Here is a 144,179-nt window from a genome sequence, read left to right as displayed (position 1 = left end):
GCAGGTCGCACGTTGTGTGAATCCAGCCTCCCGTGAGACTACAGTGGTATGACTCCCCTACCTATGGCTCTGTGGGTATTCCTTTTTGTCCTAGCCACATCCTGCATTCTTATGTGGGGAGCGGGAGCTGAGACCCCACAGGCTACCCTGCATGACGAATGGTGCAGCGAGCAGGGTATGGGGTCGGCCAAAACTCTCCTGAATGTTCTGGAGCAGTTTATACGTATAAAAGCTCAGTTTCATAAGCAGGGTATGGTGTCGGCCAAAACCTACCAAAGCATGGTGGAGCGGTTTGTGCATGTGAGAGCTCAGCCTTGGGAGTCCCATGAGGAGCGACACTGGGAATGGGAGGCGCTGTCTGCCTGGGAGACTCAAACCTCCATCTGGCACACCACCCTCTTGACCATGGAAGGCGTTGTCTTCATTTTGGTAATCTGCTGCAGCCTTAGGCTCCGAGGGTTGCGGACATCTTACACGGAGGCCTCCACCCACTCAGACACCTGGCACAGCGAGCAAGATTCCGACCGGGTAGGAATGGAGTCTGACTCTGGGCAGGAGGATGTGTGGCCCCCACACAGTGTGTGGTGTCCAGTGGCCACTGTTCTCAGGAGTTGGACCCCCAAGGAGGGGTGGGAGGACATGGATGGCTCTCCGGCCAGTATAGAGAGGGCCCTGCAGGCTCTGGCTGAGTGGTTGCCAGAGGAGGTGAAAGCTACAGCCAGCCATGTGTGCTGGATGTTCCTCACGGCCTTTAGTCTCAACACAGAAAATGCGCTTAATGAAATGGCCCAGATGCTGGACCAGGTGTCCCAGTTGGAAGCGCTGGAAGCTCGGGTCTGCCTGTTAGAAGAGGGGCCCCACAGTGGAGACTCTGAGGCAGAGGAGGAAGGAAGCAAGTGGAGACAATGTAGCTCCCAACCCCCAAGCCCGGCCAATCTTGAAGCAAAGGGAAAAACGTGAGCAACCTTTGGGCCCATTGCTGCAGGCAACCCAGCTGTGACTGAGTTCACAACCTACACCACTTACACTCCCACTGAGTTGCAGGAGCTGGGGAGGTGGTACCAACAGCACCCTGGAGAGCCAGTCTCGGCTTGGCTATTATGTTTATGGGATGAGGGAGCAGACAACATTCTCTGCTCCCCAGGTGAGATGGAAAAGCTAGCCTTTGTGACAGTGCATCTGTCCCTGAGACAAAGGTTACAGAACTGCCATAGGCTGGCCCAAAACCAGGGCAACCATTTTCTAATGGAGTGGCTCACTGCTGCGGTACGCACAGTTTGGGGACAGGCTGGCGAGCCGCCAGACACTAAGAGTCAATGGCAGTCATATACGGAACTTACTCAAATCATCCATGAAATGAGTATGAGACATGCTATTTTCAACCCTAATATGCAGGGGCCGGATGATGAGCTTTTTACAGCCAGCATGAGAGATCTGGTTTTGGATATTGCACCTGCGAGTGCTTTTGGATCCTTGGTTGCCATTCTTATACTCTATATGGGGTGATGGGTCCATGAAGTTACAACTGCCATGGCCACCCTAGGGAATGTTGAAAGCCGGAGGCAAAGGAAGTTAAGACAGGAGGTCCGCTCAGTTGAGACCTGGAAGCCCAAATCAAAAGTAAAGGGGTGAGGTCGCGGGCCTCAGCGAGTAACACGCGCACAGATGTGGCGTGATCTCCTGGCAGCAGGGGTGGATCGGGAGAAGATAGACTGACAACCCAATGCACTCTTGTTGGAACTTTGGAACAGCGAGAAGCCTGAAGGAGAAGTCTGGGAAAGCGCGACCCGTGTCCATCCAGGACTTCATGCTGCCACTTGAGGCCGACTCCTTTCAGCTTGATTAGGGGTGGGGCCAAGGTACCAGGTCAGAAGGGACAAGCAGGGACTGGAGGCCCCACGTGGAACTGTCCATCACTTGGTCCCCTTCTAATGTGCAGAGGGTTTTGGCTCTAGTTCACACTGGCACAGACCGCAGTCTTGTTTATGGGAACCCAGAACTATTCCCCGGAGCAGCAATCTACATTGATGGCTATGGGGGAAAGACTGTGACTGTAAAAGCTGTTTCCTTACCACTGGGTATAGGAAGGCTTCCCCCTCGTACCTAAAGGTGTATGTCTCCCCCGTTCCGGAGTATATTCTAGGGGTGGACGTGCTACATGGCCTCAGCTTACAGATGTGGGTAGGAGAGTTCCGTCTCTGGATCCGGGTGGTGAAAGCGGTGACACGCGGGCATGCTCACCACCCTCCTCAAGTGTTGCCACAGTCCTGGCGCATGGTTACAGTGCGACAGTACTGCCTGCCAGGAGGACAGGAGGAGATTGCTCATATAATATTGGAATTGGAGAAGGCACATATTGTGAGGCCAACGCACAGTCCCTTTAACTCCCCAGTATGGCCTGTCAAGAAGCCAGATGGGACCTGGCGAATGACTGTGGACTATAGGGAATTAAATAAGGTGATGCCACCTTTGCACGCTGCAGTGCCTTCCATCCCTAATTTAATGGATCGTCTGACTGTTTGCTTGGGAACATGCCACCGTGTAGTGGAACCGGCGGATGTTTGCTTTTGTGTCTTAACCAGCCGCCATCGAGTATATATAAGCACCTTGACTGTGAGTCACTGTTGTTACAGCACGGTACCCTGAGAGGCCCAGAGAGAGTGCCAGTGCCCTGAGAAGCCCTGGCTGTGTCCAGGATATTGCATTTATCTCCAGGCTCCTCGCACAGGGCCCCTTGCAGAAGACGCTTGTCATGTAGATTATGAGGCGAGACCCTGTGGGGTGGAGTGTGGGTACCGAGCCCCAGAGAGCAGTTTCCAGGATCTCGGCCTCACGTTGGGGGGGTGCTGGCTCGGGTAGTAGATGGCCGTCAACTGTGACCAGTTAGCCAATTGGCCACTGATATAACTGCTGTGGCTGCATTGGTTGGTGAGTCGAGTCAAGGGGAGTTGGTCGGTTGGCAGAAAAGCAGACAGCAGGTCACACGTTGTGTGAACCCAGCCTCCAGTGAGACCATAGTGGTATGACTCCCCTACCTATGGCTCCGTGAGTGTTCCTTTTTGGCCTAGCCACATCCTGCGTTCTTATGTGGGGAGCGGGAACTGAGACCCTGCAGGCTGCCCCGCACGACAGTTGGTGGTGTAAAATTGAATTTTTTATATTTAAAAATTCTTCTGTGGGCTTTGAAATTTGGTGCTGGGAAGGGCCTCTAGGATATTCCCCAGGACAGCAGAAGGTGTAGAACAAGTCTTTAAAAACGAGTCCAGAAAATGTTCTATATCTCAATCTGTCGGGGCACATCTGAGTGGTTACATACAGAAAGCCTACAATATAGTGCACGCCACTGTTGGTAAGTTATACCTCTTTAGCAGAGTGAGCTAGCGAGCCAGCTAGTGAGCAGGGTAGACAACTTCTCTCCACATTTCCCATTGGTCTCAGCTGTGCCCAGCCCTTCTTACTGGCTATGAGCCAGCCAAGTACTCAGCTCAACCAGTTACTCACCTTTGACAAGTTGCCTGGAGAGGACTGGCAAGTGGTCTGGCGGCCCCTCACTTCCATTTTTGTTGTTGAAGGCAGAATGCTTATTACCCACTCCTGATGCCACTTCCACGTGGAGGAACATCTATTAGTGTAATGCTCTTGGTTGCTTTCTATCCAGTTGATTCCTCCTCCTCACCTGACCGAGTTTGGAAAGAGAAACTGATGATATGCAGCTGTGCCTCTTCTGCCTCCTTCCTCAGAACAAGATGGTCACGGGAAGCCCACATTCCTTACTGCTGTTGCATGTTGAAAATCTTGCAAAGACAGACCACCCATGAGGGGAGACCTCTAAGATTCCCATGACTGGGTGGGAAAGCCTATACTTGCCTGCAAATATAAGCTATTACTTTATTAATATTAACCAATTCAACTATCTTCTTTCTTAATTGGTTTAAGCCTCAGGTGGGAATGAAAGGCACCAATAATTAGACTCCCACAAAGACCCCAATACTTGCCTTCCAGAAAAGAATAAGTAAAAGCTCCTTGCTTCTCTGAAGCTAAACCTGGTGTGCCCTGATTTAAGCCTCACTAAAGCCTTAAAGAATCATTATGCAAAAGTATTGGCTGAATTTGAGTTAACTTTTAAATATCTTTCATTTTTGAGGAAAATCAAATCCATTATTATTTTTGTAGTTTGAGAATGCTTCTTTGTTACACCCTTGTGGGAACAGAGCCAGGAGTGCAGTTTCCAGGTTCTCGGCCTCACATGGAAAGGTGCTGGCTCAGGTAGTAAATGGCCATCATCTGTGATTGGATGGCCATCAGCTGTGGCCAGTTGGCCGTTATGTAACCAGTGAGCCATTGGCCACTAATATAACTGTCGTGGCTACGTTAGCAGAAAATGGGGGCTAGCAAGAAGATGGTCACTGGCAAGCGCGGATTGCAGTTAGGATGGCAGGTTGTGGACAGTGTGGCTCCTGCTTCCTGTGTCTCCAACCCAGCTGCCAGCAAGAGTATAGTGGTATGACTCCCCTACCTGTGGCTCTGTGGGTGTTCCTTTTTGGCCTCACCATGTCCTGCATTCTTACATGGGGAGCGGGACAGGAGACTCCGCATGACACCCCACATGACACATGGTGCAGCGAGCAGGGTATGGTGCCGGTCAAACCTCTATGAAGGGCGGTGGAGTAATTTGTGCGTATGAACTCAGTCTCAGAAAGACCAGGAGGAGCAGCTGCCAGAGAGCTGGACCCCCGTGTAGGGGTGGGAAGACGTGGATGGTTCTCCAACCAGCATATAAGCCAGAGAAAGCAAAGGTCATTGTCGTGCAGGGTGTCATGCGGGGTCTCTACTCCCGTTCCCCACATAAGAATGCAGGACATGGCTAGGTCCAAAAGGAACACCCACGGAGCCATAGGTAGGGAAGTCATTCCACTGTGGTCTCACTGGAGGCTGGGTTCACATGACGTGCGACCTGCTGTCCGCTTTTCTGCCAACCGACCAATGACTCCTCTCAACTCTGCTCCTCTTCGCTCTGTAGCCACAGCAGTTATATTAGTGGCCAATGGCTCAATGGTTACAGCTGATGGCCAACTAGCCACAGCTGACGGCCATCTACCACGGGAGCCAGCACCCCTCCATATGAGGCCGAGAGCCTGGAAACTGCTCTCTGGGGCTCTGTCCCCACAGTCATTGTGGCCCTGTGGGCTGGGAAGTGCTTGCTGAGGCCCTCACCCTCAGGTTGGGGAGGACTTGGAGCCCTTGCCCTGAGGAGAGGGCACACATCGTGAGGCTAACACACAACCCTGGCAAATGACTGTGGACTATGGGGAATTGCCTCCATCCCTAATTTAATGGACCGCTTGACTGTTTGCTTGGGAACATACCACCATGTAGTGGAACTGGCAGATGTTTGCTTTTGTGTCTCGAGTGGCTGCCAGGGAGAATACGTGAAAAACCCTGGCTGTGCCCAGGAAGTCTGGCTGTGCCCAGAGAGAGTGGCAGTGCCCCGAGAACGCTGGCTGAGCCCAGGAAGTCTCGTTGTGCCCAGAGAGAGTGGCAGTACCCTGAGAGCCCTCGCTGAGTCCAGGAAGTCTGGCTGTGCCCAGAAAGAGTGTCAATGCCCTGAGAGACCCTGGCTGTGCCCAGAGAGCCTGGTTGTTACCAGGATATTGCATTCACCTCTAGGCTCCTCTCACAGGGCCCCTTGCACAGGGACACTTGTCATGTAGATTGTGAGGTGAGACCATGTAGGGGTGGAGTGTGGGGACAGAGCCAGGAGTGCAGTTTCCAGGCTCTCGGCCTCACATGGAAAGGTGCTGGCTCAGGTGGCAAATGGCCATCAACTGTGATTGCATGGCCATCAGCTGTGGCTAGTTGGCCGTCAGCTGTAATCAGTGAGCCATTGGCCAATAATATAACTGCTGTGGCTACACTAGCAGCAAAAATGGGGGCTAGCAAGAAGATGGTGGCTGGTGAGCGCGGATTGCAGTTAGGACGGCAGGTTGCGGACAGTGTGACTCCTGCTTCCTGTGTCTCCAACCCAGCCGCCAGCAAGAATATAGTGGTATGACTCCCCTACCTATGGCTCCGTGAGTGTTCCTTTTTTGCCTCACCATATCCTGCATTCTTATGTGGGGATCAGGACAGGAGACCTCGCATGACACCCTGCATGACACCTCTCTCCTGGTATGGCTTTGTGAATTAGTTGACAAACAGACACAGAAGCCAGATATGAGATCAATATATTGGCTTTATTACTGGTAAGGTTAGATTTAAAATCTTGGCTTAGACCTAAGTTCCAAATGGTCTTCAACTTAACTTACTTCCCACTCACAGGCAGGGCAGCTGTAGCCTCCCCCATGCCTCCCTCACCCCACAAGGGCAGCACCTGGTTCCTTGGGCTTACCCCACAAGGGGAGGGGGACAGGTGCATCCTGTGGCCAGCCTGCTTTAAAAAAATGATGAGGGAGGGAGAGAAACACCAAGGAAAGAAGGGGGAGAGGGAGCAGTGATCTGACTGGTAATGTGTAGTACAAGTACTCATCCTTGCTGGGGAGGTTAAAGGAGGAATAAAGAAGAGAGAGGGAAAAAGTTATTTCTAATACTTCTGAAAAGTAAGAAGTTCTCTTTCCCTGGACTGAGGCAGGAGCAGGTGGGGACTGTGAGATGTCTCCCTTTAATTGATCATTCCAGTAGGTCACTGAAAATATTATTGTGGGCTAAAATTGAAACTAGGCTTTGCTTAATGGGTTTCTGCCCATAAGTCTCCAAAGTTTGAGAGACCAGCATGTTTTAAATAATAATTTGAAAAAAACTGTGAACGCATTTGAATTCCTCCTCCTTAACAAATGTTGTGCTGCCAGCACTACGGCCAAAAGAGGCCATGGGCCCAGTTCCAGCCTCAGGCCAGCCTGAGTACCAGCAAAGATAATAGGGCTGGAGACCCAGTGTCCCTCTTTGGGTATGTGGAGTGTCACTGTCTTCCTCCCCCCTTCCCTTTTTCTTTGCCACATACCCTGGGGCCTCTTTTGGTTTGAGGATTTTTCAAGTTGCACCAAAATTGGTAGTTAAGAAGCCGGAAGCAGAAAAGTTTCATTAAATGCGAGGTCTGACAATTAAGTTCACGAACTCATCCTAGAAAAAGTGCTACGTACCTCTTTGCTGAATATCACTACGGTCACCTTTGAAGTACGCCCCTTGGGAAGCTATGCACTGAGGCCAGCGCCTGGTCCACCCTTCATAGCAATTTTGGAACTCTTTTTCTGGAATGGCCATCAGAGCTGTCATCGTATTACACTTGATGTCCTGAATGTCGTAAAAATGTCTTCCTTTCAATATTTCCTTTATCTTCAGGTAAAGAAAAAAGTTATTGGGGGCCATACCAGGTGAGTAGGGAGGGTGTTCCAATAACTATTATAATTCCAATAACTATTTGTTTACCGGCTAAAAAACGCCCTCACAGACAGTGCCGTGTGAGTTGGTGCATTGTCGTGATGCAAGATGGATGAATTGCTGGTGAAAAGTTCAGGTCCTTTCCGTCTAGATTTTCTCGCAGCTTTTTCAGCACTTCCAAATAGTAAACTTGGTTAACTGTTTGAATTTGGTACAAATCATAACGAATAATCCCTCTGATATCAAAAAGGTTAATAACATGATTGCAACAAGTTCGTGAACTTAATTGTCAGAACATGAATGTTAGAATTCTTTCAACAGTAATTTATTGAGTACTTACTATATGCTATTCTAGGTGCTAAGCATGCTGTACTGAACAAAACAGTTTAAAATCTAGTGGAAGGCCACTGTGAACAAGTAATAAGTGTTTGAAGATAATTTTGCTTATGTATATTTGCCTTTTGCATGCTTTCACATAAACCAGTACCTAAGTAAGGCATGTTGTGGCTACTTTGAGGGTACAGTGAAACAATTCTTTAAGGGGTGATTATTGCAAGAAGGCATGAGTGACAAATCATAGATACACACAATTGATTTACTGACCATTCAGGATGTGCAAGGAACACTTTCATTTTAAAGCTTCTATCTTACAGAAAATATATCTTAACCACAAGCTGATTCCTTTTTAATGGTGAACAATAAAACCTTGAAGTTACATCTCTGCTTTGTTTTAATCAGGTAGCCAAAAAGTGATAATGATAGTTTGGGACCTTTTTTAAAAAACGAAGAAAAGTTTGAGCAGGAATGTTTCTACTTATTCATTATTCAAGTCACTTTACTGGTCTGTGTCCAATGACAACAGCTTCTTGGAGTCCACATTCTCTGGCTGCCTAGGGGACCCTTTTGCCTTTACTGGCTCTTCATAAACAGCCACTTATTCATTTTGTAATCCCCAGAACAGACTTTTGTCAGATTGCAGCCAGTTGTATTTGTGCAGACTTACAGCCTCAGCAGAAGAGGAGCCAGCAACACCATCACATCCAGTTTTGCCTGCCACACAGCTGAGAGATGCCCACGGACATGCGGCTGCAGACCCCCAGTGAGCACGTGCACAGCAGTCTGAGAAGGAGTAATCTTCCATTGTCATCCAGAAGTTGTCAGAAAGTTCCTCCCTGTACTGTTATGAGACTTGGATCTCCATGTAGCTTTAACCCCTGGATTCACCCAGAACCTGTCTATGTTCTTTTGAGCACATGGGCACTCCAGATATTTAAGCATAGCTGAGATTACAAATTGACCCATTGTTGGGGATTTCATTTCTTCTTCACAAGGTTTTAAATTTTAGTATAGTTGCCATCATGTGAAAGTTGGAAGATTTCATATAATCCAGATTTCTAGCTACTCTTTATAAATTGGGATGTGGTAACCCTGGGACTTCATTTTTTTCTGCTTCACTTTGGCCTGCTTCATGAACAGTACCTACACCTACACTGTCTCTCTTACATCGGTTTTTTCAACTGCCCTCAGACATTTCCCAAGTGTCATGGCTTCCAGGCCCCTCATGAGTACAGGTGCCCTCCTGTGGACATTTGTTAGTCATGTCAAGAACTAAACATAGGCCTTCCGAAGTGGTCAGGGTACAATGGGCTATATGGCATTACTCCTTTTCATGTGTATATTACTCTTCTATTAGTTCAACTTCAGGTCATGTCACTTTTTTGTTGTTTGCAAAATTGATTTGCTGAGAGCTTGGGTCAATTAAAATCCTCCAGTTCTTATCTATATCAGTACTGTTACTTGAGTTCTCCATTATCCATATCTGTTTCTTCATTTAAATGCAGAATTTTTTATACTTTTTTTTCATTTTGTTGGTTTAAGGCTCTAATTGCAAACTATCAGAAAACATTTATAATTCCTCAATCTGTCAGCTAATGTATTCTGATTCTGTCTTCTACAAATTTAATACAACACATGATCACTGTGTGCCAGTTATCAGTTAAATGCTGCTTGAGACCATTCTCCTGGTTTTCAACAATTCATTAATCAAGACTCCTTTGGAAATGGATGTTTAACTAATATTTTGGGGTGTGTTTTCCTTGTATATAGTGTGTGAGTGTGAGAAAGAGAGAGAGACTGCAAACTTTTAATTAGTCTGGTCTGGTGAGAGGGCCCATGTAAAACAGTGCATTGTAATTGGATAAGAAGTAATTAAACTGTGGGTTTAAATTACACCATTGAATTCTTGTATTAAAGATCCAACAAATGAAAAATGAAGAATTAAATGTTATTGGGGAGTCCCCAAGACCACCCTCAGGTTCAATTAGAAGGAATCACACAATTTATACTTGGCAAACCTATTATGATTATAATTTATTACATCAAAAGAATACATAATAAAATCAGCAACAGAAAAAAGCATGTAGGGTAGAATGGAGGACACCAGGCACAAGCTTCCAGATGTCCCTTCTCCGGGGAGTCTTACTGATAGCTTTTTCTTATCAAAAAGGCCTTCATTTTAGTAATTTTATTTAATTTTTAATTATTTTTATTTTTAATTACAGTTGACAATCAATATTGTATTAGTTTCAGCAATACAGCATACTGGTTAGATATTTATATAACTTCAAAAGTGATCCCCTGATAAGTCTACTATCCAAATGACACCATAAATATTTATTGCAATATTGACTACATTCCCTGTGCTGTACGTTACATTCCCATGACTATTTTGTAACTGCCAATTTGTACTTAATCCTTTCACCTTTTCACCCAGCCCCCTAAGCCCCCTCTCATCTTTCACTTAGCATAATAACCTCTAGGTACATCCATGAATGAAATAATAAGATTTTATTCTTTTTTATGGCAGAGTATAATATTCCATTGTATACAGAGGCATGTACAAAAAAATGTATACACATTTTAAGAAAGGAAAAAACTATTAAAATTGTAATACTCAATATATAACCATGACAAAAGATGAATACAAGTCACGTTTGACTTCTGCAGTTACAAGAGGTGCTCAAAGTGGTTGCCATCAGCGTCCAGACACTTCTGATTAGGGTGAACTACTGCTTGAGCAACGTTGACCAAAGCGTCCACGTGTATACATTTTTTTTGGCACCCCCAGTATATGTACCACTTCTTCTTTATCTAATTGTCTATTGATGGGCACTTAGATTGCTTCCATATCTTGGCTATTGTAAGTAGCACTGCAATAAACATAGGGGTGCGTATATCTTTTCAAATTAGTGTTTTGGATTTCTTGAGATAAATACCCAGAAGTGGAATTGCTGTGTCATAACGTAGTTCTATTTTTAAATAATTTTTATTCTTTTATATTGAAAGCACATATAACTTTTTATTGTTGATGTAATTAATATGGATCCTGTCTTGTTCCAAAAGAGATTTTTTAAATTACGTTTTTCAATTACAGTTTTCATTGAATATTATTTTATATTAGTTTCAGGTGTATGGTGTAGCGGTTAGATATTTATATAATATATGAAGTGATCCCCTTGATAAGTCTGACACAATACATATTTATTGCAATATTATTGACTATATTCCCTATACTTTATATTACATTCCTATGACTATCTTGTAACGACCAATTTGTACTTTAATTCCTTCACCTTTTTCGCCTAACCGTAACCCCCCTTACCATGTGGTAACCATCAGTTTGTTCTCTGTATCTATGAGTGCATTTCTGGTTTTTGTTGTTGTTGCTGCTGCTGTTGTTTATTTTGTTCTTTAGATTCCACATACTCGTATGTCTTCTTTGGAGAAATGTCTATTCAAGTCCTCTGTCCATTTTTTAATCAGATTGTTTGTTGTTTTGGTGTTGAGCTGTATGTTGAGTTCTTTATATATTTTGGATATTAACCCCTTATCAGGTGTATCATTGGCAAATACCTTCTCCCATTTAGTAGGTTGCCTTTCCATTTTGTTGATGCTTTCCTTTACTGTGCAAAAACTTTTTAGTTTGCTGTAGTCCCATTTGTTTATTTTTTCTTTTTTTCAAAAAAAACTTACAAACAGCAATGTCAAGGAGTTTACTGCCTATGTTTTCTTCTAAGATTTTATGGTTTCAGGTCTTACATTCAAGTCTTTAATCTATTTTCAGTTTACTCTTGTACATGGTGTAAAAAAATGGATTAGTTTCCGTTTTTTTAATGTAACTGTCCAGTTTTCCCACCACCATTTATTGAAGAGACTGTCTTTAACCCATTGTACATTTTTACCTTTTAGTCATAGATTAATTTGCCATATAAGTGTGGGCTCTCTTTTCTGTTCCATTGATCTATGTGTCTGTTTTATGCCATTACCATGATTTTTTATTGCTATAGCCTTGTAGTATAGTTTGATATCAGGTAGTGTGATACCTCCAGCTTTGTTCTTCTATCTGAAGATTACTTTTGTTGTTTGGAGTCTTTTGTGGTTCCGCATAAATTTCAGTATTATTTCTTTTAGTTATGTAAAAAATGTCATTGGTATATTGATAGGGATTACATTGAATCTATAGAGGGCTTTGGGTAGTATGGACTTTTTTTTTTAAATTAAAGTTTATTGGGGTGACAATTATTAGTAAAGTTACATAGATTTCAGGTGTAGAATTCTGTATTACATCATCTATAAATCACATTGTGTGTTCACCACCCAGTCAGTTCTCCTTCCATCACCATATATTTGATCCCCCTTTAACCTCATCTACCACCCCACCCCTAACCCTCTGGTAACCACTAAACTATTGTCTGTGTCTATGAGTTTTTGTTTCTCATTTGTTTGTCTTGTTGTTTTGGTTTATATACCATATATCAGTGAAATCATATGGTTCTTTGCTTTTTCTGTCTGACTTATTTCACTTAGCATTATAATCTCAAGATCCATCCATGTTGTCACAAATGGTCCTATTTCGTCTTTTCTTACCGGCGAATAGTATTTCATTGTGTATATATACCACAACTTCTTTATACATTCATCTATTGAAGGACATTTTAACGATGTTAATTTTTCCTATTCAAGAGCAAGAAATATGCTTCCATTTATTTGCAACCTCTTCAACTACTTGCTTCAATGTCTTATAGTGCTTATGCAGTTGTAATTGGGGTTGTTTTCTTAATTTCTCTTTCTAATAGTTCTTTATTGGTATATAAATATGAAACTGATTTTTTAATATTAATTTTGTATCATACTACTTTACTGACTTCATTTATCAGTTCTAATAGTTTTTTGATGGAATCTGAAGGTTTCCCTCTATATAGGATCATGTTGTCTGCAAATAATGACAGTATTACTTCTTCCTTTCCAATTTGGATGCCTTTTATTTCTTTTTCTTTTCTGATTGCTGTGGCTAAGACTTCCAATATTATATTGAATAAAAATATGACAGTGGAATACTTTTTTCTTTTACCTGATTTTAAGGAATACGTTTTTAGCTTTTCACCACTAAGTATAATGTCACCTATGGGTTTGTCATATATGGCCTTTATTATATTATATTGAGGTATGATCCCTCTATTCCCACTTTGCTGTGAATTTTTATCACAAATGGGTGTTGAATTTTCTCAAATGCTTTTTTTTCATCTATTAATATGATCACATGATTTCTAACTTTTGTTTTGTTTATATAGTGTATCATCTTAATTGATTTGCAGATATGGAAACTTGTATCCCAAGAATAAATCCCATTTGGTCATAGCATGCAGTTTTTAAAAATGTATTTCTGAATTTGGTTTGTTAATATTTTGTTAAGGATTTTTGCATCTACATTCATCAGGGATATTAGCCTAAAGTTTTATTCATTATTTATTTATTTATTTATTTATTTATTTATTTATGTAATGTTTTTGTCTGGTTTTGAACTCAGGGTAATGTTGGCTTAATAAAAGAGAGCCTTCCTTCCTCTTCAGTGTTTTTTTTGTTTTGTTTTGTTTTTTTTGGTTTTTTTTTTTGAATAGTTTGAGAAAAATAGGTGTTACTTCTTTGAATGTTTGGTAAAATTCACCTGTGAAGCCACCTGGTCAAGGACTTTTGCATGTTTGGAATTTTTTTCGATTACTGATTTTATTTTGTTAGTAATTATTAATCTGTTCACATTTTCTTTTTCTTCTTGATTCAGTATTGGAAAGTTGCATGTTTCTAGGAATTTATTCATCTCTTTCAGGTTGTCCAACTTGTAGGCACATAATTGTTAGTAGTATTTTCTCATAATCCCATGCATTTCTTTGGTGTCTCCTCTTTTATTTCTGACTTTATTTATTTGGGTCTCCACACATTTTATTATTATTATTATTGGGGAACAGTGTGTTTCCCCAGGGCCCATCAGCTCCAAGTCGTTGTCCTTCAATCTAGGTGTGGAGGGTGCAGCTCAGCTCCAAGTCCAGTTGCCGTTTTCAATCTTCAGTTGCAGGGGGCGCAGCCCACCATCCCATGTGGGATTTGAACTGGCAATCTTGTTGTTGAGAGTCCACGCTCTAACCAACTGAGCCATTCAGCCGCCCCTCTGGAAGCTCAGTGGCAGCTCATTGTCTTCAATCCAGTTGAGGAGGGTGCAGCTCACTGGCCCATGTGAGAATCGAACCAGCAACCCTGTTGTTCAGAGCTCACGCTCTAACCAACTGAGCCATCCGGCCGCCCCTTCACACATTTTTCTTGATGAGTCTAGTTGAAGGTTTATCAATTTTTAAAAATGTTTTCAAAGAACAAGTTCTTGGTTTTGTTCATATTTTCATTTATTTTAGACTCTATTTCATTGATTTCCTCTCTAATTTTTATTATTTCCTTGCTTCTACTCACTTTGTGCTTTGCTTGTTCTTCTTTTTCTATTATAGTTCCTTTAGGTGTAAGGTTAGATTGTTTACTTGAGATTTTTCTTGTATTTTAAGGTAGACCTGTATTGCTATAAATTTCCCTCTTAGAACTGCGTTGAATGTCCCATGGATTTTGGGTTGTTGTGTTTTCATGTTTACTTGTCTGAAAGTATCTTTTGATTTCTTTATTGATCTCATCTTTAACCTGTGTATTGTTTAGTAGCATGTTATTTAGCCTCCTTGTGTTTGTGTGTTTTTCTTTCTTTTCTTTTTCTTTTTTTGTAATTTATTTCTAGTTATACCACTGTGATTAGAGAAGATGCTTGCTATGATTTAAATCTTCTTAAATTTATTGAGACTTATTTTGTGGCATAACATGTAGTTTATCTTGGAAAATTTTCCATGTGTGCTTGAAAATAATTTATATTATGCTGGTTTCAGGTGCAATGTTCTAAACATATCAATTAAATTCATCTGGTGTAATGTGTTATTTAAGGTCAAAGTCCGCTACGATTAGTGTCTATCTCTCCCTTCATGTCCATTAATATTTGCTTTATATATTTAGGTGCTCCTACATTGGGTGCATAAATGTTTACAAGAATTATATCCTTTTGTTGGATTGATCATTCTTATCATTATGGAATGTCATTCTTTATCTCTTGTTATAGCATTTGTTTCATAGTCTATTTTGTTTGACATAAATATTGCTGCCCCAGCTTTTTTTCATTTCTATTTGCGTAAAACATATTTTTCCAACCCTTTTCTTTCAGTCTGTGTGTGTCTTTCAATCGGAAGTGGGTCTATTGTAAATAGCATATGAGGACTGACAATTAATGTCACGAACTTGGTGCAATGATGTTGCTAACCTTTTTTTTTTTTTTTAATTAGTTTCAGGTGCACAAGACAAAGCAAAACTTAGACGTTTATCATTTATATCCCTCACACTGTGTGAACCCCCCTCCCCCCATCCACTATCCCTCTGTACGTTCCCAAAACCTCTCACCTTCCCCTTATCCCCACCCCCCCGCCCCTCTAGCAAGCTAACCTTTTTTTTATATATATCAGAGGGATTATTCATTACAAATTTGTACCAAATGGACAAATAGTCAACCAAGTTTACTATTTGCTGAAAAGGCTGCAGGAAAGAGTTAGACAACCTGAACTTTTCACCAACAATTCATGGCTCTTGCATCATGACGATGCACCAGGTCACATGGCTGTGAGGGAGTTTTTAGCCAGTAAACAAATAACTGTATTGGAACACCCTCCCTACTCACCTGGTCTCATCCCCAATGACTTTTTTCTTTACGCAAACATAAAGGAAATATTGAAAGGAAGACATTTTGATGACATTCAGGACATCAAAGGTAATACGACGACAGCTCTGATGGCCATTCCAGAAAAAGAGTTCCAAAATTGCTTTGAAGAGTGGACTAGGTGTTGGCGTTGGTGCATAGCTTCCCAAGGGTAGTACTTTGAAGGTGACCATAGTGATATTCAGCAATGAGGTGTGTAGCACTTTTTCTAGGATGAGTTCGCGAACTTAGTTGTCTGACCACATGTGTATGGATCTTGTTTTTTTATCCATTCAGCCATCCTATGTCTTTTGATTGGAGTATTTAATCCATTTACATTTAAAGTAATTATGGATAGGTATGTAGTTACTGCCATTTTACTATTCATATTTTTCCTCCTCCTCCTCCTCCTCCTCCTCCTCCTCCTCCTCCTCCTCCTCTTCCTCCTCCTCTTCCTCCTCCTCCTTCTCCTCCTTCTTCTTCTAGAAGTCCCTTTAACATTTCTTGTAATATCTGTTTGGTGGTGATAAACTTTTTTAGTGTTTCTTGTCTGGAAAGCTCTTTATCGTTCCTTCAATTCCAAATGATAGCCTTGCTGGGTGGAGTAGTCTTAGCTGTAGGCCCCTGCTTCTCATTACTTTATTTCATGGCAATCTTTCCTAGCCTGCAAAGTTTCTTTGAAAAAAATCTGCTGACAGTCTTATTTGAGCTCCCTTGTACATAACTAACTTCTTTTCTCTTGCTGCTTTTAAGATTCTCTTTATCTTTAATCTTTGGCATTTTAATTATTATGTGTCTTGTGTGCCTCTTGGGGTTTATCTGGTTTGGTACTCTCTGTGCTCCCTGGATTTGTATGTTTATTTCCTTTGTGTAGTTATGGAAATTTTCTATCATTATTTCTTCAAATAGGTATTCCATCCCTTGCTCTCTGTCTTCTTCTGGTACCCAATGATACAAATGTTGTTACACTTGATGTTGTCCCCAAAGGCCCCTTAAACTATCCTCAACATTTTTTATTCTTTTTTGTTGTTGTTTTTGCTGTTCTTTTATAAAAAAAAATTTTATTGGGGAACAGTATGCTTTTCCATGACTCATCAGCTCCATGTCAAGTCGTTTTCAATCTAGTTGTGGAGGGCACAGCCTACTGACCCATGTGGGATTTGAACCGGCAACCTTGGTGTTGTGAGCACTGTACTCCAACTACTGAGCCAACTGGCCACCCATCTTTTTGCTGTTCTGACAGGGCATTTTCAGCTATCTTGTCTTCCAAGTCAGTGATTCAGTCCTATGTTTCATCTAATCTGCTGCTGATTCCTTCTAGTATTCTTCATTTCAGTTATTGTATTCTTCATTTCTATATGGTTCTTTTTTATGGTTTCTATTTCTTTGTGTAAGTTCGCACTGAGATCATCTATTCTTCCCTTAAATTCATTGAACATCCTTTTAACCAGTGTTTTCTTGTTTGTTTTTTAACTCTATCTGGTAGATTGCTTGCCTCCATTTCATTTAGTTCTTTTATCTGGAGTTTTGTCCTATTCTTTCATTTGGGCCATGTTTTTTTGTCTCCTCATTTTGGCTGTCTCTCTATTTGTTTCTATGTATTAGGTAAATCTGCTACATTTCCCTGTCTTGGCAGGGTGGCCTTATGTAATAGATACCCTGTGGGTTCCAGTGTCTCAGTCTCCCTTGTCACCTGAGCTGGGTGTGCCAGGGGTATCTCTTGTGTGGGTTGTGTGTGCCCTCTTGTTGTTTTTGAGCCTTGATTGCTGTTGGCACATCATTGGATAGGATTTACCCTCAAGTCAACTGACTGTGAGGACTGGCTTTGACTACAGTAGATGTTTGTTGTGCAGGGGATGACCCCATGGAGCAGAATTTGCTTTGTGGGGTTCTGGTGCCTGCCGAGTTCACCTTTAGGGTGTGTCATTTGTGGAGCTAATTTGGTGATGCTCTGTTGTAGTCTAAAGCTGGCCATAGTGTGTGTTGGTTCTGGGGCCTCTTGGGAGGGGCTCCGGTGCAGGCCAAGGTCAGCTAGTGTATGTCTCCCACCCAGAACCCTGGTAGCTAGAAAGTGATCTGCAGTTGGTAGGTGCTTGTGTTGGCCTTGAAGGTACTTGAGGCTATGCTGTAAACTGAGATAGGCTGCCACTAGTGCCAGTCTTGGGACGGCTTAGGCCAGTGACTGCTTGTTTAGGGTTTGTGGACCTCTGTTAGATTTTAGGAAAGTCTGTAGTATGTGCCCAGGCCAGCCACTTATGAGGAACCACAGGTGAAAGAGGTTCTAGCTTGGTGCATGAGTTTGGTCAGGAAGCCTCTCAGGAAATCACCAGGGTGGGGTAAGCAGTGTTAGGCATTTTAAGGGAGACTCAGAATGGGCGCAGGCCTGCATCTGCAGGCTGGGTGGGAGGAAAGCTCAACAAAGTGACATTGGCACCTCTCAGCACTTCTGCCTGCCTCTGCCACCTTGTGGGGGGAAGGCTTCCAGCACTTCTGTCCGAGAGAGAATCTACTTTAGCCCTCACTCTGAGGCCAGACAATTCAGGTCCTCACCATATGTCCCTGGGGTTTTGGGGGGCTACTCTCCATTTGCTGGAGCTTGGGGTGTTTATCAGAAAGTGGGTTTGTGCTTGGACCCTTTAAAAGGACCCCTCAGTCTACAGCAGGCCTCCATCTCACCCAGAGAGAGACCCCACTGATTTGTATAGCAAGGTGTTGTAGGAACTCTTCTTTCCAGTTCTACTACTCTGGACAGGGTAGCCTGTGGGTCTGGGACCCCTCTTTCCTCAGGGGGGACATCCACAGCTGATCGCCCTTCTGATTCTTAACTACCGCCAGTAGTGGGGGACCAGCCCATTTTGCATCTTCATCCCTCCTACCAGTCCGTATGTAGCTTCTTCTTCATATCCTTAGTCATAGGAGTTCTATTCAGTTAGTCTTCAGATGATTCTCAGGGGTGATTGTTCTATAATTTAGTTGTAATTTTGATGTAGTCATGGGAGGAAGTGAGCACAGCATTTACTACTCTGCCACCTTGACCAGAGGTCAATAGCTTTTAATTATTCCTTCAATGACATTTGACAGCACACAGAAAGTATTGCAAACCAGGGAAACTCACCCAAGCCAGGGTTTTTATTGGGGGTCAGTCATTCAGACATGTCTGACTATCATGTGGTTGATTTTGGCCTCTAATCCCTCCAGAGGTTAAGCTGATATTACATGGCCCAAGGCCCACACCATAAATCAAAGTATCAGCATAAACTACCTTGTGTGGTCTCAGGTAAACAAAACTCTCTTAACTGACAGCATATTCCAAGTGTTTGGAGGCTATCTCCTAGGAGTCTTGCAGGCACCTGATCTTTCTTTGGAAAGTACAGGTCTGGATGACTTAGTCCTACTGAGTTAATCCCTTATTGCACAGAAGAAGTTCTCTATTTCAACAATTGCACTTTGATTTATTTTTATTTAAAAAATAAATAATAGATTCCAAATTCAAAGACATAAATGGTATCCAGTATAATATATTCCTCTCACCTCTATCCCCAGCTACTCAATTCCCCTCCCAAAAGCAACATATGTTCTCAAATTCTTCTATGCAATTTCAGATACTTTAGATGTTTATGCATATATAAGCAAATGTGTATTGTGTGTGCTTTTCCTTCTCTCTCTCTCTCTCTCTCTCTCTCTCTCTCTCTCTCTCTCTCTCTCTTTCTCAGCAGACTGTACACATTTCTTCACTTTTTTCACTTAACAATATTGGTAATCCTTCTCTGTCAACTTTCTTATTCTTTGTTATGGCTAAATATTGTTTCACTACGAATGTGTGTGCACACATACATATCATAGTTATTTAAGTAAATCCTAACTAATGGGCATTTAGGTTGTTTCCAGATCCTTTTCAAGAACAAATATTGCTTCAATAGATAACTTTACACATATGTTGTTTTACACTTGTGGAAGTCTGTCTTTAGGATAAATTCCTGGAAATGGAATTCCTGGGTCAGAAAGTGTGTGCATTTGGAGTTTGAAAACTATTACAATATTTCCCTTCATAGTTGTTTTACCAATTTACACTCCTATTAGCAATATAGAAAATCATTTCCTTCTCTAAACACTATTTAAAAAGAAAAGGTTTGATGATTTTGTCTGTGGAGAATAACTTTTAATAAAGTTTTATGAAATCTTGATAAGGGTTGAATTAGCTCAAATGTCAAAATAGAATTTTGTTTCTCAACCTTCTCAATTTCCAGATATTTTTTTTCTCCTATTTTGACCTTTTCCTCAATGTTATTCCTTAAGCACAAATACAGCATTAGAACTTAATTGAACACTGTGTCTTGGCCATAAATTCTGAGGTGACACTTACTTACAACCTTTGTGTTCTTTCTCTTTTCCAACTTTGCGTTTTCCCTTCTTATCATCATTGTGTCTGCTAAATGCTCTGATCTAAGTTTTGCTCTCTGTTAAAAAGATAAATAATTTTTATATCATCATCTCTGCCATTCTTGTACATTTTAAGCACCCTTGCTTTGCATGAAACTCTGCTAAGTGCCAGTTAATATTTAAGTTTATTATGTATTCTGTTTGTTTATGGTGTACCCAAAGAATGCAGCACAGCCAGAGTTTCAAAGGTTTTCTTTCTCAGGGGTTAGGGTAAACTCTCCTTGTGATTGTATATCTTTGTGGTTAGCTCCAGGAATTCTGACTTTCCCTGATTAGTTTGCAAGATGTTTGCAAACTCTCTCTCAAGAAAAACCTCTCTGACCCAGTGCATCTCAGCAGAATTGAAATATATCTTTCTTGAATATTATTTATAATCACAAATATTGCTCATATAGGCCAGTGTTTGGAGCAGCTGTAAGTGACGCTTATCTCTCTACTTGGGTTAGCTGGAATTGGGAGATAGTTTGAGTGTTTTATGGAAGAAGAAAAAGTGTTCTGAGGCTTTCCGTTCACCCAGTGTACCCAGGAGTAATACAGGGAGTGTTAGAGTATCATGTCTCATCACCAACTGTGAAGCAGATGGATGTGGAAAGGAAGAAGACAAAGAAAGCTTCATACCTCTATGTAAATGGTGACCACTCAGTCCCAGAACTTCCGGTAAAGTTAGTGTGATCTGCCAATGACACAGAAGACAAGAATCACATGTTTGAAACTTCTAGAGCAAACGGCAGCTGAGAATTATGAGTAGAAAAAATAACAGATCATTCACTATTTTCTTTTCTTTTGAGGCCACTGTTTCTTCTCCTTTCTTATATTTAGAAAATCATCACTATTTCTGAAATTTTTTCATCACCCCAAACAGAGACTTTGTACTGAGTAAGCAATAATTCCCTGTGGTCCCCCCTGAACCCCGACCCAGCCCTTGATAACTTTAATTTACTTTCTCTCTCTATGTATTTGCCTATTTTAGATGTCTCACATAAGAGAAATTATATGATTGATGTCATTTGTGTCAGGCTTATGCATTGAGCATATTGTTTTCAATGTTCATCGGTGTTGTACCATATATGAGAACTTCATTCCTTTTCATGGCCAAATAATGTTTCATTATTATTTGAAACATTATTTCAAATAATGTTTTACTCTTTCAAATAATGTTTCATTATTATTTGAAACATTATTATTTGAAACTGCAAGGTGGGGGTTGGTAACACGTTTATGTATCCATTCATCAGTTGGTGGTTATTTGAATGTTTTCCATCTTTTGGCTATTGTAAATACTCCACATAAACATGGGCATGAAAGTCTCTGTTTGTGTTCCTGTTTTCAATTCTTTTGGGGATATACCAAGGAGTGAAATTCCTGGGTAATGCGGTAAATCTATGTTTAACCTTTTGAGGAACCACCAAACTATTTCCCACAATGGCTGAACCATTTAAAATTCTCATCAGCAATGCACAAAGTTCCAATTTCTCTATGTCCTTGCCAATACTTGTTATTTTCTTCTTCCCCTCCTCCTCTTCCTCCTCCTCCTCCTTCTTCTAGTATAGTCGTCTTGGTAGGTGTAAAGTAGTATCTCATTGTGATTTTGATTTACATTTCCTTAATGATGTTGAAAATGTTTTCACATACTTATTGGCTATTTGTACCTCTTCTTTGGAGAAATGTCTATTCAAGTCCTTTGGCCATTTCATTTATTGGGTTATTTGTCTTTTTGTTGCTGAGTTTTAGGAGTTCTATATATATTCTAGATACTAATCTCTTATCAAATATATGATTTGCATATTTTTCTCCCATTCTGTGGATTGTCTTTCACTTCTTGATAATGTTCTTTGATGTATAAAAGTTTTTAATTTTGATGTTCAATTTATCTACTTTTGTTGCTTATGCTTTGGGTGTCATATCTGAAGATCCATTAACAAATTCAAAATCATGAAGATTTACTCCTTTGTTTTATTTTAAGAGTTTTATTTACCTTAGCTCTTATATTTAGGTCATTGATCCATTTTGAATTAATTTTTGTATATGGTATAAGGTAGTTCTAACTTCATTTTCTGCATATGGAAATCCAGTTGTCCTTGCACCATTTGTTGAAAAGACTATTCCTTTCCCATTGAATGGACTTAGCACTCATGTACAAAATCAATTGGTCATAGATGTGTGGGTTTATTTCTGGATCTTCAATTCTAGTCCATTTGTCTGTATGTCTATCCCTATGCCAGTACCACATTGTTTTGATTACTGCAGATTTGCAGTAAGTTTTGAAACCAGGAAGGATGAATTCTCCAGCTGAGTTTTACTTTTTCAAGATTATTTTGGCTATTTGGATCCCCTTGCAATTCTCTGTGAATTTGAAGATTAACTTTTCCATTTCTGCTAAAAAAGAGTTGGAATTTTGAAAGAGATTTCATTGACCCTGTAGATTATTATGGGTAGTATTGATATTTTAACAATATTATGTCTTCCAATCCATAAATATGGGATGACTTTCTACTTACTTTTATCTTTAATTTCTTTCAGCAATATTTTATAGTTTTCAGTTTAAAGTCTTTCATTTCCTTTGTTAAATTTATTCCTAGGTATTTATTATTTAAATATTATTGTAAATGGAATTTATTTTTAAATTTATTTTTGTTTAATTTCTTTTTTGCTTTTATTTATTTTTTATTAGTTTCAAGTGTACAAAGCAATATAATAAATATTACATCCCTCACAAAGTGATAACCCCCCAATTTACTACCCCTCTAACAATATATATATCAGTTACTGCATACTATTGACTATATTCCCTATGCTGTACTCCACACCCCTTGATTACATACAAGGTCTGACAATTAAATTCACAAACTTGTTGCAAAGTTGTTGCTAACCTTTTTTTTATATATCAGAAGGATTTTTCATTATGAATTTGTACCAACTGGACAAAAAGTTAACCAAGTTTACTATTTTGAAGTGCTGAAAAGCTTTCATGAAAAAGTTAGACGATCTGAACTTTTCACCAAAAACTCATGTCTCTTGCATCACAACAATGTACCAGGTCACATGGCTATGAGCAAGATTTTACCCAGTAAACAAATAACTGCATTGGAACACCCTCCCTACTTACCTGGTCTGGACCCCAATGACTTCTTTATTTACCTGAAGATAAAGGAAATATTGAAAGGAAGATATTTTGATGATATTCAGAACATTAAGGGTAATATGACAACAGCTCTGATGGCCATTTCAGAAAAAGAGATCCAAAATTGTTTTGAGGGTGGACTAGGTGTTTGTGTTAGTGCCTAGCTTCCCAAGGGGAGTACTTCAAAGGTGACTGTAGTGATATTCAGCAATATCACTATGTAGCATTTTTTCTAGGATGAGTTCTCAAATTTAATTGTCTGAGTGTATATATATTTGACATGCAATATTGTTCAACTTCAGCTTCAGGTGTATAGTGCAGTAGTCTCAGTCTGGCATCTACTCAGTCCATGAAGTGATCTCCCTGATAAGTCCAGTACCCATCTAGCACCCCACATAATCTTTACAACATCGCACCACTATTCACCAAGATATGGAAACAACCAAAATGCCCATCAATAGATGATTGGGTAAAGAAGCTGTGGTACATGTATACAATGGAGTATTATGTGGCCTTAAAAAAGAATGAAATCTTACCATTTGCAGCAACATGGATGGACCTAGAAAATATTATGGTAAAGTGAAGTCAGACTGAGAAAGACAAATACCATATGATCTCACTTATATGTGGAATCTAAAGACCAGAATAAATGAACAAACAAAACAGAAATAGACTAAGAGATATAGGAGAAAAAAAACCTGATGGTTGCTAGATAGGAGGGGGGGTGGGAATGGGGTAGCAGATTAAAGTATTAGAAAGTACAAAATAGTAGCTACAATATAGTCATGGGGATATGAAATACAGTATGGGGAATTTAAATTTCATTTTGGATTGTTCATTGCTTCTGTATAGAAACAACTGATTTTACAACTCTTATAATGTACAACTCTGCTGAATTTGTTTTCTTTTGGGTTCTTTGGGAGTTTCTACATATAAGATCATGTTCTCTGCAAATAGAGATAGTTTTTCTTCTTCCTTTCCAATTTGGATGCCTTTTCTTTTTCTTGTCTAATTTTTCTGGCTAGAACTTCTAGTGCAATGTTGAATAGCAGGAGTGAAAAAGAGCATTCTAGTCTTATTTCTGATCTTAGGGGGAAAGATTTCAGTCTTTCACAATTGAGTGTGATATTAGCGCTGGGATTTTCATAAATGTCCTTTATCTTGTTTAGGAAGTTCTCTTTTATTCCTACTTCCTGAGTGTTGTTTGTTTGTTTGTTTCTATGAAAGGAATGGAATTTTGTCAAATGCCTTTTGTCCATCAATTATATAAAGAGTGATGTCATAGAAATGGTGGCAGTGAGGTGGCCTTCTTGAGTTCCCCCATGGAAGTTACCATAAATTAAATATTTATAACTCATCAAAGGATTCTCTGCTCATCTCTCAGAACATCTAAGAGACTCGCAAGAGGATTACCTGAAGGTGGGCAAACCGGGTAACCTAGGGAAGAGAGTCTATTAACGGGGGTGCAGAGGCAGCTCTGGGCTTTCAGAAGCTCAGAAATCTGATGTACTCCACACCTCCTGTCAGAAAAAGTGCCCTAAGACCCAGGAGACCTGTGCACAAGGAAAAAGTCCACCTCCCCGTGGCTGGCTGTGGTGCTCTCAGCACGCCTATGTGTGCAGGTGAGAGCAGAAATGGCACTGAATTTGTAAAAGCTACCAACCACACCCCACAGCCCCACTCACCTAGAATTGCATTACCAGGGTTACTCTGGGCTCCAGGTGGCTGGCTCTGCCTCCACAAGTTGCAGAGGAGTTTTGTACAACAGACGACAACATGGAGATAGCTAGGTCAGCTTAAGCCAAGACTGGCACTGTATTTTTGTTTGTTTGTTTGTTTGTTTGTTTGAGCATTATTATCATTTTTAGTATATATATACACACACACACAATTTCCCCATTCTCTCTTCTTTTCCTTGCTTTACATTTCCTCCTTCTTTCCATTTTTCTGTATTGATTTTTGAGGGGGAAAGGGTTGCTATTTTTTGTTTTGTTTCTTTGTATTTTTGATATTTCTGTTTGTGTTGAGTGCTGGTTGTCAGTTATCTTTACATGTGAGTGTATTTGGATGTTGTTGTTTTTGTGCTTGTTGATTTGTTTTGTTCTGAAATTGCCCACACCAGGGCCCAGCCAAGAGTCACAAGAATCAACACACCCAGAGGCCAACTCCAAACCAAACAAGAGCATTGCTGGGTTTGACCTACAAGTGACACACCCAAAGGGAATTCCCTACATGCACAAGAGCCCATAGGGACCAAGCATTATCTGAGGGGCCAACCCTCACACAGCAGCTCATACAATGTTGGCATAGCCAATTCTCACAGCTAGTCAGCCTGGGAGTAAATCCCACCTACTGACAAGCCAAAAGCAATTAAAGCTCGATTGAGAATGCACACAACACAAGGGAATCCTCTGGAATGCACGCACAGCATGCACAGGGAGACTGTGAAATTCAAATATAAAGGACACATACTACATAAGTCCACACTGCAAATACTGAGAGACCTAGGGGATCTACCTTATACACCGAAGCAAACACAGAGAGTCAGCCAGAATGAGGAAACAAATAAACATGTCCCAAACAAAAGAACAGAAGAAACCACCAGAATTGGAACTAAGTGAAATAGAGGTGACCAACCTATCAGAGACAGAGTTTAGAACACTGATGATAAGAATGTTTAAGGAACTTAATAAGAGCATAAGGAAGGATAGAGAAATCATAAAAAAAAAATAGAATGAAAGAATACAATAACTGAAATGAAGAACACACTCAAAAGAACACTAACCGTCATCAGATTAGATGAAGCAGAGGATCAAATCAGTGATTTAGGAGACAAGAGAGCAGAGATCATCCAAAGATTTTGGGTCATTGTGTTTTCATTTTTGTTTGTCTCAAGGTATATTTTGATTTCTTCCTTGATCTCCTGGTTGACCCATTCGTTATTTAGTAACATGTTATTCAGCCTCCATATATTTGTGTGGCTTCCATTTTTTTTCTTGTATTTGATTTATAATTTCATAGCACTGTGGTCAGAGAAGACACTTGATATGATTTCAATTTTCTTAAATTTATTGAGACTTGTCTTGTGGCCTAACATGTGGTCTATCTTGGAAATGTTCCATGTGCACTTGAGAAAAATGTGTATTCTGCAGCTTTGGGGTGAAATACTCTAAAAATATCGATTAAATCCAAGTGGTCCAATGTGTCATTTAAGGCTGTTGTTTCCATATTGATTTTCTGTCTGGAAGACATTTCCCTTGTTGTCAGAGGTGTGTAAAGTCCCCTGCTATGATAGTATTACTGTTAATCTCTGTCTTTATGTCAGGCAATATCTGTTTGATATATTTAGGTGCTCCTATGTTGGGTGCATAAATGTTTACTGGGGTTATGTCCTCTTGTTGGATCAATATCTTTATTATTATGTAGTGCCCTTCTTTGTCTTTTAATATATTCTTCATTTTAAAGTCTATTTTGTCAGATATAGGTATTGCTACTAAAGGTTTTGTCCTCATTTCCATTTGCATGAAATACATTACTCCATCCTTCCATTTTCCCAGTGAAAGCAGTCCTAACAGGGAAATTCACAGCAATGCAGGCCTATCTAAAGAAATAAGAAAAATCTCAAATCAACAGTTTTATCCTTACACCTAAAGGAACTGGGGAAAAAAAGAGAAAAATAGCCCAAAGAATACAAGGAAGGAGATAATAAAGATCAGAGCAGAAATAAATGATATAGAGAACAGGAAAACAATCAATGAAATCAAGAACTGGTTTTTGAGAAGATAAACAAAATCGACAAACCTGTAGCCAGACTCATCAAAAAAAGAGAAAGAGGACCCTAATTAATAAAATCAGAAGTGAAAGAGGAGAAGTGACAACAGCCACCATAGAAATACAAAAGGTTTTAAAGAAAATACTATGAGCAACTATATGCCAACAAATTAGACAATCTGGAACAAATGGGTAATTTTCTAGAAGTATACACCCTTCCAAGGTTAACTCAAGAAGAAACAGAAAATCTGAATAGACTGATTACTACCAGTGAAATTGAATCAGTAATCAACAGGCTCCCAACAAAAAAGTCCTGGACCAGATGGCTTCACAGGTCAATTTTTACAAAACATTCAAAAAAGAATTATCACGTATCTCCTTAAACTATTCCAAAATATCCAGAAGGAGGGAAGGCTCCTAAACTTTTTTGTGAACCACTATCACCCTGATCCCATAATCAGACAAAGACATTACAAAAAAACAAAACAAAAACAAAAACAAAAGCAAAAAACTACAGGCTGATATCCCTAATGAACATAGATTTAAAAATCCTCAACAAAATACTGGCAACCACATGTGTTGCATAATTCAGCAACACATGAAAAAGATCATACACCATGACAAAGAGGGATTCGGGCAAGGTTGGTTCAATATCCACAAATCAATTAGTGTGATACACCACATTAACAAAATGAAAAATAAAAATCATACGGTCATATTAATAGATGCAGAAAAAGCATTTGACAAAATCCAGCAGCCATTTATGATAAAAACTCTTAAGAAGTGGGAATAGAGGGAACATATCTCAACATAACAAAGGACATATATGATAAACCCACAGCTAACATCATCCTCAATGGGGAAAAGCTAAAACCATTCCCCTTAAGATCAGGAACAAGACTAGGCTGCACACTTTCTCCACTTTTATTCAACATAGTTAGTGATGTTCTAGCCACAGCAATCAGACAAGAAAAAGAAATAAAAGATATCCAAATTGGTAAGGAGGAAGCAAATTGTCATTATATGCAGATGACATGATACTATATATAGCGAGAACCCCAAAGATTCCACCAAAAAACTATTAGAACTGATAAATGAATTTAGTGAAGTAGCAGGATACAAAATTAATATTCAGAAATCAGTTACATTTGTATACACAAATAATAAACTATCAGAAGGAGAAATTAAGAAAATAATCCCATTTACAATTGCTTCAAAGACTATAAAATGCCTAGGAATAAATTTACCAAAGAAGTAAAAGACCTGTAATCAGAAAATTATATGACACTGAAGAGAGAAATGAAAGAAGATCCAAAAACAGATAGGTAGAATTAATATAGTTAAAATGTCCATACTGCCTAAGGCAATACACAGATTCAATGCAATTCCTATCAACCTACCAAGGACATTTTTCTCAGAAATAGAATATATAATCCTAAAATTTATGTGGAATCATAAAAGACCCCGAATAGCCACGGCCATCTTGAGAAATAAGAACAAAGTGGGAGGTATCACAATAACTGACATCAAATCATACTACAAGTCTATGGTAATCAAAACAGCATGGTACTGGCATAAAAACAGACACATAGATTAATGGAACAGAATAGAGAGCCCAGAAATAAATCCATGTTTATACGGTCATTTAATCTCCAAAAATGGGAGCAAAAATTTAAATTAGGGTAAAGACAGTCTATTCAATAAATGGTGCTGGGAAACCTGGACAGACACATGCGAAAAAAATGAAGCTGGACCACCTCCTTACACCATGTACAAGAATAAATTCAAAATGGATTAAAGACCTAAATGTAAGATCTGAAACCATGAAACTCTTAGAAGAAAATATAGGAAGAAAATTGCAGACATTACCCTTAGTAATATTTTTACTGATATATCCCCACGGTGACGGGAAGTAAGAGAAAAAATAAACATATGGGATTACATCAAACTAAATTTTTTTTTCACAGCAATGGAAAACATCAATAAGACAAAAAGGCATCCCACTGAATGGGAGAAGATATTTGTCAATCATACATCTGATAAGGGATTAATATCCAAAATTTATTTTTTTTAAAAACTCATTCAACTCAACAAACAACCAAAAAAAACAAACAACCTGTTAAAAAATGGGCAGAGGACATGAAGAGGCATTTTTCTAAAGAGGACATACAGATGGCCAACAGACATGAAAAAAATGCTCAACCTCACCAATACTTAAAGAAATGCAAATGAAAACCACAAGAGATACCACCTCACCACAGTCAGAATGGCTATCATCAATAAATCAACAAACAAGTGCTGGCGAGGATGTGGAGAAAAGGGATCCCACGTGCACTACTGGTGGGATTGCAGATTGGTGCAGCCACTATGGAAATCAGTATGGAGGCACCTCAGAAAACTGGAAATGAAATTGCCTTATGACCTAGCAATTTCACTCCTAGGTATCCAGCCAGAGAAATCCAAAACACTAACTTGAAAAAATGTATGTATCCCTATGTTTATTGCAGCACTATTTCACAATATCCAAGACATGGAAACAACCAAAATGCCCATCAGTAGACGACTCATTAAGAAACTGTGGTACATTTACACAATGGAGTATTACTTGGCCATAAAGAAAAATGGAATCTTACCATTTGCAACAATATGGATAGACCTAGAGAATATTATGCTAAGTGAAATAGGTCAGATGGAGAACAACAAATACCATATGATCTCACCTATATGTGGAATCTAAAAAGTAGAAAAAATGAACAAACTAATGAGAAACAGTCTCAGGTATAGAGAAAAAAGTGAGTTGCTAGATGGGAGGAAGATGGGTATGAGGGAGAAGGTGAGGGGTTTAGAAAGCAGATTGGTAACCACACAATTGCCATGGGGATACAAAAGACAGTTTGGGGAATGTAATCAATAATTTTGTAAAAATTTTGTAGGGAATCCGATGGACACTCGTCTTATTAGGGAGACCACTTCATGGATGGTGTACGTGCCTGACCACTGCAGTGTGCACCTGAAGCTGAAGCTGAATAATAATGAATGTCAACTATAATTTTATATATGTATATAATTTTATATACATATATATATGGTCACAGAGTGTGGAGTACCACATAAGGAATAGAATCAGTGGAACTGTCACAGCCATATACGATGTCAGAGGGGTAGTAGATTGGATTAGGGGGGTTATAACTTTGTGAGGGGTATAAATATCTAACTATTACATTGTTTTGTACACCTGAAACTAATAATTAAAAAAGTACATGATTCATTATTCAGGATTTATCTCCAAAGAATCCCCCCCAAAATTATATATATAGGGTAATTTGTCCTTTGTTTCAATGTTAGTTGTAACCATTTAGTTACCATTGTGTCATTTGTTTTTTTACTCTATTTATAGTGGCTTTTGCTATAAGAAATGTTTATTTTTCATGTATCCAAATTTATCAATGTTTTCTGAGTTTTGTATAATAGTCACCCAGAGATTCTTCACTCAAAGGTTGTTTTGAAAACTTTTTTTCTTTAGCTTGTTTTAGTACTTTCTTGTTTTATTTTTTCAACTTATTTTTAAATAAATTCCATTGGGAGTGTATCCTGGTGCAAAGAGTGAGGTAAAGATCCATACTTATTTACCTTTCCAGATGTCTTCCCAGTTATCCCAAACTATGTATTTACAACTCTATCTATTCAACTAGCTTTGATGTGATCTAACTTTAATAATTTTATGTCCTTCCTGATCAGACAGATTTTTCACTCATTACAGCATTACATAATGAAAGCCTGAGAATGTAGCTCTGTCCCATATTTCGTAGCAAACTTGTCCACAGTAGAAAAGGCATCTAGGGAGCCCTAAGGTAGATAATTTTTCACCAAGTCAGTATTGTTCCACTCTGACCTTGTGTTCCAGTTTAGTACATGGGTTTCTGTGATCAATACTTTATCTATACCTCACTTCAGGACTTTATCTTTATTTTTTGTACAGATTTAAGTGGTTCACTAACTTGAAAACCTGTTTGGTACCCTCAGTCCCTTCATGACTGAGAAATAGAGCCCCATATAATCTGCAGTAAAATCTGCTGAGCTGTTGCTTTCTCAGACTTCCTATCATAAAGCTCCACAAATATAGCATTTGCAAATCACATTTCTGATAAAGGATTTGTATCTGGAATATATAAAAATTTCTCAAAGCCCAATAATAAGGCAACAAACAATCCCATTAAAATGGTCAACTTGCATAGACATTTCAGCAAAGAAGATTATACAGGTGGCAAATAAGCACAGGAAATGATGTTCAACATCATGTGTCATTAAGGAATGAAATACCACTTCACACCTATTAGAATGTCTAAAATTGAAGAGAATGACCAAAGTATGTGTTGGTGAGGATGTAGAACTAATATAACTCTCATACACTTCTAGTAGGAACATAAGTTAAACATGTTAAAAACATATACCTACTATATGATCCAGTCATGTTCATACAAAGAATTGTACATAAATATTCATGACAGTTTTATGTGTAATAGTCATAAACTAAAAACAACCTAAATATCCATCAATCAGTGAATAAATAAACAAATTGTGGTGTAGCTGTACAACTGAATACTAAATAAAAAAAAAGGAATCAATATTAATACATGCAACAATATGAATGGATCTCAAAAGAACTATGAATGTAAAAGCAGATAGACAAAAGAGTGTACAAATTACATGATTCCATTTATACACAATTCTAGAAAATACAAACTAATCTTTAGTGACACAGAGCAGGCCAGTGGTTTCCTAGCGGTATAGGGTTGGCAGAGAGAGATAAGAGAGAGGAATTACAAAAAGGGGCATGAAGAAATTTTGGAGACTGCTATATAAATTTACTTACTCTGTTGACTGTGGTGATGGCATCATAGGCATATTCATACAGATATCAAAACAACAGTGTACACTTCAAACATATGCAATGTATTGCATGTCAATTATACTTATGTCAATAAAGTTGTAAAAGTAAGTATTAAGAAATGGTATTTGAGTTTGTATGCAATAGGGGAGCCACTGAAAGGTTTTCAGAGAAAGGTGATTCCCACTGTGCTATATGTAAAATTATCACTGAAGTCATGAAACTAATTAATTTTACAAATTTTTCAAAATATTACTTCCTAGAATGAAGTTTGTGGTACCAGTTTAGAGTAAGAAACATCAAAATGAACTCATGTTCAGATTAAGTCAAATACAGATAGATAAAGAAATAATAGATACCATATTTTGTCATGTATAATGCGCCCTTTTTTGCCCAAATTTGTGAAGGAAAAACAAGGATGCGCATTATACTAGTTCAGTATCTATATAAATGGTTTTAATTATTTTATTATGTTTATGGGTTAAAAATTTAACTCTAAAAATCAATAACAATATTCATATGCAAAATAATACCCTGGAATATGATAATCAGTTTTGTTGACCTTATGACGAACTTTCAATGAAGAAGTAATGCGTAATTACTTCTATGATGTGTAAACATCATTAATTTTTTACCGGTACATAAAATTTCTTATACCTTGTATCTCGTCTTGTGTTTTGTAATTGTTTGTTATATAAAATTTATCGCACCATAATATGTTAAAAAATAAATGCTAAAATTCCTTTATAATACAAAAATACAAGTACCTAAATGTAAACAAATAAAAATTTGAATTGAAAAATTAAAATGAGTAGGAAACTCATCAAAATGGAGGCGTGAGGTGAGCCTCTGTAAAGCTCCCATTGAATTTACAACTAATAGAACAACAATAACTCCACAAAGGACTCCCTGCACAGCAGACAGGCAAGACGAAGAGGCCCACTACTGGCCCACTACCGAAATCACCTAGGGTGGGAGAATCGCACGAGTGGGGAAGGAGGGAAGGGAGAAGTGCGGAGATGGAGCCGTGCAGGGCGCAGGACACAGATCTAGCTCAGTGCTCCGAGCTTGCTGCTTCCCGGAACTACCTCAGCTGCGGGAGAAGGAAGAACTCGGACTGCTAGGGCTCCGCTTATGGCCCACAGGGCTGAGGAGGCAGCATATAAGACGGCTGTGCCCAACGTTCACAGCAGAGACCTCGGAGAAAAGACTGAGGGAAGAAGGCTGAAAACGGTGGTTTAAGCCCTCACTGCCGAGCAGAGAACGAAGCCTTAGGCACTGAGAATAGCCGCCCCCTCCCTACCCTTCCAGAGCTCGCCCTGCCCCCACCTGCCCGGTGCTAGAAGTGGAACAATAGCCGTGTCAGATCAAAAAAATTGAATATTTGCTGTTCTGAGAACTGTGGACCGCAGACACAAATTCGCAGCCCAACTAGTTCTGGCAAAGGGGAGGGAGCTGTGGAAGCAGGACCTGCTGTGGTGGTGGTCGCCGCCATTGCTCTGGGCCACCTCTCACAGCTCACCCTGCCCCTGGCCCCACCTATCTGGGCGGATCCCTGCAGGAGTAAACAGAACTGCTGAAACATACGGGCTCTGAATCAGGAGCTGGAAGAGCTTTGGAACATCAAAAGCTCTCCGCATACACACCAGGACACTGCGCCCTGTGACCTAGACGAACTATTAACGTAGGAGAAGCCCGTCTCCCAGGGAATCCCCCCATTGTGTGAGAAGCTGGAATAGTGCAGAGAAAACATAGCACTACCGTGTGGAAGAAGAAAAATAAGCTGCAGTTGGAGAAAAAATAAAACATTCTACCAACAAGTACTAGAAAACAAAAGAAAGACCACTTCTTATCAACCTGTTGCAGAAGTCACTCCTGTAGATGTCTAGGAAGAGAAATAATAAACCAGTAATTGCCATGAATAACCAAGGCAACAAGACAGCTCAGAAAGAAAGTGAAAAGTCTCCAGAAAAGGCATTTAAAAATACAGAAATATGTGACTTATGTGACAGAGAATTCAAGATTGCAGTTCTGAAAAAACTCAACGAGATACAAGAAAACACAGAAAGGCAGTTAAATGAACTCAGAAACACAATCAAAGAAGAGCACGAGCATTTTACGAAAAAGATTGAAATTTTAAAAAAGAACCAAATAGAATTTCTGGAGATTAAGAACTCAATAGAAGAAATTAAGAATGAAATAACCAGCTTAGGTAGTAGAGTTGACCAGATGGAGGAAAGAATCGGTGACCTCGAAGATAGAAACCTGGAAATTACATGGATGGAAGAAGAAAGAGACTTGAGACTTCAAAGAAATGAAAGAACTCTTCAAGACCTTTCTGACTCCATCAGAAAGAGCAATATAAGAATAATGGGCATACGAGAAGGAGAAGAAAGAGAGAAGGGAACAGAGAATATATTCAAACAAATTGTCGATAAGAACTTCCCAAACTTGTGGACAGAACTGGACCCTCGAATGCAAGAAGCAAATAGAACACCTAATTACCTATATCCCAACAGGACTTCTCCAAGGCACATTGTATTGAAGCTGTCTAAAATCAACGACAAAGAAAGAATCCTCAAGGCAGCCAGGGAAAAGAAGACAGTAACTTACAAAGGAAAGCCCATTAGATTATCATCAGATTTTTCAGCAGAAACTCTACAAGCCAGGAGGGAGTGGAACCAAATATTCAAACTATTGAAAGAGAGAAATCATGAGCCAAGAATAATATATCCAGCAAAGATATCCTTTAGATATGAAGGAGGAATAAAGACCTTTCCAGACATACAGAAGCTGAGGGAATTTTCTAATACACGACCTGCACTACAAGAAATACTAAAGGAGGCTATTCGACCACCATCAACAGGGACAATTTGTGGCAACCAAAACTCAAAAAGGGGGACAGTAAAGGCCTGAACCGGAATATGGGAATGGAGAAAGTAAGCGTGCTGAAGAAAATGGAATACTCTAAATATCAAACTTTCTTTTACATAAACTTAAGGGTAACCACTCAAAAAAAATCCAGAACTGAAATATATACTGTAATAAAAGAAGAAACAGAGGGAAATCTCATAGAATTCAACCACACAGAAATAATAGACAACAACAAAAAGGAAAGGAAACAATGGAGACACAGCCTTACCAGAAAACTAAAGATAGAATGACAGGAAATCCTCACATATCAAAAATCATCCTAAATGTAAATGGACTGAACTCACCAATAAAAAGTCACAGAGTAGCAGATTGGATCAAAAAACTAAACCCAACCATATGCTGTCTCCAAGAGACACATCTCAGCTACAAGGACAAGCATAGACTCAAAGTGAAAGGGTGGAAATTGGCACTCCAAGCAAATGGTACCCAGAGAAAATCAGGTATAGCCATAATGATATCAATGAACAGACTTCAAGGTGAAAAAGATAACAAGAGAAAAAGATGGATATTTCATAATGATGAAGGGGACTGTACAACAAGAAGACATAACAGTCATCAATATTTATGCCCCCAATCAGGGAGCACCGAAATATACCAAGCAACTACTAACAGAACTAAAGGGAGAAATTGACCAAAACATAATTATATTAGGGGACTTAAATACATCATTGACAGCTATGGATAGATCATCCAAACAGAAAATAAATAATGAAATAGCAGCTCTAAATGACACATTAGATGAAATGGACATAATTGACATTTATAGAGCACTTCATCCTAAAACATCAGACTATACGTTCTTTTCTAGTGTACACAGAACATTCTCAAGGATAGACTATATATTGGGACATAAAATTAGTCTCAGCAAATTTAAGAAGATTGAAATCATACCATGCATATTCTCTGATCACAAGACTTTGAAATTGGACATCAACTGCAAAAAGAAAGCGGGAAAAAACACAAATACATGGAGATTAAACAACATACTTTTAAAGAACGACTGGGTCAAAGAAGAAATTAGAGGAGAGATCAAAAGATACATAGAAACAAATGACAATGAAAATACATCCTACCAAAATTTTGGGGGATGCAACGAAAGCAGTTTTAAGAGGGAAATTTATCTCATTACAGGCCTATCTCAAGAAACAAGAACACTCCCAAGTAAATAACCTCATGTTACACCTTAAAGAATTAGAAAAAGAAAAACAAGTAAAACCCAAGGTCAGCAGAAGAAAGGAAATAACCAAAATTAGAGCAGAACTAAATGAAATAGAGAACGAAAAGACAATAGAAAAAAATAATGTGATAAAGAGCTGGTTCTTTGAAAAGGTTAACAAAATTGACAAACCCTTGGCTAGACTCACTAAGATAAAAAGAGAGAACACACTAATTAACAAATCAGAAACGAAAAAGGGGAAGTTATCACAGACACCACAGAAATACAAAGGATCATCCAAGAATACTATGAAGGACTATATGCCACCAAATTCAACAACCTAGAAGAAATGGACAAGTTCTTAGAAACATATAGCCTTCCAAGGTTGAACCATGAAGAACTGGAAAATCTAAACAGACCAATCACCAGTAACGAAATTGAATCAGTCATCCAAAACCTTCCCAAAAGCAAAAGTCCGGGACCAGATGGCTTTACTAGTGAATTCTACCAAACCTTCAAAGAGGATCTAATACCAATCCTGCTCAAACTCTTCCAAAAAATTGAAGAGGAGACAGTACTCCCCAACTCATTTTGTGAGGCCAACATTACCCTGATACCAAAACCTGGTAAGGACAGCACAAAAAAAGAAAACTACAGACCAATATCTCTGATGAATACCGATGCAAAAATCCTAAATAAAATTCTAGCAAATCGAATACAACAATGCATTAAAAAGATTATTCTTCACGACCAAGCGGGGTTCATCCCCAAGGCACAAGGATGGTTCAACATCCGCAAATCCATCAATGTGATACATCACATAAACAAAATAAAGGACAAAAATCATATGATTATATCAATTGATGCAGAAAAAGCATTTGACAAGATACAACATCCATTTATGATTAAAACACTTAATAAAATAGGTATAGAAGGAAAATACCTTAACGTAATAAAGGCCATATATGACAAGCCCTCTGCTAATCTCATAATTAATTGTGAAAAACTGAAACCCTTTGCTCTACATTCAGGAACACGACAGGGCTGTCCCCTATCACCTCTGCTTTTCAACATAGTGTTGGAAGTCCTTGCCAGAGCAATCAGGCAAGAGAAAGAAATAAAAGGCATCCAAATTGGGAATGAAGAAGTTAAATTATCACTCTTTGCAGATGACATGATGCTATATAAAGAAAACCCTAAAGACTCCACCAAAAAGCTATTAGAAACAATCAACGAATACAGTAAAGTTGCCGGCTACAAAGTCAACGTACAAAAGTCCATTGCATTCCTATATACTAACAATGAAATCTCAGAAAAAGAAATACAAAAAACAATTCCTTTTGCAATTGCAGCAAAAAGAATAAAATACCTAGGGATAAACTTCACCAAAAATGTGAAAGACCTATATGCTGAACACTATAAGACATTTTTGAAAGAAATTGAAGAAGACACAAAGAAATGGAAAGACATTCCGTGCTCATGGATTGGAAGAATCAACATAGTTAAAATGGCCATATTACCCATATCAATATACAGATTTAATGCAATCCCCATCAAAATCCCAACGGCACTTTTTAAAGAAATAAACCAAAAAGTCATCAGATTTGTTTGGAACCACAAAAGACCCAGAATAGCCAAAGCAATCTTCAGAAAAAAGAACAATATTGGAGGTATCGCACTCCCTGACTTTAGCTTGTACTATAGGGCTACAATAATCAAAACAGCATGATATTGGCAGAAAAAACAGACACATAGACCAAAAGAATAGAATTGAGAACTCAGAAATAAAACCACATAAATATGGACAGATAATGTTTGACAAAGAAGCTAAGAACATGCAATGGAGGAAATACAGCCTCTTCAATAATTGGTGCTGGGAGAATTGGATAGCCACGTGCAAAAGAATGAAACTGGACTGCTATCTGTCACCATGTACCAATATTAATTCAAAATGGATCAAAGACTTAAGCATAGGACCTGACACAATAAACTGCATAGAAGAAAACATAGGTACTAAACTTATGGACCTTGGGTTCAAAGAGCATTTTATGAATTTGACTCCAAAGGCAATGGAAGTAAAAGCTAAAATAAACGAATGGGACTATATGAAACTTAAAAGCTTCTGCACAGCAAAAGAAACCATTGACAAAATAAAGAAGCAACCAACTGAATGGAAGAATATTTTTGCAAACAGTGCCTCCGATAAGGGGCTAATATCCAATATATACAAGGAACTCATGCAACTCAACAAAAAAACAAACAAACAACCCAGTTGAAAAATGGGCAGAGGACCTGAAGAGACATTTCTCCAAAGAGGACATACAAATGGCAAATAGACATATGAAAAAATGCTCAACATCACTAATCATCAGAGAAATGCAAATCAAAACCACAATGAGATATCACCTCACCCCAGTCAGAATGGCTATCATCAACAAGACAAATAGTAACAAGTGTTGGAGAGGCTGTGGAGAAAAAGGAACCCTCATACACTGTTGGTGGGAATGCAGACTGGTGCAGCTCTTATGGGTGGCAGTGTGGAGGTTCCTCAAAAACTTACGAATAGAATTACCATATGACCCAGCAATCCCTCTCCTGGGTATCTACCAAAAATATCTGAAAACATTTAGAGATAAAGACACGTGTGCTTTAATGTTCATTGCAGCTTTGTTTACCGTGGCCAAGGCATGGAAACAACCAAAATGTCCTTCGATAGATGAATGGCTAAAGAAGATGTGGTACATATACACAATGGAATACTATTCGGCAGTGAGAAAAGATGATATAGGAACATTTGTGACAACATGGATGGATCTTGAGAGAGTAATGCTGAGCGAAACAAGTCAGACAGAAAAAGCAGAGAACCATGTGATTTCACTGATATGTGGTATATAAACCAAAAACAACAAAAGAACAAGACAAACAAATGAGAAACAGAAACTCATAGACACGGACAATAGTTTAGTGGTTGCCAGAGGGTAAGGGGGGTGGGGGTGGAGGTGAGGGTAAGGGGGATCGAATATATGGTGATGGAAGAAGTGACTCTGGGTGATGAACACACAATGGGATTTATAGATGATGTAATACAGAATTGTACACCTGAAATCTATGTAATTTTACTAACAATTGTCACCCCAATAAATTTAATTTAAAAAAAAAAAATACAGCACAAATGTATTAGATTACAGTTCTGTAGGACTGAAGTCTGACTTGGATTTCACTGAGCTAACACCAATGTGTCAGCAGTCTACATTCCTTTCTGAACAATGTAGGGGGAAAATTGTTTCTTCTTTATTTGATTTGTTGGAAGGATTCAGTTCCATGCAGTTGTAGGACCCAAGCTTGTGTTTTCTTGCTGGCTATACACTGGGGGCAATTCCCAGGTTCCAGAGGCCACAGGATTCCTTGGATCAGGGCCCCCTTCCTCCATCTTTAAAGAAATGGCAAGTCAAGTCTTCTTTACATTGAATCTTTCCAACCCACTTTTCTTCTGTTACCTTCCACTTTTAAGGATTGGGTCAAGAGAATTTCCCCGTCTCTAGGTCCTAAACCTTAATCACACCTGCAAAGTTCCTTTTGCCACACATATTCACAAATAACAGGGATTAGGATATGGACATCTTTACAGGGGAGGAGGGTTATTATTCTGCCTACCACACATTTGTTGAATGAATGTTGAGTGAAAAAGTCAGAAACTATAGAGTGAGTTCTTTATAAAGTTTTGTAACTACTTTTTAAATTTGTTGTCACATCATTTCAGTTTTCTATAATGATTAGTCTTGTTATAATTGGTGGTGACAGCCTTAAAAACAAAAGATGAAAGTGTTCCACTTTAGAAAATCAAATAATAAAAGCACTTATTCAGCACTAAGATGTCCCAGGGACTCGGCTCAGTGCTTCAGTTGTGCAACTTCATTTACTTCTCACAAACCCTAAGAAATGAGTACAGGTATTATGTCCTCATTCTGCAAATAAGGAAGTCAGGTTTTAAAGATTTAATAAATCTCCCAAGTTCATACAGCTTGTCAGTAGTTGAAGAGCTAGTATTCAAAACAATTTCTAACAAAGTCCAGAGCAGAAGCATCTATCCAAAGCACCTAGCCTGCCTGGCAAGGAAGAGGTTATTTAGGAAACCCCAGCATTAGCCCTTGACTGAGTTTCAGAGCTAATAATCTCAAGAGATGACATGGATTGTGTCTAAATGCCAACAGAGAAAAAAGAATCCTCTGTGGCCTGAGCAAAGGGGGGAAAAAATGGAACAAATGAGGCAAACCTGAAACTGGGGGTAGATGAGAAGAGTTGATCTGAGCATGGGAAGTCACCTCTGACCCTCTATTGAAATTATATATATATATATATATATATATATATATATATATATATATAATATAATTATATATATATAATTATATATATATATATATAATTTATTTTATTTGCTATATTTATATATTATATTTATATATGTTACATTCATTTTTGTCATCTTTAAATATTCTCAGTATTTGTTTTCAACAGCATTATTGAGATATAATTTACATACCACAGTATTCATTCTTTTTAAGTGTACGATAAATACAGGGGACATCAGCATCAAGGCAGAGTGAGAAGACGCTTTTGTTTCTCCCATTAAATTTACAACAAGTAAGACAATTATAACTCGACAAAGGATTCCCAGATCAACATACAAACACATCTGAAAGATCCGTGTATCAGAACACCTGCAAGTGGGCATGTTGGAATGAATAGGAGAGGTGGGATGGAGGAAGGACAGGGACATGGCCGCAGATGTGGTTCAGCACCCACTGCAGCTCCAGCAAGTGTGATAGTGGTGGAAAAGCTAGGCTGTAGTCCTCACACTACAGCCTGGATTGTGAGAGGGGCCGAAGCATTTTCCCCCGAGGAAAAACTTTCTCCGTTTTCCCTCATCATCATGGCAGACACTGGAAGAATTGGCTGGAAAGTCTTCAACAGTACAGCAATGCAATATCCATTGTTGGCAGGGTGGGGTAGAGCTGCTAGATTGTGAATTTGTCTCCATTGTCCCACCCATTCCAGCAGAGCATAGTTAAGAAAGCTGAGATGCCTTAAACAGTACAGCAGTGCCAACAACTATTGCTAGCAGGAGAACAGAGCTGCAAAATTGTGAACTTGCTCCTCCTGACACACCTAACCCAGCAGAGCCCAGTGGAAACAGTGGCAATGACTTCATAAACACAGAAGGGACAGCAACCATTAGTAAAAAGGACGTAGCACTGGGCGATCACAGAACCAGTTCTCCATCAGCCACCACATTCCTCCACCACAGTGTGATGCCCTATAACCAAGGAAAGCTTGTCACAGAGGGGACACCCACCATTCCTGTATTCCAGTAGGTATGCAGTGTTTTCTTTAACTGAAGTGATGTTAATCCACCATGATCACAAATAGTGCAGGTACAAGAAAACAAAAATGTGCAGTATAAAACCGTTAACACCATTTACTGGAAAACAAAAGAAAGTACTGCACCTATTAACCTGCTGAGTTGTTGAGAGCTAAACAGTACCTAAACAAGAAAGAGTTTATTGCCTCATATATGCAGGCAGAGAAACAATCCATCAGGTACCATGAACAACCAAGGTAACATGGAAGCACAGGAAAAAACAAACAAACAAGCAAACAACAAAAAAGAACCAACAATAAAAAGTCTCCAGTAACTAAATTCAGTCATAGAAGATTGTGACTTAAATGACAAAAAATTTAAATTTTCAGTTAAGAAGAAGGTTAACAAGATACAAGAGAATTCAGAAAGGCAGTTCAATGAGCTCAGGAATAAAATAAATTAACAAAAGAAGACTTACCAAAAAGATGGAACTATAAAAAAGAACCAAAGAGAACTGGAGCTGAAAAACACAATGAATGAACTGAGGAATGCGTTAGAGAGAATTGGAAAGTGAGCAGACCAAATGGGAGACAGGATTAGTGAGCTCAAAGACAGAAACCTAGAAATGACACAGGAGGAAGAAGAGGGAGAACTAAGAGGGGAAAAATAAAAATAAAAACTCTATGAGAATGATCTGATTCTATTAGATAGAGCAACATACGGATAATGGATATACCAGAAGGAGAAGAGGGGGAGAAGGGAAGAGAGAGCCTACTCAAAGAAATAATTGATGAGAACTTCATAAGCCTATGGAAAGAACTGGACTTTAGAATAGAGAAAGCTAACAGAACACCTAAGTACATCAACACAGAAAGACCTCTCCAAGACACATTTTATTCAACTATCAAAGAAAAATTATCAAGGCAGCCAGGGAAAAACACCGTAACTTACAAAAGAAACCTCATTAGATTAGCATCAAATTTTTCAGTAGAAACATTACAAGCCAGAAAAGAGTCAAAAGAAATATTCAAAATATTGAAAGAGAGGAACCATCAACCAAGGATAATATATCCAGCAAAATTATGCCTTAGATACAAAGGACAAATAAAGGCTTTTCCAGACAAACAAAAGCTGAGGGAATTTAACACCAAAACACTTGCATGAAATGTTGAAAGGAGGTCTTCTACTGGAAACAGGAAGACAAAAGTATACAAAACAGTTAGAGCAGGAAATTGCAACTCCACTTCAGAATAGGATATTAAACACTTAATGATAGCATAAAAATTAAAAAGGGAAAAGACATTTAAAAGAACCATAACTACTGCAATTTGGTAATAAATGTACAACATAAAAAGAGATGATTTGTGACAACAAAATCATAAAAGGGAGGAAGAAAAAAATGAAGATGTAGAGGCGAATGAAGATCAGAGGAAATCAGAAGAAAAAGGACTACTCTGTGTAGTATATGAAGCATTTAACACAAACCTAATGGTAAACACACACACACACAACACACACACCAAAAACAAAACAAAACAAAAAACCACAATCAAGAGCTAAGACATGAAATATAAAAAAAGAGGAAATGGAGGGGGGAAATCACAGAAAACTGCCAAAATAAAATAGCTGCCAAAATCACAAGGGAAAAGAAACAATGAAGACATAGAGCAACCAGAAAACAAAAGATAAAATGCTTGTAGTAAGTCTGCATATATTAATAATCACCCTAATGTAAATGGACTGAACTCACCAATCAAAAGACACAGAATAGCGGATGGATTAAAAATCAAGACCCAACTATTTGTTGCCTTTAGAAGACTCATCTTAGCTCCAAAGAAAAGCACAGGCTCAAAGCGAAGGGGTGGAAGATGATACTCTAAGCAAACAACATATAGAGAAAAGTGGCTGTAGTGATGATTATATCAGACAAAATAGATTTCAAGAAAAAATGTAATAAGATACAAATATGGATATTTTATAATGATAAAGGGGACAATTCACCAAAAAAAAAAACATAGCACTTATTAAAATACCGGAGGTGCCAAAAAATGTATACACGTGATTTGTATTCATCTTTTGTTATCAGTATATATTGAGTATTACAATTTTAATACTGTTTTTTCCTTTCTTAAAATATTTTTTTGGCACCCTCTGTATATGCACCCAACCTTGGAGCACCAAAATATATAAAGCAATTACCAACATGATTAAAGGGAGAAATTAACAAAAATACACTTATACGAGGGGAACTGAATACCTCAGTAACAGCAATGGACACATCCAGACAGAAAATCAACAAGGAAATATCAACCTTAAATGACACATTAGCTCAAAAAGACTTAATTGATATATATTTTTTAAAATTTGATTGGGGAATATTGGGGAACAGTGTGTTTCTCCAGGGCCCATCCACTCCAAGCCGTTGTCCTTCAGTCTAGTTGTGGAGGGTACAGCTCAGCTCCAAGTCCAGTGGCCATTTTCAATCTTTAGTTGCAGGGGGCACAGCCCACTATCCCATGAGGGAATTGAACTGGCAACCTTGTTGTTGAGAGCTCACGCTCTAACCAACTGAACCATCCAGCCACCCCTTAATTGATACTTAAGAAACTTTCCATCTCAAAATGAAAGGATACACATTCTTCTCAAGTGCACACAGAACATTCTCAAGGATAGACAATATTTGAGGAACAAAACTAGTCTCAACAAATTTAACAAGATTGAAATCATACCAAGCATATTTTCCAACAACAATAGTATGAAGCTGGAAATTAACTACAAGAGAAAAGATAGAAAAAACCACACATTTTTGAGGATTAAACAAAATGCACTTGAACAACTGTTGGGTCAAAGAAGAAATAAAAGAGACATCAAAAGATACATAAAGGCAAATGAAAATATCACATACCAAACTTTGGGGGATGCAGCAAAAGTGGTACTAAAAGAGAAGTTTATAGCATTACAGACATACCTCAAGAAACAAGAAAAATCCCAAATAAATAATCTAACATTACATCTTAAAGAAAAAGAACAAACAAAGCTAAAAGTCAGAAGAAGAAATGAAATAATAGAAATGAGAGTAGAAATAAGTGAAATAGAGAACAAAAAGACATTAGAGAAAATTAATGAAACAAAGAGCTGGTTCTTTGAAAAGATACACAAAATTGACAAACTTTTGACTAGACTCACTAAGGCGGAAAGAGAAAAGATTCCAACACATAAAATCAGAAATGAAAGAGAAGTTACAATAGACATCACAGAAATACAAAAGATCATACAAGAATACTATGAAACCAAATTTAATAACCTGAAAGAAATGGACAAATTCTTAGAAGTAAGAGTATACAGCCTTCCTATAATGAATGATGAAGTATAATTTGACACAGTATTCAAAAACCTCTCAAAAAACAGAAGCCCAGGACCATATCATTTCACTGGTAAATTCTACCAAACATTCAGAGACGATTTAATACCAGTCATTCTCAACCTCTTACACAAACTGAAAAAGAGGGAATACGGCCCAACGCATTTTTTGAGGCCGTCATTATTCTGATACAAAAAGAATGACAAGGGCAACACAAAAGAAAAGGAAAGAAAGAAACAGAGAGAGAGAGAGAGAGAGAGAGAGAGAGAGAGAGAGAGAGAGAGAGAGAGAGAGAGGAAGGGAAGAAAGGAAGGGAGGAAGGAAGGAGGAAGGACAGGACGGAAGGGAGGGAGGGAGGGAGGGAGGGAGGGAGGCAGGCAGGCAGGCAGGCAGGAAGGAAGGAAGGAAGGAAGGAAGGAAGGAAGGAAGGAAGGAAGGGGAAATTACAGGCTAATATATCTGATGAACCTTGACACAAAAATCCTAAATAAAATACTGGCAAATCAAATACAAGAATATGCTAAAAGGATCATACATCACAATCCAGTGGGGTTTATTCCAGGATGTAAGGACAGTTCAACATCCACAAATCAACGTCATACACCACATTAATAAAATAAAAATTATATGATCATATCAATAGATGAAGAAAAATGATTTGATAAGATACAACATTCATTTATGATAACACACTCAATAAAATAGGTATAGATGGAAAGTACTTCAATATAATATAAAAGCCTTCTATGACAAACCCTCAGGTAACATCATGGTAAAAAACTGAAAGCTTTTTCTCTATGATCAGGAACAAGACAAGAATGCCCACTCTTGCTATTGTTATTCAACATAATACTAGAAGTCCTAGCCAGAGCAAGGAGGCAAGGGAAAAAAAGGCATTTAAATTGAGAATAAAAAGGTAAAACTGTCACTATTTGCGAAGGATATGATGCTATATATAGAAAATCCTAATGACTTCACCAAAAAAACCCAAAAAAAACAAAAACACAAAACTATTAGAAACAATAAAGAGACACAATAAAAATGAAGGATACAAAATCAATATACAAAAATCTGTTGTATTCTTATATAGTAACAATGAAATATCACAAAGAGAAGTAAATTTTAAACATCCCATTTAAAATTGCAACAAAAAGAATAAAACACCTAGGAATAAACTTAACAAAACTGGTGAAGACTACAAGACATTGTTGAAATTGAAGAAGACATAAAGAAATGGAAAGATATTCTATATTCATGAATTGGCAGAATTAACATTGGTAAAATGGCCATATTACCTGAAGCAATATACAGATTTAATGCAATCCCTATCAAAATCCCTGTGTCATTTTTCACAGAAACAGAACAAAAAGTTTTCAAATTTGTATGGAACCACAAAATACCCTGAATAGCCAAGCAATCCTGAGAAAAAAGAACAAAGCCAGAGGTATTACACTCCCTTACTTTACACTACAAAGCTAGAGTAATCAAAGCAGCATACATAGTATTGGCAGAAAAACAGACAGACCAGTGGAACTGAACTGAGAGCACAGACATAAACCCACACATATATGGGCAACTAATTTTCAATAAAAGAGCCAAAAACACAATGAAGAAAGGAGTCTCTTCAGTAAATGATGTTGGGAACACTGGAAAGCCACATGCAAAAGACTGCAGTTAGACTTCTATCTGAAACCACACACAAAAATTAACACAAAATGTATTACTTGAATATAAGACCTGAAACAATACATTGCATAGAAGAAAACATAGGCACTAAATTTATGGATGTTGGTCTCAGAGTGGTTTTTGAACTTGACCCCAAAGGCAAGGGGTCAAGTGGGACTACATCAAACTAAAAAGCTTCTGCACAAAACCATCAACAACAAAGAAAGACAAACAAATGAATAGGAGAAGTGATGATATTTGTACACAATACGTCTGATAGAGGATCAATATCTAAAATATATAAAGAACTCATACAACTCAATAACATAAAACAAACAATCTAATTAAAAATGGGTAGAGGACATGAATAAACACTTTTCCAGGAAATACATGGAGATGGCAAGAGATATATGAAAACATGCTCAACATCACTAGTTATAAGGGAAATGCAAATCAAAACCACAATGAGGGACCACTTACCACATGTTAGAATGGCTACTACCAATAAAACAAAAAATAACAAGTGTTGGAGAGGATGTGGATTAAAGGGAAATCACATACACTGCTTGTGGGAATGAAAATTGGTACAGCCAGTTTGGAAAACAATATGGATGTTCCTCAAAGAATTAAGAATAGAGCTACCAAGTGACCCAGCAAAAAAAAAATTGAAAACACATATTTATAAAGTATATGTGACCCCATGTTCATTGCAGCATTATTCACCTTAGCCAATATATGGAAACAACCTAAGTGTCCTTTGACAGTTAATTAAATAAAGAAATGGTGCACTATATAATGGAATACTATTCAGCCATTAAAAACATGAAATATTGCCGTTTATGACAACATGGATGGATCTTGAGAGTATCATGCTAAGGGAGATGTCAGATGTAAAAGGTCAAGAACCATATGATTTCACTCATAAGTGGGATATAAAACAAAAAGCAACAAATTAACCAATGCAAAGAAAGAAACAAAAATGAACTCACAGATACTGACAACAGAATGGTGGTTATCAGAGGGCAAGGGGAATGGGTATAGTATGAAAACGGTACAGGGAGTCAAATACATGATGATGTAGTGAGCATGCAATAGAGTATACAGATATCATATTGCAAAGTGGTACACATGAAATTTATATGTTATTAACCAATCTTATCCTAATAAATTTAATTAAAAATAGTGTGCACAATGTGATATATAGATGATGTATTATAGAAGTACACACTTGAAACTTATGTAATTTTACTAGCAATTGTCACCCCAATAAATTTAGTTTTAAAAAACAGTGTATAATTCAATGGTTTTTAGTGTATTCACAGAATTGTGCAACCATTGTAACAATCTAATTTAGAACATTTTCATTACCGGAAAAGAAATCCAGTACCCATCAGCAATCATTTCCCATTCCCATCTTCTCCTCCTCAGCCTGAGGCAACCATTGATTTACTTTTAGTCTATATAGATTTGACTATTCTGGACATTTCATGTGAATTGAGTTATACAATATGTACTGTTATATGTCTAACTTATTTCACATAGCATAATGTCATCAAGTTTCATTCATGTTATAGCGTGTATCAGAATTTCACTTCATTTTAAATAACATTCCATTGTATAATATACTACATTTTGTTTGTCCAGTCATCTGTTTGTGGGCATTTGGGTTGTTTCCAACTTTGGGCTATTTTAAATAATGCTGCTATGAACCTGGGTATATAAAAATGTGTTCAAGTCCCTGATTTCAACTCTTTTGTGTATATACTAAGAAGTGGAATTGCTGAATCATATGGTAATTCTGTTTAATTTTTTTGAAGAACCATCATATTGTTTTCCACAGTGTCTGCACCATTTTACATTCCCACCAGCAGTGCACAAGACTTCCAATATCTCCACATTCCCACCAACACTTGTTGTTTCCTGGGTTTCATTTGTTTGTTTGTTTGTTTGTTTAATAATAGTCATCCTAGTGCTGACACAGTATCTCACTGTGATTTTGATGTGAATTTCCCTAATAATTACTGATGTCATACTTCATGTATCTATTGTCCATTTGTTTATCTTCTTTAGAGAAATGTCTATTCAAGACCTTTGCCCATTTTTAAATTGTGCTGTTTGTTTTTTTGTTGTTATTGAGTTTTAGGAGTTCTTTATATTTTCTGGATATTAATCCCTTATCAGATATGTGATTTGCAAATATTTTCTCCCATTCTGTGGGTTGCTATTTTAGTGTGTTGATGGTATTTTTGATGCAAACAGTTTTTAATTTTGATGCAGTCCTATTTGTGTACTTTTTTTTTGTTGCCTGTGATATTAGTGTCATAGCCAAGAAATCTTTATCAAATCCAATCTCAAGAATTTTCCCCCAATATTTTCTTCTAAGTGTTTTATAGCTTTAGTTCTTATGTTTATGTCTTAGTGTCCAGTTTGAGTTAATTTTGTATATGGTTGTAGATAAGGGTCTAAATTTATTTTTCTGTATGTGATCATATGCATTTCCCAGCACCATTTGTTGAAAAGACTATTCTTTCCCCTTGAATAGCTAGGGTATCTTTCTTAAAAATTATTTGACCTAACACAAGATCAGACAATTAAGTTCGTGAACTCATCCTAGGAAAAGTGCTACATACTTCATTACTGAATGTCACTACGGTCACCTTCAAAGTACTCCCCTGGAGAAGCTATGCACCGATGCCAGTGCCTAGTCCATCCTTCAAAGCAATTTTGAAAGTCTTTTTTCTGGAATGGCCATCAGAGCTGTTGTCGTATTACCCTTGATGTCTGAATGTCATCAAAATGTCTTTCTTTCAATATTTCTTTTATCTTTGGGTAAAGAAAGAAATAATTTAGGGCCAGATCAGGTGAGTAGGGAAGGTGTTCCAATACAGTTATTTGTTTACTGGTTAAAAACCTCACAGACAGTGCCCTGTGAGCTGGTGCATTGTTGTGATGCAAGAGCCATGAATTGTTGGTGAAAAGTTCAGGTCATTTTTGTCTAACTTTTTCATGCAGCCTTTTCAGCACTTCCAAATAGTAAACTTGGTTAACTGTTTGTCCAGATGGTACAAATTCATAATGAATAATCCCTCTGATATCAAAAAAAAACATTGTTGCAACAAGTTGGCGAATTTACTTGTCAGACTTTGTATGTGTGAGTTTATTTCTGGGCCCTCTGTCCTATCTATTGGTCTATGTATCTGTCTTTATGCCAGCACCACACTGCTTTGATTTCTGTAGCTTTGTAGTAAGTTTCTAAATAAGGAAGTGTGAGTGCTCCAAATTTGTTCGTATTCAGGCTGTGTGCTATTTTGCTATTCAAAGTCCCTTAAGATTCAATATAAATTCTTAAATAGATTATTCTATTTCTGCAAAACAAAACAAAAACAAACATTGTTGAGATTTTGATAGGGATTGCATTGACTCTACAGTCCCTTTGGACAGTATAGACATATTCAAAATACCACAATTTATGAACATGAGATGTAGTTCTATTTATTTATCTCTTCTTTAATTTCTTTTGACAAAGTTTTATAGTTTTCAGTATGCATCTTTTACCTCCTTGGTTAATTTCTAAATGTTATTTTCATTATTATCTTAAATGGAATTGTTTCAGTAATTTCATTTTTGGTGTGTTCATTGTAAGTGTATAAAAAAGCAAGTGATTTCTGTGTACTGATTTTGTATTCTAAAACTGATGAAATTGCATATTAGATCTAACTGCTTTTCTCTCTCTCTCTCTCTCTCTCTCTCTCTCTCTCTCTCTCTCTCTCTCTCTCTCTCTCTGAATTCCTTAGGGGTTTCTACATATAATATCATGTCATCTGTGAATAGAGATAATTTTACTACTTCTTTTCCTATTTGAATACCTTTTTTTCTTTTTCTTGCCTAATTGCTCTGGCTACATTATGGACTGATCCCCTTCCCCCCCCCCATTCATATGTGGAAGCCCTAATCCTCAATGTGATGGTATTTGGAGGTGGGGACTTTGTGAGGTAATTTGGTTGTGAGAGTGTAGCCCTCACGAATGGGATTAGTGCCCTTATAAGAAAAGTTACAAGAGATTCTCTCTCTCTCTCTCTCTCTCTCTCTCTCTCTCTCTCTCTCTCTCTCTGTCTCTCTCTGTCTCTCTGTCTCTCTCTCTCTCTCTGATGTAGCAAGGAAGAGGCCATCTGCAAACCATAAAGAGAGACCAACCAGGAACTGAATTGTGTGGCACCTTGATCTTAATGTGCCAGATCCTCCAGAACATGAGAAATAAAAGTCTATTGTTTAAGTCACCCAGTTTGTGGTATTCTGTTAGCATCCCAAATTGACTAAGGCAGGCCAGAACTTTCAATGCTGTATTGAATAAAAATGGAAAAAGTGAATATTCTGGTCTTGTTACTGATTTTAGAGGAAAAGCTTTCAGTCTTTTACCACCCAGTGTAATCATAGCTGTGAGATTTTCACATATGCTCTTTCTTGTTGAGTTGTTTCCTTCCATTCCTAGTTTGTTGAGTGGTTTTATCCATGAAAGAGGATTGAATTTTGTCAAATGCTTTTTTTTCCCCGCATCAATTGAGATGATTGTGTGATTCCACCCCTACATCCTGTTAATGTGGTGTATTACATGAGTTTTTCACATGTTGAAGCAGCTCTGCATTGCAGGCATAAATCTTACTTAGTCGTGGTGTATAGTCTTTTTAATGTGGTGCTGAATTCAGTTTGATAGTATTTTCTTGAAGATTTTTTGCATCGATATTATCAGGAATATTCACCCGTAGTTTTTTTGTTTTTTCTTGTAATGTTGTTGTCTGGCATTGGTATCAGGGCAATGCTGGCCTCTTAGAATAGGTTAGGAAGTCTTCCCTCCTCTTCAATGTTTTGAGTTTGAGACCTATTGGTGAATGTTTGGTAGAATGTAACAGTGAAGCCATCCAGTCCTTGAATTTTCTTTATTGGGAAATTTTTGGTTACTGAATCAATCTCTTCATTAGTTAGATTTTCTATTTCTTCATGATTCAGTCTTGGTAGGTTTTGTGTCTCCAGGATTATGTCCATTTCACATAGGTTATACAATTTGTTGGCATACGGTTGTTCATACTGCCCTCTTACGAGTTTATCTATTTCTGTAGAATTGGTAGTGATGTCCCCACTTTCATTTCTGATTGCAGTAATTTGAGTATTCTCTCTTTTCATCTAGTCCATCTAGCTAAAGATTTGTCAAATTTGTTGGTCTCTTTGAAGAAAACCAACTTATGGCTTTATTGATTTTTCTCTATTATTTTTCTAGTCTCTATTTTATTTATCTCTGTTTTAATCTTTATTATTTCCTTCCTTCTGCTAGCTTTGGGGTTAGTTTGTTCTTCTTTTTCTAGTTCCTTAAAGGTAAATTTAGATTGTTGATATGAAATCCTTCTTCTTTTGTAATGTAAGCATTTACAGTTATAAATTTTCCTTTTAGCAGTGCTTTCACTGCATCCTATAAATTTTAGTATGCTAATAATTTAAGTATTTTCTAATTTCCTTTGTGATTTCCTCCTTGACCCTGTGGTTGTTTAAGAAGATACTATTTGATTTCTACATACTTGCAATTTTTTTTCATTTTCCTTCTGTTATTGATTTCTAACTTCAAGTTGTTGTGTTTACAAGAGATACTTTGTATGATATCAATCTTTTAAAATCTGTAGAGACTAGTTTTGTGGCTTAACATTCTGGAGAATGTCCCAAGTTCACATGAGAAGAATGTGTATTCTGTTGTCATTGAGTAGAGTGTCCTATATATATTTGTTAGATTTAGTTGGTTTATTGTATTGTTCAAGTTCTCCGTTTCCTCACTTATCTTCTCTCTGGTTGTTCTACTCATTATTGAGAGAGCAGTTTCAAAATCTCCAATTATTATTGTAGAACTGCCTATATCTCCTTTCAATTTCTTACAGTTTTTGCTTCATGTATATTTTGAGAGTTGATTGTTATGTGTGTGTTTATAATGTTATATCATCTTGCTGTATTGAAACTTTTATTAATATATATTATCCTTTTTGTCTCTAATAGACTTTTTTGATATGAGCCTATTTTGTATGGTATTAGTATACCCATCCCAGCTCTCTTCTTTACTATTTACACAGAATATCTTTTTCCATGCTTTCACTTTGAACACTTTTTGTCTTTGAATCTAAAGTGAATCTCTTGTAGACAACATATAATAGGGGCATTTTTCAAAATCCATTCTGATGATCTCTTTCTTTTCATTTGAAAGTTTAATCCACTTACGTTGAACTATTTACTAATCAGGAGGGACTTGCTCCTGCTATTTTGCTATTTATTTTCTGTAGGGTTTATAGTTTTCTTTGTCGTATATTTCCTGAATTATTTCCTGTAGTATTTTGTGTTTAATTGAAACATATTCATTCCTTTCTCATTTTCTTTTGTGTATACACTATAGCTATTTTCTTTGGTATTACCCTGGGGGTTAAATTTAACATCCTAAAGTTATTAACACTGTAATTTGAATGTAAACCGACTTGAGTTCAATAGCATACAAAATCTCTGCCCCTACACAGCTTCATCCTCGCCGTTTCAATTATTGATGTCACAGATTACATATTTATACATTGTGTGCCCCAAAACAATTAGTAATTGTTTTTATATGTGTGTGTGTATATATATATTTGTCTTTTAAAACTTGTAGAAACTAAAAAGTGGAGATACAAACCAAAATTACAATAACATGAGGTTTTTTGTTTTTGTTTTATAATTGCTCATGTGTTTACTCTTATTGGAGCTCTTTCTTTTTTCACATGGTTTTGAGTTCCTATCTAGCATCTTTTCATTTCTACCTGAGGAATTCTCTTCAGCACTTCTTGCAGGGAATTCTAGTGACAAGAAACTCCCTCAGCTGTTGTTTATCTGTGAATGTCCTAATTTCTCATTAATTTTTGAAAAAGAGTTTTGCCTAATATAGAATTCTTAGTTGACAATTTTCTTCTTTCCGCCCTTCAAATCTCTCAACCCACTGCCTTCTCAACTCCAAGGTTTCTGGTGAAATATTTTATTTTATTAAGGGTCCTTTGTATGTGTAAATAACTTCTTACTACTCCCTTTAACTTTAGCTTTCAACAGTTTGGTTATAACTTGTCTCAATGTGGGTCTCTGAATTTATCCTGCTTGGAGTTTGTTAAGCTTCTTGGATTTGTAGATACATATGTTGCTTCAAATTTGGGAAGTTTTTAGGCATTATTTCTTCAAATATTTCTCTGCCCCTTTCTATCTCTCTTCTCCTCTGGGACTCCCAAAGTATGTATGTTTATCTTCTTGTTGATGTCCCACATGTCCCCTATTTTTACTTTTCAACCTTTTTTTTTCTTTTTGTTCCTCACTTAATAATTTCAATTGTCTTAAGTCCACTGATTCTTCTTTTGCTTGCTCAGATCTGCTTTTGAATCCCTTTAGTGATTTTTTTCATTTCAATAATACTTTTCAACTCCAGAATTTCTTTTGTTCCTGTTATGTTTTCTGTGTCCTTATTGATATTTCCATTTTGTCCATATATCATTTTTCTGACTGTCTATGTCTTCTTTTAGCTCTTTGAGCAACTTTAAGAAAGTTGTTTTAAAGTCTTTATCTAGCAAGTCTGTCATTTTTTTCTTCCTCAAGAATTGTTTTTGTCAATTCATTTTGTTCCTCTGAATGGGTCATAATTTCCTGTTTCTTTGTATGCCTTATGATTTTTTTGGTTGTTGTTAAAAATTGGACATTTAAATCTTATAGTGTGTTAACTCTGGAAATCAGATTCTCTCCTTTCCCCAGCATTTGCTATTTTCTTTTTTTCTAGGAAGAAAAACAAAGAGACAAATTTTGAAATACCAGGTGCATTATATGCCATGTACTCTGACCATTTTATTATTGGAAACTGTGAAATAAGACCTTTCCCTTATGTTAAAAAATGTAATGGTATGATAGATCTTTGACATTTGCTAGAATGTTTTCTGAGAACTTTTCCATTTCCTCAAAATGCAAATATATTAAAGTATTACAGTAGTTGAGGATGTGTCACAAAGAACAAAGCTTTGATCTATTTATGGTGACAAATACAGTACTACAAAACCTAAATAAAATTTGTATACTGATCAATGAGTAAGTACACAGATCAACTAAGTGACTGGTCCTTCACATCATGAAGCAAAAACAATTCAAATTTGCCTCTAAAGTATTATACATGACCACATGTCAAAGACCTTTGGGGTCTCTCATGTTGAATCTTTTAATGCTATAGTACATATATATAGCACTATTTGTTCATTTTAGCTCTCTCTCTCTCTCTCTCTCTCTCTCTCTCTCTCTCTCTCTCTCTCTCTCTCTCTCCCTGCCTACTTACCTACCTACCTCTCTCCCTCTTTCTCTCTCTCATAGCAAAAAAATCTGAGCTGTTCATTTAGGACAGATCTTGTCATTGTGTTCAATGAAAAAAGTCATGACAGCCTGAATGATAGAAGTCCTATATGCTCTCCATAAAAACAACACTCATGTACTTACCATGTGCCAGACACTGAGTTTTTTTTTATATGTTTCTTTACTCTACCTATGCAGTATAATCACCTTAAGGAGGTTTTTGAAACACAGATACCCAGATCTAAACTCAGACCTGCTGAATCAAAGGCTGGTCACTGGTGGGGTCTTGGTCTCATAGCTACCTCACTAGCCACTTTCATACATATCGCTTTATTCTAATCACTGTGCTAGGTGGTAGTTTTCCCCATAGTACACCTGTGAAGACTGACTCACTTTAGCAATTTACCCAGGGATACATGGCAGCTGAGTGGAAATAGCATGATTTAATCAGACAGGATCTGCCAGTAAAATTGTTGTTAAGATGGATTCCTGGAGCTTCCTGCTCCACCATCTTCCCTGTTGTCTCCCTGTACTGAATTTTAGAAGAGCTCATCATCAACAGCACTTATAGATATATAAAATGTATATGCCTAGTTAAAAAACTTTACCATGTATTTTGTATATCATTTTTTGTTTCATAAAATTAATATAAAATATGAAAGCACTAAAATCAAAATTAATTCAATTTTCCTTCGACAAAATATTCCAATAAAAGTAGGCTGTGATTTGATGTTAAAGTTCACATGTCAATAAATGCACTGTGTTGATGCCCCACAGTGAACCTACCAACTGAGTCTCTGATACAGACCCACTATTCAGAATCCCCTATGCAAGTAAGTAGTTTACAGAGTGATAAACTAGCAACAATAAAGTTTATCACTTCTCAAGTACTAGTATAAAACCTTGTTTATACACTTCATATTTTTTTGGTAGAGTCATCACCAGACATTCCTTGCATTGGCACATTAACTTTAGTCTTCATCAAATGAGTTATATAAGATGGGAAAATTAATTTAATTTAATTAATATATTTCAATGTCATTTCAAAAACCACTGCCACTACATTGTGTTGACCACTATTATCACATAATAAAATCATGACACAGCCATATAATCACAGTTTTAATTTTTAAGCATCCTTCATCTATATTTTCTTTAATGTAACAGACATCTCTTGGTTAAAAGTCCACCTCATAATAACCATTTCTCTGAGAATAGTTCCCAATACACAAGGTTAGATCTCCAGGGGTAGACCTCGTATGCACAAAATGTCCCTGACCTCAGAGCCATAGTTGATCAAGGGGTGAGCATCTGATCTAACCTCAGTCAATCAAATTGTTTCTCCCAGGGACTTAAAATCTGGAAGTAAAAACCCAGAGATCAGGAGTTGTTGGAGAGTCAGGTTTTTGCAGTATCTAGGGAGAGGCTCCAGAAACTCCTGCTGTTCAGATCCTTGGCTACATCCTGGGTATTTCTACTATGATTCTTGGTTACTGTAGTTTTCCTTTGGTTCTGTATGATCTACTCAAGAACCCTACCTGTACTTTGCTTTAAAAACCTAGGTATTTTCCATGGTGGACTCATGAGATGACCTATAATTGTTCTAAAACTTTCCAGACAATATAGTTCATCTTTGCCATTTACTTTATTTTTCATCTTTTCTTGCAACAAGAGTGGCCATATGACCCAGTTCTCACCAAAGATACATAAGAGAAATTTGGAGAAGGAATTTTAGAATTGTTCTCCCTATTTTTACTGGCCTTGAATACAGACACAGTGCCTGGAACTGAAGCAGCAGCAAGACAACACATTAAAGATACTGACGTAGAAAGAAAGAAGATCCTTGATGGGCTACCGAAATCTGATTTCACTGCCTCCATATTTTATTTTATTTTTTTATTTTATTTTTTATTAAATTTATTGGGGTGACAATTGTTACTAAAATTACATAGATTTCAGGTGTACAATTCTGTATTACATCATCTATATATATATATCTCACATTGTGTGCTCACCACCCAGAGTCAGTTTTCCTTCCATCACCATATATTGCATCCCCTTTACCCTCATCCACCATGCCACCTCCCCCATCACCCTATGGTAACCACTGAACTATTGTCTGTGTCTATGAGTTTTTGTTACTTCATTTGTTTGTCTTGTTCTTGTTCTTTTGTTGTTTTCAGTTTTATATACCACATATCAGTGAAATCATATGGTTCTCAACTTTTTCTGTCTGACTAACTTCTCTCAGCATAATAATCTCAAGATCCATCCATGTTGTCACAATGGTCCTATTTCATCTTTTCTTACCACCGAATAGTATTCCATTGTGCATATATACCACAACATCTTTATCCATTCATCTATTTAGGAACACTTTGGTTGTTTCCATGTGTTGGCCACTGTAAATAAAGCTGCAATGAACATTGGAGCACACGTGTCTTTATGGATAAATGTTTTCAGAATTTTGGGTAGATACCCAGGAAAGGGATTGCTGGGTCATATGGTAATTCTATTCGTAAGTTTTTGAGGAACCTCCACACTGCCTTCCATAGCAGCTGCACCAGTCTGCATTCCCACCAACAGTGTATGAGGGTTCCTTTTTCTCCACAGCCTCTCCAACACTTGTTACTATTTGTCTTGTTGATGAGAGCCATTCTAACTGGGGTGAAGGGATATCTCATTGTGGTTTTAATTTGCATTTCTCTAATAACTAGCAAAGTTGAGCCTTTTTTCATGTATCTGTGGGACGTTTGTATGTCTTCTTGGGAGAAGTTTCTATTCATGTCCCCATTTTTAAATTGGATTATTTGTCTTTTTGTTGTTAAGTTGTATGAATTCCTTATATATTTTGGATATTAGCCCCTTACTGGAGGCGTTGTTTGCAAATATCTTCACTCATTCGTTTGGTTACCTCTTTGTTTTGTGAATGGTTTCTTTTGCTGTGCTGAAGCTTTTTAGTTTGATATAGTCCCATTCATTTATTTTAGCTTTTACTTCCCTTGCCTTTGAGGTCAAACTCATAAAGCCCTCTTTGAACCCAAGGTCCATAAATTTAGTGCCTATGTTTTCTTCTATGCAGCTTATTGTTTTAGGTCTTTGATCCACTTTGAGTTAATTTTGGTACATGGTGATAGATAGCAGTCCAGTTTCATTCTTTTGCACGTGGCTTTCCAATCCTCCCAGCACCATTTATTGAAGAGGCTGTCTTTTCTCCATTGTATGCTTTGGCTCCTTTGTTGAAAATTATCTGTCCATATTTTGGTGGGTTTATTTCTAGGTTTTCAATTCTATTCCATTGGTCTATGTGTTTTTTTCTGCCAATAACATGCTGTTTTGATTATTGTTGTTCTGTAGTACAAACTGAAGTCAGGGAGTGTGATACCTCCAGCATTGTTCTTTTTTCTTAGGATTGCTTTGGCTATTCGAGGTCTTTTGTGGTTCCATACAAATCTGATGATTTTTTGTTTTATTTCTTTTAAAAAATGCCATTGGGATTTTGATGGGGATTGCATGAAATCTGTATATTGCTTTGCGTAATATGGTCATTTTAACTATTTGATTCTTCCAATCCATAACCATGGAATGTCTTTCCATTTCTTTGTGTCTTCTTCAATTTCTTTTAAAAAGGTCTTATGGTTTTCAGCATACAGGTCTCTCACATCCTTGGTTAAGTTTATTCCTAGGTATTTTATTCTTTTTGCTGCAATTGCAAAGGATTTCTTTTTTTGTTTTTATTTCTAAAATTTCATTATTAGTATATAGGAATGCAATGGATTTTTGTACGTTGATTTTGTAGCCAGCAATTTCACTGTATTTATTTATTTCTAATAGCTTTTTGGTGGAGTCTTTAGGGTTTTCTATATAAAGAATTATGTCATCTGCAAAAAATGAGTTTTACTTCCTCATTCCCAATTTGGATGCCTCTTATTTCTTTCTCTTGTCTGATTGCTCTGGCAAGGACTTACAGTACTATGTTGAATAAAGTGGTGATGGGAGAAACCCTGAACAAGAGTGACAAGCTTCAGTTTTTCACCATTAATTATGATATTAGCTGAGGGTTTGTCATATATGGACTTTATTATGTTATTTTCCTTCTATATCCAGTTTATAAATGTTTTAATCATAAATGGATGTTGTATCTTGTATCTTTCTGCATCTATTGATATAATCATATGGTTTTTATCCTTTATTTTATTTATATAGTGCATCACATTGATCGATTCAAGTGTGTTGAACCATCCTTGTGGCCCTGGGATGTAACCCACTTGATCGTGATATATAATCTTTTTAATGCATTGTTGTATTTGATTTGCTAGAATTTTGTTTAGGATTTTTGCATCTGTATTCATCAGAGAGAGATATTGATCTGTAATTTTCTTTTTTTGTGTTATCCTTACCAGGTTTTGGTATCAGGGTAATGTTGGCCTCATAAAATGAGTTAGGAAGTATTGCCTCTTCTTCAATTTTTGGAAGAGTTTGAGGACAGGTGTTAGATCCTCTTTGAGTGTTTGGTAGAATTCACTAGTGAAGCCAAAGCAAAAAGGAACAAGACAAATAAAGAAACAAAAACTCACAGACACAGACAACAATTTAGTGATACCAGAGTGTAGCGGGGAGGGGATGGTAGTAAAGGGTAAAGGATGTGAGATATATGGTGATGGAAGGAGAACTGACTCTGGGTGGTGAACACACAATGTGATGTATAGATGATGTATTATAGAATTGTACACTTGAAACCTATGTAGTTTTGTTGACCATTGTCATTTCAATAAATTTTAATTTAAAAAAAGTATGATGTTAGTAGCAGGTGTTTAATAGATTCCCTTTTTTAGGTTGTGGAAGTTCCCTTGTATTCCTAGTTTTCTGAGAGCTTTATCAAGAATGATTGTTGGATTTTGTAAAAAAATAAAATAAAATAAAATTCTGGCTCTCTCTAGGTGGTCATTTTTTTTCTTTAGTCTATTGATGTGGTGAATTATATTGTTTGATTTTCTAATATTGAACCAATATTGCATTAACTGTATAAATCTCATTTGGTAATGATTTATACTTTTCAAATATCAGTGGATTTGATTTGTTAATATTTTGTTCAGGATTTTCACATTTACATTCATGACAAAACTGGTTTGTAGTTTTCTTTTCTTGTATATTTTTTGTCTGGTTTTGGTATCAAGGCAATGCTGACTTCACAGAATGTGCTGAGAAGTGTTCTTTCTCTATTTTCTGAAAGACTGTGTAAACTTGGTACTACTTCTTTGTTAAATGTTTGGGATATATGCCTGTGAAGCCATCTGTGTATGAGAGGTTGTTTAAAGATTTTTTTAAATGTTTTATTTCTGTGGTAAAATATACATAAAATTTACCATTTTAACTACATTTAAATGTACAATTTAATTAACAAAATTATATATGCAATATATAATATATATAATAAAAAATTAAGTACATTCACAATATTGTGCAATAATCACCACTATCCATTTCCAGAGCTTTTTGTCATCCCCAATAACTCCTGATTCCTTCCTTCTTCTAGTCCCTGATAATCTTTATTCTACTTTCTGTCCCTATGAATTTGCCTATTCTAGGTACCTCATATAAGTGGAATCACACAATGTTTATCCTTTTGTTCTTGCTTGTTTCACTTAGCATAATATTTTTAAGGTTCATCCATGTGTCAGTTTCCTTCCTTTTAAAGACTGAATAATATTCTATTGTATACATATATCACATTTCATTTATGCATTTATCTGTTGATGACATTTGGGTTGTTTCTACCTTTCGACATTGTGCTTAGGGTGGGAGCTCAGGTCCTGGAGAGTTTTCCTCAATGTTTCTGCTCCATCCTTAGCTTTGGATGTTCCCTGTACTCTCCCATTACAGACAGATTTTTTTTCTCCATGTTCTTGCCACCTCCCAGTGGTAGACTATTGTTGTTTGTTACTTAGTGCTTGCTATCTTGGTGGTGGAAAACAAGATAATTCCTTGTCCTGATCTAGCTTCAGTCTCAGACAGACGCCATGTGCCTGGGACTTCAGGGCTGGGCTATCCCCTTCTCCCCATGGAGTAAAATTCTTCTGTGTATCTTTGGCAGGTCTTGTGTAGGAAGGGTTGTCAGATAAAACCCAATTAAATTTTAATTTCACATAAACAACAAATATTATTTTAGCATTAGTATGTCACAAATATTGAATAAGTAAAATTACTTATTGTTTGTGTGAAATTCAAATTTAACTGCTAAATCTGGCAACCCTACATGTTGGACTTTCCTGCCCTCTCCCAGTGGTATGAGACTTCTAAGGTATTGGTCTAGGACCTTGGGCCAGGACTGTTTTCTGTCCCTCCCCCAAAGATAGAGCACTTTCACTTTTAATCCTACCTCCCCACAATGCACGTTCACCTGTGCCCTAGGACTAACAGTATTTCTTGCCCCTGTCACCGTGAGTTAAAGCATTAGTTCCACAGGGAAAAAGGGTCTGAGCGGGATTCATAATTTTCCTGAAGTGGCAGCATTTCCCTCCTCCATTCACCACCACAAGAGGCTCTCTCCAATCTCCTGAGCTACCCACCCTCTCAGGCATACCAATGGGAATCTGGTGACAGTCTGTAGGGAAGAGCCTGTAGGTGTGTACAAATTCTCCTCATGTCAGTTGGGCACCTCTCACACTAGCAATGTGTTAATTTTTAGCTCTTACCTGCTTGTGTTTTACCTACCTTCTTTTCCTGCCATGTTCTACCACTGGTGGGCAAGTGCTCATATCCTGTTTAGCCTTGAAAGGGCCTGCTTTTCCTTGGATTTAGAGCTATTTATTTAGCCTATGACCTTAGGTCTCTGATGGTTTCAACAAAAGTTATAAGCATATAGTATATCTAGATTTTACTTGTTAGAGAGCGATATTCCTTTTTTCTGTGTATTTAGAACTCCTTATCTTTCTTTCTATTTTATTATTGAGATTTCAATTAAGACATAATAAAATAGAACTTTAAATAGGCACGTTGGAATCTTCTTTAATTGGCTGTACAAAGTGCATAGATATTTTTTTATTGTAATAAAGAAAATGCCTAGTGCCTTACCTTTATTATCCAAATATATATTAGGGACATTATTTAACCAACAGTATAACCACACAGATGTTTTTACAAGGGATTTTTAGGAGGATTGAGAGCCATCTTTCAATGAGGTTGTCTCTTTTTCATACTACTTGGTTCCTAAGGGCTATCTGCTGATCCTAATTAGGGTTGTCAGAACTACCAAACCACTGAACTTGAGGTGTATGATAAAATGAATTATTTCAAATTAAGATCTCATAAAACCACCTTTGGAGTCACCTGTTTAGCATACATAGGCATTTTTAAATTATTTTCATAAATTTTAGCATTGCACAGTCCACTTCCTAATTATTTGCTGCCTATTTGAGCTAATTTGAAATGATACTCAAGAAAGAGACTTGCTGCATAATGTGTATAATTTGCTCTACCACTTGGACTTAAGAGTTGCTGTCTTTACGTAGCCGTTATGCCTAGTATTACTTTCTATTGCTGACAACATGACTGGAATGGGATGTGTAAGTAGCTCACAGCATCATACCAGGGTTCAGTTGGGAATCTTGAGGTATACTTATGACCACCTTTATTCCACATTTAGTCCATTCTCTTTGGGTCACTCCATTTTTATTTTTATTATTTTTTTAATTTTTGGTACTCCATCAGCTCTGCCTGGATGACTCTGTTTATTCATCTTTTGCTGTTACCTTCCCATCTCCCAACACTTATTTCAGCACTTTATGAAAAATAACTGGTTGTTTAAAAAATTATTAAAGTAACATGCTTATAACTATGACCTAATTGTGGTGGTATTTGCTTTCTCAACCTCACTGCCAAATAACAAATGTAGGGAAAATATTCATTTTAGAGAAATCAACATATTGCGATTTAAGCAGTAAGATACTTAATTTAAGTCATCATGGGTTTCCTATATTTTCTTATGTAACTTGGCTCCATATTTTCTATTTGAATAACCCAGAGGCATCTGAAACTCAGCGTGTCCAGACAGTAATCATTTCCCACCAATCCTGTTCCTCGTCCTGTGTTCCCAGCCTCTGTGAATGACACTACCATCCATGCAGTTTCCCAAGCTAGGAACCTGGGAGTAATCCTTTGCTCTTCTCTCCTTTCCAGTTCCTACATCCAAGTTGTGCTCAAGTTCTATGAATTCCCCCTCTTCCCCAACCAGCCCTCTTCTCTCCATCCTCACTGCCAATCCACATTTAAGGCCCTTATTATTTTTCACCTGGCTTTCTGCAAGGCCTTTTAACTGAGTTCCCTGTCTTCAGTCTCACCTACTAGAATATGACATCACCCACAAGGCTCTCAAGATGCTCATTCTAAAATCAAAATCCTTCAAAATCTCCCCAAGTTCTCTGAGGAGTCCAAACTTCCTGGCATAGCATGTGAGGATGTTTTTCATCTGGCCCTTCCTCCTTTTTGCTCAAATCTTGGCTCTCCCAACTTTGCACTATATACTCCCACCTTGGTAAACCACTTCATGTCCTCAAAGGAATGACAGTCTCTCTGGCAAAAATACTTTTGTGTCTATAATATCCTCCTTTGAAACTGCCCTTTATCCAAGCTTCATCATCTAGCTGATGGCTGTATCCTCAGGACGTAAACTGGAGGGGTGGCTTTTGAGCCAGACAGGCCTGAGTGTGAAAGCTGACTTGGCCATTTGCTCAATCTCTTTGAGCCTAATTTTCTTATCTGTAAAAAAGGGCAGATAATACCAACCTTCTAAGATTGCCAGGAGGACATAGAAATAATAAATAAAAAGGCTCTGGTGGTAAAGACAATAACAACAACACTATATATAGCTCTTATTATGGTCTAAGTAGGATTCTGAGTGCTTTATTCATATTAACTCACTTATTACTCCAGACTCAGTTCAAAGTAACCTTCTCCTTCTTATTTCTCAAGACTTGCTGAAATGTCTTTGCTGATTATTTTCTATTTTTATCCCCCTACCCCGGATCCATTCTTATCCTTCTCTGTCCCCCCAGTTCCCTGGGAGACTACGCATATGGAACACATCACTTAGTTAGGCAACTTTACTGGCTTCCTGGTGGATTTGGCTTTTGAGTGACATCAGAGAGCAGTTGGAGAGAAAGGCCAGAGCATCTCTTCTCCATTGCCTCCCTTATCAAGTCACATTTCTGGCAGTGGGGCTTCTTTCTCTGTATTAGTTTGCTAGGACTGCTGCCATAACAAAGTACCACAGACTGGGCCAACGACATCTGTTATTTCTTTAAACAACAGAAAATTACTGTCTTACAGTTCTGGAGGGAGAGATTCCAAGACCAAGGTGCCAGCAAGGTTGGTTCTTTCTGAGGCCTCTCTCCTTGACTTGCAGATGGGTGGCTTCCACCCTGATGACCAAATTTTACCTTAATTATCTCTGCAAAGACCCTGTCTCCAAATATAGTCACATTCTGAGGCACTAGGGATTAGGACTGCAACATACTAATTTGAGGGACACACTTCAGCACATATCACTCCCCAATGACAGTGCTAGTCAGGTGGCCTACTGCCATGGCTTCAGCTTCTACTGGGCTCCAATCTGTTCTTCTGCTACCCACTTCAGGCTTAGGGATGGCAACAGCTGCCCACTCTCATAGTCTGCTGCTGCCTCAGCAGCTTCTTTGGGTTTTCTCAGTCCTGCCACACTGAGGACTTTCATGAGGAAATTCCTCATTGCAGTTACCTGAACTATCTGATTGAATTTCGTTTCCTACTGAGACACTGATACAGTGCCTTCTCTGTGAGTTCCTTTAGCTACTTCCCTCTCCTGTCCCCAACACTTAGCGTAGAGTATGGCAACAGTCTGACTCCATGCCCATGTTCCCTACGGAGCTTCACGTTCCTTGGGGGTAAAAACCATGCCTTTTTATTTTTTGTATCTTTAAGGCTTGACCTGGTGTCTCGTGTGTAATAGATAGTCAATGTTTGTGGTACGATATAATCATTGACTAATGTTGCTCTTACCCCAAGCTCCCCCATCACCCTCTGTCCAGTCTTACTTTAGATACCTGGTGTGTCACCTCCAGAAACAGCTTCCTGGTGGGTCTCACTGCTCCCTAGCTCTTCCACCTTCAGTACTAACGACAGATCAATCTTCCTAACAGAAGATTAATCAGAGAGCTGAGGCATTCAAAGCATCCACACTCAGCCTTAAGCTCCCTTCGATTTCTCATTGTCCCACAATGCCCGTCACCACCAGGCATTTTCCAGCCTGGAACATACCTCTACTGCCAGCCTTTGTGCCACTGCTCACACACCTCCCTTCAGCTGATGCAGTTGTTGCCCCCCTTGCCTTCAGTTAGAATCTCATCCATCCTTCTCAGGGTGGATGTTCACAGTATTACCATATCACTGTTACTGACCAAACAAAAGCAGCATGGGGTAGGAGCAGAATTTACAGGCCTGAAGGCTTTGATCTATGCTGAGGATTAACCTCTGAGCTACCAAGTGGTGGGAAGGTAGGGCAATCCCAGGGGAGGTGCCTGGGTAATGAGGGGGGACTAAGACAGCAAATAATTTCTGATACTGTTCATCTGTGTGGTCCCAAGAAAATCGTTTAATGTTTTGGTGCCTTAGTTGCCATGTGGTTTAGACTAGAGTCTTATGAATCTAAGAATCAAAGGTGCTTCAAGTTGTACAATTCAATTTTCTTCAATATATGCCAAATTTGATTTGCTGAATTTTCTCATTACCAACAATCTATCTCTTGAGGCCAGGTTTTCTTCAAGAAATGCTCGAGAAAAGGTTTCCCAAAGCTGACTATTTCCCAAACCTGTATGTACGCATATGTACGCATACAGACACACACACGCACAGACACACACACGCACAGACACACACACACTCACAGACACACACGCACAGACACACACATGCACAGACACACACACGCACAGACACACACAGCTTTTATTTATTTGCAGCTTCTCTCAAGTTCAAAGGTTCCCTTGAAAATGGTACCTGTGAGAATCCCGTAAAGGGCAAGGTGGGAGGGTGGGGCAGAGGGATGGTGAGAGGTAAGAAGCCACTAAAATCCGTTTTGGCTTATAAACAAGAGCACATTCTGGTACTGCCCTTATTACATCTGGGCTTAAGGTACATGCATCACTCCCTACAACACTTTTGGAAATGATACTTTATAAAACAAGAGTTCCAGGATGTGGCACAAAGACAGGCCAATCTTATATTCCTGACTCTAAATAACCAAAAGTGTACTTGAGATAAACGACTGTGTATGTTTGAAAAGAGCTTTTATACCAGAAATACGGAAACATAAGGATGCCTGTTTTACAGAAAAGAAGAGCCAGCTGCAGCAGTTCTAAGAGTGCCCTCCTCTAACCTCCTAAAAGCAAGTTTGACAAACTCAGAGTATGCTACATTATATGGAAATTATTTACGTGGAAGTCTCTCTTTCTCACTGACTTACAAATATTAATAAATGTTGCTTTTATTTCCGTATCAGCTTCTGGCACAATGCCTAGAACATAACAGGCTTTCAATAAATGTTGGTTGAATGAATAAAAATGCCACCTCAGGGCTTGGAGACGGGGAATATGCATGGATGCCCAAGACCATGTTACTGCAGAGCAGTAACTGGGCTGAGGGACAGTCGACAGCGAGTGGATTGAAAACAAGGAAGAAGATGACTGGTACAAAAGTAATTGCGGTTTAAAAGATTAAAAATAATTGCAAAAACCACAATTACTTTTGTACCAACCTAAGAAATAAAATGATCCTGGCCTGTTGTCTAGCCTGAGAAGCACTTATTTATGATGGTTTTCTCATAATTCACAGGGTTTTACTGATGAATGATTAATCAAAATAATGATAAATATTAAATGTAAAACCCAACAGAGTGTTAAATAATGACACCATTATGTCATATGAAATGGACTTCCCCTCTCACAAGTGAAATTTCTCTTGGGACATTCCATGCTCTGAGGAAACCCCCTTCTCTCTGCAGACCCCTACTCAAACATTTTTAAATGTCTTCAGACCTAGTTTAATTTCTGTTTTACATGAAAGGGTGAAAAACAAACAAAACTAACCAATACAAAGTTCTTCAAGAGGGAATAACTCTAAGGGAACATTTAGCAGATGGGTGTTAGGCTCTGTGAAGGCTGCCCTTGCCCAATCATTTCTCAGACCTGGGGCTTCCCTTGCCTTTTCCCCTTATGTCTTCACTTCTGGGCTGCCCCTTGGCCCTTGCAGGCATTTGAAGAAGCAGAAGTGAGCCTTAAAAGAGCAGCTGGCCATGCAGGTGTGGTAAATGCAGACAGATGGGATCCTCCAATCAGGGTTACTTAGGGGCTATCCACTGTCCATGAGATTATAGGCCATGCGGTCATTATAAAGATTTGGAGACCATGAACATGATATATAGAAGGCAACTGGTAAAGGCTCCTGGGTATGTCTCTGTGCCTAGGTGAGTTAGGGTAAGAAAGCAAGGCACAAATTGTATCTTATACCAGTCCTGTCAGACCCAGATAAAATAAATAATATTCTATTGAGTCTAAAAAGATGTTAGTGGTTCAGATTTTGTCAGCTGTTTTGAGCTGGGATCATCAACCACAGGAAGTTTCGGTTTTCTTAAACCATGAAAGTTTTGAAGGAACTGTTTGTTATCTCAGGTAGACTTTCCTTGACAGAGATAGGAAAGACCATTGGTCAAGTCAAACCATTCCATACAAAAAAAATAACCATAGCCCACCTGCAAGATGGATGTTTATAAGTCAGGAATGGTTTCTTAAGCACAGTTCATGATGTCAAGGGCAGAGCTACAGGGTATAGGGCTCTGCCAACCATAGCTCTGGCTGCAAACCAAGGGGCAAAGTCAGCAATATGGGAAAGTACTGTCTCTCTCTCACCAGGGTGCACAGCACCAGTTTAGAAAACAAAGGACACTTTGGTCACTCCTAGATAACTGAGCCATCCCACATGGAAATTGCATTGCTTTAGAAAAGTGAAGATAGGTAGATAGAATGCTGATCAAGTACATGGCAAATAAAATGAACTATTTGTGAACCTTACACCTGAACAAGTGCAACAACCTCCCATTGTGTTTTCTCTCCTTAGTCAACAAACATCTGAATGTTTCCTCACGTAGTATGAACTATTTGAGGTGCTGGATTCTCAGACTGATGACAACTGGCCCTGCCCTAATGAAGCTTCCAACTTTGGAAACTAGGTATGATGACAATACACAGGCATGTGTTATGACCTGTAGGCTGACAATAGCGTCACCTCCCACCCAATGTTTAGGAACCAGGCTGCCTTACCTCCCCTTTGCCCAACAGTCTGCTCTGTAGCCTGCCTAACAACTCCATTCCTCGTACCCTGGTCTTGTGTCTGCCAGCCCTCCTGGAAACCTGCACGCCGACAGGCTTTACTGACCCCCAGCCACATGCCTGCTATCATCTCTCCATTTCCCTCCTTCCAGGTTCTCCAACCCCATCTCTCTGCTCTGCTCACCTACCTAGATATCTATTCTTGTTGCTGTCCTTCTGTGACCCCACACTCTCCAGATGTCTCTGCTTTGAGATTTCAGCTCCCCAAACCTCGTAAGTGGAAGGAGGAAACCAATTCATAATCAGAAGACTGCCTGGAGGGCTGGAAATAGGTGGCCTTTTAAAGGTTGAGGTCATTGAGGGACCCATCTGCAAGGTCAGGCTGCTCTGCATAGCCTGAAGCAGTCAGCTGGGTATCCTCTTTCTGGACACTTCTGGAGAAACAGAAGATGTTTTGTGCTTTTGCTTTGGGAGTTCTAGATTCCCCTTTTTCTTTTTTCCACAATTCATTAGATTTTAGCTTTCTTTTACTTTCAGTCATGCTTTGGCTAGATCAACTCTTCATTTTACCTTCTTGTTCTTAATTTGTTCTTATTGAACAGTGGCCTAAGAATTCTGCAGAGGACTAGCACTATCTATTAGTATAGATTTAAGTGGTTATCAAGCGAGAAAAAGAGAGAAGGAAACGATGACAAAGCAAAAGAGACATTTCATCCCTAAAAGACCTTATCCTTGTGGCTCCACTGTACATAATAAGAGTGGCAGGATGTGCATTTGGCTCTCCAAGGGCTGGGGACATTTCTGGTCGTCATGATTAAGAGGGGTGCTCCTGGTATATAGTAGAGGCCAGGAATATTGCTAAATATCTTACAATGCACAAGACAGCCCCGCGACAACAACAAAATGATCCATCCCCAAATGTCAGCAGTGCCAAGGCTGAGAATCTCTGGATTCTCAGTATGGATTTCAGTATGTTCAAACGACCAAGGAAGATTACGTAACTACTTCTCACTTGAGCAGAAGTTTATCTCAACTCTCTGAAATTATCAATAACATCCCTAATGATTTGGCTGACTCTAATGGTTAAGCTTCTGCTTATGGGCTTTTATACACTTTCACCTTAAAGTTCAAAGAATTGCTGACTAAATACACCACTAACCAGTTATCCTTAACCACATGGGTATGGACCAGCTGGTCCATGTGACCAATAGGCCCTTCCTCACTAAGCACACATGAAGGCTTAATTGTTTGGAAGTTGTTGCCAAAATCTGTGGTGTTGGGTGTGCTGAGAGACAGAAAGACAGCACGTATAAAAGTGGAAGTAAAAATCTTACATGGAGTGAAATTCCACTAAGCTTATGATGCCTTAAAAATGTTATGAGTGAGAGAATGAAAATAATAGATTCTACTTTAGATGTGAAGCATGCCATCTTTCTCTGGAGTTTCCTTCCTTTCCTTTTTTCCATAGTCAGGAGTTATAGAGAATAAAAGAAGGAAGAAAGGAAGGAGTTTGGAAATGGGCAGCCTATCTGTTCACCATAAGGGCTCCAGCTCTAAGGTAGTGCTATGAAAAGAGAGAAAACCAGGACATGTTGCCAAAGTGGATCAGACTTCCCCTTTTCCTTTTTAGTCATAGAAACACAAGACATGACAAACTGATAATTACTGTTATGAGGAAGAGAGGTGCGGTCAGGTTCAAGGATAAGATAAAGGAGAGTGAGGGGAGATAGAGTCTTTCATGGAGAAGTCCCCAGCCACCGCCCCCCCCCCCACATACACACACACACACAGGGATAAACTTTAAAAATCTGACTCTTCTGATTTGCTATGTTAACAGTGTCCCCTTTTCTCACTTAACCAAAAACAAACAAAAAAAGTGAGAATCTGAAATTGAGAATCTGGGCTCGTGGGTTTTGCAGGACCATACTGAAAGCTAGTCGAGTGCCAGTTGTGACTGTTAGGGGACAGCCGTGGCAGGTCTGGGGCCCAGGAAAGATTGTTAAGTGGATGATCTGAGCTAGAGAAATAAGTTTACAAGAAATAAATAAGAGAAAGGACATGTCCCAAACAAATGACAGAAGAAAAATTTGGTATGGATTTCTCATTTACGGGCAAGTACCAACTTATAAACAGGTTGTCTTTTCGAAAGTTTACCTGACTACTGGAAGTAACAATAGCACAAGTAGAATGGAAGAAAATAGAAGTAGTTCATTGGCTGCTGGATAGGATTTTCAAAAATTCATAGTCCAATGCTTATTTTAAGGAGGAATAAAATGGTTCAGAAAAGTTGATCATCTTGCCCAAGATCACTCTAAAATTTAGAAACAAAGGTCGGTCTTGGGATTCCCCAGGCAGTCCACTAATCATGGGGTTGTCTACACACAGGAAGGCAGTAAAAAAAATGCTGATGAGCAATGGGGTAAGAGGTGGGCTACCCAGGTGACTGGGAGGCGGGAGGAAGAAGAGGAAGTGAAGGTGGTAGGGAAGTAATATTTCAGAAGTAAGGGGCAGGAAGGGTGATGCCTGGTCTGGGACCCATCCTACCTACAGTAGATAATTTGGGTGCACTCCTACATGCAGGGATTTGGTACATGTTGTTGCCCAGAAGATATGGTATACAAGGAAAGAAATGACCAAGATGGAGTATGCAAGTTCTTTTCAAATTGTTAGCATTCCTCAGAACCTCATTGGTGTTTTCTCAGCCCTTGAAATGCATTAATTTATTCAACATATATTTACTGAACCCCTAGCTTGTGCCAAGTACTGTCCCAGGCCACATGGAGATACGACAGGCAAAGTCTGTTTCCTCTGGAGTTTGCTTTCTAGTGAGACAGATAAAAAAGAAGCAAGTAAATATGTCTGATTATGTAAAGTGCTATGAAGAAAATAATACAGGATAAATATGACAGTGACTGGAGAATCTACTGTGTGGCCAGGAAAAGCCTATTTGAGGAGATGACATCTAGTGACATGCAAAGGGCTAGGGGTTGAGATGTCCTACATAGAGAGCACAGCCCACACAAAGGCCCAAATGCATGACCAAGCCTGGTAGGTTCAAGGAACACCCAAAAAGCCAATGTGGCTGTAACTTGGTGAGTAAGGAGGGGGAGATGAAACGAGGTCATCAAGGGGCTGAGCTCAGCCATATCAAACTGATACACACGTTCATTTGACAAATATTTATTAAGAACCTCCTATGCGCGGGGCATATTTGAAGATATAAAAATGAAATTGAGACAGTCTATCTCAAGAATTCTGTCTCCAGGGAAGAAGTTAAAAGAGTTTCGTCAGGGTGACAGAATATTCAAAACACCTCTGCTACAGGTTAGAAAGTGTTCCACTCCAGACAGAATCGCAATGCAGACAGTGCTATGTTGTTTAGCAAGGATAGGGGTTTCCAGGAGAAACTTTATCAACACATCACATCCATGCACCACGAGAGTCAGTTTATAATCTAAAGTACGGGACACACTAGACGTCCAAAGCTACGGTATAAGGTCTGAGATCTGGCCATCTGCTCCCCCAGGGTAGAGAGGTAGGGTCATTCCAGAGATGAGTAACCGAGCGCACCTTTCCTCACCGGGCGAGCCTTCTCGCTCTTCGTGGGTGGGGGAGGGCCATAGGAATCCCCCCACCCCGGCCTAAAACCGTCGCCTTCAGAAAACCCGGGCAGGGGAGCGCGGTGATTAGCACCTGATTCACCGAGGCAGTCAGGGCAGGGCGGCGACTGCTCGTAACAGCCTCCGCCCCCCACCGCCCGAGTCGCCCCAAGGGAAAACGCCTGCGGGAGTTTTGGTGACTCTGACCTCCCGGGAGCGGGCCAGTGACGCGCCGCCGTGGAGCAGAGGCGACGCCTGCGCGACCCCGGGCCCCGCCCGCCTCCGGGAACGCGCGGGCGGCTAGCGCGGCGCGTGCGCTCTCGGCCACTGCCCCGCCTCCGGGCGCGGCCACCTCGGAACCCTGGTGCCCCAACAAGCCCCCGCCCGACTGCTGGGGACCCTTGGTTCGCGTCCCCTCTGCACCCGCCTGACGGCGAGCAGCGGGGGTTCGTGCGGCGCGGGTGCGGGCGCGGCCCCGGGAGCCCGACTACAAGTCCCAGGGAGCCGACCTGGGAGGGGCGCGCGGGACTCACGCGGGCGGTGCGGGGCAAAGCGAGACCCTTTCCCGGCCAGGACGTCGCTGCCTGGGCGGGCTCGAGCCGGCAAGTCCAGGCGGACGGGTGGAAAACCCCGTCCGTGCCGGGTCCCTGGAACACGCCGAGTCGCCCGGACGTCCCTGATTACCATTGTTGTTTGTACTTCGAGCACGAAATTCCCTGCGCCTCCTCCCCTGCCGCCCCACCCGCTGCTCCTCCTCCGGTTGTAACACGCCATTAGGGAGCCTGCGACCTCATTGCCAGGGGTGCTAGAGTTCGTATTCAGCCACCATGGGGAATGGGATGAACAAGGTAACATGTCTTTTTTTCTTTTGTGCTGGTTTTGCCTCCACTTTCCAGCCTTCCCTCCGGCTGGTGTTTGCTGGGCTAGGAAAGCCCCCGGCGCTCGCCCTGCCGTCGCTCCCCCACCTGCCTCACTGGTGTCCCATTCCTCCGAGACTTGGACGTGGGGAGGAGGGGAGGTGGGGGGACGGAGGGGGCGGCGTATCTGGAGCGGTGGTCGCGAAGTCTGTATTTTGGGGCGCCCCGCTCCAGGTTCCCTGGCGGCCCTGCCACCCTCGGTATTTTGCGGCTGAGAACCAGCCGTGCCCTTTAAAAGCGTTGACAGTTGTTCTGCGGAAACGTCGGCAGAGCTCTGAGCGCTGTGGTTTCTTTTTCTCCCCTCCCCTTCACTTCCAATCTGGGCTCTTAAAGGGTCACCACCCACATCATCAGTAAACTGCAGTAGATAGGTGTCTATTCTGTAGTTTCCGCTTTCTCCCCAAATTTGTGTGTGTGTGTGTGTGTGTGTGTGTGTGTGTGTGTGTGTGTACGCGCGCACAGATAAGTTTTTCTTGTGGACAGAGAAGTTGACAGAGGCCTAAATCCTGAGGTGTTTTCAAGTACCTGGGGTTCAGTGGGTGGTGAGAGAACAGATTCAGAGCTGATGTGGCTTCTGTTGGCTGGCTGCCTGTGCTGATTATAACTTCTAGAAAAACCCTGTCGTTCTCTTCTTTATCTCTGTTCTGGCCCCCACCCTCTGCTGTCTTTTCTCCAGAACCACCCTCCCCTCCCCTTACTAGGCTGAGGAGTAGTCTTGTGTCTTTCCTGTCACTGGAAGGTACCAGATTCCAGCTCTTGCAGTTGAGAGTTGCCTGGGATGTGTATATTCAGGTCAAACACAAGGTTAAGAATTTTGTGATCTGGTAATGCTGGTTTAAAGGAAAGACTTAACAAGCTTTTAAAAAGACCTCAGCAAAAACAAGTTCATAGATCTTTGAAATGGTCCTGGATCAGAGATTAGCTTCTGGTCTTCTGCTTCTCTTCATTGAATGCCACTCACCCACACCTCCACATACATTCAGCTTTCAAATTTGGTGGGTGTAACAATGTGGCTTTCCTTCTCTATTGATTTGTCTCAGCACTGGGGTCTGCAGAGATTTGGTTCTTTCAGCTGGAGTGTTAGACATGGGGTGGGGTGTCAGGAGTCAGGGTGGGGAAGGAACAGTGCAGCAGGACTAGTCCTGTGGACCTACTTAACTCTTTTCACCTGCCCACAGTGTGTTTCTTGTGTCTTGCCGACCCAGTTTATGAAAGAACCATTGTGTGTTTTAGGCCTGCGTATCTGAGGGTTTTTTTGGTAACCAGAATTGTATTCATTGTATGTGGGGTGTTTTTGTTGGGGGAAAGGGGTGTCGGGCTGTGTTCAAGTTTGGAAACAGACTAATTGTCTTTTGGATAAATACTTGCATTATGTCCCCATTAGTACTGGAATCCATCAGCACAATGAGCCTTCTGCTTTTTAAATGAAAACAGAACAATAAAGCTGCTTTCACAAGTTTGTGGGCTCTGTCTGCCTTCCCATTAATTGTGGTCATACCTCAGCTTTCCTTTGGTTCTTTCTACAGTTTATTTCCACTTATATTATTCATTCTCCAACTCTTTCAACATTTAATTTATTATATTTATATTATAATTCAAAGAACATATTTCAAAATACAAATGATTGCCTAAGGGTTCAAAATTAATTTCAGGCTTTTCAGCAAAAGGAGTCATATTCATATCATAATTTTACTTTTCAAAGAAAGTAATACATTTCTTGATGATGTTATTATCCTAACCATCTTATATTGTAAATAGAACCACTATCTCCAATGTAGAAATGGAGAGACATATGTATAGACAGATTTAGAGATGTCATTAATAAAACAAATATTTATTGTTTACTTACTACTGCATTAGGTGCTATGCCCACTGAGGGGGTGGGGTAAGTGTACATTGGTAAATGATGGAGACAAACATCTTTCACAACACCTTCAGTGTAGACCAGCAATTGCCAAATAGAAAAATATGAGCCATATACTTAATTAAAAATTTTCCAGTAATCACATTAAAAAGTAAAAAGAAACAGGTCAAATTAATTCTAGTAATGTATTTATTTAACTGAAATATGATCAGAATATTGTTATTTCAACATATAACCAATATATAAAATTATTCATAGAATGGTTTACAGTTTTTTGTACTAAATCTTCAAAGTCTGGTGTGTATTTTATATATAAATCACATCTCATTTGGGATTAGCCACATTTTCAGTACTCAGCATGTGGCTAATGACTATTGTATTACATGGGTGTGTGTGTGAGAGAGAGAGAGAGAGAGAGAGAGAGAGAGAGAGAGAGAGAGAGGAGGAGAGAACACATGCACAGGGTCGGGAGGAGTGGAGACTCCAGAGGATAAAATCAGCAATTTCAGGAGAGTAGGGTAAGTGTAATTCAACCCAGGACAAGATGATTAAGCTAAGATCAGAATGAATTGCTCAAAGTTACAAGGTTAGTTGGTGGCAGAGTAGATTGCTAGAAGCCAAAATTAAAAGCCTCAACTAGACTTTGTTCATGTATTACTGTGTGACTTGGAACTGGGCTTCATATTTTCCCCATCTGTCAAACAAAAGGAATGGTTGATTTGCAGAATCAGTGGAATTATTATAAGGTGCTTAACCACAGAAGTGCTTTTGTAAGAACATTTATAAGAACGTACAATACCCTTAGAACTAAAAACATAATTTGCAGTATGTGTGTCCTGACGTTACTGGGACAAGATTTCGTTTCAATCTCACTCAAGTTGGTCATCCTTGGCAAAAGAAAACTTAGGAACTAAACAATGTAGATTCCGTTCTGACTGTTTTGAGTATAGCAGTTTTTATTTATATTTCATGCCCTTATGGAGGATCTTATCCATGTTCCAGTCTCCTGTGGACAAATGTCATACTCAGTTAGGTGTACACAGTGTGTTACACAGAGAATATAAGGGAAAGAGGCTTCTGGATTTTGGCCAATTGAAGATGATGAAGAAATAGAGAAAGAACACGACAGTTGTGATCTATTATTTTTTGAGCCTCATGTCATGTACCTACAGTTTATAAAATCTAAGCTTCAACGTAGCCCCAAGAGGTCAGTCTGTCTGATCCTCTTTGTACAAATTGGGAAATGGAGACTTGGAGAGATTAAGTAGCATGACTAAGGTCCTAATGCTAGGAAGTGGCAGAACTGGGTGTGGAACCCAGTTCCCACTGATTTTAAAGATAGTAGAAGTCTTTCCTTTGAGCTACGATGCCAGTTCATCCCAAGTGAGTTTTAAAGATGCTGAAAAATAACCTGAAAAATCTCCCGAGTTCCAGATTAACTGCAAAATAAGAAAGCCACTTCCTCGCCTCCTTCATGTTTGACATTGATAAAGAGTAGGAGGGAAAGGCATACAACTAAAATGATCATTTCATTGGTCTTTGTGCAATTCCCAAGCAGAGCCTCTGAACTGGCCAAAGTTATCATCACTAATGAGTTTACAATGTGCCAGTGCACCTTCTGAACCTTCCCCACACAGAACTCATCTGACCCTCACCCCAACCCCATGAAGTAGATACCGTTGTTTTTATAGATGAGATGCACAGAGATTAAATGACTTGCCCAAAGTCACCCATCTGGTCAGTGGCATAGCAGAGCCTGGCCTCCAAGCCAGATGATCTGGTTCACAGCCATTAGTAGAGTGCCTCATTACGCTGCTACAAAGGTCAGTCTAATGCTACAAAGGTCAGTGTAGTCAACGTCTCTAGCAGGATTAGGGTTAAACTCACAGGCTACTGCCTGCAAAGGTCATGTTTTGGGAGACCCTTTGCAAACTCTTAATTGACTCAAAGTTCTCTCAAGTGTCTAAACCTCCAAATCTTTTGGGGGAGGGCCTATAAAGAAAACTATCCTCATTGTCATCTTATTGGTCTCACTAAAAACAAAAATCCAGTTTCTCTAGCCAAGGATTTTGTCAGAGAAATCATCGTGAAATGCTTCTTCATGTGCATGTTTTTGTCTTGATCAACCTGAACTAATGACCTAAAAGTGGGCTAAAGTGTTAACATTCTAGGGAGGGATGTGAGGCCCTCTGGCACTGATGTCTTTTCCCCACTGATTCCAAGGTGGGTCCAGTTCACCCAGCACTCTGGTGGCCTCTTCCTTCCTTGCTGCTCTGTGTTTTCTGAAAGCAGCCTTTCTGGTGGAAATGGCTGCTTTCCCAGTATTTCATGGTCATGAGAGGCAAACACATTAATTGGTGCACCACTTTTTCATGAGAAGCCAACTGTTGTGAAATAAAGTGGGGTGGGACTGCCAGAAAGCCTGATTTGGGGTGTCTATACCACTCAGCTACTTAATGGTGTGATCTTGAACAAGTCACTTAATGTTTCTGAGCTTCAATTTCTTTACCTCCCTTGATTCATAGAGACTGTGGCTATCTTATCTAGTGTCCTTATGTGCTCTAAAATGAGTATAATGATACCCTTCCCCCTCAGTTTCTTTCTCTTTTTTTCTTTTTTTAATTAAAGTTTATTGGGGTGACAATGGTTAGTAAAGTTACACATATTTCAGGTGTACAATTCTGTAATACATCATCTATATATCACATTTTGTGTTCACCACCCAGAGTCAGTTCTCTTTCCATCGCCATATATTTGATTCCATTTACCCGCATCTATCACACTCTCCCCCCTTTACCTCTGGTCACCACGAAACTATTGTCTATGTCTACAAGTTTTTGTTTCTTTGTCTTGTTCCTTTGTTGCTTTCAGTTTTATATTCCACATATCAGTGAAACCATATGGTTCTCAACATTTTCTGTCTGGCTTATTTCGCTTAGCATAATAATCTCAAGATCCATCCATGTTGTCACAAATGGCACTATTTCATCTTTTCTTATGGCTGAGTAGTATTCCATTGTGTATATATACCACATATTCTTTATCCAGTCATCTATCGAAGGACACTTTGGTTGTTTCCATGTCTTGGCCACCGTAAATAAAGCTGCAATGAACATTGGAGCACACGTGTCTTTATGGATCAATGTTTTCAGATTTTTTTGGTAGATACCCAGGAGAGGGATTGCTGGGTCATATAGCAGTTCTATTCTTAATTTTTGAAGGAACTTCTTCTATACTGCCTTCCATAGCAGCTGCACAATCTGCATTCCACCAACAGTGTATGTGGGTTCCTTTTTCTCCATAGCCTCTCCAGCATTTGTTATTATTTGTCTTATTGATGATAGCCATTCTAACTGGTATGAGGAGGTTTATTGTGGTTTATTATTTGCATTTCTCTGATGATTAGTGATGATTGGAATTATTTTGGATATTCGCCTCTTATCAGAGACATTGTTTGTAAAAATCTTCTCCCATTCGGTTCATTGCCTCTTTATTTTGTCAATGGTTTCTTTTGCTGTGTAGAAGCTTTTTAGTTTGATATAGTCCCATTCATTTATTTGTTTTTACTTCCCTTGCCTTTGAGGTCAAACTCATAAAGCCCTCTTTGAACCAAGGTCCATTAAGTTTAGTACCTATGTTTTCTTCTATACAGTTTATTGTTTCAGGCCTTATGTTTAGGTCTTTGATCCATTTTCAGTTAATTTTGATACACCGTGACAGATAGCAGGCCAGTTTCATTCTTTTGTATGTGGCTTTCCAATTCTCCCAGCACCATTTAATGGAGAGGCTGTCTTTTTTCCATTGTGTGCTTTTGGCTCCTTTGTCAAAAATTATCTCTCCATATTTATGTGGGTTTATATCTGGATTTCCAGTTCTATTCCATTGGTCTGTGTGTCTGTTTTTCTGCCAATACCATACTGTTTTGATTATTGTTGCTCTGCAGTACAAGCTGAAGTCAGGGAGTGTGATACCTCCAGCATTGTTCTTTTTTCTTAGGATTTATTTGGCTATTTGGGGTCTTTGTGGTTCCATACAAATCTGATGATATTTTGTTCTGCTTCTTTAAAAAATACCACTGGGATTTTGATGGGGAGTGCATTAAATGCACATATTGTTACAATTTGAACATCTATAACCCATCAAAGGACTCTCTGCTTATCACACAGAACAGCTGAGACTCATAAGAGGATTATTTGAAGGTGGACAAACTAGGCAAGTGGGGGTAAAGGGAAGGGAGCGGAGTGGAGACGCGGCCTGCATCTGTGGCTGCGGAGATGCAGGGAGTCCCAGGACAGAACAGAGACCACAAGAGCTAAGAGGTGGGCTCTTTCCCGGCATCCCACAGCTGATCTCACCTGCCTAGAGAGCAAGATATCCAGCCTTTGAGGGAGTAACCTCAGATGAGACCTCCAGCTGGGCCCTAGGTCAGACAAAGGAAGTAAACACCATATCTGGGCCCCTCCCCCCACTCTCCCAATCCTACCCCCACCCTTCCAGAGATTCAAACTGCCCCCCCCCCAACTGAGGAGTAGTGTCAGATTACAGAGGAGCAATAGGGCTCAGGATCTGGGAAGACGGCTTGCAGCTGCTGTGACCCAGGGAAGAGGCTGGGAAGAGTGTGACACTCTGGGCTGGGCGAGAGAAGACTCCTCCATCCCCAGCCCCCACCTTTTCTGGCCTGTCTAGGGCAGGGCAATTACAACTGGGGAGACACTCCCAGGGGTCAGCAGCAGGTGGCAGAGGCAGCTCGGGGCTTTTAGCATCTCAGAAATCTTGCGCCCTCCACACACACACACACACACACACACACACACACACACACACACACACAGAAGAGGTGCCCTAAGACTCAGGAGACCTGTGCAGAAGGCTGGCAGTGTTACCCTTAGTGCACATATGTGCGGACAAGAGCAGAAACTACACTGACTTTGTAAAAACTACCATCTAGACCCCAGAGCCCCACTCATCTAGAACTGCAGTCCCCGGGTCACTCTGGGCACCAGGTGGCCGACTGCCTGCACAAGACGCAGAGGACAGCCTGGAGATTACTTGGTGGGCTTAAGCCAAGACTGGCGCTGCTTTTTTAGTTTTGTTCTGTTTTTGTATTTTTGACATTTTTGCCTGTATTGAGTGTGGGTTATCGATTGTTTTTACATGTGAGTGTATTTGATTTTTTCTTTGTTGTTGTTGTTGTTCTTATTGTGCTTGGTGCTTTGCTTTGTTCTGAAATTGCCCTACACTAGGTCCCAGCCCAAGAGGCGCAAGATTCAGCACACCCAGAGGCCAACTGCAGACCAAACCAGAATATTACCGGGTTTGACCTACAAGTGACACACCCAGAATTCTCTACAGGCACACGAGCCCATAGGGACCAAGCCTCATTTGAGCTGTCAACCCTCACGCAGCACATCATCCACCATGGGCAGAGCCAAGGTCTCACAACTAGTCAGCCTAGGAGTCAATCCCACCTACTGACAAGCCAAAAGCAATTAAAGCTCAACTTTAACAGGACAATATATACAACACAAGGGTCACCTTTGGAGCACATGCACAGGAGAATAGGGAAGTGGTGCAAGTCAAATATAAAGGACACATACTACATAAGATAACCCAGCAAAAACCAAGAACCCAGGGGATCTACCTAATACATCGAAGCAAACACAGAGAGTCAGCCAGAATGGGGAAACAAAGAAACATGTCCCAAATAAAACAACAGAAGAAACCTCCAGAACTGGAACCAAATGAAACAGAGGTAACCAACCTATCAGAGACAGAGTTCAGAACACTGATCATAAGAATGTTTAAGGAGCTTAGTGATGACATAAAGAAGGATAGAGAAATCATAATGACAACCAGTTAGAATTAAAGAATACAATAACTGAAATAAAGAACACACTTGAAGGAATTACCAGCAGGTTAGATGAGACAGAGGATTGAATCAGCTTAGGAGGCAAGTTAGCAGAGATCACCCAAACGGAACAACAAAAAGAAAACAGAATAAAAAACAATGAAGATGGTTTAAGAGACCTCTGGGATAACATCAAGTGCAACAACATGCGCATCATGGGAATACCAGAAAGAGAAGAGAGGGAGCAAGGGATCGAGAACATATTTGAAGTAATAATGACTAAAAACTTCCCTAACCTGGTGAAGGAAACCGACATACAAGCCTAGGAAGTGCAGAGAGTTCCAACCAGGATAACCCCAAACAGGTCCACACCAAGATACATTATAGTCAAAAATGGCAAAGGTTAACGACAGAGAGAATCCTAAAAGCAGCAAGACAAAGACAGAGGGTTACATACAAGGGAACTCCCATAAGACTATCAAATGACTTTTCTAACAGAAACTTTGCAGGCCAGGAGGGTGTGGCAGGAGGTACTCAAAATGATGAAAAACAAAAGCCTACAACCTAAATTGCTTTATCCAGCAAGGCTATCATTTAAAATTGAAGGAGAGATAAAGAGCTTCCCAGAAAAGAATAAGCTAAAGGAATTTATTACCACCAAGCCAGCATGGCAGGAAATACTAAAAGGGCTTCTGTAAGCAGAAGAAAGATGAAAACAATCTAACTATAAATTTAAAAATGGCAGTAACTATGTACCTATCAATAATCACTTTAAATATATATGGATTAAATGCTCCAATCAAAAGACATAGGGTGGCTGAGTGGATAAGAAAGCAAGACCCTTGCTGTATACAAGAGACTCACCTCAGATCAAAAGATACACACAGGCTGAAAGTGAAGGGTTGGAGTAAGATATTTCATGCAAATGGAAATGAGAAAAAAGCTGGAGCTGCAATACTTATATCTGACAAAATAGACTTTAAAATGAAGAATATATTAAAAGACAGAGATGGGCACTACATAATAATATAAGGATCGATCCAACAAGAGGACATAACCCTAGTAAACTTCTATGCACCCAACATAAACACACCTAAATATATAAAAACAGATATTGACTGACATAAAGACAGAGCTCAACAGTAACACTACCATAATAGGGGACTTTAACACACCTCTGACAACAAGGGACAGGTCTTCCAGACAGAAAATCAATATGGAAACAACAGCCTTAAATGATACATTGGACCAGTTGGGTTTAATTGATATTTTCAGAGCATTTCACCCCAAAACTGCTGAATACATGTTCTTCTGAAGCGCACATGGGATATTTTCCAAGAAGACCACATGATAGGCCATTAAACAGTCTTGATAAATTTAAGAAAATTGAAATCATACCAATTGTCTACTCAGGCTACAGTGCTATGAAATTAAAAGTCAACTACAGGAAAAAAACTGTAAGACACACAAATACATGAAGGCTGTATAACAAGTTACTAAATAATGAATGGGTCAACAATGAGATCAAGGAAGAAATCAAAAGATATCTCAAGACAAACGAAAATGAAAACACGACAACCCAAATCTATAGGATGCAGTGAAAGCAGTCCTAATAGGGAAATTTATAGCAATGCAGACCTACTTAAAGAAACAAGAAAAATCGCTAATCAACAGTTTACCCTTAAGGGATCTGAAAAAAGAACAGCAAAATAAACCCAAAGGGAGTACAAGGAAGGAGATAATAAAGATCAGAGCAGAAATAAATGAAATAGAAACCAGAAAAACAATACAAAAGATCACTGAATCCAAGAGCTGGTTTTTAGAGAAGGTAAACAAAATCGACAAACCTTTAGCCAGATTCATCAAGAAAAAGAGAGGACCCAAATTAATAAAATCAGAAATGAAAGAGGAGAAGTAAAAATGGACACCACAGAAATACAAAAAAATTTAAGAAATTACTATGAACAGCTATATGCCAACAAATTAGACAATCTGGAAAAAAAATGGACAATTTTCTAGAAGCATACAACCTTCCAAGGCTAACTCAAGAAGAAACAGAAAACCTGAATAGACTGATTACCACCAGGGAAGTTGAATCAGTAATCAACAAGCTCCCAACAAACAAAAGCCCTGGACCAAATGGCTTTACAGGTGAATTTTACAGAACATTCAAAAAAGAATTATGACCTATTCTCAAACTATTCCAAAAAAGTCCAGAAGGAGGGAAGGCTCCCAAACACTTTTTACCAGGCCACTGTCACCCTGATCCCCAAATCAGGCAAAGAAATTACAAAAAAAAAAACAAAACTACAGGCCGATATCCTTAATAAACATAGAGGCAAAAATCCTCAACAAAATATTAACGAACAAAATTCAGCAATACATTAAAAAGTTCATACACCATGATCATGTGGGATTCATTCCTGGTATGCAAGGGTGGTTCAACATCTGCAAATCAATTAATGCAATACACATTAACAGAATGAAAAATAAAAATTATATGATCATATCAATAGATGCAGAAAAAGCATTTGACAAAATCCAGCAACCATTTATGATAAAAACTCTTAAGAAAATGGGAATAGAGGGACCATCTCTCAACATAATAAAGGCCATATATGATAAACCCACAGCTAACATCATACTCAATGGGGAAAAGCTAAAACCATTCCCCTTAAGATCAGGAACAAGGCAAGGTTGCCCACTTTCTCCACTTCTATTCAACATAATGCTGGAAGTTCTGGCCACAGCAGTCAGACAAGAAAAAGAAATAGAAGGCATCCAAATTGGTAAGGAGGAAGTAAAATTGTCATTATATGCAGATGACATGATACTGTATATAGAGAACCCTAAAGACTCCACCAAAAAACTATTAGAACTGATAAATGAATTTAGTAAAGTAGCAGGTTACAAAATTAATATTCAGAAATCAGTTGCATTTGTGTATACCAATAATAAAATAACAGAAGGAGAAATTAAGAAAATCCCATTTACAATTGCTTCAAAGACTATAAAATACCTAGGAATAAATTTAACCAAAGAAGTAAAAGACTTGTACTCAGAAAATTATAAGACACTGAAGAGAGAAATTAAAGAAGATACAAATAGATAGAAACATATACCATGCTCATGGATAGGAAGAATTGATACCGTTAAAATGCCCATACTGCCTAATTCAATGCAATTCCTATCAAACTTCCAAGGACATTTTTTACAGAAATAGAACATGTAATCCTAAAATTTATATGGAACCTTAGAAGACCCCGGATAGCCTCAGCAATCTTAAGAAATAAGAACAAAGTGGGAGATATCACGATACCTGACATCAAATTATACTACAAGGCTGCAGTAATCAAAACAGTATGGTAGGGGAATAAAAACAGACACATAGATCAATGGAACAGAATAAGAGCCCAGAAATAAATCCATGCCTATATGGTCATTTAATCTATGACATTGGAAGCTAGAATTTACAGTGGGGTAAAGACAGTCTATTCAATAAATGGTGCTGGGAAACCTGGACAGACACATGCAAAAAAATGAAGCTGGAACACCTCCTTACACTATGTACAAGAATGAATTCAAAATGGATTAAAGACTTAAATGTAAGATCTGAAACCATAAAATTCCTAGAAGACAATATAGGAAGACTGTTTACAGACGTTACCCAGAGTAAGACTTTTACTGATATATCCCCTCGGGCAAGGGAAGTAAGAGAAGTAAACATATGGGATTACATCAAACTAAAAAGTTTTTTCACGGCGAAGGAAACCATCAATAAAACAAAAAGGGATCCTACTGAATGGGAGAAGATATTTGCCAATGATATATCCGACAAGGGATTAATATCCAAAATTTATTAAAAAACTCACTCAACTCCAAAAAAACAACCCAACTAAAAAATGGGCAGAGGACATAAAGAGACATTTTTCTAAAGAGGACATACAGATGGCAAACAGACATATGAAAAAATGCTCAACCTCACTAATCATTAGAGAAATGCAAATAAAAACCACAATGAGATACCACCTTACCCCAGTCAAAATGGCTATCATCAATAAATCAACAAACAACAAGCGCTGAAGAGTTTGTGGAGAAAAGGGAACCCTGGTGCACTGTTGGTAGGATTCCAGATTGGTGCAGCAACTATGGAGATATCTCAAAAAACTGGAAACAGAACTACCTTATGACCTAGTAATTGCAGTCATAGGGATCTCTCCAGAGAAATCCAAAACTCTAATTCAAAACAATTTATGCACCCCTATGTTTATTGCAGCACTATACACAATAGCTAAGACATGGAAACAACCGAAATCCCATCAGTAGACGACTGGATTAAGAAACTGGTACATTAATGCAATGGAGTATTACGCAGCCATAAAGAAGATTGAAATCTTACCATTTGCAACAACATGGATGGACCTAGAGAACATTATGCTAAGTCAAATAAGTCAGACAGAGAAAGACAAATACCATATGATCTCACTTATATGTGGAATCTAAATAAAAGAACAAATGAACAAACTAATCAGAAACAGTCTCAGAGACATAGAGGAAAAACTGAGGGTTGCTAAATGGGAGGGGTGGTGGGGATAAAGGGCAGGGAGACGATATTAGAAAGTACAATCGGAAACCACAAGATTGCCACAGAGATACGAAAGGCAATTTGGGGAACGTAATCAATAATGTTGTAAAGATTTTGTAGGGTATCCGATGGACACTTGTCTTGTTAGGGAGACCACTTCAGGGATGATGTAGATGCCTGATCACTGCACTGTACACTTGAAGCTGAAACTGAACAATAATGAATGTCAACTGTAATTTTATATATATGTATATATAGTTACAAGAAGTGGAGTATAGTATTAGGAATAGAGACTGGAAATGTAACGGCTGTATGTGATGTCAGAAGGGTAGTTGATTGGGGGAGGGAGGTTATCACTGTGTGAGGGATATAAATGTAAAATGTCTAACTAGTACTTTGTTTTGTACACCTGAAACTAATAAAAAAAGTGGAAAAAAAGAAAGAGGTACCCCAAATATCCTCTAATTAAAGATATGATTTGGCCAGAAATAAAGTTAAATTCATGTAATTGAGAGATGATAGCAATGTTTATACAAACATTTTATATAATTAAATATTTACAAAATAGTTCTAAGTTCAAATAAAAAGACCCTTACTATGTCTATGGAAAAAAAAAATGTGTATATTTCTTTGGGTAATATGGCCATTTTAATTATGTTGATTCTTCTATTCCATGAACACGGGATGTCTTTCCATTTCTTTGTGTCTTCTTCAATTTCTTTTAGAAATATCTTATTGTTTTTAGTGTATAGGTCTTTCACACTTGGTTAAGTTTATTCCTAGGTATTTTATTGTTTTTGTTGCAATTGCAAAAGGCATTTTTTGTTGTTGTTTCTTTTTCTGAGATTTCCTCCCCTAGTTTCTACTCAGATTCTTGAGAGAAGCAAATGAAAATTTATTAGAAGACATTTTTGCAAACTGTAAAGTACAAATCTGCACTGCTAACAGTGTTCTTGGATTTGTCTTATCAGTAGTTGTAATGATGGCATCTGCCTTGGACATGGTTGACACCTGTTTTAGAATAGCTCTCTTGTCGTTAGTAAGAGAAGGGAATATTATTGAGAAAGGAGTATAGTTCAAGGGGGAAGGAGCAAGGGGCTATTCCCTCTAAGCATAGACCAGGTTTTCTTGACCTCTGCAGTGCTGACAGTTTGGGCTGCATCATTCTTGGTTGTGGGGGCTGACCTGTGCATTGTGGGAGGGGTGGCAGGATCTCAGGCCCCTCCCACTAAATACTAGAAACCCCTGCCCCATTGTGACTACCAAAAACATGTCCAGGTATTGCCAGATGTCCCCTGGAGGGCAGATTCATCCTCCCTTGAGAAGCACTGGCCTAGGGTCTTTTACTCAGAATCTCCTGAGACCTGTGTGATCTAGAACTGAATCATTTCAAAAGGTGGAAGAGGGCCTAAAAGGTGGAGGACTATTTCAGTGTGGTGAGGAGCCTGATGGTCCGACATCCGTGTGCTCTTAGATGCTGTTGTTTCCACGTGGCAGCACCTGACTTGGCTGCCTTCGTAATTCATTCATTTGTCCATTCACCCATTCATCAAATTACGTTATTGAACACCTGCTATTGTCAAGGCATAGGCTAGATCTTGTAATGGGAAATAAAATGTGAAAGACAAGAAGACCCTGGCACCCAAACTGGTCCCAGGCAGGTTACAGAGGGATCCCTCTGTGGGAGGTGAGCATTGGGAGTGGCACGGCTGTACAGCTGTGGCCGTGGGGCTGATGGACAGATGTCTCCATGATGGTGGTCTCTCTGTCTTCTCTACACCACCCTCTGGATATTTTCTTTTCTCAACATTGCAGTTTTATTTCATTGAAAGAACAGATGCTTAAGGCATCTAAGTGCACATAAGAGTATTCTCAGATTCTTCCTTTTATATATGGAAACTGTTAAGTCTGTAGCCAATTGGCATTAAGAAGGTCTGTGACATTTAACCCTTCAGGGAACCCATCAAAGTTCTCCCCCTCACCCCTGGCTGTAAAAGTTCCTGACCGAGGGAGAATTACGAGCCCCGACCCCCGTTACCTTGTTGCTGCTGCTTGATCAGGAATTTTCTCTCTTAACATCTGTTTGGGTCGTGAGTTCTTAGATTCCATGGCATACTGAAATACTAAGAGAAATGTTTAAAAAGTAAACTCAAAATATTTTCTGCCTTAGAAGCAGTATCCCTTTTGTGCTTAAGGGCCTTTTTTTTTTTTTTTTTTTTTTTGTGGCTGAGGATTTGATCTGATGCATTTCTGTGTGGCCAGTGTTGGTAACGTGTGGGTGTGAAGGAAGAGCCAGCCACCATGGAGAATCTAAGCGTGGTCTCAGAGTATGTCTGCAAGAGTCTACCTCTCATTATCTATCCCCAGACAGCCTTTTAACAGAAAGTAAGAATCTTTTATGACCAGCAGAGTGTCAGAGAACATCTTCCTTTGTGGTTTGTGCTGTGTTTCATCGCTGTTTGTTCAGTGATTGTCTCTTCATGTGCCAGACTCAGTGACAGATTTTTGAGACACAGCAGGGAATAATGCAGACACACCCCCTGCTTGAAGTTCAATCAAAAAGTAAGCAAATAAATGAAATTATTTTAGGTACTGATAATGTGATGAGAAAATATAACAGGGTGATGTGATAGCACGTGTTAAGGAGTTCAGTGGGCAGGAGCTGTCATCTCCTGGAAGACCTAAGTGACAGGGAGCCACCTAGGTGAACAATGGGGGAGGACGTCCGGTGCAGAGGGAAAGAACAGTTGTTTCCGCGGCCCAGAGATGATCAGGACTGATTCTGAACTTGTTCTTTTGAGAGTCGTAGCCCGTACCCATGCGGTATTTACAAATGTCTTTTCTTGATCTATCCCTCCTTTCTACCAGGTGGTGATTTCACTCCTGCTGTGTTCTTGCTTCTGGCTTGAGTTAGGACTCTGTAAATCACCGGTCAGTCATCCATGTTGTTCCTGATGAATCCTAGCTCTTCCCTGGTCTCCTCTAGAAGCCAGTTTTCTGCTAGAAAATTATTTTGTTTCATTTCATTTTTCTTTGTATTTAGGGACTATTAGCAACAATAATATTGGGAAAGTCGGGTCAAATTTTTTGAGTTTAAGTTTGAATTAGGAAGCTGATTGGTGTATGGGTTTAAACATTCATGAGCTTTTTATACTCCTTGAAAACCAAAATGTAGTTTCTCTGCCAGTGGCCATCTTCCAGCCTTCCTTCATCTTGTTTTGTAATTTTATATGGAAGAAACTGCAGAAACTGAGATTGAGCAATTTGTTTTCCAGCTCTTAAAACTCTAGCTTACTCTTCTGGTCTGGAAAATGGAGTTAAAAGTTTACTGACACAATTCTGTCCTCTCTTTATATTACTCAAAAATATTTTAAATGCACACAAAATGTGTATCTTAAATGATTTTTAGTAAGTGGGCTTCTTGATTTTAGTAAGTTCATACCTCTGCCAAGCCAGCACTCTGCCCTGGTATCGCCTTCAGGGTGCTTGTCTCCAACACCAGCCCCAGTGCCATTGGCCTTGTGTCACTGGCTACGTACAGAAACCCGGCTAGGGCAGAAAGGGACAAAATTTGATCTCGCAGGCTTCACTTACCATTGTTTTTCACATCCTTTCCTTGCTTCACCTACTCCCTCTCTATTCACATCGTTTATTTGGTCATTCATTCATTGAAAAAAACATTTACTTGAGTACCTACCAAACAAGGGAAAACCATTGGTGTTTGGAGAAAACATATTCACAAATACGATGCAAACAGTAGAGGTCATATATTAGATGTCTGTGGTGATAGTCAGCCTGCAGATGTGTTTTATTTATCTATCACAATACTTAAGGTAGTTGTAGTTGTTGTTGTTTTAATGTAGTTGACAGAATTTGAAAATTGGGCCATTTCCCGTAAAAGCTGGATGCTGAAACTGGAGGACCTGGCCTGCATCTCTGTGTTTTCACCTCCTTGGATGTGGGGAAGATTGGGGAAGGCGGTAGGCATGGGGCAGAGGCTGAAGATACATTCCTTGAAGGTCTCTCATGCTGAGATGTTGAATTTGGGTGTCATGCTGAGAGCTACTTGGAGTCCTAAGGAAACTTCAACTTGAAATATCACATGATCAACTTTGCACCTTGGAGGCAGGTTGAGGAGTCCTTTGGAGGGACAAGTCCAAAGGGAGGGAGATCTTTAGGAGGCTTTTGCAGTGAATCAGAGGGGAGGACCTAAGAAGCTGAGTCCAGGAACTGCACTAAAGGTCAAAGAAGAGCAAATGAATTGGGGAGCTCCTGAGGAGAAGAAGGCAGTGCTAACTGAGGCATGAGAGGAGTCCAGAGGAGGCAGCAGTTTCTTGCCGGAGGGACCTCTGGTTCTTGGAGTACCAGTGGGGCTGCTGCTTTCACAGTGACTAGGGCTTTGCTAGTCTGTGATTTGCTTGATGGTCTGTGCAGTTCATTTGCATTTGTGCATTTTTTTTTCTGGGTTGAAAGTCCTTCACTGAGGTCTATGGTTGTAAGCAACAGAACCCACATGTGGCTGCTTTAAGTAGAACTATTCAGATGGCCAGGAGCAGATTCTAGAACTGGCCTGGTGAGAACATTTCTGGGGCTGCCCCCAGAGGCTGCTCCTGCTGCCAGCGGGCCAGGTGTGCTAGCAGCCCCACTGCCCTGCTGTGAGCAATGCTGCTCTAGGCTACCTATGGATTCTAGCCTGGAGCAGCTGTGGGGACAGGCTGCACTTCAGGCACATGTCCACGCCCTGGCATCACAGGGAGAAGTGACAGGATATTTGACATCTGCAGCTTCTGTTGTAAGATTTGAGCTCTACTTCCCACCAAGACTCCAAAGTGGGGCAGGGATTCTTCAAACACAGGAAAGGGCTTCAGAGATGAGGGAACCAATAAAATAATTGTTCATTAATGAGTTTATAATTTTTGAGCATACGCAAGGGATGAGGGACCCCCAAACAGTGAGACCCTCTTTTCTGTTGAAAAAGAATACCGGGACCAAAGAAAGGTAATATTTCAAGGTAGGACCAGTGAGGGGAGTTACCTGAGTTGGCTGAAGATTGAAGTGGGGAAGTCCTTCAGAGGTAAGAAGCCATGTTGAAATTTTGAGTTGAATTTCTAGCCTTCATTTTCTCGGGTAAGGGTTTGCCACTGAATATTTTGATCTGGCAAATGACCCAGTGAGAATATGACTTCAGAAATTTAATTCAATGGGACAAAAAAATAAGTTCAATGGCTGCTTCTCTAGCCCACGTGTGACCTGAGGTCCTGGACTGGGGTGGTGACCATGGGCCAAGGAGCTGGTGCTGTGATGGGACTTCATAGCTCACTGTGCAGAGGAAGGGCACCAAGGGAGGGAGAGGGAGGTCCCTGGTGGGAGGGGATGCAGTGTTTTCATTCTGGGTGACTAAGAGAAGGTGACACCATCAGGGTACAAGAGGAATTGATAATTGGGAGGGGGAAGATAATGACTGTTTTAGACAGTGGAGTGCAGGAAGTGGAGGCCAGACTGGAACTGGGTTCCAAAGGATAGATTTAGGAATCATAAAGTCATAGTTCTAGAGCAGTAGAGCACAGAGGTGATCTAACCTCATACCCTGGTTTTATTTTATTTAAAAAAACAACATGAAATGTATTAGTTTATGTTTAATAGAGAAGGTAATAGAAATACAAAAAATAATGTGCCATAATCTTTTCCCCAGATAACCCTCCACTTGACTTGAAACAAAAAGCTAACTGGAAGTAAGGTATGCATACAAATAGAACATTCAGACAACATAGAAAAGTGCACACAGAAATACAACAGTGGGCCTCCCCAGCTCTCCCCAGCCCCAGTGTCCCCTTCACAGTGGTGAGCGTTTTCGTGAAAATGTTGGACTGCACACACGACTTCACCTTTCCTTCGTGACAGTTCTAAGACATAGTAAATAAAAATATATACAATATCTGCTTCTTTCTATAGCCCCACACACCTTAAAGGTATTAGTGGCATGTAACCTAGAGCCCTGAGGACTTTGCAGCCGCCCATGTGTGCTTGCATGACTAGCTCCCTGCCGCCCTCCACCCTCATGCTCTCCCAGTGCACACCTGCCTCCTTTCTCACCACTGTTTGCCCTGCTCCCAGCCTGTCCTTCTCTCTTCTGGCCCACTCCTCTTAGAATTCAAGTCCCTTGAGTGTCGCTGCCTCCTGTAAATCCTCGGGGATCCCAGAGGTGTCAAGTCACCTCCTCCTTCCCTAGGCGAGAAGTAGGACGTTAGCAGAACCATGTCTCCTGTCACACCTGTGTCCCAAGTGACCATGGGTAACATGGGTTTAGTAAGCCATTCAACCACTGTAATACCTTCTGTGACTTACAACACATGCAACGTGACAAACATGCCCACCTGTATGTAGTCCATTGTAATTGTCCTCTGTATGAGTCAGGAGTCATCTGTAGTCAGTGTTATAACAGAAGAATTATTCTGACACAAAAAATGGCAAGGATGACAGAGACTATTGCAAGTGAAAGAATGAACTCAATTCCCAGTATAATGGGCAAGTGGGATTTATAACCAGTGGATGAGGGATTAGATGGAAAGTTCATAAGAAGAATTTGATTAGTTACCAAGAGTGGAGGAAGAGGAGCTTGACTAGATGTCAGCAGTGGGATTCTTTGTTAAATCTGGTAGTCCAAGGACACGGCCTAATCAAGAAGAGGAATCCAAGAAGCCCAACTAAAATTTGGTCAAGGAGGAAGTCTTTTGTCATTGTCACCAAAGAACCATGTGGTAGTTATGCCATTAGTATCTAATGTCACATCCAGATGTCACAACAGAGATAGCAGACACTCTGGACAATGGTATTACAGGTGGAGAAGCTCCATGCAGGGAAGCAGCCATCAGTGTGATCCATCTCCAAGATGAGCTTGCATTGTTCTTAGGTATTAAAACAGGAATGATGAAGTCTCTACCTGTCCTCCCAGGAGAATTCCAAAGATTGATTCTAATTCAAGAAAGACCTGTCAAATGTTTTAATTCCTTGGCAGTGGATGTTGGAGTTCTCCTTTGAGATGCTGTTTCGCGTGTTCCAGTTACAGAGTTGTCCTGGCCTGCTTCAGTGCTGTGACTAGTCACAAACATAGCTGACCTCACAGTCCCAAAGTTAGCACTCTCCAAGCTAACTTTGCCCCTCTAGGTACTGAGTCAGCCAGGTGACTGCACACCCCCATGTCCAGGTCACTTCTGCCTTTTCCTAAGTGTGAGATAATGGGAAAAAATAATAATAAATATACGAGATCTGCCAATTAAGTTCGAGAACTTGCCCCCATGCGCTTACATTGACAGCACTGTACAAACTGCTTGGTAAGGTTTCATAACCTTGGTATATCAGTGTCTCACAGCTGTGTTTGTGTCGACATGTGGCGGTGTCTTGCTGAGTAGCATTCATTATTGTTGTTGTGTGTTTTTGTGTGCTGTCTTGAGAATGTCTGAGCTTGAATTAGAGCAATGAACAAACATTAAATTTCTTGTTAAACTTGGCAAGAGTGGAAGTGAAATCAGGGACATGTTAGTCCAAGTTTATGGGGATAATACCATGAAGAAAATGGCAGTATACAAATGGATTAAACGTTTTTCTGAGGGGAGAAAAATGTGTCACTGATGAAGAGAGGGCAGTGCAGCCAGTAATGAGCAGAACTCATAAAAGCATTGCGAAAATTTGTTGAATTGTGCATCAAAATCATCAACTGACTGTGAGAAGCCTAGCAGACCAAGTAAACATTGATAGAGAAACAGTTAGGAAAATCTTAACTGAAAATCTTGGCATGAGAAAGTTGTGTGCAAAAATGGTCCCGAAGGAGCTCACCGATGAACAAGAGCAAAGTAGAATCAAAGTTTGCCAAGACTTTTTGGAGAGGCAAGACGATGTTTTGGGCCATGTTATCACTGTTGATGAAACATGGGTGTACCAATACGACCCTGAAACAAAGCATCAAAGTGCACAATGGAAGTCAGCCAATTCTCCACAACTGAAAAAGTTCTATCAGTCCAAAACAAGAGTCAAACGACGATGCTAACCTTTTTTGGTATCAGAGGGATTATTCATTATGAATTTGTAGTAACTGGACAAACAGTTAACCAACTTTATTTGGAAGTGCTGAAAAGGCTGCGTGAAAAAGTTAGACAAAAATGAACTGAACTTTTCGCCAACAATTCATGGCTCTTGCATACGACAATGCACCAGCTCACAGGGCACTGTCTGTGACGGGGTTTTTAGCCAGCAGACAAATTGGAACACCCTCCCTACTCACCTGATCTGGCCCCCAATGACTTCTTTCTTTACATGGAGATAAAGGAAATATAGAAAGGAAGACATTTTGATGACATTCAGGACATCAAGGGTAATACAACGACAGCTCCGATGGCCATTCCAGAAAAAGAGTTCCAAAATCTCTTTGAAGGGTGGACTAGGCACTGGCATTGGTGCATAGCTTCCCAAGGAGAGTACTTCAAAGGTGACCATAGTGATATTCATCAATGAGGTATTTAGCACTTTTTCTAGGATGAGGTCATGAACTTAATTGTCTGGCTTGAGCGCACGTGCACATGCACGCACTTACACAGAGGGTACCAAAAACTGTATACACATTTTAAGAAAAGAAAAACTATTAATTGTAATACTCATTATATACTGATAACAAAAGATGAATACAAGTCTCGTCTGACTTCTGCAATTACAAGAGGTGCTCAAAGTGGTTACCATTAGCATCCAGACATGTCTGATTATGGTGAACTACTGCTTGAGCGACGTTGACCAAAGTGTCCGCTTGCGTACATTTTTTTGGCACCACCTTACCGCCCCGTATGTTATCTGTCCCTACTTCCTGACACAGGGCTCCTAAACCTTTGTAAATTCCTAAGTGGTAAGAACACGAGTAACATCTTTTCTCCTAATGGGTGACTGAGTGGGCTCCTGGATACGACCTGGTCAGCAGAAAGACAAGCCATGATTAGAACCTTGGAATTTTCAGCCACACCTCCCCATGCTCCAGAGAGAGGAGGTGGCTGGAAATGGAGTTGATCATGCCTATGTGAGGAGGCCTCCATAAAATCCCCACAGTAGGGGGCTCAGAGAGCTTGCAAGTCAGTGACCACATCCACACTGGGAGGGTGACACACCCCGACTCCACAGGGCAGAAGCTCCTGCACTTGGGACCCTCCCAGACCTATGTATCTCTCCATCTAACTGTTCATCTGTATCCTTTATCATATCCTTTAACAAACTGGTAAATGTAAGTAAGCCTTTCCCTGAGTTCTGCGAGCTTTTCTAGCAAATGAACCGAACCCACCAAGGGAGGTCCTTGGAACCTCCCATCTATAGCTGGTTGGTCAGAAGCACAGGTGACAACCTAAGCTTGCAACTACCATCTGGTGTGTGAGTGGAGGGGCAGTCTAGTGGGACCTGACACTATCTCGCGGTAGATAGTGTCAGAATCAAGTTAAACTGTAGGACACCCAGTTGGTATCAGAGAATCGCTTAATGTGAGGGAAACCCCCACACATTTGGTGACCAGAAGTGAAGTGTTCTGTGTGGCAGTAAGGGAGACTCAGAGGGAAGGAACTCACAGTGGAGAAGAACTGGTGTTTCTCTTACATAGGAAGGAAAAGACTGAAATTTTCCTTTTTGTGGAGTAGTCATTAACAGCATCTCTTTTCACTCTCACACGTGCCCTGGTTTGGTTGATGAAAGCTGTGACACCTCACGTGGCTTCCCTCCAGCACAGTGGCTAACCCTGCAGGCTCCGCTGGTGGTGCCAAAATAGATTTCCCCTGCAGTGACTGGCACACATGGCTTCGGTTTGTAGCAAAAGATGCTTGAAGAAATCCATGCACTTGGAGAACGTGATTACATGCTGCTTCAGATTTCTTCCTGGGAATGGACAAACACAGGGAGTGGGAAGCAGTGGAACTGGGAGGGTGCGCTGGCGGTAGTACTGACGTAAAGACTTGCCTGGGCACCGGGGGTCTGCAATGAAGTGTCACCAAGGCTGGTATGCGGAATGCATTTGGAAACCCTATTGGATGGTATAGCTTCCAAAGCAGTGTTCATATTTGGATTTCAACGTTTCCATACAAAGTATTGGCAACACGAATTAGTTTCTTGTTTCATATTTTGCAAAGAGGGGAGCTTGTGAAAAATATAGTACCCAGTTCTCATCTCAGAATCATTCTATATGGGGGCTGGCACTGAGGGTTTGTCCAGAAATGTTGAATTTTTAACAGATTTTGGTGATTCTGATGGATAGTCTGGTTTGAGAACCATTGCCTTAAGAGAAGTAGACATTTGGGAGCAAATGTGTGTTCTTAATAACTTGCACATTTAGACAGTTCATTCATCCATTTAGCAACTCTTTACCGAATGATAATCATGGGCCAAACCCTGGGCCAGAAGCTGGGTATGCGGCAGTGACGATGTGTTTGCTGCCCAAAGAGTTTTCCAGTCTAGCAGAGGGGACAGACCTTCACCTAGTAATGCCGTGTGACAGCATCACTCCAAGGGGAGCACAGCAGATGGGGCACTGAAGCAGGGGCCTATTCCAGACTCAGGACAGGCCTCCTCTGGGCACGAGTCAGAGCTGCCTAACAGTGGGAACAGCATGTGCAAAGGCTTCAGGCGGCAGAGAGTGGGTTTGCTGGAGCTGTGAGAGAAGACCAGATGTGGAGGAGTGTGGAGGGTGCAGTGAGAGAAGGAGGAGTCGTGGGGGAAGTCGCAAGAAGGAAGGGTGGAGGGGTGCTGCACTCAGGATACCAAAGAGCACTTGAAGGGCCTGAAGTGAGGAAGGACACATGGGATCCATGAGGACCTGTGGGAGAGCCTGGTCTTTAAAGTTTTGTGAGTTTATGGGTACCAACACGCTGCCATCCGTAGGCCTTTGAGCAGGCTTTCTTCTGGCCATGGTCAGGCCAGAGCCCTAAGACAAGGGTGCCTGTTTGTGCATGCTGGGAGGTGCTGGGAAGTGGGTGTGGCAGGCGGCCAGCCTGGGCTGTGCTCTGGCCACGCTGAGGGCCCTGCCCTGTGCCAGGCACTATTGGTTGCAGGTCTGTAACGCTCACGTCTGGTCTGTGTCTCTCCTCTAGATTCTGCCTGGCCTGTATATTGGCAACTTCAAAGGTGAGTTCTCTCTCTCGCTCTCTTTTTTTGTATGTTTTATTGTGGTAAAATATGCATAATGTAAAATATGCCATGTTAACCATGGTTAAGTGAACAGTTCAGACGCGTTAAGCACATTCACACTGCTGTGCTACCATCACCACCGTCCATCTCCAGAATGTTTTCATCTTCCCAACTGAAAGTTAGTACTTTCAGTACCCATTGGGTCCCAATGATAATACCCATTGAACACTAACTCCCCATTCCCCTCCCCCAGCCCCTGGCACCCACCATTCTACTTTCTGTCTCTATGAATGTGACTTCTCTGGGGACCTCACATAACTGGAACCCTACAGTGTTTGTCCTTTTGTGGCTGGCTTACTTCATGGCTTCATGTCCTCAAGATTCATGTATGTTGTGGCAGGTGTCAGTATTTCCTTCCTTTTTAAGGCTGAATACTATTCTATTTTATGTCTATACCACATTTGGTTTATTCATTCATCTGTTGATAGACATTTGGGTTGCTTCCATCCAAAATTAAGTTTACTTTTTTAAAAAATCAGCTTTAGGCTCTTCACACATGATTGAGTCAAGGTGTAGACTTGGTTTATATAGTCTGGTCTGAACACAGCCACCACTTGTGCCCAGGCCCCTATTGGGCTCTTATCCTGATGCCTGGTCCTCTTGGCCAATCGGACAGAGTGGTGTGAAGCACGGGAGTTCCAACTTGACCTCTGATCTTCATTTTAATTCTGCATATGTGTTGGAACATCATTATCAAAAGAAGATGGCTAAAAGGCACATTTAACAGCCATGTAACTTATTTATAATCTTTTATCACTTTTTTCTAGTTATTAATAAATTTTCAGTAACTTATTTTTTTTTATCACCTGGGAAAAATAAGAGGAAATTTTATCTTTGGCAGATTATTCTTGTCTTGAGTTGACTTTTCTTCTTACACATTTCTCTGCGGCTTATTCAATGTGCATTTATTGATTTGCTGTTAGCTATTGACTTTTTATTTTTAGCTTCTCTGTTTCCAAATGCTATATAGTCACAGAGGTGAGTGGAAACCTCTGGAGCAAAGTGCATGGTGGCGGACAGGCTTTTTTTGGTTTCCAGGGAGGGGCTGGGTCCCCGTGCTGTGTGAGTGTATGTGAGGGGAAGCACCAGCTCTTCAGCACTGGAGAGAGAGTGTCCTTAAGAACATGGAATGGACCTAGGAAACTTGCAGGAATGAGTCTGCCCCTGCTGGGTGGGAGAGAGCCAGCCTTTGTCATAGGTGTCTGAAATCCTTCCCTCCACGAACAAGCCAGAACACACTCCTTGCTCTTTTCTGGTTGTTGTTTAAATTTGTGAGTTCAGGTTCAAATTGATTATAAAAACAATCTTTATGATTTCTCTGATAATGTTTATTTTGTCTTCTTCCCTGGAAAGCTCCTAGTGTGGCCAATTCACCTCAAACAGAATTAAGCACCCACCGGGAGCTGAGAGCTGCTAATTGCTGCTAGAACAAGTACTGGAGCTCTTAAATCACCAAGCTTCGTAATTCTGAAAAAGCAGCAAGTGCTTTGTGGTAGGTAGACCAGTGGAGCTAGAATACATAAAAGAGCAAGTATCTTAGAGGTTATTTAGTACGTTATCATGAATTGCGTTTATGGGAGAAGGGAACATCTTGTGTTTGAGAACAGTGTTTATGATACATTCTTAAAAGTGTAATCGCCAGGTGAAAGTCTTTACAAATTTTAAATCATAATAAATACCAACCAAATTAAGTACTTCTGCCAACAGTTTATATGAGAGTTTTATCCTTACACGTGGAAGGTGACTTTCCTGTAGAAGGACATTATACACAACTTTAAGGGAATACTTAAAACTTTTTGTAATCAAATCTGTACCTATTTTCTAAATAGTCGGTGACATAGGCACTGTTCACAGTTCTAGGATTCTCACTTTGTAGGCCTCACCCATTGGTTTGTAGCAACCCACATCTGTCTTTGTTCAGACAGTTCATGTTTGTTGTTGCTTTCAATTATTCTGACGTTAGTATGTGGTTGTGTTTTATTCACTTATTAATTCACCAAACATTTCTTAAACACTTACGAAGTGTAAGGCTTATTTAAAACAAAGGAATGACAGTGTAGCAATCCAAAAGAAGCTGGAAGGAAGAAGTATTGTGTCCATATAGTTACCTGTGGATTAACTCATTCGTTCCACAGACTTGTTGCAAGTGCCGGTGTATGGGGCACTGTGCTGGGAGTCCGGTGTGGACCCATGTCCTGGTCCTCAGTGGCTCAGAGCTAGGGGGCAGGTACAGAACAGGACAGCAGGTCCTGCAGAGTGGAGATAAGCTAGGGGAGGGGCAGGGCTGCCCTGGAATCCAGCTACCCCACAGCCTATGAGCCAGATGCTTGGCCCCTGACACCTTAACCTGATGTGAGAGTGGGAGAACATCAGCCTGTGGCTGTGGTGAGGGCTGAGCCAGATGGTGCTCGGTACATGGCAGGTCAGCCAGGGTCAGGCCCTCCTCAGCTTCCCTGACTGTGAAATGGGAACCACATACCTACTTCGGACTGTTGTGGAAGGAGCTAGATGATCATGAAGCACCCGCATCATGCCAGGTGTGCAGCAGGCACTGATCAATATCAGTCAGCAAGGGTGGAAACCAAGGTGAGAGGGTCATGGCTTCTCCTGGAAAGTGAATTGGGCTGTCATCCGTGCTCTAGCATTATGTCTCACTGAGTCATGTTCTTTCCTTTTTAAATTACAAATGATAGTTGCTTACTGTAGCACAACAGCCAATATAGAAATATATAAAGTTAATGGAATGTTTTTTCTTTTAACTTTCTGAGAGGTCTTCATGATTTACAGAGTGTGGATCAGCAGTGCCTTGGTTCTAGTGGCCACGGTCTCTTCAAGTCAGTCATTGAATGGTCTTCTGTACCATCTCTACCCTCCCTTCCCCCTCCTCCCTTCTCTCCTCTCCATTCTTTTCCCCTCTCTTCCTCTCCCTCCCTGTCTCCTTCCTTCCTTCCTTCCTTCCTTCCTTCCTTCCTTCCTTCCTTCCTTCCTTCCTTCCTTCCTTTCTTCCAGTAGAATCCTTCACACATCACTCTGCGACTTCCTTTTTTTTTCTTTTTAGCTTTGCAATGAATCACAGTTTTCTGGTGATTTTTCCACGTAGAGAAAAATCCACAAACCCACCTTCTCGACCCGGTCTCTGATGAGAGCCTCTCAGTGGAGATACCTGGAGCTGGCAGCTGGCTCTGTCCAGACTCAGCGAGGGAAGGCAGGGTGTGGAGCTCAGAGAGCAGCTCCTCCCTAGGCCGAGAGGGTGGTGAGCTGCTTCCTCACGACTTAGCAGGTGCAAAAAAAGTAGATACCAGCAGGCAGAGGAAACCCTCATTGTTTGAAGATGTCCACAGCAGTCTAGAGAGGTGGGAGACAAGCTCAAGCGCAGTGTGTGTGCATGTGATGTCCATAGAGACACGTCTGAGCTCAGAGCTTTTGTCCTGTGTCGTCAGTGAGGACAGCCATGGCTCCCCAGTTGTTTAGATGAGGCTGAGCTGGTGACTACTGAACACTGATCTGTGGTGCTCTGCTGTTGGCTTAGCCTAGGAGAGCTGGGTGGTGAGTGACAAGCGGCAGGTGGTACTGCCAGAGGGAGCTGGGAACCAGATGTCTTTGAAGGCAGCATGTATTGGGAAATGTTCATATGTGATGGCGACTGAGGCCTGTAGCATGGCCTTGGGACTTAATCTGGTCATGATGACAGTAGTGATGGCAGCGATAACATTTACCGCATGGCAGCTGGCATGTTCTAAGCATTTACTTCTGGCAATCCTTTGAAGATGTACTCTTATCATTTTCCCATTTTATAGATGAGAAAGTGAAGCACAGAAAAAATTGCCCAAGGTCAGTACCAGTGAATATCAAAGCCAGGATTTGATAAAGAAGGGAGCAGGTAGGAACAGCCCCATTTTAGCCCCCAGCGCAGGTTGCAAATGTATCTACTTAAAGATTGAAACCACTACCAGCTAATTAATAACTCCAGAAGTTATAATGTATAGTAATTTGTAACTCTAGAACCATTAAATTTTGCAGGGGGAAATGTAAGTGTAAAACAGATTGGAATCCCTTCCCATCACTCAGCAGATTCTCAGCTTGGGAGGTAAATGTTGTTTGGGAAATGACTCAGAATATGGCTTAGGGTCCAGTGTCAGAGCAGAGGGAACTGGGTCTCTTTAAAACAGAGACCCTCCTCTCCCCTTCCCTCACTGTCTCATCCTGCATGGGCATCGTTTTGAGTCCGCAATCAGTGCAGTTGGTTTTCCGCATATTGGAAAAGCATTACCACAGTTCTTCCTGCCAAATGTCCTTTTTTCTCGAGCACTTGTGTTGATAGTGTTAATTTCTAATGCTTCATCCAGTATATTTTTGTTAATTGTGCTCAGAGGCAATTCTGCTTGACTTTGCTGGACTGGCTTATTTCCCACAGCCACTCTGGCACTTCCCCTTCCCACACCTTAGGACTGGTTACCCCTGTCCATCTTCTGTATCAATATAAGATCTAGAGTGCTAATTACCTTTCCTAAGGAAGCATGTAGCTGTCACTTTGCCTTTTAGAACAGCATCTTGTAGGAACCCATCTACTCCCTCAGTGTGGTCTACCCAGTGATCCCGGGTAGATTCTTCCTCTGAGCTAGACAGGAACGTGCAATAGTAAAGGAGAAGGATCTGTTTCTATTTCAGTGTCCCATTGTGCAAAGGTGACATTTGTTTCTCAGAAGGCCAGATAAAGCCTGGGGGGCAGGGAGAGGCAGAGGTGAGGAGGGTAAAGGGAGGCGGGCTGCACGAGTCCAGGGACCAGGGGCGGTGTTCACAGAGAGATTAAGAGCATCGTTAGGTATTTTTACCAATGAAGGGTTCCAGTCTGGGCAGCAAAAGTTGAAGTTCTGCCCTATGTTTTTGAGCTCACAAAGAGCTGGTGTAAAACTTCCAGGCTTAGGCATGTGCGCATGAGTGAGCTGATAACCCCGTGACCAAGTCCTACAGCTGCATTCATAGTTCGCTACCGTAAGCCCGTGGCTGTAGGCAGCCGTCCAGAACCATCAATAACTTTAATCTAGAAGAATAAAAAGTCCAATGTGGCTATCCGGTAGCTTTGCTTAGCATTTATGCACTCCCAAATAGGTGGACCGAGCCTGTGCTCGTGGGAAAGGGCAATCCCAAAGTGGCTATCAGTACAGATGGCACTATCATAACAGACAGGAATGCAGACGAAAAGGAGTATTCCCCAAGCGTAATTGCCATTTTCTTTGGAGTCCAACAGGCAGTTGTTGTCATGTGTGGCCTCAAATAGTTTTCTGTATTCACATGTGTATAATCGTATTCCCAAACCACTGTTTCTTCTTGTTTACCTTAATCTGTATTATAAAAGTATATTTATGTGGTGATGAAAATGTTCTCAAGTTAGATGTGGTGATGGTTAAACAACTCTAAATATGCTCAAAACGCTTGAATTGTGTACTTTAAAAGGGTGAATTTTATGGTATGAGAATTATCCCAGTAACGCTGCTTACATAAATAAAAAAGTACTGATCTTTAAAACGCAAACCCTGGGCAGAAGCAGGACCTGGAAGGTCCGAGCCTGCTTTAGAGAGCGCCATCACTGCCTGCCTGTCTGCCCCTTCTGCCTCACCTGGTCTGGGGCTCTTCTGTGAGCTCCGAAAGCTCTGTCTTGTGTCATTTCTTGTGAATTCACACACATGCTGGTGGTGATTGGAAAATCGCATTTTGTTGAGAATGTGGAGGCTGGCTGACTGTGGGGCCCTAAATCATTCCAGTCCCTGCCTAATCCGAAGCTCACTGGTGCTACAACTTGTGATAGCTGGGTGGGGGCTGGGGGGAGGGGTGGGGGCTGGGGGGGTGGGGGGTTGGCACTGAGTCCCTGTGTGTGCGCACATCTGAATCTGAGATGGTTGGAGCAATGAAGAGAGTCTTAAAACCAACATTTTAATATTACTTTTAAAGATTTTTTTCTTAATATAAAAGTGGTGTGTGCTTATTGCAGAATATTTAGAACAGTGTTCTCAGTTTTTGCTCAATCATCAAGGCTTATTAGAAAGGCAGATTCCTCAGCCCTGTCACGGACCTTGAACTAAATTGGAGCCTAGGAATCTGCCTTTTTAATAAGTCCCCCTCCCCCACCAGATAGTTCATAGGCATGTGAAACTTTTAGAACCACTGGTGTTGAATATACACAAAAATATATAAAAAAGAAAAGAAATTGAAAACACTTGTAATTTCCTCTCTTAAAGATTACCACTTTGGGGGCTAATTCCTTTCAACACTTTTAACCCTACCCCCACCCCCATGTGTTTGTCTTTATGTGTTTTTACAAATTGTATTTATGTTGTATTAGTAGTTTCATACCAGGTTTCTCCTCTGCTTAATATTATATCCTGAGTATTTTTCTGTGTCATTAAATATTCTCCAGAAACATGTTAATTAAACATTTGACTTTTGGTCCATTTTACCCTTTATCATTTTAAAAAAACTCATCTCAGGCCAGGACAGGGGTTTAGGGGGAAGTGACCACCCTGTTTCTTGCTGGCCCCCTATTTTGTAGATTAGCACAAGGGTTCCAGCTTGGGGAGATTCATTCAGTCTTTCTTTTACAGGTGTGTGCATTGCAAAGGAATGTAATTTGGGTGTCTCCTTAGTTTCATATGCAAATAATTTAATAGCCAACTGATAATTTATAGACAGTTCTGTTGGAATTTCTAGAAAATGTTCCATTTTGACTTTTGCTCTAAAGTGAATATAGATGTTGTAAACCACAATCTTGTCTGCATCTGGTCCCATCCCTGCTTTTGACGTCAGGGTAAAGTTGTCTCTGGCAGGTTCCTGTTTCTTATATAGTAAGTGGTCTTTTGTATTTAATTTTAACTTAGATTACTAATCATTAAGAGGTAGTTTTTAAAAATATTTTACACATCTTCATTGTTAAATGTTTTATTGTAAGTGTCTACAGTTTAACAAATGTCAACTACAAAATGATCTCATAGATTCACTTCCTTTAAACAGGAATAATCACGATTACAGTGTTTATTAATCTAAATACCTTTTAAGTTTTAGATGACCAATTTGTATCAAAAGATGTGCCAATCAGAAATAAACTTAGTTATCTGCAAAATATATAAAAGTGACAAGTCCTAAATTCCCTAGATCTAGATTATTCTGGGTATGGTCAATCATGGAGTTTCAAGAAAGAAAACGCAAGTCATTTTGTGTTTTTTCCTGGCTAAACTGAAGGAGTAATTCACTTGCAAAGAATATTAAATTGTCTATCCTCTTTCTTCTGTGACAGATGCCAGAGATGCAGAGCAACTGAGCAAGAACAAGGTGACACATATTCTGTCCGTGCATGATAGTGCCAGGCCTCTGTTAGAGGTAAGAGAATGTGTGTCCTGTCTGTGTCCATGGGTGCGACGGGCCATTCGTGAAGGCACCGGGATCGCTCTGCTAACACTGTGCTCCTGTCACTGCTGGCCGCGTTCACTTGGTGCTCAGGCCTGTCCGTGTCATGGTGGAAGGGTGTGTGCTTTTTCTGGTTGTACTCCTGCTTGGCTTTTTGCCCAAGTGCCAGAAAATAAGCTGATGCTGCATTTGTTTCTGTGTTTTAAGGACATTTAAAACCCATTTCATTCCTTTCAAAATTATCTCTGGATTTAGAATCCAAAAGAATTCACGGTGCTCATTTCCTGATTTTTTTTTTCTTCCATTTTCCATTTCCATTTTTTTCCATGGAAGATAAATTGTCATTGGGCTTCTCTGCTATAGAGACTATCATGTAGAAACTATGTGTTTCCAGACAATAATTTAGTGGTTACCAGAGGGTAAGGGGGGTGGGGGGTGGGGAGATGAAGGTAAGGGGGATCAAATATATGGTCATGGAAGGAGAACTGACTCCGGGTGATGAACACACAATGGGATTTATAGATGATGCAATACAGAATTGTACACCTGAAATCTATGTAATTTTACTAACAATTGTCACCCCAATAAATTTAATAAAATAAAATTAAAAAAAAAAAAAAAAGAAACTATGTGTTTCAGTTTTCGAATAAACAGGGTGTATCTGTCTGTACACTAATTCCAAAAACATTCCAATACATTATTCAGTATTACCCTAATGGTGTGGTTGAGTTGTTGGCCAGGAGCAAAATCTATTTCTATTTATTAGCCTTGACAGAGCCCGAGTTACCTCTCTTGAGAAAATAAGGCATGTGTCGTTATGATGTGTATCATGCTTTCTATTTTAGGGTGGGGTGACTTGTTCTAAAAGAAATTATCCTCAACATCCTTCCACGTTGTCACAAATGGTACTATTTCATCTTTTCTTACCACCGAATAGTATCCCGTTGTGTATATGTACCACGACTTCTTTATCCATTCATCTATCGAAGGGCATTTTGGTTGTTTCCATGTCTAAAGCTGCAATGAATATTGGCACACACATGTCTTTATGGATAAATGTTTTCAGATTTTAAGTCAGACAGAAAAAGTACAGAACCATATGAATTCACTGATACGTGGTATATAAAACTGAAAACAACAAAAGAACAAGACAAACAAATGAAGGAACAAGAACTCATAGACACAGACAATAGTTTAGAGGTTACCAGAGGGTAAGGGGGGAGGGGGGCTCTAGAAGCTCTAGAAGAGGGTAAATGGGGTCAAATATATGGTGATGGAAAGAGAACTGACTCTGGGTGGTGAACACACAATGTGATTTATAGATGATGTAATACAGAATTGTACACCTGAAATCTATCTAACTTTACTAACAATTGTCACCCCAATAAACTTTGATTTAAAAAAAAGAAATTATCCTAATTCAAGCTGTTTTAACTTAATTTCATAGTATACAAGAGTAGACAATATATTTTTTATTTTAAATTTATCTGTTTTCCTTAGCCATTAGAGCTGCCATATTTCGGTTAGTGTAAACAAATGAGGACATGGAATAATAAATGATTCTATTAAACATTATAGTACCAGAGAACCATAGGTGGTAAACAAACCTCACTTTATTTCTCCAGCTCTGTGAGCTGTACTTCCTTCTGTAGTTTTGGCTCATGGTTTTTGCTAAGGTGCTGTAATTTGTGTTGCAGTAAGATTTTATTGAAAACAACAGCAACAACAACAGCATACCATGTTTGGAGCATAACAGTTCCTTTGAAAGTCGCTACTCTATTTTTCATCTGTGAATGATAGTTTGTATTGAAAACAGCCAAGCTATGGCCAAGATGATAAGTTAAACACAAACAGAGGTCATGATTGATTGACTTCCTCTTAGATCACAAGATGAGGCTTGAGGTTTCCTTTATTTTCATAAATTACATACATGTCCTTCCCACCCTCACCCTCCAGGCCTGCCTCCCGATTTTATACTCCATTTAATGCAACACATTGTCATGTATGAAGGGGTCCCTTAAATCTGTTCACATTGTAACTCCTGTCTAGATACAAGATATTCCAGAGTTAGAAACAAAAGAGTGCTGACCCTAATTTATCCGATCTCCCCATTTTACACATGGGGAAACGAAGGGCTAGAAAGTAAAATGAGATTGTAATCCAGCATAGATACCACTGTTTGTGTGAAACCCTCGGATCTGTGGACAGACTGTTCCCATCAGTAGTCACTACATATTCCTTTTTATTCCCTGTGCATCTCATTCTATAAGGATACACTATGCCTTGAGAAAAGGAAGGGGAAACTCTCTGCCTTTTCTTCACAGGGATGGCTTTTATTTGGTGAACATGTCCTGTTGTCTGAATGCTAGTATTACCTCTGCTTGATAACATGTACTTTCCTGTGATTTCATATTAATGAAGGATTAGACCACTATTTCATAGCATATCATAGTTTTATTCATTTTAACTTCACAAGTAATTCATGAATACATTCTTATAAAAAAATTAAAACAGTAGCCGCTCTGATCAAACAAATTGGGGGAACAATTGATACACCGAAAATTATTTGAACTGGCATGCTCACATTACGTGATTGGTGTACAGGAGATGCCCCAGGTCCCAGCAGCTTCCGGTCTTGCTCAGCCCTGCCTGATGTGTAAAGGCAGTCTTCTGTCGGAAATGTCACATTAGGTCCAGAAGCCGAGCCTGAGCTAAGTCAGGGAAATTATTCATTTGAAGCAGGTAGGGAATGAGCAGGTGGATTTTATTCCTCAGCAGCTCCATATTACACTTGGCCCTGATGTCTGGAGTAAAAGAGGATGGGGATGACGGTGAGAGGGCAGATTGTCTGCAGGGCCGAGCACCTGCTGTGAGCTGAGCCACAGCCTGGGAAGGGGCCCTAATAAAGGGTGCAGGGATAGGAATGAGAGAGGAGAGAGCTGGGACTGCCTTTGTTTTCTAAGGTCTTCAAAGCCATGTATGTTTATCGAATGGCCCCAACTTACCCTGGGCAGCCCTGTCTGGGGCTGGGCTGGAAGTGGGGAGGTAGTTATTATCTAAAATGAGAGGTTTCAGTCATGTCACTTGCATGCAGGAGTTGTGTGAGTTCCACTGCCATGTAGCTGGTCTATGCATTGGGCTGTACAATGTAGGTTCTGCTTTCGATCATTTCCAACAGACATCTTCATGGGTGCGAGAGCACTGCATGCTTAGTGTCGGTTATCAAGGGATTTTAGAATCTTTAGGTCTGCTCTTATTGTGATGACAGCTAAGTGAGAGAGGGCGGTCATATTGTTCAGTATGGTTTCCAGAACAGAGGTCAGAGGTCAGGGGCTTAGGGTTCTCAGAGGATTCTTAGAGGACAGACTGTCAAACAGCAGGCCTGGGGATGTGATGCTTTGCAAAAAATAAATAAGTTTGGGGAACCTAGCACACCATTGGCCACTGTGGATAATTCACAGATGTATTGACAGCATAAAGATTCTGAGGTTCTGTACTAAAGACACACATTTATCTGTCTTTACGATCAGAGAACCAGTTAGCATGTGTGCATGCTCATGTAACACACCACCTCATAACGTCCATGGAACCATATTCTGCTGAAAATGGTCCAAGGGACCCGAATTAAGGGGGACTCTGGAAAGCGGCCTGCTGCCCCTTGGAGTGAGGGTGAGTCTGCGGGATGGGGGCTTATCCACAGGGACGCACTCACCTGGTGAGCTGAGGACACTGGGGATTGAGGTGATGCCAGACCTGCTCTGGCCACCCACTGAGGCTGCCGCAGGGTGGGTTGCTGCGACAATCTGGTATAGGCAGAAGAGGTGTGATGGAAGGTTGCACAGTTCTTGTGCCTGGTACATCCTCTTGGGTGTGATGTGTTACAGGACCTGGCCAGTGACAATACTATAAATGCACCCACCATGAAGAAAGTCCTCATAAGTACGCTGAAAAACATGTAGTTATATGCATTTATTGATTTTATTTAGGAAGGACTTTAAGGAACTTGGTTGATTTTACCAGATTAGATGTGATTCTCCATTACTTGGGTAACTTTCGGAGGCGTTTCCCAACGTAACAGTAGCAGGTCTCTAACTCTTCCTACAACCTGGTGGGAAGAAGGAAATGCAGCGCACTCTGCCCAGGCCGCGAGAGTGGCTGGGCCTGGCCTGTCATCAAGTAGAGCCGCTGGCCTTCTGCTTTGGTGGACGACGTAAGACTTCTTTATCCTCTGAACCATGAGGTGAGGTGGTCAGCTGAGGGAAAGAGGCCTGAGGCTTCAATTGTTGTTTCTTCTGAAGAGTATCTGAGGAGCTGATCTTCCAGAATGAAGACTCTTAGAAACTTGGGGACATTCATACTCATTTGAGTCAGCCCTAAACTAACATCTGAGATTCTCAAGAGGCCTAGCTCCTTTTTTATGTCTATTGATCTTTGATTGAAACACAAATCCCAGCTGAACAGGGCCCTAGAGGTTACCTGCCTGATCCATCACTGTGTGCACAAGGCAGCTGAAGTTCAGAGACACGATGGGACTTGCTCACTATCTCACAGCTGATCTAGGTAGCGCTGCGGGAACCTGGATCTTCTTTCTCAGGCCGGAGATGTTCCCAGAGTGCCTCACTGCTTGATGACTGATGCTTAACTGTTGCTTCTGACTTAGGTAGCGATATTAGTAGATATTGCCACATTAGCTTTGGAACGGTTGTACCATTTGTGCCCTTATTGGCTGTGGGTGAAGGTGCATGTTTCCACTTACCATCACCAGCACAGAGTTTTATTCTTCTTAACTCTTAATTAGCAAAGTTCTTGTTTTGTTTGCCTCAGATGCCTTTCTCACACTATTTAGTCTCTTGTCCAGACAGTTCTTCCCTTTGAAGGCAGGGAGTTAATGATTTGCTCATTTCTTGAGCTCCTACTATGTGCCAGGCCCCAGGACAGGTGCTGAAGATAATGAAAGTAAATCTCAGTATCTGCCATGGCAAAGCCCTTAGTGTATAAACAAGATATGTATTATGGTTGTTTTTATAAATATTAATAGTAATTACAGTCCAGTGAAAAAGAGCTCTGGCTCAGGACAGGCCCTTGCTACTAGGAAACAAGTAGGAATAAAGGCTGCTGAAGCTCAGAGAACAAGGTCTTCTCCTCTGCCATGTGAATCCGGGGACATGTGCAGTGACCAGGCATTTGACTGGGCCTTTGGTATTGACTTGGAATTTGGGAAATCTGGTTGGTGGCATTCCAGCCAGGAAATGCTGGTAGAGAGAGACAAGACATGACTTTTGGTGGAGCCCTGTCTCCATAAGATCACACCAGTCTCTTTCAGTCCTCCCGGAACTCTGAGCCCAGCAAGGCAGATGGCATCGTCCCCATTCCTTTATAGCAAAATCAGGCCTGACAACTTCCTCACATCCCCTGCTAGCAAGTGGCAGAGCCGGGAAGAAAAAAAAATCATTGTCACATACATAATTTCAATAGGAATTAAGCTCAGACCTATAATTATAACATGTGGCGGGGCAGGAGGGTAACCCTTCATTGGTTTCCACGTTTAGGACTTGGTTGGGAAGTTGCTGACATTTGGTCAAAAGCATTTTCTTACTTGTGAGGTGTGTCTTCAGTACTGATTGCTTCAGATTTGAGGGATGGTAAAAACTCCTGTCACAAAGACAGTGCTTTTTCAAATCAGAAACCTCATATTGTTTGTAGGTGCTGAGGAAGTAATATTGAGTAATGAAAGGTTTCTCTCTTCCCCTGAAAAAAGAAACAGAACTCTATATTTCTACTGTAAAAATTTCAGAGTTTGTTTCATTTTTCATTCTGCGTATTTAACCAGAGCACCTGCAGGAAACAAAACCATTTTTCACTATTAACAAAAATGTTTTAAAAAGTAATCTCATTCCTTTGCTGGGCTAATAACCTAAAGAATTCTAATTTTAAAAATGTATATTTTAGGATTAAATAGAAAAATATTGTTTGGTAACAATGTTTCCCATGGATTCGTATGTGAAATAGTTTATACACATACATTTAAACCAGAGCATTGTATTATACCAGATAGGTTTTTTTAAGCTTGAGTTCAGCTTGGATATTCTGTGCATTTTAAGTTGTGACTTTCCTATTTTGAATCATTTAGGTTGGGTTTTTTGTTTGTTTGTTTTTCTTTTAAATTACTTTTTAAGCATAAGATGTTTTCATAGGCAGGCATTTATTCCTGGCGATTCTGTTTTCTATTCCCTTTAACACTAAAGACAATCCTTGAATGTCCAGTCTCAAAGTTTACCTGTGTTAGTTTTGTTTGTATTTGGCCACTTCTGGTCCCGATCCGTCCTGCTTACCTGGTACTGACCTGGTGCTGACAACCTGCATGTCTGTCCTGCTGTTCTCATTTACCCACTTCCTTCTGGGCACGTACACCCAGATTAGAGGTTCAGTCTGCTGGGTGGTGGTGCTGAGATTGGGGGGCTCCTGGAAAGTTCCCCTGCTACATGTCTGTCTGCTGACTCACACATTTCTCCCCCTCAAAGATTTTTTGTCTTCACAAATGTAAAGCAAACCAGAACTAAGCTGTTAAATGGCATTTGCAATTTAAGAAGCTAGGCTTCTACGTGCCCTTCTTTCTCCCACCTTTCTCTTGCTCACCTGAGTCCTCCCCTCCCCTCAAATTTCAGTCTAGCTCTCCTGCTGAGAGGGCCACTCCCAGTGCCCTCCTGCCTCAGGGCTTCTGTCCCTTTGTACTATAATATTTGTGTTTGTGCTCTCTGTTGGGTCATGAATTGTGTGTGCTCTGTGACAGCTCGGTAGTGTCAAATGGCTACTTCACCTGTTTGATTACGTGGCTCTTCACTGCTATGTCCAGGCCCCTGAGCTGGTCTCAGGCTGCTGCTAGCAGGTCGCACTCTGGGATCTCTGTGGGCTCCTCCAGCAAGCAGCCTGGCTTGGGCATGCAGGCCCCCCTCTGCACGTGCTGGCTAGTGATGTAAGGGCCCCACGATTTTCAGCTCCATTCCAAAGTGAGAGATCATGTCTTTGTTCATTTGTGGCTCATTGAGGGGTTTGAAAGAAGAGCTATACCAAGGATGATTTATGAATCATGAGTAATTTGTGAAGCCAGAGGATCTGGTTAACACAATGCGATTTCATTTGTATGGTTTGTGCAGTTCCTCACTTGTTACGCAGCATTGGTAGGAGTAAATGTCCTATTCTATAGGGCTGCTGTGGCCTCCAGATCAGAATTACTTCTTGCTAAGTTATTACAACCATGAATCCCCATTGACACTTCTGTGACTTTCTGATTGATTTCTTAAGGGTCCTTCAGCTACCTTTGCTTTGCCTTAGAAGCTTGGTCCTACAGGAAGACAGTACATCAAAGACACAGTGAATCATAAAGTAAAAGATTTGCTAAGCCAAGGCACCATGCTCGAGGTAGGGGTGGAGTTGGTTGAGATGTTGTCTCAGATTTCAGGTAGTGTATAACCAGATCCTGGAAAGCGGAGAGAGCGTTCCAGGCCCAGGGGCTCGTGCTCTGGCTCTTGAGGAAGGGCCTTGCCTGTGGGCTCCTCTGGCAGCCACACAGCCAGGCCTGCAGGCCATTAGCTCAGTGCTGCCTTCCCACCTGGTGACCACATCAGTCCTCAGTTCTCAGGACCTGCAGGCCCATCCTGTGTGACCTTTGAGTCACAGGAGCTGTGGCCACATTTCCCCTGGCACAAGGAGGATGGTTGCTGAAAGCCACATGTCCTGTCTCTCACATACCAGGATGTTCACTGCAGCTCTCTTTGTGATAACAAAAAAGTTGGAGCCGACCTACATGTTCAGCAGAAGGGTCAATTATGATATATCCATATTAAGAAATATTCCATAGCAATTCAAAATGATGAAGAAGGTTTATGTGAAAAAGTAATTGTTAAACAAGTTGTAGAATAATATCTAAAGTATGATCCCATTTAAGTAAAATTAATTATCAGTTTTGTATTTCTGTATGTACATGTGTAAGTGTGTAAATGCACAGATAAGGATTTGAAAGCACCATGCCAAACTCCTAAGAATGGTAAAAAAGGAATGGGATAAGAGAAGAGGGTGGGAAGGATGAGTTTTACTTGTTGTTCTGTTTTTATTTATTTATTTTTTTTACAATGGGAGTATCTTCATAGTATCCCTTTGAATGAAGAAAGGTAGGAAAGGAAGGTAAGCAGGTGAGTGGCCATACTCTTGGTGTCGTCGTAGTGACAGGTAGATTGCATTTGGATGTTCAGGCTTGGCTGGAATGGGTTCTGTGTTTGTTAACAGTGTTTCCCATGGATCCACGTGTGAATGTGTGACATCCGACAAGTTACGTTCTTGTCGTCCGTGGTCGGTGGACACAAAGCATTCATTTGAGTGACCTTAATCTTCACAGGGAGAAGACAGCCCAAGACACGGATTTCAGTTGTATAGGCTTAATTTCCATTATCAGTTATGCTCCACTGTACTTGACTATCTCAGTTAAATGAGTTTATGTCCTTTTTAAGGGTTCATAGATCCCCTACTTATGTAGCTTGGGCTAGAAGCGCTGGGCAAGACTTCCTGTTTGGGTTGGCCATTGTTTCCAGCATGGCCGATTTCAGTTATTTTACTGGCATTGCAAAAAACACCACACCGTCAAATTGCTAATGAAGTCCAGGGCCTTTGAAAACAAATCATTGTTTGACCTGGAATGATTTTCAGATTGACAATTGTTTCCAGTAAGCCCCTGTTGTTTTCACCTCTCTAGGAAAGTCTCTTTGATGCCACCCAAGTATCAGTGGTACCTACCAAAGGCTTGCAGCAGCTTTCATGTGTTGAGGTAAATTTGTTTGAAGCCAACCCCAGACTTAAATAGAAATGACTCAAATAGAAATGATTATGGTAGGTATCGAAAACTGTCTAGTAATTGCTCTTTCTCGAATCAAGCTGCATCTGAGTTCCTTGTGTGCGGGCAGTCAAGTGCATACGAAGGCAGCTCCATCTGGCTGCTGACCTTCTTGGGGCAAACTCACTTGCAAATGGAGGTCTAAGGCCAAAATTGTAGCATGAACAGACTAGAAGGGGCTTGAAATCTTCTAGTACTTCATTGATTCTAGAGAGAAAAATTTTTTGTCTCTAAATGAAAGAGATCTATGTTCAGCTTGCTTTTGCTGGCTTTCTAGAACTCCCTTTACTTTAGCTGTGGACCTCCTCTTTAGTACTTATGCTTAGTGATCAGCATCTCCACAAAACACTCTTTCTAGACGTTTCCTCTAAGTCAAGGCCTAGTTTCTTGAGCATTTCCTGCTCTTTGAGCCCCTTCTTGCCCTTCCTCTCCTGACTCCCTTGTGTGGTCGAGTACTGAGCCTATTGTGTTCCAAGTGCTGTGTCCTGGAATGAGCTTGCCTAGTTTGCATCCCTCCCTGTCCTCAACAGAGAATATGCCGGTGGCAAGATCTGCCAGCGTCTCTAAACCGAGGTCTCAGGGGAAGCATGTAGCATGTCGTCTCTCCTCTGTGCTACAGCTAGAGCAATCGAATGCATCGACACAACAGTAACTAGATTGTCCATAAGTGCCGGAGCGCATAGCATACGTGGATGGATGGTAGAAGCTCTGTTTATACCAGATCCTCATGCCCATGGGCTGGGGGGCTTGGGAAGGACTTTGTAAAGAGGGATGTTGAGGCAAACTTGTAGGACTAGTATGGTTTGGTTCAGTGGGGAGCCATGTCTCAGGAGGAGCAACCCTTTCAGGCTGGTCAGGAAGGGGAAAATAAGCCCTAGAGCCATGGAGATGTGTGGAGGTCAGCTGATTATAGAGTGAAGAAGGTGGTCAGCATGGTGGGGTGAAGGTGGTGCCGTCTTCAGTTCCCCTGTTAGCTAAATTGGGAGTTATTCCTTCAGATTCAGCAAATGTTTATTGAGTAGCTACCTTATAAGAGGGATGGGGGATAAAATACAGAGAAGTAAGATGGGGCCAGCATTCGGAGGAGACAGGAACAGAAATCCTTACAACAGTTCAGAGTATGGAAAGAGAACTGACTCTGGGTGGTGAAAACACAATGTGAGATATAGATAATGTATTACAGAATTGTACACCTGAAATCTATGTAACTTTATTAACAATTGTCACCCAATAAACTTTAATTTAAAGAAAAAAAAAAAGAAAAAAAAACAGTGCAGAGTTGCAGATACATGATAGAGGTAAGTGTCCCTGGGGCACCCAGGGGAAAATAGCTAACTCTGCCAGGTCAGCCAGGCTTTGCCAAGGACTTGACAACTTGGTGTCATCCTAAAGGATAACAGAGGTTTGCTAGATGGTAATGGTAAGAAGGAACCATTGGAGCTGGGGGAGGGAGGGTTAGATTCTGGGTAAGAAAGCACATGCAAGGGCACTGGGCGTGCAAAAGCACCAGGCGTGCAAAAGCACAGGGTGTACAGGGGCAAGGCATGTGCTGGGACTCATGAAGGGCTCAGTGGGACAAGTTTTACGGTCGCCAGGTTGGAAAAGCAGGCTCAGAGCAGATGAGGAAAGGTTTTATTTGTCAGGCTGAGTGAAGCAGAGACTCAGCAAAGATTTTTTAACAAAGTCAGGTGATGCAGTCACATTTATTTTCCGGGGTTGACTAGGTAAAGGGATGGAGTGAGGGAGATGGATATCAAGAAAACTGTTGGGAAGCTCTTCCAGTAATCCTTGTCAGAAGTGATGAGTGTTTGAACTGGGATGCTGGGGAGTGAGATTTTTTTTCCTAGAAGTGAAGAGTCATTTCCACAAAGTAAGGTTGAGAATCAAAGGATGGAAAAGCATTCTCTGGCATACATGAACCAAAAGAAAGGTAGCATAGCAATAATTTTGTCAGATGAGATGTGGGGAGCGAAGCAGGGGAGAAGTTAAGGGTGCCTGAGGTCACAGCTTGATGGGCTGAAAGGATAGCTGTGCCACCAATGGATGTGAGCACTCTGGGAGGCAGAGGTAGAGTTAATACAGGACCAAGCTTAGTTCTGGGTAAGATGCTCATGTGATATTCCCAATTAGATAGAAATCCATGTACGGGGTTTAGGAGAGATGTCTAGGCTATAGATGAAGATGTCAGCAGTATCAGATAGAGGCCATTGGGGTTGAATACAACCATGTAAGAAAATGCTACTACAGCATTACTAGGAAGGGGGCTAGGAGATGGACAGGGAGGTGGGAGCATCTGGCTTTTACGCGGTGTTACAGCATTCGAAGCACGTACACATGTCATGTTGTGCGGCGGATATATCTTTTTTTTTTTTTTTTTTAATTAAATTTATTGGGGTGACAATTGTTAGTAAAATTACATAGATTTCAGGTGTACAATTCTGTATTACATCATCTATAAATCCCATTGTGTGTTCACCACCCAGAGTCAGTTCTCCTTCCATCACCATATATTTGATCCCGCTTACTCTCATCTCCCACCCCCCACCCCCCGCCCCCGTTACAAACAAATGAGAAACAGAAACTCATAGACACAGACAATAGTTTAGTGGTTGCCAGAGGGTAACGGATATATTTTGATTACTATTCCTAAGGCCATACCCATTGATGGGTACTAGTTAGTATCAACTCCGTCAGGTACAGTCCTTGGGGTTTCCTGCAAGGGTACCCCAGGGCACAAAGGGGTTGGAGAGAAGGGGTAGATATTCTGCAGTTCCTTGGCCATTAGCCCTTAACAAGAAAGCTCTTGTGCGTGGCTGTGTTAGGTACTGTGGACACTAGAAGGGGAGAGTAAGTGACATAGGAGCAAAACTGGAAAGCTTTAATATGGGGTGCATTTTTGCCAAGGAGTTTAAAAGGGAAGAGCAGCTTAGTGTGGAGGAAACAATCAAGGAGAGTGTCCCCGGATGGCAGTGTTTGGGTTCCAGGTCAGGACAGCACAGCGTGTGGCTACATGTGAGCAGGAACCCCAAGCACCTTGGTGATGACGACACGACGGAGGGTGTCTGCCCAGGAGGGCTGGTCAGGCTGCAGGCCTTCCCGTCTGCAGTCGGATGTTTGAATGAGAAGTTACAGGTGGTTGATTGGCTAAGACCCAAAACAGGTTAACAACTGTGTGGCTGCCATCATTGTTTTTGGCCATAAGAAAAATAATGATTTAAATGTAGCCTGGTTTACTGAAGACTAGTTTAAGCAAATTTGTTGTTTTCAGGTGCTCCTAATAATTTGTGGCTGGTAGGGACTGCAGATGGGCCTTGTACCTGCCACACCTGCAAGGGAAGTAATCCAACCTGGTTTCCAAAGCCTGAGCGTAAAGCAGTGGCACCAAGCTGGTGCCGGCACCTGGCGCAGGCTACGTAGATGGTCTGCCCACACTGATGTTGGAAGTGTTTTCCCCTCTCCCTGGTCTGAATCTTGGGATGTTTTGGAGACCTTTGTGAGTGTGTGCTGGGGCAGAGGTAAGTGTGGAACCTGGGTTACAGTTGAGAAATTATTTCTTTCCTTTCAGTTATAACCACAACTAGTACAGATGTTAAGTTGCAACATTCTTATTGAGTGAAGCATCTCCAGTTCACTCTTACCCTTTTCTAATGGAAAAAGGAAGGGAACGCAGGGTGGCAGCTCCAGCTAGCCATGCCACAGCTGCCTGCAGCACAGGGAGCGGGCGAGGCGGGCTTGAGTCCAGAACCTGAGTTAGAGCTCCTTCCCTGAGCGCCATGTGTGGACATGTTTGTTTGCATCTCAGATTTTTCCCCAGCTACAGGGAAAAAAAATCTCCTTCTGCGAGAACCACAGCCAGCTACCAGCAAAAGGAGAGGAATGTGGGAAAGCTGCCATTGGGTCATCCCTTTGTCATTTTAATGGCTTCAAAGGGACAGTTCCCTGACATTGTGTGATCACTGGGTGAGGCATCTTGAGCCCCGACCTTGGCATGAGCCTTCTGGTCTTAGAAAGTGTTCCTCAGCAGAGTAGTTTAGAGGTCATTTCCAAGTGCACTGGCCTTTAGAGCAGTCAGGACCCTATTTAATGAAATATGTTGCCAAAGAGACCAGCCCCACAGCACCCAAGCAGAAGACAGTTCCTAATCTACTTTGAATGATTGTTTGTTAATTTAAACTGCCTTATAGATGCCCTGAATCTATGTCCTGAAGAAAAAAAGTCTCATAGCTAACAAAGTAAGAATAACATTTCCAAGTGTTTCTTTTCTATTTTTCTCTTTTTTTAAAATTTTTAATGTCCTTTTAAACCATGGCTTTCCGCCTTTTCTGATGAAAGCCTCTCTTGCTGCTGTTCCTGCATTTGCAGTGGCTTCGTGGTTGAATGGTTTCAGTCAGTCATCTTGAGGTCCCACTGACCCCAGTGAGACACCTCTGGTCTCCGTGGTGGCCGGTGTGCTCTCTCCCTCCTTGTGAGTTCTCCTCACACAGGCTCTAACCAAGGTGGCCTGGGACTTCCTTCTGTACCCAGTGCAAGAGGATACAGCTGTCAAAATAAAAATAGCCCATCCAGTTGCTTTCAGTGGCAGCTGTGGGGAAGAGAGGATTTGGTGAAGTGCTGTCCCTTCAAAGGAAGGACCTGGAACACTGACCAGTCAATCCTTAGAGCAGAGCAAGGAAAATGATCCCTTCCCTGTCGTGTTTAAAAAATAGAACACCTCACACCTGTTGTACCCGACTGTACCGTGAAACAGAAACTCATGCACTCCCCAATAACCCAGCTATACCTGCACTGTGGAGGGACGCTCTTCCCTGTGTGCAGGAGCGACGGAAGGGTCTCTGCTCCCTGCCTTGTTCTCTGCACCCGGTGGCCCCGCGGGTGTGCCTCACCCTTTAGCACACTCAGCCTTTGCATGTCATTAGGCTTAGCACTGCGCAAGGAGGCCTGGCCACTACCTGGCGCTGTGCCCTGCACCAGGCCAGGGTCCACTTCATTTTCGAAACCATTTCTAGGGTCCGACCACACATGGAGGATGTGACATTAGGCCCAAGTGATTGTGAATGTTATTTAGAAAAACCTTCTTAAGTGCTATGGATTGTGTCCAGGTCTGAAGACAGTGGCATTGTACGAAATCCATCACTCACTGTGCAGTGGGTTTTCGTTGTGTCACGAGTGAGGGGTTTGCGAATGCATTTGTTCAGTGATCGAGAAAAGAGATTCCAAGGATTCCGAACAGTGCTGTGTTGCTCCTGAGCAGAAAGCCGTGTTTACGATGTCAGTCACTTTCTTGTGAGCAGGTGAGGACGGCTCAGGCAGGTTCTTGTTTAGGTCCAGGAGACACACTGAAGATGAGCACGGTTCTCTGCACTGGTCCTCCTGACCTATCTGCTGGTGACGATCTGCAGCTCGGTCCCTGCGATGCCACATTTGCTGGTAACCGAGGGAGGACTGCCGTCGAAGTGGAGGCTGCCGACAGCAAAGTCGCCATCTGCCATGTACTGAGCACCTACCAACTGTATTTGACATACTGCATCGAATTTCCTTGTTTAAAAAGTCCTATATTAGAGGGAAATTCCTCTGCCCCCCCCCCCTCGCAGAGTAAGGAAGAGAACTGAGCACAACTAATGACTAAGAATGTTGCAGTTCTAAGAAGGTGGCATGCTATGTCATATACTTAAATGTAGAGGGGAAATGGGATACAGATACACAAAATGAACTCTACATCATCAGAATGACTTTGTGACATGTCACTGTCTAGACCATGGCTTGGCACACTTTCTCTATCAAGGGCCAGGTAGTAATTATTTGGGGTCTGTGGGCCCTAGGGTTTCTGTGCCATACTCTCCTGTCCCCTGGAGTGCAAAGGGATGATGCATCAGTGAGCAGGGGTGGCTGCATCCCAGTAAACACGGCCTCAATCTACCAGCTCTGGTCTTCATGGCCAGGCGGCTGGGAACATAACTGGGATGGATCTCAGTCATGGGGCCAGCATCTTCCAGGAGCCTGTGTTGGGTCTAAAGCTTGGGTCCAGTTAGTCCACATTTAATGCGAGCCCTAAAAACTTCTGAGTATTTTGCCTGCCCTCACCTTAGTTATAATTTTGTACTGTTAGTGAGACCAGTGACAGCATCCTACTGAGACCATTTAGAGCATGCAGCTGACTAAAGATGGAGGCCTGGCCCTTTAAGACTGCTTGCACCTGGCCTGCTTGCCCTGGATCGCACCAGCTCTAGATGCCTCTGTCCAGCCTGGGGAAAGTGCTCTAAGTGCACAGTGGGTGGGTGGCCATATGTTTAAAATTCCAAAAGAGGATCTCCCCTCCCAGGTATTCCTTCTTTCAGTTAGCAACCATTTATTGATGGTCTTCGAAGAGAGAGGTGTTAGGACACTGAAAGAAAGGTGACTAAGCTAGGCTCTAGGCATTGAGGAACTGGGGGTCTAATGGGAGAGACTGCCCATTCACAGGCAATTACTGTCCCCTGTGCTGGGTCCCTGGTGCTTCCTGCTGGCTTAGTGTTGTGTGTTGTGAGGCACTTAGAACGGGGAGCTGGAGTCAGTCTGAGGGGGGCATGAGTTCAGGAAGGCTCTGTGCACAGGCTGGTGGGCTACATCAGGGGAGGTCTTACTGAGGAAGTGCTACTAGGAAGACTCCAGAGGGAGGAGGGTGTTCCAGAGGAAGAAACCACAGCAAGCCTGGGGAGGGATGGGCAGGTAAGTGTGGGACATCTGGGGAGACTCACAAGCAAGCCAGGACCTAGATAGAGTGTGGTGAGCTGGGGGAGGAAACGGGGAGAGCATGAAGGTGAGGTCAGGAGGTAAGTTGTGGACAAGTAGTAAAGGATTTTGGAGAGTGTCTTCTTTACTTTGCAGGCAGTAAGAAGCCACTGAATTGTTTTTTAGCAGCTAAGACACACGATCAGATAAAAGCTTACCTCTGTATCTTTTACAAGTGGTATTTGTAGAATACTCCTGAAGTATGTCCTGCTGACTTCTCCTGATGATTTCTAATCATCGGTTTTCATTCATGGTAATTTTTTGATATGGACATGTAGCATTAACATTCATTACTAATACTGTGCAGTTACTTAGTTTGGAGACATTGCTGAAACTGGCCCTGTTTTCATGAGTCACGCTGAGTCCATGAGAAGTCCTCAGACAGAACTGAAATCACAGAAGAGAGCTTTCGGGGTGGGGTGGGGGGGCCGAGCTGGTATGAACCTCCCTGCATTCTTCCCATAACCCACCCTTGTTGGCGCAAGGAAATCTGACGTGCTGACTAGGCCCACTTTAGCCTTTCATTGAAATAGCTTGAGCAAAAATAAGCACTTGGGTCCTCATCTGTTGATCCGACAAGTCAAATGTGTGTCATTTTTTGACTAACCTGAAAGAAGTCAACAGGTGTTAGAGGTTTCTCATTTGCATTCTTCTCACACAATCAAACCAAGGGCTAAATCTTGTCTCTCCACTCCGACCTTACCACCCTCCCCACCCCATCTAGTGCTACAGAGTTCTTGGAAGTTCTTATTTATAGTAGTGCTTCCTAAATTTAGCTGGTGCAGGAAGGGTCAAGGGTAAATAGGAACGTTAGGAAAATTCATCTTCAGCTTAGAACCTGGCCTTAAAACATGTACTGTTGTAGCACGAGGAAAGGACTGTGTTTATCTTCTGTGGTCATTCTCTATAGCTATTTCTTTGAGATTTTTGTTATGGTACAAACAGTTGAAAGGAGAGATGGCCAAGAATCTTACCCCCAGACCTTATGTATTTCTGGTTTTTTGTGCTAACTTCTAGTTGTTAGTCTATAGACAGATGTTAAGTGTTTGCAGATGTAATCTTACTATGGATATACTTTTGTATTCTACTTTTTCCCTTTAAAATGTTATTGGCTGTGTAAAAACTCTTAAATTGAGGACAAAAAATAATCAAAATGCATGTGCCAGGTACTGGATTTGGCTTCCACATACGTGAACTAGGTGGAAATCCTCATCTGAGAGGATTGGAGTGAGACAGTCTGCAAAGAGGGCGCTTGATAAAGGAGACTAGGGTTGTCAGATCTAGCATGTTCATCCGAAAGCAATTTTAAGTCAGTGATTCCCAACTCTTGAGTCTTTAAGAGTGTGGCCAGACTAATTTTTTTTTCAGGGTCAAATTGCCTCTAGGTTTATATAAAAGTACAGAAGTAGTCAAATTCACAGAGACAGACAGTAAAAGGTGTATTAGAAAGTAGAATGTCAGTGAAGCTGGGGTGTAGAGAGAATATGGAGTTAGTGTTTAAAGGGTACAGAGTTTTCATTCAGGAAGATGAAAACTTGGGGTTGGACAATGGAGATGTGAATGTACTTAATGCCATTGAATTGTGGACTTAAAAATGGCTAAAATATGTGTATTTTATATGTATGTTATGGATGCTTTACCACAATGAAAATAAAAGTGCAGAGAGCGGTTGTCTCAAGTGGGAGAGACTTTTGTGGGTTGTTTTTTTTTTTTTTGTAGTAGTGTACAGTAGTCCTCCCTGACTTATCCAAGGGTAATACATTCCAAGAACCCCAATGAATGCCTGAAACCATGGATGGTACCAAATCGTGTGTGTGTGTGTGTGTGTATACACACACTACGGTTTTCTTATACATACATACATACACTTTACAGCGTCTCCTTAGCATATCCGAATTGCCAGCATCACTACTCTTGCACTTTGGGGCCATTAGTAGGTAAAATAAGGGTGACCTGAACACAAGCACTGTGCTACCACCAAGGCAATCTGATAACCCAGACAGCTGCTAAGCGACTAATGAGAGGGGAGCATCTACAGCTTGGGTGTGCTGGACGAAGGGATACTTAATATCCTGGGTGGGACTGAGCAAGATGGTGCAAGATTTTATCACGCTACTCAGAACAGCGTGCAATTCAAAGCGTATGAATTGTTTATGTCTGGAATTTTCCATTTAATATTTTCAAACTGTAGTTGACCGCAGGTAAGTGAAACTGCGGAAAGCAAATTCTCAGATAAGGAAGGACTACTATAAGCTGTGGTCCAGCTTCTTCTGGTCAGGTTTGGGATGGGCCAAATTTGAATTGTTTTAATTTTGTGTTTCTTTTTTGGAATTAGATTTTGTAGGAGTATTGTGAAATTAGCTCTTAATAGAGTCCCTAGTTTATTTCGCTCAACTCGTTAATGGGTGTTAGATGATCAGTGTTAATAAAGAGTTCTGTGTTTGGGAACTGCAAAGTCAATTCATCATGCAACCCTGATACCTCGTAAATGTGACTGTCAAATACAAAATATCATCTCTTTAGGAGGACTCCTTCTATCTACACCCATGTCGCTACTGGTACTGGATGGGATAAGATGAAAAACCAAGGTATCTGATCGTGACGATTTTACTAGCGGCTAAAATAACTCTTTCACTGCAGAGATTTCCTTATTCTGGTCCCTTAGTGAACTCCTTCCCCTTCTACTTATATTTTCTCTTAGGTTTTGAATAGGTGATTGTAGAGAATACGAGTATAATTATATTCTATAATGGGTTTTCATTAGCTTTCCTGGGAGAGAGAAAACAGATTCTGAAGGACCTTTTCTTTTGAAAAGAAGAATGTCAACTAGGTTCTTTAGAAGACACTTACTTAGGATGTTTCAGAAAGAAAATAACAGTGAATTTTAGAAATTGTACTTGAAACAAGCGAGAGTTTGATCTCTTTGCTAGTCCTGAAATCAGAATCTTCACCCTACTTGTAAGTACTTGCCTACGTACTGTTTTAGGTGTACTCGTTGGTTTCAGGCCCAAAGAAAGGCAAAACCTTACTTTTGGTGGTTACTATGCTTGTTGAAACAGAAAACTGAACAATATTAGAACTTTTGAGAATGTGCACATAGAAAGTTTTAACCTTTTGTTCAAGAAGAGTCTCTGGGATACTTTCTAAATTCTCTTCTCAGCCAAATGATGTCTATCGTTCCTTTCAAACCCAATACAAAAACTTCATCCAAAAAGCTTTTCTTGGCAGAGCCCACATAACTCTTACTTCTTGTCTGCACTTTCCTAATTTTTTCCCACATTATGTCATGCTAATTGATATGTTGCTTGGTATCACAAATATTCAGTGTGTGTGTGGTCAGTGTATACAAGAGGCTTTTTCTTAATTCTCTTGCCTTTTTCTTCCTCTCTCTGATCCCCACCTTATCAGTATTGGTGCCGTTCTCTGGACGTTAGGCCATTCAGAATGCCATGTAGTCAGAAGAAATTGGCTGCTCTTTCTCTGTCCCTCAAGAAATCATGGTAGTTTTAAAGCATGGCCTGAACCCCTCTCAGTTTTGGGTGTTTTTTTTTTCCTTTTTTTTCCATATTTTTCCCTTTTTTCGTATTTCACTGCAGTCTTGGGCCAGCAGTCTAAATTGCAAATCTGTAACTTGATGTTTATTAGCTCCATAAAAGTTTAATGTTAATTGGATTTCCACTAATCACTTTTTTGAAACATCATGCAAAATACTGAATTTTTATTTATTTAGTAAGAATTTTATTTCAAAAAGAAGATAACCAATTTTAATTTTATATTTTTAAATATTTGAGGTAATATGAAGTAGTGAATGCCACATAGCAGATACTATACTAATGGAAACACTGCTGCTATTATTTTTATAACGTATGAATTTTTCAGATTGTTCTAGAATTTTTTCTTTTAACTTTAAGTTTGCTATACTTTCTGTAATTTAGCTAGAGACACCCTGTCCCTTATCTCTCTGTCTCTATGAACCTTAGCACTAGAGAATGGTCTTTTGTTTAGGTCCAATTAAATGAAAAATTTATTCCATATCACTTTAAAACATTAGTAGAACCCAGTCTGTTACTACTACAATAATTTTAAGTTCATCCGGATTTCTTGTAGCACTGAGGGCCTTCCTGCTGCCAGCACTCTTGCTGCTTTCTGAATTAGTAATTAACTGCCATGGATTGTACACATGTGCGGGCACCTGAAGCCTTTTTCAGGCAATTTATGTTCTGCAGTCTGTGGCCTCCAAGAGAGATATTTTTCTTCTTTGTTAATGACTAAGCCAAGATAAATAGATGTTCTTGGGCGGCAAGCAGCTGAACATTTTCGACAGTTTTGACTCCTTTCTTTACTCTATTTGCATAGTTTGTTTCCTTCTTATTGTAGATCACAGTGAGATACTTCTTAGCGTATCTCATTGGAGTAGACAGGCGGGAGACTGCTGTCTGGAGTGTGTGTACAGCCTGCCCTTCACACAGTGTGGCTGAAAGTCCGGTTTTCTTGTTTCCATGGTCACAAGATAAGGCATGGGCACTTTACAACATTTTCCTTCCCTCGCGCTGCTCTTAAAGTGTGATCTTCATGTTCATTGTTTTCCGCCTTGTCCTTGTCATTCAACAGGCATTTCTTGAGGACCCACTTACTTGTGTGCCAGGCACATTCCAACGAAGTTGAGTGTTGTGTCTTTGAGAGAACGTGAGCTTGTCTTACGTTTTACATTTTCTCTGCCCTGCCTCAATACCCGGGGATCCCCAAATTTGTGACTGGGAGCTACTTTGTCCCTCCTTAGAAGCTTCACAGATGGGAAGCTGTAACTGCCACACACCCATCCCAGCTAGTGAAGGTGAGGGTCCAGCAAGGACCAAAGTGGCCTCCTCGTCCTCTAGCTCAGGAAGGGAGGGGTACCCTGAGCCATCTTTCTGTAGTTTGCTCCTGCCTTGTGTGGCTGACCACCTTCCCTTCTGTGCCCCATTTGGGGGATGCCTAAAGGAAGCACAGTGCTTTCTAACCACTCCGCTGTTGGCATTGATCTTGAATGCTCTTAATAAGCTAAGAGTGTTTTAGTCTCCCCTTCTGGCTACTCTCTTCCTTTTCTTCCTTTTTTTCTTTTCTTTCCTCTCAATATATGGGCTGAGCTGACTTCAGATTCTGTTAGAATTAAGTGGCTGTCAGTCAGCATGTGTGACAGGCAGGAGTTTTGTCCTGTGTTAGAGGGGACCCACCTCAGCATCCTTGATTAGTTTGTTGCTCAGACTGACGATGGTAAGAAAAGGGAAGGCAGAAACCTCAAATCCTTCTCCTTGCTCTGGAAGGCTTAGTCTGAAACAGGTTGGAGGAAGTGTGTGGGAGAAAGAATTTCACAAGCTTCTGGGCCTGATCCATAGCCAACTCTCATTTAAGATTAAAACAAAAAAAGTAAATGAGTCATTTCAATGGTGGGTGTATGAAATGATCAGTGCATGGGTCTGTGCCAGCAAGTTTGTTGGGCCACGATGGAGGGAAGGAGTGAAATGACCTTTTTTCTTTTCTTTTTTTTACAGTATCATTTCCTTTTCCATTTTATTTCCCTTGAAATCACTGCTCTAATACCTCACAGAGTTTGAAGGTGCTTTAGAACCTCAGACAACTGCCTTAGTATTTCCAGCAGAGCACAGCACCCAGAGTCCAGGAAAAATGAGGACAGAGGCAGAGGAGGCAGTTGGGGGTGATGAAGCGAAACTTGAAAGAGGGAGGGTCTGCTGCTTCACTTTCTTCTTCTAGCCACTGATCCTTCAGTCTTAACCCTCGGCATAGGAAAGCCAGTTGGGTCTCATGAGAAGTATTTCCATGTGGATCAGCAGTGGTAAAACTCATCTTCTTCAACAGAGGAGCTAGAGAAACAGGATTTCAGCTGACGTTCCAGGAACAACAGCCAAACCACATCATACAGCTGGCCCAGTGAGATCTTCTGCCCCTCTGCTGCCAGCTGCACCTGCCAAACAGGTGTTCTTTACCCAGCTGATTCTTACCAGGTCCTGTTTCCAAATCTGCCTCATGTAGGTGTGTCAGATGATGAAACCAGGTCCTGAGTCTGTACCCTAATAGCAAAGGAGATTGAGAAATGTAGTTTGTGTGGATTCAGTATTGGGAAAATAAGATTCACAGTGTGGGGAAACATCAGAATGTGGAGCTATGTCAGGGTTGGGGGTAGCCACAAATTTAGATGTTCTTTACGGGACTATATTAGCAAGTCCAGCACAGACATTCCTAATGACAGGCATTAACAGTAAAAGTTTAATGACCAACTGCAAAAAATTACAAATAATTCTAGAAGACATGTTATGTTATGACTTTATCTGCTGAGGGACCTATGGTTGTCTATACCACTCTTCTATGAGGTTGGTGCAAAAGTAATTGCAGTTTAAAGGGTTAAAAATAATTGCAAAAACCTATCATCAACAAGACAAATAATAACAAATGTTGGAGAGGCTGTGGAGAAAAAGGAACCCTCATACACTGTTGGTGGGAATGCAGACTGGTGCAGCCGTTATGGAAGGCAGTGTGGAGGTTCCTCAAAGAATTACGAATAGAATTGCCATATGACCCAGCAATCCCTCTCCTGGGTATCTACCCAAAAAATCTGAAAACATTTAGAGATAAAGACACGTGTGCTCCAATGTTCATTGCAGCTTTGTTTACGGTGGCCAAGACATGGAAACAACCAAAATGTCCTTCGATCGATGAATGGATAAAGAAGTTGTGGTATATATACACAATGGAATACTATTCGGCAGTAAGAAAAGATGATATAGGAACATTTGTGACAACATGGATGGATCTTGAGAGAGTAATGCTGAGCGAAACAAGTCCGACAGAAAAAGCAGAGAACCATGTGATTTCACTGATATGTGGTATATAAACCAAAAACAACAAAAGAACAAGACAAACAAATGAGAAACAGAAACTCATAGACACAGACAATAGTTTAGTGGTTGCCAGAGGGTAAGGGGGGCGGGGAGTGGGGGGTGGGAGATGAGGGTAAGGGGGATCGAATATATGGTGATGGAAGGAGAACTGACTCAGGGTGATGAACACACAATGGGATTTATAGATGATGTAATACAGAATTGTACACCTGAAATCTATGTAATTTTACTAACAATTATCACCCCAATAAATTTAATTTAAAAAAAATATATAATTGCAAAAACCGCAATTACTTTTGCACTAACCTAATACATATCTGTCCTTCATTTACTCTCTTAGGTTGGTTATTTTTCTAGTTTCTGATGTGTTTCCCCCAGCCCTACCCCACCCCCTACACACACACACAAACACACATTTATTATCTGTGACATGATGGCAAGAGTCTGTGAGATTAGGCTGTCAAGAGAGGAAGGGTTTAAAAGTGGTTGCCAGATGGGGAGGGGTTTGGCGAACTAAATGAAGAAGGTGAAGGGATTAAGAAGTATTAATACAAATTGGTAGTTATACAATAGTCATTGAAATGTAAAGTACAGCATAGAGAATACAGTCAATAATGTTGTGACAACTAAGTATCGTGCCAGGGGTATACTACACTAATCTGGGGGCTCACTGCATAAATTATATAAATGTCTAACCCGTATGCTGTACACCTGAAACTAATATAAAATAGTGTTGCATGTCAACTGTAACTGAAATAAATAAATAAGTAAATAGTTTCTCTAAGTCTCCATGAAGCCATATTCTTTTGCAAAGGTTGCTGAGATTTCTAGATTTTATAGTTTTTACTTGACAGTGAAGACTTTTTAAGCTATACTTTAAGCCTCTCTGAAGAAGAAACAATCCTGTTTTTAATAAAACTCATATTAGGCATGATTTTTGTGCAGCATGAATTTACATAAACATTTTTGTAGAGAACTATGTGAAGTTTGGTTTTTTTCAAACTGTCCATTCTTTTTAAAAGAATCTATTAGTTTAGTACACAAAACTTTATCTTCTAAAAAGGAAGCAAAATAAATCAAATTGTTTCCAATATGTAAAAGCTCCTATGAAGTGCATCAGTGACATTGTAATTCTTCTCATACTAAAATTCAATATAGAAAACTATAACATAATGTTATCATTTTTAGTCACTGTGTTAAGGTTTTCACTAACAGTGGATCCTAAATGAAATAGATAAAAAGATATGGCATATGTGAAGATGCATCTGAGATGATAGTTTTGAAACTTGTTGCCATTTACTGGAAAGTACTCCATTCTTTCACTTTTTTGATATACCCTGTCCACAAGCTATTTCCAAACCAGAGCATGGCCACAGAAAGTAACCAGGAACCTTAATTAAAGAGTTTCTCCCCAGTTCCTTGGCAACAAAAGATGAGTGAAAAACTTCTCCTTTTTATTTTTTATTTTTTTAACCTAAGTAAATAGTTCCTTTAAATATTTTCCTATACTGGGTATCATCTTTTTATTTTATCTTATTTTTTTATCATTCTACAGGGGATTAAATACCTGTGCATTCCAGCAGCGGATTCACCATCTCAAAACCTGTAAGTTTTTTGTTTATTTTCCTGTATTATTTGCAGATACTGAAAATGAATAAAGGGCTTTCTAGTTAAACAGGTAAAGGACATCATGCATGCTGCTGGGACCCTTGACACAGCTGCTGTCTTCCAGGGGAGACCATGAGGCCTGCAGAGGTGGTGTGTCGAGTTGAGCAGACTGTAGATGGAGCCACGCTCCTTAGTTGCCAGTCCTGCTGTACAGCACTAGCTGATGGAATGTCTGTAAGAAGAGTCGTTTTTTAAAAATAATACCTGAAACCAAATCATTAGCATGTCCATCCTTTCTCTAGAAGCCAACCCTTAAAGAAGCTGTTGGGTTTTGTCGAACATAGCACTGTCCAGTAGAAATAGAATATGAGTCACAAATGCAACCCATACATGTAATTTTCAATTTTCTAGGAGCTATATTAAAAAAAAGTAAAAGGAAACAGGTGACAATAAATTTCGTAATATGTTTTATTACAAAATATATGTACATCCAGTATATGCAAAATACTATCATTTCAACCACGTGCTCAATATTTTTTTTTTAAATGAGACATTTTACATCCCTTTTTCGTACTAAGTCTTCAAATTAGGTAGGCTTCTTTTACACTTACAGCATATCTCAGTTCAGATTAGTTTTCAAGTATTCATACTTCTAAAGTCTGTCTGAGTTGAGTGAATAGATCTTTCTGATTTAGGCAAGTCCAATTTTCTATTTCCTCACAGCTGAATACATCTTTGATGCCATTTTAACTCTTGTTTCTCCCTATAAAGAGAAATTCCTAATTGTTGTCTTTTCCAGATCACAGCAATTATATGGAGACCCATAGGATTAGGCTTTGGCAGAATGGGGGTCAGGAGACCCACAATAGTTATGGCTTTAATATTCCCACTCTTCAGTTTCCAGAAGTGACCCAGCAAGACCATGACGTGGACTAGGTTAAAGTTTTACTGAAGCTCTGAACCTTGCAGGCTGCGAGGCTGGGGCAGAAGTACAGTGCTTAGCCGTTCAGTGCATCCAGAAGATCCCAGGCACTGCTTTTTAGGCTGGACTTGGGCTGTGTGTTGGAGGCCAGACACAGTGAGCCTCCTAGAATTGCATGTTTCTGCATTTTATCAGGGAAGTTATAAATTGTGGAGCTGTTTGTGAATTTGGGAGTCCATAGGCTTATCAGGATTCATCCTTCACGATTCCCCAGTTCTATTGCCTATAAACCTTACATATCATAAGTACAGAACACATGATCTTACGGTTAGTATCCCAAGTATCCAACCTCTCTGAAAGCTATCCAGTTGGAACCTTAGCCAATCTTGATTTTTCATGGCTGCCAAGGAGAGAAATGAGTAATTTTTGGGGATCCACCAGTTAGAAAAAACAAAAAGCGGAGGTTGGCTAGAATTGGATGGATTGATGTGAGGATGGGTGAGGGGGTAGAGCAGGGGTCAGGTGGTATAGAGTTAGACCAGGAAAAGACAGGGGCAGGTTGGAAGTGGGGGCAAATACGTCCTACCTGTGGCTTGTGCTTCCTCACTGATTCGCCATCATTTCACAGGAAAAGTCAATCTTTAAGATTGAGGATGGTGGAGGAAGGATTTTACTAAGATCACTAGGAAAACAGTAGTAGCTTAGGTCTAAAAGGAGAGGAAGAAGCATTAGAGAACTTCCTTGGTTACTAGTCGTGTCAAGAAACAGAAGTGGTTGGAAGGGCATGGTGTGTACGGAAGGAAGTGAGCACTGCCTTTCTCTGAACACCACAGCAGTCTTCTGCCCATGTTTTGGTAGCTATTTTCAGAATGGTTGCATTGCTCTTATCTCAAACTGAGATTCCAACATACTGTGGAATTTGTTGATACCTGACTGGCAATTGAACTCTTTGGAAGATTCAAACTGTAACACATTCTGGGCATTTGTTGTCAGGACAGGTGAACACTGTACTTGAGCTGCCTGCAGGATGTCTCAGTTTTGCCAGGAGCCCAGCTGTGCTAGCCAGGGTAGTATCCCTGACTTACCCTGTGGAGACTGGGCACTGAGTGGTCCTGTGCTCTAGAGACACGTAAGCAAGAGACCTAGAATTAGAGTTCTCAGATTTAAAACCGGCAGCATCTACCTTGGGAAAGTCATTTTAACCCATGTAAACCTCAATTCTTTCATCTGAACAAGGCCTGACTTCAGTTTTGGGAGATGAGATCATGTAGGGAAAGTGTTCTATGTGAACTCTAAGCACTTTGAAAATAAGAGTATAGTTTTACTCTATGGAAAATAAAAGTATGTTACTGTATCTTGAGAGTTGCAAATAGGATAGGTAGTTGCAAGTAAGTTTTGGTGCTCAGGAGGCGTGCTTCATTTACTTGGAAGACGTGCTTATGTGGAAAGACCAGGGTGACAGAAGATGCAGCAGCCACTCATCTGTGTTCCAGTCTCATGGTTCAGGTCAAACCTTCTGGCAGAATCAGCCCAAACCCAGTCACCTTGGGGCCTGAGGACTAACCCATAAGATTTGACTTAGTTCTCTTCTGTCCCAAATATGTATAGCGATGTTGTTAAAATGTGTAGGTTGCCTTTTTAACCCTTTCCTTGTATCTGCATGAAAGTGTAGCATAGGACACCAGTTTCCAGGAGGTAGTTATTGCAGCATCCATAGTCGGGGCTGATAGAGAGAACCGTGCAGAGAGGGCACCATTGCTGCTATTTCGAGTGAAGTCCTGTGATAGTACAACCTCTGTTTCAGTTGGAAAAGGAAGTCAAGACTATAACTCATCGAAAGGCAGAAAAGCTGGCACTCTGCTGTTGGGAGCTATGTACATGGGCACTCGTGTACTTCTTTGGGGAAATTTATTTTTAATCCCTTAGTAATAGCAACACGTGTGTATAAGTAAGGTTTTGGGCACATAAATGTCCATGGTTCTATAAATTTCTTGCTTTACTGAAGTACTATGGAGATTATAGAGATAAGTTTGAACTTTGAGTGTACTTCGTGTGTTAAGTGAAATGGCTTGAGTTGCTCTTTACCTGTTACAAACGTTTCACTGGAAAGCATAATATGCCTTCTGACAGTGAGTGTGCTTTCATATCACCAGACTATTAACTTAATGTTAGCAGGCAGAACACTTGACTCCATTTATATGACCTACCTCCATTCTGGTAGACTGCAGACGTTAGGAGCCTATGAAGGCGAAAATGAACCTTCACTTCTATATCATCAACTAATATGGTGGTCAGGAGACAAGTCCTCTTGCTGTGGTTAACAAAGTGGAAGGAGTCATGTCCATCACTTGGAAAATGTACCAGTTAGAACTAGTGGTCCATTAGTGTAGCCGCTGTAATTCCTGATGTCTGGAGTTCCTACATTTAATAACAAAATGAATTCTAGAAGACTGTATTGCTTATCATTTTAAATGGACAGATTTTAAACATTATTTCCAACTTTGGATCTAATTTAAGATTTTACATTCTAAATCTTTAGCCACAAATGTCTATACCTATAGGAAATCTTCCTGCTGATTACGCTTAGTTCGAGGTGTGCGGCCTTTTGAGACTGACTGCTTTCACTTGGCATTCAGTGGCTGCAGACTGCCCAGAAAGGTCAATTTTCTGTTTTGGCCTTAATGCTCACAAAGTCCCCATCTGTTCTTCCAGGAACTTAATATTGCAGAAACCTGGTTTGAGATAACATGAACACACTAAAATTTTAGCTCAGTTCCCCCAACCCCGTTGCCTTGAAAAGTCAGGAAATGTGAAAGTTCAAGTTCTCATAGTCATAATAACCCCAGGCCCAGGCTGGTGCGTTTTGCATGATTTGTCACAACTGGAGGCATCCTGGAGTTTGTATCAAATGGACACACTGTGTGTTCTCCAAGTGGTCGATGGGTGGGTTGGTGAGTGAAGGCTTTGGAAATACTTGCTTTTGCTTTCTCTCTGTGCTTTCTTACGCAAGTTATTTTAACCTTCCTTCTCTCACTATAAAATACCTGTGTCACACAATTGGTATAGTTTTAGGTGAGATAAGTAAACTGTTTTTTATGGACACTAAGCATTTCCAAAAATAAGATTACATTTTCTGTCTTTTCAAGTAAGGAGTATTAATGTCTTTTGAGAGTGAATGGTTAGATGAATAGTAGCTTATTTTATTCATTCTTGTTTTCGTGTTCATTAAATTGGTGTTTTGTATTTAGAGATCACTAAGGGAGTATTTATCTTGTTTTATCTTCTCCTCTGTCAAGTCCAGGGGAGCTGGGTCTCTGCTGTGGAGTGAATGGCACTGCACCGTGAGGTTAGACCCTTTGTGACAGTCAGTGGTCTGCAAATCCAGCAGATCTCTGAACTTCTTGAGGTTATCGTGAGGAGAAGAGGCATTAACAACATAGAGAGCTTATATTTAAAATATCGGTAAAACTTCCTTGCCTTTTTCTACCTTCCTATCTTTTTGTGTATTTTTCTTCTTTTAGGTGATGTCTTCTGTACTCTCTTATTTATATTTTTCTTTGTTTTCATTATTTAAAAAAGCAGTTTTGCAAGACCAGAGCTAGATGCCCCTGGGTGGCCCTTCCAGACAGAGATGCATGTGCACACACATGTGAGAACACAGATGCACACGCATGTGCACACAGGACTCCTAAGGACTTTGCAGTCTATAGAAATGAGACATATGCAGAAAATATGTATTGCATCTCTCATAACACTTCCGTTATTTAGCTTAAAGAACTATTTTTGGTCTTGGGATATGTCCTCCTAGTGTTTTTAGTGTTGAACTATTCTTTGTGAAATGATGTTGTAGTAGATGGCAGAGAAGTTTTTTTTTGTTTTGTTTTTGTAGTTTGTTTTTTAAATAACCTATCTATAGAATGAAAAGTAAGGTACAAACAACCTGATTAAAAAATGGGCAGAGGGTCTGATAGACATTTCTCCCAAGAGGACATAAAAATAGCCAATAGACATATGAAAAGATGCTTAGCATCACTAATCATCAGAGAAATGCAAATCAAAACCACAATGAGATATCACCTCACCCCAGTCAGAATGGCTATCATCAACAAGACAAATAGTAACAAGTGTTGGAGAGGATGTGGAGAAAAGGGAACCCTCGTGCACTGTTGGTGGGATTGCAGACTGGTACAGCCACTGTGGAAGACAACATAGATATTCTTCAAAAACTTAAAAATAGAACAACTGTATGATCTAGCTATTCCACTTCTGGGTTTTTATCCAAAAAAATATAAAAACATTAATTCAAAAACAGTAATTCAAAAATGCTGTGTTTGTTGCAGCTTTATTTACAATAGCCAAGGTGTAGAAACAACACAAGTGCCCATCAGTGGATGAATGGATAAAGCAGAGGTGGTACATTTATACAATGGAATATTATTCTGCTATAAAAAAGAATGAAGTCTCGCCACTTGCGAAAACATGGAAAACCTAGAGGATGTTATGCTAAGTGGAGTAAGTCAGACAGAGAAGGACAAAGGCCATATGAATGACTTCACTCATATGTGTTATCTAAAAAGCAAACACATAAGCAAAACAAATAAACAAACAAAATCAAAACAAACTCATAGATACAGAGAACAGATTGGTAGTTACCAGAGGGGGCGGGAGTTGGAGATGGGTGAAAGGGGTCAATTATATGGTGATGGATAGTAACTAGACTTTTGAGGGTGATCACTTTGTAGTGCATGCAGATGTCAAATAATCATGTTGTATACCTGAAACTTATGTAATAATGAAATAATTTTAGAAGAAAAGTGTGGTACACACATTCCCCCAATTTTGTAATAATGTTGACAGTGCAGGAGATATAAAAGTTATAACAGTTGGGGACTTGCTGAGAGAAATGTGAGTTAGTGTTATGTGTTCAGTGATGTGCACTGGTACAACAGCCCTACAATGTCTGTCTAGGTGAAGAATGTCCCTTCTTGCTTGCTCCTGGGTGGGGTCAGAGCTTCGTGCTCAGTGTTCCTGGTGGAGGGGGCCCGGACAGGACCTGGGGGCCATGGACTGATTTTGCCCCAGGAGGAAGCAGCTCTCTGATCTGAGCTCACCTTCCAGATCCTAGGGCCAGATAGAAGATGTCACTCATTGACTTATTTTCTTTTCTCTAAGGAAAAAAGAAATCTAAGGACACTTGCCTTTTCCTGTTTTTTTCCTCTGCTTTCATGCACACCTGTATACGTGTACACACACATATTCATACTCTGTTGAGGGGAAGGAGAAGCATCCTGGATCTTGTGGTTTTGCCGTCAGTAGGGCTGGCTGGGGCTGAGCCCAGCTGCTGTGCAGGGCTCTTGGTCAGATCCCTGGGCTTTTGCTTACTCAGGCAGAGTCCTCCTCGGCAGGACAGGACTGCCTCATTTCTCACATAGGGGATCCCAGTCACAAAGTCTTGGAGTCAGAAGAAATTGTTCAGCCTCAAAAAATGAGCACTGTGTGGTGTGGCTTTGCTAGATGCATCTACCATCCTTTCTGAAGGTCAGCAGGACCTGGCTGGTCCTGCTTTTGGCCTCTGGACAGAGAGAGGGATACCCTGGCCCAGCACAAACTAAGGAGGAAGAAGAGGAAGGGGGCAGTGGCAGCTGCTGGGCTATTTGCTGAGCCCCCACGTAGGACGTCTCTCATGCGAAGTGCCCTTCGGCCTGACCCTGGGTGCCCCTCTGGGCTGTCAGCAGAAGGCGTTATTGGGTGTTTGGAACACACATGTAGGTTGTGCTTTCCTTCTGGATCAGCCCAGCTGGCTTTCCTAGGACAGAACTGATCCCACATGTCTCTGTATGGAACTAAGGGACAAAGTGAAGAAACAGAATGAAGAGCAGAATGGGGAAGCTGTGTCCATTGAAACAGCTTGTGGGATGCTGCTTCAGATTTGTGCTTCTGCTTCACACTGGAGGATTGAGCAATACCAGGGCCAGCGGCGCGGGTATTTCCCACTGTGGGGGAGGGGGTTTAATGACCGGGGCTGGGGCTTATGTCATTAGCTTCCCTGGAAATCACCCCCCACTCCCTGCAACACACCAGAGCAGTAGTGAGCATGCCTGCCTCCTGGCTTTTCTTGGAAAAGGCATTTCTAGGAATGTCTGCCTGGCTTGGCCTCACGCCTAATATGTTCGTGAGTCAAGTTTCATGGCAGGACTGTGAGCAGTCCCTTCGTTGGTATCTCTGTGCTCCTGGGCCAGGGCTGTGAGCGGCCCTCTTACAGAGGCCTGCCTTGGGCTCTGAGCCCATGCCCCAACACGGGGGTGGACAGCAGTTGCCCGTGGGCTTTCCCTGGACTTGCTGCTAGATGCAGAGACAGCTGAAAGAGTCAAGTGCTGGTGGCGGGGGAGTAGGTATGGTGCCTCGTCACGACTTCCTTGGCTCCTCTGCCCCTTCCCACTTTCTCTGGGCTCTGGCAAGTTTGGGTGTTGCCCTGCTGACTATACCCACACCCCCACTCTCTTATTCTGAGATGTGGCGAGGCTGACTCTTGAACCGAGGTACACCCCACAAGATTTAAGACCCAGGTTTCATCACACGTATGGTTTGGGACATGCGGGTGTAAACGTTGGATATAAGTTGTTCCCATTCAGAAGTTTCAGTAAAGCGGTTCATTTGTCATGTTTGCAAGATCTTGGTGATGTCGACAGCACCGACCATGTCCCCCGACACCACGGTCTGCCTGCCTGGTGGAGCTCTGGTGACTTTATGTCACTGAGTGGTCTTCGCAGCCTTCTGTGGTTTACTCAGTTACTTCGGCAATTGTCATTGATTTCTATGTTTGCTTTCCTTTCCTGGTTGCTGTGATCTTCCCTGCCTGTCTTGTCTCAGATGCAGCTACCCTCGACCAGAAAGACCCACAAGGGACAGGCATGAGCATGGGCTGCAGGCATGGAGAGGCCTCTCCAGACCCCCTGGATGTCTTAGTGTAGCTGGCTAGTGGACCAAGATGTGTACCCTCCCGTGGTACCCCTCAGCTGCTGGCCTCCAGTCAGGGCTGTGTCCTGGGTTCTGGGGTCTCCAGTTAAGACCCCTACACCCCCATCCCGGCCGTAGGCAGTGGCCTACAGAGAAGGATCAGTCTCACTGCATAAACCATGAAGCGGGTTGAGAAGCAGCCTGTAGCCACTCCTATGCGAGAACTGTTTAAAACTGTTGAATTACGTGCTGATATCAGGTAGATGGTAGTTGGCTATCAGTAACAGAGTATCTGACTGATAGTATTTTAAGTTAGAAGGATATTTATTTACTCAGCACCCTGACCGAGAAGCCGGAAGGTGGGTGCTCCCCGGCCTGGGCAGCAGCTCCCTGTGTCCCTGTTTGCACCCTGCACTCCGCCCTTGCACTCCGGGGGCCTGTGGCCTGATGCAGCCCTGTGCATGGTGCTCACTCCCAGTTCCCTGGCAGGAAGCCTGGGATAGCTAGCTTTCCTTTCATCAGGAAGGGAAAACTTTTCCAGAAGTCCCCACCACGGCAGCTTTCCCTTTCCTTCCTCAAGGCCAGAGCTGGAGGGGTGGTGGGGCGTGCTGAGGGACCAGGCACTGTGCTGCCCCAGTAACACGGAGGAGCGGCTGCAGGCTCCGTAGGGCGGGCTTAGCTCTGGGGACTGGAAGCTGAGCGAGGAGCCCACACCCTATCTGCAGCACCGCTTCTGCCCTACACCAGCCCAGGGCCCACACCCCACCATGCAGCTTTGTTGGCTGCTGTGTGTTTCTGCTCCACAGCCCTGCTCTGAGGACTCTTTCATATGAACAGTTCAGATTCCAGGATTACAGCAGGAATCATTTTTTTCTTTTTCTTTTTTTCCCAAGCTAGTCTTTGGAAGTACAGTTGCAATGCCCTGAGTCACTTTGTAAGTTTATATCTAGGAGCATTTGTCCCTGGGAAATTTAACAGAAGTGTGTCTTGTAATGCTCTGGTAGTTATAAATTTCATGTGAGTCTGGAGTCCCTGGGTCGGACCCCTGGGATTTTGCACATGTGGCAGCCCCAGGTCTTGTGTTTGGCTGTAGGACGAGTATGCATATATGCACACTTACACTTCCTCTGCTGCCTGCCTGCCCTCATCCCTCTGGGCACCTACACTTAGGTTGCTGAGTTTCTTCTGCAGGCTGAGTTTGTTATACTACATCTGAATTTCCCACTCTTATTAAGTTCATTTGCCCTGTCATCCTTCATGAGACAGTAGACCTAGTTTATGTGGTTGGAACTACATCTTCTTTGCCTCTGATTCTGTTGCAGCTTAGTGAAGTCCCTAGTAAACAGGCAGTACTCAGTCAGCACTTACAGCAATGAATTTAGTCCATGGGCAACTTTAGATACTGTGCTGCTTTATAAGCTAGACAGGGCATTGAAAAGCATTTAGTCTATAGGTCCCCTTGAAGTATCTGTACTTAACCCACTGGCCTACCCAGAACCTGAGTGGTGCTGGTGCACACATGCTGAATGAACAAGTAAGTGTCCGGAGAAAGGGTTGGTAACAAAGCTAAGGGTCAGCAGGAAGGATCCTGCTTTCGTCATCATAGAGGACTTCAGAGTGTGTAAGGCATATGTAGTGCCATGTAAAACATCATTCCCACTTATAAGTGAGGTTAAAGGAAGCCAAGTGACTTTCCCAAAGCCATGCAACCACTATGCTACCAAGCAGGTATTGGAGCTAAAGTTGTCATTTCCCCAAAGCTCTTCCATGACACGCAGGCAGCACCTACAAAGTTGAGGGAGGCCAGTGTGGGAGAGCACTGTTAGGTTTTCAGATTGTCACAAGTGAACTAGCTTTCAGGCTTGGGGAGCCTGTGTGATGTGGGCACCTGCCTCACCCAAATGGCTGCGGGTTTCCACCACTGCTGTTCAGGTCCTCAGTGTGGGGCCACTGAGGGGCCCAGATTGAGCCTGGGGCTGGGCAGCAACCACCCTGCCGCCCCCACCAGTCAGTGGCAACTGCGCGTTTCAGGGATTCCTTGCAGAGAAATTCTGAAAAGCCCAGAAGGTGGGCAGCCCGCCCCAGGCTTCAGTGTGTGTGATGGATTCTAAAGCCGAAGCAACTGCAGCCCTGGACAGTGTGACCTGTGGGAAGCTGTGGGTCTCTGAGACCTTTTTGAGAAACCTCAGGTGGATTTTTCTCTTCATCATGTGTTGGGTAGAGAAATGCCAGTTCTCTCTTTTTTTCTCCCCCCAGGACAAGACATTTCAAAGAAAGTATTAAATTCATTCATGAGTGCCGACTCAGGGGAGAGGGCTGTCTTGTACACTGGTACGTATCCTTTTCCTAATAACAGCTTAGCATGTTCTGCTCAGCCTGGTTTCTCATCAGGTGCTTTTCTGTGTGTGAATAATTAGTTCATATCCTAATAGTTTTCCCTACCCCCTAAACCTCAAACACACATCCCACCTGAACCCTCCTGTTTGTTAGTGATTGCTTGCTCTTACTGAAAGAGAACCCTACATTTTTGTTGTCATTTCACTTAGGATTTTCATTTTCCCAGTTAGAATTTCTATAAGGATGTCCCGGTTACTGGACAATAGAAACTCCTTTTCCAGCTACCTCTAACGTTTGTCAGAACAGTTTTCTAGGTAGGGTGCATAGTTTGTAGCTCATTCTGGAAACTTCAGTGGCCTTTCAAAGCACTGTTTCTTTCTGGAGAGTTTTGATTACATATGTGGGTGTTTAGAAAAATGACCATTTCTTCTCCATTTATAGGTTGGGGCTTTTATGAGTGTTTGGCTTACTGCTTCGCTTTGGAAAGATCCAAATAGACACATAGAATTAAACAATATATATACAGCTATCCACCTGCATGCAGCTATATTTTGTATGTGTGGAGATATATATATATATATGCACATATACACACTGTGCAAAGAAAGCTGTTATGACACATAACCCAAGGACAGCACACAGAAAGCGCTGAGCACTAATGGCACACAGGAACTTCTCAGTGAGTATGGGCTCTCATATTTTTTTTTTTTTTTCAAAGAAGGGCACAGCTCACAGTGGCCCACATGGAGATCAAACCGGCAACCTTGGTGTTATTAGCACCACGCTCTAACCAACTGAGCTAACCAGCCACCCCTCGGCTCTCATTTTTATTATCTCCAGTAGTCTTCCTAATAACATAATTAATTTGTCTGGGGAACCAGCAGCCAGTATTCTGGAGCCAGAGCGCTGCTGTCTGTTAAAGTGCAGGCTTAACATGGCCCCTCTTTATCTTGAATGAGGCTTGATATTAATTTACAATTTTTTGAGTTCCCCCAGAAAAGTTGCTATTGCAGTGAAAGCACTTTGGAAACGCAAAGTAAGTCTCCTGGGGCATGTTGCTGCTGAGGTCAGTGGCTGCCCTTCCCTGACTGAGGGGTCCGTTGCCTGGTATCCAGAGCAGTCAGTCATGAAAACTGACATTTGTTCTAAGGGCCACTAACCCGAAGTGCAATATGGGAGCAGGGACACTAGATAGTTTGATTTCTTCAGAAATGGCATTTTGCAGTTTTATACAGTTCTTGAAATAGTGTGATTTTTAAAATTTTACTTTTGAAAAGAGTAGGACATGTTATAAATACAAGTTGTAGGTTTGTAACATCCTTTACATTTGTTTTAGAACATGTTATGGAGTACAGCTGGAGCCATTTAAAGGGGAGTTTTGAAGTCCTCTGCCTGGGCTTCTAGGGCTCCTGGACAGTTACAATCTCCAAGTTTGCAGCTCAAGAGGATATATCTTTTTAAAAGTTCTCATTATTTGTGACATAAAACCCTAGGGAAGAGTCACTACTTCAGAGTGGTTTATTATTATTACTGTCATTGTTATTATTATATTATTATTATTATTATTTAACTATGTGTAGATCTGATATTGTAGGAATTAGTATTTCATACAGTTGTGTAAATCTGAAGGTAGGCATTTCTAGAAATGAGAAATTTGCTACACTTCCCCATCTTAAACCGTTGCTAGAACACTAACTGACACAGCACACCCTGTGACCGCCTTAATTTGCATTAGCATTTAGAATGTGTCCCCTCACTCAGGCTGGTGGAGGTAATGAACTGTTATTGCCTGCAGAGCACCTGCCTTGACCCTGACTCTCAGAGCACATGTGGAATATGCCCACTGGGGTGCTTTGCTTAGTTATGTGAAAAAGAACAAAATATTTTGTAAGAGTTTCTGTACTTAATGGGTTTTTTTTTCAGTTACAGATTTAGCCCTCACATATCTAAGAAAGCCATATTTTCTTTAAAAAGTAAAGCCTTCTAAACTGCTGCATGTTATAAGTGGATTTCTTGCATAGATCTCAGGCCCCTCAAGTTCCTTTGATGTGCTTTGGTTACTTTATCTGTCCAGGGAAATGGGGAACTTCTGAAGAGGAGCTCAGGGGTGGTAGGGAATCCTAACAGTGAAGTGTCCAGAGCCCTAGCCAGCAGAAAATCCATAAAAAAGGAGGCTGAAACAGATAAAGAATGCCACAGATTCTAGTGTAATGGAAGCTAGTGTGTTTCTGAGTAATTTCCAAGTAACATGTGGGCTTGCTGTCCACTGGGAATCCAGCGCAGGGAGACTTTCTAAAACGAGTCAGCAGGACCCCCTGCTGCAGATGGGTCAGGAGATGCAGGTGTGGCCTGCACGTGCTTTGCCTATGAGGTGTTCTCTTGGCCCCACAGCCTGGCCGGTGTCTCCAGGAGTGTGACGCTGGTGACTGCGTACGTCATGACTGTCACTGGCTTTGGCTGGGAAGACGCCCTGCGCACCGTGCGTGCTGGGCGACCATGCGCCAACCCCAACCTTGGCTTCCAGCGGCAGCTCCAGAGCTTTGACAAGCACGAGGTCCACCAGGTAACCGTGCCAGGGCCCTGGGCCTGGGCGCGCGCCTGGGCTGATGCCTCAGGCGTTCTGTACACTCCAGCAGTGTGGAACTTGCAGATGGAAAGGACATAGTGGACATCTGGTCCCAGCATGCCCCTCCCACCCCTCCCTTGCCACATCCCCATTGAGGTCATCACGTGTCCCTTGTTGACCAGCCGCAGCCACAGGACATTACCCTTTACCATCTTCCTTGAGCCTCGTGTTGGCTTCTGTTTCTTTCCCTTTGGATCAAGGGCCATTTCACTTGCTTCCATGTCCTCGGGCCAAAACATTGAAGAGGCAAGGTTTGATACTGGCTGGCCAGCCACAGAGCTATTTATTTCCCAGTTTATGTGAGGCAATTTGTATCATTAAGTAATAGGTAAAAGCCTACATAGATGCAGGTGTGTGTGTGACATTTTGGTTTATTTTTTTCTAACATCTCTAGTACCGACAGTGGCTAAAGGAAGAGTATGGAGAGAGCCCTTTGCGGGATACAGAAGAAGCCAAGAAGATTCTGGGTAAATATAAAGAGCAGGGGCACACAGAGCCCCAGCCTGGCACCTGGAGGGGGAGCAGCTGCCAGGCCCTGCCTCCTCGGGCCTACAGCAACTGCACCACAGAGACCTGAGCCACGCTGCCGCCGCCGGGCACCCTGGTGTGCCGGCTGCTGCCTCGGAGGACAGCAGAGGGCGGGTGGCGAAGAAGGTGATCCAGGCTCCTTACCAGGACCCCACCCAGCCCTGCCTCAGGCCCCTGCACTCAGCCCACCCCTGCCCAGCCAAAGCTTGCTGCCCGGCCTGGAGGGTGTCCTGCTGTGCAGCCTGTGTGTGTGTGTGTGTGTGTGTGTGAATGCCTGTGGGTGTGTTAGTGTGTGAACAGTGCTGGAGCTGGACAGTCACAGGATCCACACTGCCTGCCTTGGTACCCCACCTTTCCCTCTTCCAGGACTCCAGAGGAAGGCTTTAAAGCTGACCTCTGAGATGCTGCTCAGCCAGAAGCAGCCTATGCCTGTGAGAACAGTGAGAAGGACTCGGGGCCAGCAGCTGAAAGCAGCAGCCTCCCCCAAGACCCAGGGTGGCATGGTGGGGCAGCAGGGGGCCCGGCTGCCTCCTGAGGGTAGTTCCAGGGGCCTTGAAAAGTGTGTGTGTGTGGGGGGGGGGGGATTGGTTCTCTGAGCGCTGCCTCCCTCTCAATGAGAGTGCCCCACACCTTGGCTCCCTGCTGCCTCAAGGCAAGGCCCCCTTTTCAGCCCATCAGGTACCTGGGGGAGTTCTACTTGGTGTTTGTGCTCTGTGGCACTGACTGCATTTTAGTTCCATGGATAGCATTACCCTTCACCCAGAGCACCCTTTCTGTCAGCCTCACTTCTTCCCAACCTTTTGGTGTCCTCACTCGGCAGGGGCCTCTTCTCCAGGTCTGCATGCACCTTCCGGGACTGGGAAGAAAGAGCATTCATTAGGCACTGTAGCAGTTTGCATTTAAAAACTCATTTAAAAATGCCTGAGCACTTATTAAGCACCTTGGTGTATGCTGTGGATTTGATATTTGATCTCAGCTACCTCATTAAATGTTTTTTGAAAAGGTGTTTTTCGTTATTCCAATGAATTCTGCTCTATAGTTGAAAATGTTTGGTTATGATTGTTTTTGAAGCCAAAGGGGAAAGCATCAATATCATTGAGCTATTTAAACTTTCTGATTTGGGCTCCAGTAATGCTTTCTGGTGGGTAAAATTCCATGTTCAGGCCTAGGCCCGCAGGTCAGGGAGCGCCTGCAGTTCGCAGCTTGGGCCAGTGGGCATCCTGGCATGCTGTGAGCTATCTGTGGTGCAGCCCTTTTTATCAACTCAGAGTTAAGCACACAGAGCCACAGAATCAAAAAGTGCACTCGGCCTCACCCTAAAGAGATGTTGCAGTCCATCCCTCTGATTCTACCACAAAAAGAGACCCTGAATAAGAAGAGCCGTTTACCGTGTGTTTAGAGGGTATGTCACAGGTGAACTCTTTGGGGACCAAGAAGAACGAAGTCACCTGACGTGACTCTACACATTCGCACAGACCCTAAATACTAAGAGAAAAGGAAATATGGTCATAGAATTATCCATGTACAGCTGAAAGAATTTGCCTATAAAGTACATTTTTTTCCTTAAACCAAAAAGAAGTGTAAGTATGTTAACTGGAAAAGTATTTAGGATATCAGCTTGAATGCTGATATGTGTATACATTTATGAACATCTGAATATATTCCTGTAGATCTTGAAATGTTGTTTTAATATTTGTTGCCAGTAATGTTCTTTCTCCACAGCCACACCGGGAATTCTGAAGTACTGGGCCTTTCTCAGAAGACTGTAATGTACCTGAAGTTTCTGAAATATTGCAAAGCCACAGAGTTTAGTCTGGTGCTGCCAAAAAGAAAAGCAACCTAGAGTTTATCTTTAAATATCCAGAAGTGATTTATAAACTTGTTTGTTTTTTACTTTAAACGGAATACATACACATATAATCCTGTTATTACATACTGAGAACTAAGGATACTCTTTAGCAAGAGAATATATTTTTACCTTAATTTCACTGCTATGGCTGTTTCTTTCACCTTATCTTTAATGCCTTTAAAGCAATCTCAAGAGCCCTGCTGCACTGTTTTGGTTTCTGGTTAGGAATCATGATTGCTTCTCATGATGATTGTGCTGTGTCGTGTGTTCTTAAATTCCCCAGGTTGGGACATAACTCTTGGTGTGTTTTATCCACGATTTGTGTTCTCCATGGTAGCAATTTCCCAAAGCTCCATGTTTTTGTTAATAAAAGGCCCCATTTAACTTCACGTGCCATGCATTCTTCCTTAGCTGAGGTGTGGACATCACACCTTTCTGCCTACGAGAGTCATGAAGTGAGTTCGCTGCCTGCTCCTCCAGCAGTAATGCTGGTTTTATTTTAGAGGCTATTGTTTCCTTCCAGACGGTAGTGCAGTAGACACTAGGAAAAGTGCATTAATTTGTCCATGGGAGGAAAATCGATCCTTAGTGTGAGCAGGAAGAAACTGGGTTTTGGAGTTATGCTTTGCCCCACAGCGTGGGCACCACACCTGCCAGGCACCCCTGGGATTGCTGCGTTTCACAGGGAATGCAGCCAGGCGCTTGGTAAACATTGGCTGCCTGTTGTTGAACACAATTGCTCTGATTCCATATTCAGCTTTTAATCTGAAAAAACACAAACTGGCTCAAAGCGCAATTTAACTCAATTTCCTAAATTTACCTTGTCTAAATCCAGGGGCTAGAGGGGATGGAAATTTAACTTTTTACTTCAAGGGTGGGTTTGGCTTGAAATGAAGGCAGGTATATTTATACATGGGCCCTTTGACTGCAGATGGCAGGCTTGCCATATTTTCCAAGTTTCTGTTTCTAATGTCTGGAAGCCCCTGGCCAGGGGCTCAGGGGAGGGGCTAGGAGCTGTCTGGCAGCAGCCCCCATGGGTGTAGATGATATGCACCAATCAGTTCCAAGCATTGAAGTGCTTCTTCTGACTCAGCAGGCTTGCTGAGGTAGTTACCTGTGTAGCACAGGTAATCCAATTGTAGGCACCTCTGAGTACTCCATGTGCCAGAGCTAGAAGCCCAAAACATTTCTGTTACATAGTACTGACCATGCTTAGATGTTAAAAGGCAGAGGCCCATCTCTTTCCATGACCAGACCACGTGTTTGGGGACACATTAGAGAGGGGGAATTGTCAACTCCTGCCGCCCCGGGGCCTTGGCTTGTCAGCTGAGGTAGCTGTGGCGTGGGAAAGTTTTCTTAGGCTGTTGTTTCTGTGATTTTTTTTCCGCACACAGATTCTTTCTAGCCTGGAATTCAGAATCATGGCCTATGTGGAGGAGACAAGTAGGCCGCCTGCACCTTGCTGTGCTTCACTAAGTGACCTGCTC

The 144,179-nt window shown here is 40.9% G+C and overlaps 1 protein-coding gene across 3 annotated transcripts; it reads left to right on the top strand.

Annotated features, from left to right (window-relative positions):
• The first annotated feature begins 71,837 nt into the window (after positions 1-71,837).
• On the top strand, positions 71,838-143,081 carry DUSP22 (dual specificity phosphatase 22). Of its 3 annotated transcripts, none has more exons than XM_019714886.3 (8): positions 71,838-72,351; positions 95,823-95,856; positions 103,208-103,290; positions 127,421-127,470; positions 137,609-137,683; positions 140,081-140,252; positions 140,710-140,782; positions 142,566-143,081. In XM_019714886.3, exons 1-8 carry the CDS (start codon positions 72,331-72,333, stop codon positions 142,610-142,612), a joined length of 555 nt encoding a protein of 184 aa, XP_019570445.1. In that variant the 5' UTR covers positions 71,838-72,330; the 3' UTR covers positions 142,613-143,081. The 3 variants fall into 3 exon arrangements, with proteins under 3 accessions (XP_019570445.1, XP_019570443.3, XP_019570444.1); XM_019714884.3 differs by lacking the exon at positions 142,566-143,081 and adding an exon at positions 141,210-141,849; XM_019714885.3 differs by lacking the exon at positions 142,566-143,081 and having other exon boundaries at positions 140,710-141,036.
• The last annotated feature ends 1,098 nt before the right edge of the window (positions 143,082-144,179 follow it).

Source organism: Rhinolophus sinicus, chromosome 14, assembly GCF_057876585.1.
Source record: "Rhinolophus sinicus isolate RSI-liver-muscle chromosome 14, RSI-T2T, whole genome shotgun sequence".
Lineage (NCBI taxonomy): Eukaryota > Metazoa > Chordata > Mammalia > Chiroptera > Rhinolophidae > Rhinolophus > Rhinolophus sinicus.
Note: the sequence above shows the minus strand (reverse complement) of the source record. Positions and strands in the feature narration are given on the sequence as shown.

What these genes read in the sequence shown, in the direction of transcription:
- DUSP22 (XM_019714884.3), top strand. Translation starts at nt 72,331, where the DNA reads ATGGGGAATGGGATGAACAAG. An exon ending in GAGGGCTGTCTTGTACACTG is followed by an intron (nt 137,684 to 140,080) that starts GTACGTATCCTT and finishes TTGGCCCCACAG; the next exon opens with CCTGGCCGGTGTCTCCAGGA. An exon ending in AGAAGCCAAGAAGATTCTGG is followed by an intron (nt 140,783 to 141,209) that starts GTAAATATAAAG and finishes TCCCTCTTCCAG; the next exon opens with GACTCCAGAGGAAGGCTTTA.